Source organism: Gadus chalcogrammus, chromosome 5 (assembly GCF_026213295.1).
Source record: "Gadus chalcogrammus isolate NIFS_2021 chromosome 5, NIFS_Gcha_1.0, whole genome shotgun sequence".
NCBI classification, from domain to species: domain Eukaryota; kingdom Metazoa; phylum Chordata; class Actinopteri; order Gadiformes; family Gadidae; genus Gadus; species Gadus chalcogrammus.
The window spans coordinates 1-125,000 of record NC_079416.1 but is presented as its reverse complement, the minus strand read 5'-3'; the positions used below and the strand labels follow the sequence as shown (position 1 = coordinate 125,000).

General features: G+C 42.9%; 3 protein-coding genes, 24 non-coding genes and 1 pseudogene across 27 annotated transcripts; 2 read left to right on the top strand and 26 right to left on the bottom strand.

Moving 5' to 3' along the window:
* Positions 1-32,755: 32,755 nt before the first annotated feature.
* LOC130383291 (5S ribosomal RNA) lies at positions 32,756-32,875 on the bottom strand (annotated as a pseudogene).
* A 3,853-nt stretch (positions 32,876-36,728) lies between these two features.
* LOC130382661 (coiled-coil domain-containing protein 106-like) lies at positions 36,729-41,117 on the bottom strand. Its single transcript, XM_056590528.1, has 4 exons — positions 41,090-41,117; positions 40,811-41,014; positions 39,974-40,258; positions 36,729-36,739 (listed from the first exon to the last, which is right to left on the bottom strand). Exons 1-4 carry the CDS (start codon positions 41,115-41,117, stop codon positions 36,729-36,731), a joined length of 528 nt encoding a protein of 175 aa, XP_056446503.1.
* A 3,678-nt stretch (positions 41,118-44,795) lies between these two features.
* Positions 44,796-44,868, bottom strand: trnav-cac (transfer RNA valine (anticodon CAC)). The gene has a single exon. It is a non-coding gene; the product is annotated as a tRNA-Val (tRNA).
* A 1,384-nt stretch (positions 44,869-46,252) lies between these two features.
* On the bottom strand, positions 46,253-46,325 carry trnav-cac (transfer RNA valine (anticodon CAC)). Its single transcript has one exon. It is a non-coding gene; the product is annotated as a tRNA-Val (tRNA).
* Positions 46,326-46,799: 474 nt separating this feature from the next.
* trnav-uac (transfer RNA valine (anticodon UAC)) lies at positions 46,800-46,872 on the bottom strand. Its single transcript has one exon. It is a non-coding gene; the product is annotated as a tRNA-Val (tRNA).
* Positions 46,873-49,651: 2,779 nt separating this feature from the next.
* On the bottom strand, positions 49,652-49,724 carry trnav-cac (transfer RNA valine (anticodon CAC)). The gene has a single exon. It is a non-coding gene; the product is annotated as a tRNA-Val (tRNA).
* A 774-nt stretch (positions 49,725-50,498) lies between these two features.
* trnav-cac (transfer RNA valine (anticodon CAC)) lies at positions 50,499-50,571 on the bottom strand. Its single transcript has one exon. It is a non-coding gene; the product is annotated as a tRNA-Val (tRNA).
* A 2,461-nt stretch (positions 50,572-53,032) lies between these two features.
* Positions 53,033-58,423, top strand: LOC130382660 (uncharacterized). The gene is made up of 9 exons (XM_056590527.1): positions 53,033-53,136; positions 53,363-53,424; positions 54,074-54,169; positions 54,293-54,361; positions 54,451-54,513; positions 54,620-55,715; positions 55,967-57,029; positions 57,120-57,240; positions 57,369-58,423. The coding sequence occupies exons 1-9, from the start codon at positions 53,033-53,035 to the stop codon at positions 58,421-58,423; spliced, it is 3,729 nt and encodes a 1,242-aa protein (XP_056446502.1).
* Positions 58,424-61,051: 2,628 nt separating this feature from the next.
* LOC130382318 (uncharacterized) lies at positions 61,052-66,442 on the top strand. Its single transcript, XM_056589984.1, has 9 exons — positions 61,052-61,155; positions 61,382-61,443; positions 62,093-62,188; positions 62,312-62,380; positions 62,470-62,532; positions 62,639-63,734; positions 63,986-65,048; positions 65,139-65,259; positions 65,388-66,442. Exons 1-9 carry the CDS (start codon positions 61,052-61,054, stop codon positions 66,440-66,442), a joined length of 3,729 nt encoding a protein of 1,242 aa, XP_056445959.1.
* A 3,348-nt stretch (positions 66,443-69,790) lies between these two features.
* Positions 69,791-69,863, bottom strand: trnav-cac (transfer RNA valine (anticodon CAC)). The gene has a single exon. It is a non-coding gene; the product is annotated as a tRNA-Val (tRNA).
* Positions 69,864-71,546: 1,683 nt separating this feature from the next.
* On the bottom strand, positions 71,547-71,619 carry trnav-gac (transfer RNA valine (anticodon GAC)). Its single transcript has one exon. It is a non-coding gene; the product is annotated as a tRNA-Val (tRNA).
* Positions 71,620-72,565: 946 nt separating this feature from the next.
* trnav-uac (transfer RNA valine (anticodon UAC)) lies at positions 72,566-72,638 on the bottom strand. Its single transcript has one exon. It is a non-coding gene; the product is annotated as a tRNA-Val (tRNA).
* Positions 72,639-75,323: 2,685 nt separating this feature from the next.
* trnav-aac (transfer RNA valine (anticodon AAC)) lies at positions 75,324-75,396 on the bottom strand. The gene has a single exon. It is a non-coding gene; the product is annotated as a tRNA-Val (tRNA).
* A 2,498-nt stretch (positions 75,397-77,894) lies between these two features.
* On the bottom strand, positions 77,895-77,967 carry trnav-uac (transfer RNA valine (anticodon UAC)). Its single transcript has one exon. It is a non-coding gene; the product is annotated as a tRNA-Val (tRNA).
* A 362-nt stretch (positions 77,968-78,329) lies between these two features.
* Positions 78,330-78,402, bottom strand: trnav-aac (transfer RNA valine (anticodon AAC)). Its single transcript has one exon. It is a non-coding gene; the product is annotated as a tRNA-Val (tRNA).
* A 1,630-nt stretch (positions 78,403-80,032) lies between these two features.
* Positions 80,033-80,105, bottom strand: trnav-aac (transfer RNA valine (anticodon AAC)). Its single transcript has one exon. It is a non-coding gene; the product is annotated as a tRNA-Val (tRNA).
* A 1,579-nt stretch (positions 80,106-81,684) lies between these two features.
* Positions 81,685-81,757, bottom strand: trnav-aac (transfer RNA valine (anticodon AAC)). Its single transcript has one exon. It is a non-coding gene; the product is annotated as a tRNA-Val (tRNA).
* A 1,353-nt stretch (positions 81,758-83,110) lies between these two features.
* trnav-cac (transfer RNA valine (anticodon CAC)) lies at positions 83,111-83,183 on the bottom strand. The gene has a single exon. It is a non-coding gene; the product is annotated as a tRNA-Val (tRNA).
* Positions 83,184-84,592: 1,409 nt separating this feature from the next.
* On the bottom strand, positions 84,593-84,665 carry trnav-aac (transfer RNA valine (anticodon AAC)). The gene has a single exon. It is a non-coding gene; the product is annotated as a tRNA-Val (tRNA).
* Positions 84,666-85,105: 440 nt separating this feature from the next.
* Positions 85,106-85,178, bottom strand: trnav-uac (transfer RNA valine (anticodon UAC)). The gene has a single exon. It is a non-coding gene; the product is annotated as a tRNA-Val (tRNA).
* A 3,227-nt stretch (positions 85,179-88,405) lies between these two features.
* Positions 88,406-88,478, bottom strand: trnav-aac (transfer RNA valine (anticodon AAC)). Its single transcript has one exon. It is a non-coding gene; the product is annotated as a tRNA-Val (tRNA).
* A 1,353-nt stretch (positions 88,479-89,831) lies between these two features.
* trnav-cac (transfer RNA valine (anticodon CAC)) lies at positions 89,832-89,904 on the bottom strand. The gene has a single exon. It is a non-coding gene; the product is annotated as a tRNA-Val (tRNA).
* Positions 89,905-91,313: 1,409 nt separating this feature from the next.
* On the bottom strand, positions 91,314-91,386 carry trnav-aac (transfer RNA valine (anticodon AAC)). The gene has a single exon. It is a non-coding gene; the product is annotated as a tRNA-Val (tRNA).
* A 440-nt stretch (positions 91,387-91,826) lies between these two features.
* trnav-uac (transfer RNA valine (anticodon UAC)) lies at positions 91,827-91,899 on the bottom strand. The gene has a single exon. It is a non-coding gene; the product is annotated as a tRNA-Val (tRNA).
* Positions 91,900-95,126: 3,227 nt separating this feature from the next.
* On the bottom strand, positions 95,127-95,199 carry trnav-aac (transfer RNA valine (anticodon AAC)). The gene has a single exon. It is a non-coding gene; the product is annotated as a tRNA-Val (tRNA).
* A 1,353-nt stretch (positions 95,200-96,552) lies between these two features.
* On the bottom strand, positions 96,553-96,625 carry trnav-cac (transfer RNA valine (anticodon CAC)). The gene has a single exon. It is a non-coding gene; the product is annotated as a tRNA-Val (tRNA).
* Positions 96,626-98,034: 1,409 nt separating this feature from the next.
* trnav-aac (transfer RNA valine (anticodon AAC)) lies at positions 98,035-98,107 on the bottom strand. Its single transcript has one exon. It is a non-coding gene; the product is annotated as a tRNA-Val (tRNA).
* A 440-nt stretch (positions 98,108-98,547) lies between these two features.
* On the bottom strand, positions 98,548-98,620 carry trnav-uac (transfer RNA valine (anticodon UAC)). Its single transcript has one exon. It is a non-coding gene; the product is annotated as a tRNA-Val (tRNA).
* Positions 98,621-125,000: the final 26,380 nt, after the last annotated feature.

The window sequence follows — 125,000 nt, the reverse complement described above, 5'->3', positions numbered from 1 at the left end:
ATTACAATGATTTTGGATTCAATTTAAAAGAAAATGCCCTGTTATTCCAGGCTCATTTCACTTCAGGGTTATAGTTCAAAATCCCATAGGGTAACCCACGAAGTTTCAGAACATTCTGATGTGGAGTTTCAAAATAAAAGCCCACCAAGAATTCCAATATGAGACATATTACATATGATTTTTTATTCAATTTAAAATAAAATGCCCTGTTATTACAGGCTCAGGGCGATTGTTCAAGACACCATAAGGTCACACAAGAAGTTTCAGGACATTCTGATGTGTAGTTTCAAAATAAAAAACCACTAGATATTGAAATATGAGACATTAGATATTATTTAGGTATGATCTTTGGATTAGATTTAAAAGGAAACGCCACTTCAGGGTCATATGTCAGAACCCCATAGTGATACTCAAGAAGTTTCAGGATATTCTGATGTGTAGTTTCAAATTAAAAGCCCACTAGATATTGAAATATGAGACTTATATTTCAATATATAGTGGGCTTTTAATTAGAATTACACAAGAGAATATCCTGAAACTTCTTGGGTGACACTATGGGGTCTTAAACTTTGACCCTGAAGTGGAATGAGTCTGGAATAACAGGGAGTTTCCTTTTAAATTGAAACCAAAAAAATATGTAATAAATCTCATATGTCAATATCTAGTGGGCTTTTAACTTGAAACTACACATCAGAATACCCTGAAACTTCTTGGGTGACACTATGGGGTCTTAAACTGTGACCCTGAAATGGAATGAGTCTGGAATAACAGGGAGTTTCCTTTTAAATTTAAACCAAAGATATATGTAATAAGTCTCATATTTCAATATCTAGTGGGCTTTTAATTTGAAACTACACATCAGAGTATCCTGAAACTTCTTGGGTATCACTATGGGTATTTTCTTTTAAATTGAATCCAAAATCATATGTAATATGTCTCATATTGGAATACTTGGTGGGCTTTTATTTTGAAAGTAAATACCACAACGGCCGTACACTTCCTTTGATAGTATTTGCTTTTATTGACTGTCTTTTTGTATGTACCCGACGAATGCTTTTATTTTAAACTAGTTCTGAGACGCTATTACCGTAATGGCTAGTATATACAGGTACGGCAAAAAACTGGGTCGGCTGGCATGACCGCCGATCTCGATGAGTCGGCTGGCATGACCCGTCGGCTGGCAAACCATTTTCCAAAAAAGTCTATTGATGGACAACTAAAATGCAAATACAGTCAAAACCCAACCAGCATTAGTAATATAACCAGCACCTCACCTTGAGTTGAACGGCGGACGATCTCCCGTGAATGTAACACGACATTTCAGCATTTAAAACACATTGCATTGTATGGACAGAGTCCACCAGAAAGCTTTTCTGTGGTACATCTATCTCCCATGCGCGACTTACAAGATGCATACAAAATGGCGTTTTATCAACACGGGTTTAATATTTTGTCGCAAACCGCCAGTCCCGGGGACGCATCTCATTTTCCCCATGAAAAACGATACATTGTGAACATTGTGTGCGTGTGCGTGTAAAAAGTGAATGTAACACGACATTTCAGCATTTAAAACACATTGCATTGTATGGACAGAGTCCACCAGAAAGCTTTTCTGACTTAGACAAAGAAAGCCTTTCTGTGGTAAAATGGCCGCCTAGACGCCGCCATCACCACATCATGTCAACAAACCGGGCACTCACGAAGAAAGAAGAAAGCTTATGCCATAACTGCATCAACAAACCGCCAAAGCAACCATGCCAACTTAATACAATAAACAGGGTAGCTAGTAGCCTACCCGTGATACACAACTAAGCTGCACGATTACGTTGTTTTTCACTGACTAACGGCCTGATTCCACCGGACGCGTTACGGCAACGTTACGGCAGCGGCACGTCTTGGCCGCGGTCACCGCAGCAGATAGGTTCCACTCTAATCAATGAGACCATTTCCACCGGGCGCGGCTGCGGAACGTCTCAGCAGCGTCCCAGGAGCGGCGTGCCGCGCCGCAGCGCTATCATTCCGTAGCATTCCTATTTTTGCCGCGAGCCGCTGCTGAACCGCATCAATTTCAACAGAGCAGATCGATCAGGGCAGGAAGTGAAAAAGTAAAAGCCATAGAGCATTCTGCTCAATTTTCAAAATAAAACACAATAAATAAAACACCAACATTATTACGTCATGACCGGTGGCACCAGGTCAGCAGTCAATCAATCAAAGGGTCTCAAATCATCCTTTTTATAAGAACAATGTCACAAAGGACAAAGCCTGGCATTTAATTGCAGTAGTTTTGGGAGTGGAAGGTGAGTACATTAGGTTTAGGATTATCGCGGGATCTCGTGATCTCGCGGTAATACGGCTGGCTCGCAAGGCAGCGTTGCGCTTCCGTAACGCGCCCGGTGGAAATGCAAGCAGGGCAAAGTCGCGGCCAAGACGTGCCGCAGCCGTAACGTTGCCGTAACGCGTCCGGTGGAATCCCGGTGTTAGACAAAGAAAGCCTTTCTGTGGTAAAATGGCCGCCTAGACGCCGCCATCACCACATCATGTCAACAAACCGGGCACTCACGAAGAAAGAAGAAAGCTTATGCCATAACTGCATCAACAAACCACCAAAGCAACCATGCCAACTTAATACAATAAACAGGGTAGCTAGTAGCCTACCCGTGATACACAACTAAGCTGCACCATGCTAACTTAATACAATAAACATAATTATCCATTTCATAAGGACTTACCTTGACAACAAACTTCTTTGGTTGAACCGCAAAGTTGAAAGACAGAACGTACTCGGATGAATCCGCTCACAATATTAATCCGTGGAAAGGAGAGCAAAAGGGTCTATCTGAACAAAGATGTCTCAAGCAGAGAAAATCCGATCAGAGTGAGCCGTGCCGTGCGTTGCTGACGAGAGTCATTCCCTGTGTGCAACTCGCGAAGCACCATGGGAGTATGCCACGCCCACACCTGTACAGATGTTGTAGATGTGTTTCTCTGCTCTTCATACCGGAAAATATCTCCTGACTTCTTGCTCGCCTAAGTAAAAAAGATAAGATTGACGGATGTCCAAAACGGGAAGACTGAATAATACAGTTGGTATTCCATATGAATATTCCAATTTAACAAACCATACACGGAATACCTTAATTTCATGATTTGGATTGTGGCTTTGAATAATAGCTAGCCTACTGTGTGTACCTCGTCACGCACTCAAGGGCGTACACCACGCCCACACCAGATACACCTAACAGGAGACTACTATATGAAACATCACTTGCCCTGAGCAATCTTCAGGACAACACCCGCGTCGTCTCGTCTCCACTCGCCTCGTCTCCACTCGCGTCGTCTCGTCTCCACCCGTCTCGACTCGCCTTTTTTTTATCTCAAAGTTAAAAAGGTAAGATTGAAATTTCTGTAAGAATTCAAATAAACGGATAGACAAGGAGGCAGAAAACTCCGTGCCTGCCTCTTTGTCCATCGTTTAATTTGAATTCGCGTCCTTTCTTCCCGGCATACATTGCGGTTTTATCAAACCGCCCCAGAATGCACTGTCTATTCAAAAGAACAATGGAAGCAATGGCGCTAAACGGGGAGCCGCAGCAGCAGTGCTTTTAATAATTGTTTTTAATATATCACCGCAAATCCTTAGGTTGAAGATGTACTGTGACGTTAAATGTGACGTTTATATATTTATTTATAATAGTTATTGACACGTCATTTGATTCACGTCATCTGAGGTGGTTAAGTAAGAACGGTCTTCCGAACGTCGATTACTCAAAATGGATTACTCAATCATTATTTAAGGATTCGAGAAGTAAGGCTAGCCTAGCGATCATCTAGGCTAGCCTTACGTCTACGTTCATCATCTACGTTCAATGTTCATCTATGTTCAGTTCGTTGGGCTCACAAGCCGAGCAGCTGATCGCAACAGCGAATGTTCGGGAATTGTAGTTCTTCAGTAGTAGAGCGGAACTGGCGGGCGTATAATTGAAAATACATTTCCCTACATGCATCGCTCCCGCACACTCGAAAGCCGTACAGAAAGGATTTGTATTTATCTTCGCACGTTATATATTATACATACAGCGTTACGCTGTATGTATACCAGCGTTAACATCTAATTGTAATGTTTCTTTTCTACAGAAAAATGGCCGGAAAATCCCCAGCGGACCTTCCATCATCGGACCACCCCGAGACAATTGCGATGAGGGATGAAGCCAGCAAGAACTATGTAAGTTATCAACATTTGCGTCTTTGCAAACCTAAATGAAGAAAATTCCATTTAATACTAACATATTTTTTTTTTTTGTAATAGCACATCTGTGTAGTCGAAATCTACACCAGGGTCCAGAAGGTGGACCATGCGTACAGGTTTGGTACGCTGGTGTGCAAACAGACCATCCACTACACCGAGCGGGAGAAGGTACATACAAAACAAGTCGAATTCCAGCGGAGGGAGGTGGAAAGACGTGGCAAAATCATCCACTAATTGGAACTGGACCTGGCGGCATCCCAGGCCAGTGGCAAAATCATCCACCAATTGGAACTGGACCTGGCGGCATCCCAGGCCAGTTTGAAATCATCAGCTGCAAATCTGGAAGCCACACAAAACGGTAAAAAAAAAATGTAGATTACCCAACATGTGACAACTCATTTATTACCAACTCAACCAACTACCAACTCATTTATTAACCTAGCTTACAAAATGTGCATCCCAATCCAAAGGACGATTACAAATGGAATATTAACATTTCTTTCATTCATATCTAGAACTGGATGACCTCCAACTCATCAACGCCTCCCAAGGTAATGCAAATTACCCAACAACATGTGTTTTAATTTGGTTAGAGATTAAGTCTTATGATTTTACCTATTAGACTATACTCTACAAATTAACCTAGCTTACACAAGTAAACAAAAATGCATACCAATCCAAATTACTAATTAATATTAACATTTGCTTTCATTTCTAGAACACGACAACCTGAATTGTACGACCGCCTCCCAAGGTATGACTATACATGGTGTTAATATGGATTTGATTTGTCATCAGATACTGATTCCCCCCATCAGAGATTGTCTTCAAATATGGATTTGATTTGTCATGTATAACACCTATTAGCCAAATGTGAAAAATAATGGAAACGATCTTTCCTCCCATCAGATACTGATTCGTCCCATCCGAGATTGTGTTCGACGATGGTCGATGACATGGACGAGAACGGGAACGGAGGTACACCTTCATCTTTCAAATGACTGTCGTGGTTATAAAAATACATGCATGCTTTATGTCCATGTGCTCGGAAAACTGATACTTTTTTCTTTACATTTTGCAGATCCACTACCAGGCCCGTGAAAAAATACTACCAGGCCCCTGTAAAGTAGTGTAGTTTGATATTGTAAATAGTGTGTTTTTTTTAATATAGTGTGACATTGTAAATAGTGTGCTTTTTTTTTTTTTTTATATAGTGTGACATTGTAAATAGTGTGCTTTTTTTTAAACTTCAATACACAAATTACACAAAAAGGAATGTTTCTCAATTCGGGTTCTTTTCTGTGCTTGTGTGCTTGCGTTCTTGTGAAACGTCATCAGTCGTAGCCCAAGTACTGTTCCAATTCAAAGGCCCAAGTGCTGTTCCAATTCAAAGTACGCATCAGGCCAAGTACTGTCGTAAGATGGAGCCCTAATATACTATTTTAAAATGAAAGAGGGGTTTTGCTTTATATAATTTGTTTATATTGTATAAATCGCTGATGGAAACCCATCGCAACGGAAATTCGATCGGATCCATCTGTGTGTTTCTATTCTATTCTCGCTCGTTCGTAATTCTTAGTGATGGGCAAATGAAGCTTTTATAAAGCGTTGAGCCAATGTTTCGAAAATGGGTTCATTACCCGAAGCTTCAGTGACAGTGACCTCTGCTGGCGAAGTTCGAGGCTGCAGTGGATTCAACGTATCCCTGCTTTGAAAACTATTTGACGCACAAACACACAAACCCAAATACTTAATAGCATGATATTTTCACGAATAAAGATTGATCTAAATACAGATGTCTAAATTGTTCTGAAAGGGATATGCCTAGCCTACTGTCCAGATAGGCTAACTGATGTAGGCTAGGATATAATTGAAACGGTATATAAAAACTTTCCCCCCAGGAATGGGATTCGAACCCGGGTCCTCCACTCCACAGTCAGTGTTATCCCCTAGCCTACTCTAATCGATACCTTACGTTGTTCTATTACATACCGTACTATGCACAACTCCCGTAAACGATTGCAACGGAAATCCCAATCGGATCCATCTGCTGTGTGTGTGTGCGTGTTTCTATTCTATTCTCGCTCGTTCGTAATTCTTATATCAATAGCCTACTCTCCAATAATAGGCTATATAGGGAAATATATTCATTCAAACTATTAACATACTATTTTAAAACTAAAGAGGCTGGCGTTTTTTTTTTATATAATTTGTTTGTATTGTACAGTAGTTATATGGCTACATGAGGCCGTAGCACAGTTAACAGACGAGCTGAGCCGGTGACGTCATCGGGTCCGCTGCTGTTCCAATTGCAGGTGCGTACTCCCGTCCTCGGAAGTGTTAAGTTGAAGTCCGTACTTGCCAAGTACGAACTTCCAAGCCTGCGAGTCCGTCGTTCACTTACTTGGAATTGAGAAACGGCGTATGCCAAAAGTTGCAGCTGACTCCAGTGAATCTGTGGATATAAAGGTTTTGACAGTGAGAGGTTCGGTGTGGGAGTTATAGCCCAAAACGCGTTTTCAGAACATTCCATTGGCCAATTAGGATTTATTATTTCGTCGTTTTTTTGTGCCCCCTTGTGGCAAAATTTTCCAAAGACAATTTTCCTTTTCCAAATAACTCCCGCCCACATTAATAATTCTTGGCCATATTTTCTATATAGACTCAAGATTGCCCTTTGATAATTTCCCTTGAGTTTGAAGAACATTCCGCTTCTAAATTAGAAGATATACAATTTCCTCGTTTATTGCGCCCCCTTATGGCGAAATTTTCCGATTTTTTTATCGAACGCCATTAAGGGTAGCGCTAACATGTGTCTAAGATTTGGACTCGATCCGACGTCTAATATCTTTTTTTTTGGATTTTAGATTTTCGACTTAAAACGTAGCTAAGCGACAAATATTCAAAACGCTACCATTTCGTAGTCGAAGGTCGGATCAAAAAAGTGTTCAAGGATGTCTTTTTGTGTGCGTCTGAAGATGTCGTGTGCAAAGTTTGGTGTCAATTGGGCAAGAAATGTGGGAGGAGTAGGGAAAAGGCAGTTTAGCGGTTTTCGCGATTTTGCGAAAAAAAAATTATAGACGCAAATGCCAAAAGATGCCAAAAGATGCAGCTGACTCCAGTGAATCTGTGCGTGTAACGTTTTTGACTGTGGGAGCTTCGGTGTGGGAGTTATAGCCCAAAACGTGTTTTCAGAACATTCCATTGGCCAGTTAGGAGATATATTATTTCGTCGTTTTTTTGCGCCCCCTTGTGGCGAAATTTTCCGAAGAGAATTATCCTTTTCCAAATAACTCCCGCCCACATTAATAATTCTTGGCCATTTTTTTCAATATAGACTCGGGATTACCCCTTGATGGTCTCCCTTGAGTTTGAAGAACATTCCTTGGGCCAATTAGAAGATATACAATTTCCTTGTTTATTGATAGTGTTGATAGTGTAAAAAGTCGATAGTGTTTAAATGTGGTCGATAGGGTTTACATGTTTAAATGTGGTCCATAGTGTTTAAATGTGGTCCATAGTGTTTAAATGTGGGCGATAGTGTTTAAATGTGGGCGATAGTGTTTACATGTGGTCGATAGTGTTTACATGTGGTCGATAGTGTTTACATGTGGTCCATAGTGTTTAAATATGGTCGATAGTGTTTAAATGTGGTCGATAGTGTTTACATGTGGTCGATATTGCTTAAATGTGATCGACAGTGTTTAAATATGGTAGATAGTGTTTAAATGTTATTTTCCCTCACTCTCCACCTCATCCCTAACTCTCCACCTCAAGCTGGTGTGTAGTGAGCGTTCTGGCGCCAATTGGCTGCTGTGCATCACCCAACTGGGTGCTACATATTGGTGGTGGTTAGTGAGGTCCCCCCTTCACTTTAGGCGTCTTTGAGTGTTATTAATTATTATTATTTTTCATGTTTAACCTCTGTTTTCCTTTTATTCCTAGTCTGTTTTACATAGTTTTGAATGATGACTATATGCTCTGTAAGGTGACCTTGGGTGTCTTGAAAGGCGCCTCTAAATTGAATGTATTATTATTATTATTATTATTATTGCGCCCCCTTATGGCGAAATTTTCCGAATTCTTTATCGAACGCCATTAAGGGTAGCACTTAAGGGTAGCACCGACTTGTGTCTAAAATTTGGACTTGATCCGATGTCTACTTTTGGATTCTTTTGGATTTTTGATTTTCCACGTCTAATTTAGCTAATATACCAATATTCCAAACGCTACCGTTTCGTCGTCGAAGGTCGGATCAAAAAAGTGTTTGAATTTATTTTTTTGTGTGCGTCTGACGATGTCGTGTGCAAAGTTTGGTGTCGATTGGTCAAGAAATGTGGGAGGAGTAGGGAAAAAACAATTTAGCGCTTTTTGCAAAAAAAATTATAGACGCAAATGGGCGTGGCCTATGCCAAAAGATGCAGCAGACTCCAGTGAATATGTGGGTACAAGTTTTTGACTGTGGGAGGTTCGGTGTGGGAGCTATAGCCCCAAACGTGTTTCTCCTTGGTATAGCGCCACCTAGTGGCCGGCATGTCTGGATTTGGTTATCTGAGTAGCGGTGCCGGACCTGGTTCTAGTGATGTAATTGGCGCGTGTGCACCATTTACGGTTTGGGCTGTGGACCCACTTTCAAGGCGGGAAGTATAATACTAGAACTGCAAGCAGTTATGCAGGGGTCCAAGAAGTGTGCATTTCGCCGGCACAACGCGACAAGAAATTTGCCTTTCGCCGGCACAACGCGAAGCATGTGTTCAAAACGCTACCCTGAACCTGTGGATACAAAGGATTTGACTGTGGTAGGAGTAGCGAGAAGTCAGTGTAGCGTTTTCGCGGCGAAAATTTGTAGAAGATATACAATTTCCTCGTGTATTGCGCCCCCTAATGGCGAATTTTTCCGATTTTTTTATCGAACGACATTAAGGTTAGCACCGACATCTATGTAAAATTTGGACTCGATCCGATGTCTAATTTTGGATTTCTTTGGATTTTTGATATTCCACGTCTAATTTAGCTAATAAACCAATATTCAAAACGCTACCGTTTCGTCGTGGAAGGTCGGATAAAAAAAGTGTTCCATGCATTCTTTGCGTGTGCGTCTGAAGATGTCGTGTGCAAAGTTTGCTGTCGATTGGTCAAGAAATGTGGGAGGAGTAGCGAAAAAACAGTTTAGCGGTTTTCGCGATTTTGCGAAAAAAAAATTATGGACGCAAATGGGCGTGGCCTATGCCAAAAGATGCAGCAGACTCCAGTGAATATGTGGGTACACGTTTTTGACTGTGGGAGGTTCTGTTTGGAGTTATAGCCCCAAACGCGTATTCCTTGGTATAGCGCCACCTAGCAACCGGCGTGTCTGGATTTTGTCGTCTGCTTAGTCCGAACAGATCTGGATCTAGTCATGCAATTCGCGTGTCGGCACCATTTACGGTTTGGGCTGTGGTATCACTTTTAGGGGGGCAAGTATAGGAATAATAATCCTTCCAAAAACAATAGGGATCCAACCTGTTGGCTTGGACCCCGAATAAAAAGAAAAATCCTTCCAAAAACAATAGGGATCCAACCTGTTGGCTTGGACCCCTAATAAAAAGAAAAATCCTTACAAAAACAATAGGGATCCAACCTGTTGGCTTGGACCCCTAACTAGAACTGCAAGCAGTTATGCAGGGGTCCAAGAAGTGTGCATTTCGCCGGCACAACGCGACAAGAAATGTGCGTTTCGCCGGCACAACGCGAAGCATGTGTTCAAAACGCTACCCTGAACCTGTGGATGCAAAGGATTTGACTGTGGTAGGAGTAGCGAGAAGTCAGTGCGGCGTTTTCGCGGCGAAATTTTGTAGAAGATATACAATTTCCTCGTTTATGGCGCCCCCTAATGGCGAAATGTTCCGAATTTTTTATCGAACGACATTAAGGTTAGCACCAACATGTGTGTACAATTTGGACTCGATCCGATTTTCCACGTCTAATTTAGCTAATAAACCAATATTCAAAACGCTACCGTTTCGTCGTCGAAGGTCGGATCAAAAAAGTGTTTGAGGGTTTATTTGCGGGTGCGTCTGAAGATGCCGTGTGCAAAGTTTGGTGTTGATTGGTCGAGAAATGTGGGAGGAGTAGTGAAAAAACAGTTTTGCGGTTTTGTGAAAAAAAATTATCAACGCAAATGGGCGTGGCCTAGGCCAAAAGATGCAGCAGACTCCAGTGAATATGTGGGTACACGTTTTTGACTGTGGGAGGTTCGGTGTGGGAGTTATAGCCCCAAACGCGTATTCCTTGGTATAGCGCCACCTAGGGACTGGCGTGTCTGGATTTTGTTATCTGAGTAGCGGTGCCGATTCTGGATCTAGTCATGCAATTGGCGCGTGTGCACCATTTACGGTTTGGGCTGTGGTACCACAACCTGTTGGCTTGGAACCCTAATAAAAAAAATCCTTACAAAAACAATAGGGATCCAACCTGTTGGCTTGGACCCCTGATAATAATAGGAAAAATCCTTACAAAAACAATAGGGTTCCAACCTGTTGGCTTGGACCCCTAATAATCCTTACAAAAACATTAGGGTTCCAACCTGTTGGCTTGGACCCCTAAAAAGAAAAATCCTTACAAAAACAATAGGGATCCAACCTGTTGGCTTGGACCCCTAATAAGAAAAATCCTTACAAAAACAATAGGGATCCAACCTGTTGGCTTGGACCCCTAATAAAAAAAATCCTTACAAAAACAATAGGGTTCCAACCTGTTGGCTTGGACCCCTAAAAAGAAAAATCCTTACAAAAACAATAGGGTTCCAACCTGTTGGCTTGGACCCCTAATAATTATGTAAGTTATAAAAAATATATATTTTTTATTATTAAATCAATATTAATTTAAATAAATATAAAGAGAAAATTCGACTCTCTAGCTTTCAAATAAATCCTTTTACATTTGTTAGTTTTAATCCGACTGTACATTATTTTGAAAGGGTGAACCTCAGTTTCGTGATTTAGACCTCACTTGACCTCACTCCCGGAGGTCCACGGTGCAATGTTTTTTTTGACCACTGGGATGCTGACGGCGTTTCCCGCCAATTTTTTTTTTCCTTTGGCGGCCCTCAGTCAAATTTTGGGTTCCTAAATTGGCCCTCAGTTGTCAAAACTTTGAGAACCCCTGCTCTAAGGAAATCATCTCCCCAAACATAACTATACACCATATGTACATCTCTTCTCATTATACTCATAAAAACACTCCACACTTAACTTCTTCTTTTCATAATGGGCTACATTTCTTCTGTGCTTGACAGCAAACCTTGCATGGCTTAAAACATAATTTAACAAATGAACTTTACATCCTTTCACCCTACTTGTCACCCCAAACAACCACAACTCTCTCCATTCCATTCTCTCCACAAACCCTCCTCCCCAACATCTGTTTATTAATTCTTTAATTTTCACAAAGTATCCCTCCAACTCACAGCATTCAACAAACACGTTTCCACCCCCACCCCGCACACATCACATTCCTTCTTCACATTCACATCAAACCTACTTATTATTAAATTGTTAAACACCCTATTGTGCCGTAAAAAGGAAGTCAAAATTTTCGCATTCAATACAATTCCATTTCACTCTTAAATTTCTCCATGTTCCCCCTACATCCATATCATTCATAACTCTTACCCATACTTTCTCTGCAGCCGGTCTCCCCACTTCTTTCCTTCTTAAACATCTATACATTACTCTCGTTTTCACACTCGTCAGACTCACCCTCCTTTCTCCTTCCCCCACACACATTTCTATCTCTCCTTCTCCATTCACCCCAGCCTCTCTCGATCATTCCAACCCATTCTCTCTGCATTTCCACCTTGGTTCTTTTCCAACACCCCCTCCGCCGTACCCAACCATATTTCATCACCTCTTTCCCTCACCTCGTCTACAATTACCTGTGCCTTCATAAACCCAGGTACATACTCGTAAACTAAATCCTTCACCTTTCTAACCCCTGCTCTCCATATCGCCCTGTTATATATTGTGTCCCCTTCAAATGTAATTTTTGGATTTAAAAACACTGGTTGCTCCCATACCTGCTTCACATTCTGACACCCATACTGCACACATTTCACAAACTCTCCCCACGCTCCCAACACCTCCTTATAAAACTCAGACACTCCACTCAACATACCTTTCTTTAGTTCCATATACACTTTACTCTCTCCACACCCTCAACATTTATTAATTGCTTCCCTTAAAAACACCTTCCATATATGATCCCTCTTGTCCTTTAAATATCTCACCATCATTTTCACCCTAAGTGCTTTCCTTTTCCTTTCTAAATTAATCAATTTTAACCCACCATCCTCACTCATTTTCGATCGCCTCCCTGGCTATCCTAACTCCCTTCCCATCCCACACAAACTCACTCACCATTCTCTCCACCTCCTTCAAAACTCTCTAAGGCACATCCAACACATTCATTGCATACACAAGCTTGCTCATTACCAGCGCATTCACAACTGTCACCTTCCCCTTGAGCTTCAACCCTCTCAGTTTCCAAAACCCTAACGTCTTCCTATTACCATTCATTATCCCTTCAATCTGCATATCTCTCCCTTCTCTATCCTCTATCCCTAAGTTCACACCTAACATCTTAAAATAATCATTTTTCTCTTTCAATCCTATCTCCCTCCTACCTGCTCTCTCCACTCCTACATACATGATTTCTGACTTTTCTATGTTTATTTTTGCCCCTGATGCCCTGCCATACAACTCTACACTACTTAAAACCTCAACTACACTTTCCCTGTCCCTTACTGTAACTGTCGTGTCATCTGCATATGTGGGAGAAATTAACCATTACTTTTATATTAATTATGAGTATTATCAGGCCTATATACATCAGGCATAAACATTAATGGTGGAAAAGTAGAGAAACCACCTCTGGACCCAGAGCAATGGCCTAATAAGGCGCCAAAGACTTTGGGGCCCAGGCTACGGACATCCTCCCATTATTTACATTAACTACAGGAGATGAGCACATACGTAAGGGAATGTAAGGCTAACTTTCCATACCGTGTAAGGCCATTTTGAACATATACCAGGACGGTCGTATAACATGCATGACAGCTCGGTTGAGGTGGATAAGAGGGACTGGGATCGGAGCCCCAGTCAGTGTGTCTTTTGCAAAATCACATGCTCAGCTCTGTTGTACCTATTTTGTGGGTAACAATAAAGTCTTTGTCATTACTTTTTCCGGACTCCCCGATTTCTATTGCTCATAGCTAGTTGAAGTAAATTAGATAAGTCGTTAACAAAAATTGCAACTACATATTGGCGTCACGAAGAACAGGACTGGAAAGAGACAGCCCAACTGCCGGGCTGCAAGGCGGGGCGCGGACGGATCACACAACCAAGCGCACAAAATTATTCTCGGTAAGTTTGGCTTACCACTAATTAAACGGTTGGTTGATCTGTTTTTGCCCCGTCTGAACGCTTGGTGTACGGGTAAAGTGTCTCTTCAGTCAAACAAACCTAAGTTAAAGAGGAGAGATAGAGAGACGGGAGCTCCGGGAGAGATTGACGTGCACACGCACATAGGCCATATCGCGTTCTGTGGTTCTAAATGACCAAGACGCTTTGTGGCTCCCTATTTTGATACGAGTTGTTGTTATTTGGTGTTTTGGTTAAATATATACTATAAAGTCCTGTGGCTGTATTCTAGAGGAACGAAATTAGTGAGAAAGTTCCAATAGAAAGGTGGGTCCGCAGGTCGAAAGATTGCGCACCTGTTGGATTTCTGAGATCTCGGCTCAAGTTGGGTCCACAGTTCGAACGATTACGTAACTGTTGGATTTCTGAGATCTCGGCTCAAATTGGGTCCACAGTTCGAACGATTGCGTAACTGTTGGATTTCTGAGATCTCGGCTCAAATTGGGTCCACAGTTCGAACGATTGCGTAACTGTTGGATTTCTGAGATCTCGGCTCAAGTTGGGTCAACAGTTCGAACGATTGCGTAACTGTTGGATTTCTGAGATCTCGGCTCAAGTTGGGTCCACAGTTCGAACGATTGCGTAACTGTTGGATTTCTGAGATCTCGGCTCAAATTGGGTCCACAGTTCGAACGATTGCGTAACTGTTGGATTTCTGAGATCTCGGTTCAAGTTGGGTCCACAGTTCGAACGATTGCGTAACTGTTGGATTTCTGAGATCTCGGCTCAAGTTGGGTCCACAGTTCGAACGATTGCGTAACTGTTGGATTTCTGAGATCTCGGCTCAAATTGGGTCCACAGTTCGAACGATTGCGTAACTGTTGGATTTCTGAGATCTCGGCTCAAATTGGGTCCACAGTTCGAACGATTGCGTTACTGTTGGATTTCTGAGATCTCGGCTGAAGTTGGGTCCACAGTTCGAACTATTGCGTAACTGTTGGATTTCTGAGATCTCGGCTCAAGTTGGGTCCACAGTTCGAACGATTGCGTAACTGTTGGGTTTCTGAGATCTCATTTGGGGTTGGATTGGAATTCATTGCCGTCGATGAATTCATTTTATTTGAGAAGAGTTTCCTTGGGATGCCGAGTGGTTAATTTTCAATTCTAATCTTGGAGCGGTTGAACTGCAAATCCTGCAACAATTGAGGGTGAATTTCTGGTTCCGTTCTTGGCATTTTGAGAAAACAGGCTTCTCGCACTTTTAAATAGATAAGGTTCTTGGTTGGAGTACTGTTTAAGTTGGTATTTTGAGAAGATTCTTGTCTGTTTTTGACCTGGTCGAGTGTTTATGTATTCAGCCATTAGAAGAATAGGCTTGTTGTTTGGAGTGCCATGTGAAGCGATTGACCGACTGGACCGATTGAGATGCAGCTCTTGGATAAACTGAAATAGTTCATTTATAATTCTGATCTTGGCACTGTGAAGCGATAGGTACTTGTTTGAAATTTTGGTTGGTTGATTATCCATCCGGCCAGTTTCTACACTCGGTCAACATTTTTTTTGTAATTAATTACAAACAATTCGGACATTTTTCAATATAATATTAAAATTGTATGAATCGGTTTACTGTCTGTATTTAAGTCGTGTTAGGATTAAGTTACCTCGGAGATTTTTACGACCCGGTTTATTTTTTGTTGATTCTGTCATAAATAAATTAGGCGGACAGAGAATAGTTAATTTGTTTGAAGTAGTTGATAATCATAAATAAATTAGACGGATAGAGAATAGTTAATTTGTTGAAGTACTGAATAAATGTGTAAATCTTCTTTGACTTAAACATTATCGCGCTGACTCTAACTGCACCACACGAGTAAACAGCGGGGACGAGCAGAGAAGCAGGAGCCTGCAGGCCAGGTCTAAAAATAGATAACAGGGGCCACATTCCAATCTTCGGGAGGGAGACGAGAGACTGGGAGGAGTTCACATTTGTAGCTTAGAGATAATAAAGTATTTAAACTAACTATTAGAATAAACTCAAATAAATTGTATTAATAAATAGTTGATTTCAGAACAAATAAATAAAATAAATAGTAGAGATTTTGAGTAGAGACCGTCTATTGCTCAAAGGTGAGATGAAAAAGATCTCTGAGAAATGGGAAGAAAGGACAGAAGGATCAGGCACTATATGGCCCATGGGAGGGACTTTTGATCCAATAATGTATAGCGACATGGAGGTAGTGATAAGGAATTACATAGATAACAGAAGTGGAAAAACGGCCTTAGCAAAGAGGGACAGGGAAAAGTTAGTACTAGCTTTGTTCTTAGAGGAAGGAGAGAGATGGCGAACATTACAGAGAGTGGCGGGAGAAATAATAGCTAATAACAACAAGGCTCAACCATTGCCTCTGAAGGTTGAGCCACCGCTGCACAAACTAGTATCATTGTACCCATTGCTAAAAGGCAAGATCAAGGGAACTACAACCAGGGACAACAGGGTCCCTTCATGGGTCAGGGATACTAGGGGTGCCCAGAGAATCCACAGGGGGAGGGTCAGCTTGTAGCAATCACAAAACAAGCTGATGAGGAACCAATACTGCAGGTTCTGATAAATGATAGAGGCACGCCAATGATGGCTGACACTGGAGCCACTTACACTTGCGTAGGTTCAAAATATGCCTCTCACCTCCCCATGGCAGGAAAATTCGCCAAAACTTTAGAATTCTCGGGACACACGCAGTTAATACCTATGACAGCTCCAAGGATGACAATCAGAGAATTCTTATTTTAAGTTGTATATGTGAGTGAGTGAGTGAGTGAGTGAGTGAGTGAGTGAGTGAGTGAGTGAGTGAGTGAGTGAGTGAGAGAGTAAGAGAGAGACTGTATTCGCATTGTACTGAATAGATTATTTGTGTGCTTGGATGTACTCTGTAATTGGTCCCTGAATGTAACCTATGTCCACTGTTTTAGAAAAAACGTAGAACCACCACTGGGATCGGTGATTCTGTGGTTCTTGGAGACTCTCCAACGCGTCGGAACACCATGTGGTATAGATCATTACATCTTGGTACACAGAGCACTGGTGAGACAACGGGTTGGATCAGAGGGAGAAGGTGTTTGGAGAAGGGAGAGGAATGTAAAGAAAGCAAAAAGGGCGGACGCGGACCGACGCAGAGGTAATAAATCAGCGGAGAGGAGGCTGGGGGTCGGTTTAGCTCAGGAAGTAGAGGGTGTCTTGTAACCGAAAGGTTGCTAGTTCGATCCCCATCTCCTCCTAGCTGAGTGTTGATGTGTCCCTGAGTAAGTTACATGGTGATCACAGGATTTAGGAATAATTATCTAGACTCCAAAACATGAGCAATTAGCATTAAAAATTGTCTGCACACTACACTCCACAGGAGTCAATGGGTTCAATGGCGCCAGGGTAAAGTGACTCATCAAACGAGGAGCGGACCCAACCCATGGACTCTGCGTGGATAGGTGGATGTTATTTTGGTGCTTGGACCTGACGAGGTCTAGGTGCCAAGATAACAACACAAATAAAATATTTCCTTAGAGATTATGATTAAGTAATAGACAATTTATTAAAAGTGATCTTATAATTTAGAAAAAACAATCGGCAATACTTAAAAATTAGACCAAATAAGTATGATAAAACGTTATCCAAATTTCTAATTAAGGTTATCCACAATGACAAAATGTCATTTAAAATAAATAAGCAAAATAAAATAAGAAAGGATGTGTGTGTGAGCCTGTTCTCGTGTGTGTGTCGGGGCTGCCGAGGTAGGGGAGAATCCTCTCCTACTCCGAGTGATGGAGTACACAAGGGGATACACAAGCACACTTCAGATAAAACAATATGGTTAATTAGTAAATAGAAACAATGTATCAATTCAGTGTTGAATAAACTAGATAAGGACAACGTAGAGGGTTTGGGTTTGGTATAGTAGTGAATGAAAATGTGGAAAACACTAAATGCAAGCAATAGGTAGAATAAAAGGTTTAGTTAGGTCGTCCAATTTAAATAGATAGTGAAAGGCAATTGGGTAGGATTATGAAGAGAATTGTGATTTTGAGTAACGGTTAAGACAGAAGTGAGTCGCCCAATATTGAAAATGCAAGTTTTAATATTGTGATTTTTGTTTTCTTTCACATCTCCCTAGTTAAGGACAATAGGTGGATTGACGCCACATCTGCTGGGAAGGAGTCATACATGCTATGTTGTCAAATTGGATTCGGAAGTAGTGGGTTTACCTTCAAATGCCACTAATGGCATTTAGATAACACTTTAATAATTTTAACTCTGATAAATTATCTTTTGTTTTACAGTCGCCCTGATGTGTATTCATTACGCACACACATGGCTGCATAGGGCGGATGCGGCTGAAGACTCTGTCTCCGTCCCTCCACTTTGCGATCTATACCACCACACATAGGTGGGGATTAATCGTATCCCAGGTACGGCATCCTGCAATAAGCCAGTATGGAAGGCTGGTTAGCCAACGACGGGTAAGATCCCACCTTGAAGCCCGGGACAACCTAAAACAGGCACAGTCACGATTACTTGGCAGAGTCACTGTGAGCACTGGCTCACTGGAACATGAAGTGACGAACTGCAACCATCATAGGAAGAGCCGGCTGATGAAAGGTGGAGGGGGAACAGGAGTCAGATATGTCAGCTCTGGCAGCAGAGGTGGTCTTGGAACAGGGCATGTCGCGTTTTATTTTATTTTATTTTACCTTTGTGGTATAGAAGCCCACTAACGCATGTACGTTTTTTCGGTTTAGTGCATGACTTTGGAACAGCGTGGTTTCAGGCGGCTGATGGTAAACCCACCCATATTGGGCTTTGGATTTGGACATACTGGTTTTGATTTCCCTTCCCAAAAGATTGGTTTCAGTTTGTTGATGGTTACTTACGGTTAGACTTTTCGACGTTGGTTGCACCAACGGCGTTCTTAGATTTACTTATCATTTAATGCGCATGGTTCTGACCATTGCGCAAGGGGGGAGGTATTGAGGAGAATTAGAAAAAAAAGTTTTTCTTCACCATACTTGCAAACAATGATTGACATCCAGCTAAATGTGTGCTAAATATTTGAAAAAACAGTGTTCAACAGATGGGTAGAAGCAGTCCCATCAAAAGACCAAAGTGCGGCTACAGTAATCACGTTTCTGACTAGAGAAGTCATGCCAAGGTTTGGAATTCCGTCACTAATTAGCTCAGGTGATAGGGCAGCGTTTATTCAGAAAACACTCAAACAAGTGATTCAACATCTGCATGTCAAATAAAGACTAGTCCGTGTCTACAATCGTCAAACCACAAGGTATGGTGGAGAGAGGAATGGGACGCATAAAACAAAGATTAACTAAATTAAATTAGAGTACTAAATTAAAGGACTAATGCACTACGACTGACACTAATGAGTTATCGCATGAAAACTAACAGAATGACGCATCTAACCCCGAATGAAATGCTTAGGGTCGACCCATGCCTTCACTTAAACATTCAAGGGTCCCAAAAGGGACTTCCATTAGAGTAATAAAATTAAGGAAAATATGCTTTTGAACAACTAACTGCTGTACATAAGTTTGTAATCCCAGCGAAAGAAAGACAGAGTTCCAGAGTTGAAGAAGGAGCCACCAAGGGGGGTGGAGCCAGGTGACCAAGTGTACCTAAGGGTGTTCAGGAGAAAGTGGAACGAGCCCAGGAGAGAAGGGCCATACAAAGTCACAAACGCAACACCAACAGCCATCCAGGTGGAAGGAAGTGCCACATGGTATCATCTCAACCACTGCACAAAAGCCGCTCAACCCAGGGATGAGCGTGAGGAGGAGGAGCCAGACGCAGACACACCTGGGGCTGACCAGCTGCCCCAGGACCAGATCCATTTTGAGCCGAGTCAGGAGCGGCAGCCACACAATGATGCTGAAAGTGATCTATGACAGCATCTAGGCTCTCCAGGGAGATGACCCTTAGGGTAACTGGCATAGATGAGTCAAATTATTGGGAATGGAGGCTCTATGGGAAAGAGCTTCAGAGCGAATCTGAAGAGGAGAGCGGACTGTGATATATCAAAACGCCAGGTGGAGGCTCACACGATGTGCTAGTAACCTCTCGATGTGAGCCGGCCTCGTGATCTACAAGGCTTGATTTCAGCCAACAGGAGCAACATCTATGACAATGTCCAAAACCCCCCACTTGTATCCTGCGCACCAATACATGAAGATCACCTGCGCCATTCAAATCCGTGCAAGCATGCAGACAATCTCACATTTCTAAAAACTATATTATGATGAAACATCAGTTTTTGAGTGTATTATTATGACGCATATTATTATGTCACGTATTTCTTTAAATGTATATTATTGTGTCCACTTTTTAGTATAATATTGGGTCACACATTTTTTAAATGTATAATATGATGTCACATATTTTTGAAATGCCAATTTTCAATGCATGCTGAATGATTATTGATTATTATGCTTTTTATGATTATTATTTGGGTGTTCTAGATACACATTTATATAGTTGCATGATGAATATGGAATATTGTGCTATTATGATTAGAAAGGTTTTATGATTACATATGTACAACTTGTAGGGATTAGAATGTTAATAATACACTGCATTTGGTAAATCTTTTTGGCCTACAATCAGGTTGAAATCCCTGAAAATATTGCAGGTTGAAATCCCTGTCAAATCTCTGAGGTTTTTACTGATGACCAGATGTGGTGTCAATTTGGCAAGGGCTTAGCAATAATTCAAGTAATTTGTTGGAACCTTATTGGCCCCAACAAGGGGGGATATGTGGGAGGAATTAACCATTACTTTTATATTAATTATGAGTATTATCAGGCCTATATACATCAGGCATGAACATTAATGGTGGAAAAGTAGAGAAACCACCTCTGGACCCAGAGCAATGGCCTAATAAGGCGCCAAAGACTTTGGGGCCCAGGCTACGGACATCCTCCCATTATTTACATTAACTACAGGAGATGAGCACATACGTAAGGGAATGTAAGGCTAACTTTCCATACCGTGTAAGGCCATTTTGAACATATACCAGGACGGTCGTATAACATGCATGACAGCTCGGTTGAGGTGGATAAGAGGGACTGGGATCGGAGCCCCAGTCAGTGTGTCTTTTGCAAAATCACATGCTCGGCTCTGTTGTACCTATTTTGTGGGTAACAATAAAGTCTTTGTCATTACTTTTTCCGGACTCCCCGATTTCTATTGCTCATAGCTAGTTGAAGTAAATTAGATAAGCCGTTAACAAAAATTGCAACTACACATACTGATATAATAAACTAACCCGCCCCTCTGGTAACTCTATACCCCTAATCTTATCATTTTGCATTAGTAGCGCCGCTAGCGGCTCTGCCGACAAGGAGTACAGCAGAGCCGATAGCGGACAGCCTTGCCTAACCGACCTTTCTAATCTAAATGTGTCTGACTATCCCATTAATTTTAACACAACTCACTGCCCTGTCATACATTCTCTTTACCCATCCTACCAACCTGTGCCCAAAACCAAGTTTTCCTAATACTCTCTTTAAATAATCATGATCAACCCTATCAAATGCTTTATTCAAATCTAAACTTACAACTATCCCCCCTTTATCTCTCTTCATATATTCTATTATGTCCCTGATACTGCTTATTGTGTCTGCTATGTCCCTACCTGGTATGCTATATGCCTGTGTGCTTCCCACCACCTTCCCTATTACTTGTTTGACCCTATTGGCTAACACCCTTACTAAAACTTTATAATCACTATTCAGCATACTAAGTGGCCTATAATTCTGTAGTCTATCCCTACTCCCTTTCTTATATATCATAGTAACTAACCCTATCGACATGCTAAGCGGCATCTCGCCCATCTCGTCCATCTAAATAATCTATCTAGCACTGGCACTAAATCCTCTCTAAACTCAACGTAAAATTCTCCAATTAACCCATCTATCCCTGGACTCTTATTTCTGCCTAACCCTCCTATAGCTTCATTTATTTCTCCCGTCCCTATTCCTCTGTCACACATCTCCCTATCATCATCGCTCACCCTAGATTTCACACTATCCAACACCTGACTCTTACTCTCCTCATCAACTTCTTCTTTCCTAAATAATTCCTTATAAAAATCTTCTACTCTTTCAGCAATCCCTACAAAATCTGTAATCATCTCTCCTTCCTTTTCTTCCACCTTTTCTAAATAATTCTTCTTCTGCTTCATCTTTTCTAACCCTAAAAAGAACCATGTGCATTTATCTCCCTCAATCACATATCTAGCCCTACTTCTGACTATTGCTCCCATACACCTCCTCTGTTCTATCTCCTTCAGTTCATCTTTAATTCTCATATACTTCCCCAAATCATAACCTACCACCTCATCCGCTCTCTTTGCCTCTCTAGCTAAATCTTCCTTTAACCTCTCTCTCTCTCTGTATCATATTCCTGCCTCTACTATAACCTATATTCAATTCCTTTATCTCTTCTTTCAAACTCTCCCAACACCTCCCATAGGCGTAGCGGCCATATACATTGGGGGGTACAAGTCCCCCCCAATGTTCAGATATGCCCAAAATGTCCCCCCCAATAAATCGCTGGGAATAGGGATATAGCAATTCAATATTTCTATGGGTAGAGCACTTAGGTTTTCCCTGAAGTACACTCCGTTCCCTGAACGCATCTCTGCACAAAGTGCGCGCTGCACACCCTAATAACTCAATCCGATTCCATCTACAGCTCTTACAGCCAATGAGAATATGGCTGTTCGGGCTAGCTAGCCAATGGGATAGATCCATGATTTGATTCGTCCCCGCACGTGCGGCTCGGTGACGGTGACTTGTCACTCGATTGCATTGGTCATCAACCGTCTTTTTTACATGACCACGGAATCAAAAACATCAACAACAGCAAATGAGTGGCGTGTTACGATCGAAAGCACACGTAAGTTATGAAGCTTTTGATAGTGTCTCTCAAATTTCGTGGGTTGTTGTCGCTTCTCTAGCGAGCAGCATCATTAGCTATGTGTTACCTATGTAATAAGCCAGCTAGATGACGTTGGCCCCGGCCTCATTATGCCGACGTCTCAATGTTCCGAAATGTTCCCCATTAGATCTATATGCATGGGCAGTTTGGTTTTAAATGTGCTGGGGACAGAGATGCATTCGGAAGTGCATTTTCAGAATAAGGATGCACTAGTTTTTCTCTCTTTAGTGCAGTTAATGAAAGGTTCTGAAAGACGGCATACCCATGTAGCTAATACTAAGGAATAAAATGTATACAATGGCACCTTTTATGAAGAAAACGTTTCCAAAAAGTATCGGACATATGACCCACTATGTTCTGCTCCATGTATCCAATGTTGACAACGTGACATGACATGGCTAAGCTACCAACATAAACAAGAGGAGCTAGGAAAGGAAATTAACTGCGTGTTCAAGTTCAGAATGGGGCAAACGTGTGGCTACACTACACACAGCACTACAAAAATCGTCAAGATTGTATTTGGTGCTGCTTAGTGTGAGAGAGAGAGCGAGAGAGACAGAGAGAGAGGCCTGATTCATAAATTAACAAATGCCAGTGACAGTAAAGGTGTTGGCAAGCTGTAACAAATATGCATTAGCAACCTTTGCTGGTTTAAGTGAATTCACCATCCTCTTTAGGGTAACTAGGCTTGGAGGTTTGGAGAGCGAAAGAGAAGAGCAAATGATTGGGAGTAGGAGAAGGGAGGTAAGGATGATAGTAGGATCTCATGTTAGCCAGGCCTGCCTCAAAATTGGCTGTGTCGCACACACGCACTTGTGTATGTCACCATGGGTAAATCTTTCACATGCACTGTAGGCCTACGAAGTGCGCAACCATTCTCAGCACTTCATTTTAGGAACTATCAATGTTGTACATTGTAACAACAAGCCTGCGTGAAGTTTTAACTTGTCTCTCATGATGTTAGTGCTGCTTGTGTTATTTCACAGTCGTCATGAGCAAGAGGAAGCAAGAGGGTTGCAGAGACATTCGGCAATGTTTTGCCTCGTCTCAGAAAATAAGCAAAGTAACTAAAGAGGGGTGAGAAAATGAGAAGTGTTAGCCTATCAGTTGTAGCATTACAGTACAGTAGAGTTAATAGACTACAAAAAACTAGCCATAGAATTATTGTCATTCAGATCAAAAGTGGTTTGTTGACTATCTGAGAAAGGAACAGTACTTGTTATCTGATAATATTTCTTCCCTGTGGCATGTCCACCTTGGTGGATGAAAGGATGAAAGCAGTGTGTGTCAATCTGGTAGTGACATAGAGGTGAGTAGCCTAAGAGAGGAGTTCTGGAAACTAATAGAGCCTTGGCTTTTCCTATGTTCAATGAAATTTGTAAGTTACTTTGGATAATACCGTAAATATTAATGGTTTAACCGAATTGTGACATTAGAGCAGAATCCTCTTGGCAGTGGCACTGATGTTTATGGTGTGTTTCAGTAGTCTACTGGTAAATAGTTTGCTGATATCTGTGATATTATTCCTTCCATGTTTCCTCTGTTGTGTTCAGAGTAGAGCTAGTGAGCCAGCGGGAGAGACAGAAAGTTTGGAGGATGAAAGCACAGGGAGAGTTTGTCAATCTAGTCGTGGCATATAGGTGAGTCGCCTAAGAGAGGAGTAAATATGAAAGGTTAAGACCGAATCATGACATTCATGCAGAATCCTGTTAACACACATGTATATAGTGCAGGGTTGTCAAAAAAGATTATTGTCTCGGCTGTTCTTCGTTTAGCCGTGGGTACAGAAGGCGAGGTAGCTCGACGCGCTTCCAAACAATTCCAAGCATTCGCGATTTCAAAAAATGATTGTATTTATTTTACAGCTCCAAAAAAGAACAAAACTTTCTTCTAAATAAAGGAAAACTTACTGGCAAACGAATAAATCATTGAAAGCAACGAGTGAACTTATATAAGCGGTCGAAAGACTTTTTTAACCCACCGCCTCTTTTCCCTTGACACTTAGTTTATTCATCCGAACCAAACACACACCTGGCCTAAGTACCTGAGCAGTGCGTAAAGCCCGCCCACAGACCCCTACAGCAGGTATCAGAAAACAAAGCAGCCGTAAATAGTATTAATAATATGCTAAATAAACTATTCAAAATTTAGCTTTCATTTCACAATTTCTATTTCCGTAAACAACAAACAAGTCAGACATAAGAGTGAATAGAAAATCAATAGACTCGTTAAAACGGCTGTGACAATTATACTGAGATACTAATCAAGTTCAAGTTCAAGTTCAAGTGTACTTTATTGTCAAAAATCTATGTAACAGGGTTAGCACAGAAGTTTGAAATTGCGTTTGGCCAGACTCCAATGTGTAGTTAAAAAAAACATTTAAATAAGACATTGACAATAAACACACACACACACACACACACACACACACACACACACACACACACACACACACACACACACACACACACACACACACACACACACACACACACACACACACACACACATAGCAGCAGAAGTACAATCAGTGGTCACAAGGTGCAACAGTAAAGTAAAGTGCAACAGTAAAGTGCCAGTGACATGGTGAAGTTCATGTGGTTTTCTTCAGTGTGTTGATGAGTCTGATGGCTTGTGGAAAGAAGCTGTTACTCAGTCTGCTTGTGCGGGACCGCAGGCTGCGGTACCGCTTCCCTGATGGTAGAAGGGAGAACAGACTGTGTGCTGGATGAGTTGTGTCTTTGATGATGTTCATTGCCCGCTTGGAACAGTGTGAAGTGTACAGTTTCTGAATGGCTGGTAGGGGTGACCTGATGATCTTTTCTGCTGTCCTCACCACCCTCTGCAGTGCCTTCTTGTCTGCAGCTAGACAGCTGCCATGCCAGACAGAGACGTTGCTGGTCAGGATGCTCTCAATAGCACCTCTGAAGAAGGTGGTGAGGGCAGAAGTGGGGAGGTCAGCTCTTCTCATCCTTCTCAGGAAGTAGAGTCGTGTCTGCGCCTTCTTGACCAGCGCGGTGGTGTTGGTAGTCCATGAGAGGTCATTCGTGATGTGCACTCCCAGGAACTTTGTGCTTTTCACAGACTCTACTGCACTGCCGTTGATGATGAGTGGGATGTGTGTTGGTTGTTCCTTCCTGAAGTCTACAGTAATTTCTTTTGTTTTGTTGACGTTGAGAAGCAGATTGTTCCTCTCACACCAGTTGATGAGTAGCTGTACCTCCTCTCTGTATGCTGAGTCATCATTGTCTTTGATGAGGCCCACCACTGTTGTGTCATCTGCAAATTTGATGATGTGATTCGTTTCAAATTTGGCACAGCAGTCGTGGGTCATCAGCGTGAACAGCAGGGGGGATAGCACACATCCTTGCGGCACCCCCGTGTTTATGATGGTGGTCGCTGAGGAGTTGTTTCCGACTCTGACTGTCTGCGGTCTGTTAGTAAGAAAGTCCAGCAGCCAGTTGCACAGTGAAGTGCTGATGCCTATTTTACTCAGCTTGTCCACAAGATGTTGGGGGATGACGGTGTTGAACGCAGAGCTGAAGTCTATGAACAACATCCGTGCGTGACTGTTTTTGTTCTCCAGATGAGCCAGGCAGAGGTGGAGTGCTGTTGCTATGGCGTCATCAGTGGAGCGCTTGGGGCGGTAGGCAAATTGGTATGGATCCAGAGTAGTGGGGAGGGTGGATGTTAGGTGGGCCTTTACCAGTCTCTCAAAGCACTTCATCATGATGGGGGTGAGTGCTATGGGTCTGTAATCGTTCAGTGATGATACCGGTGACTTCTTGGGTAGTGGTACGATGGTGGTAGCTTTGAAACTTGCTGGTATGATGGCTTGGTTCAGAGAGGTGTTGTAGATGTCTGTGAGGACGTCGGTGAGTGAGTCTGCACAGTCTCTGAGCACACGCCCGGGTATGTTGTCAGGACCTGCAGCTTTCCTGGGGTTCACCTTGAGTAGGGTCGTCCTCACGTCCGCTGGGTCTAGTTGAAGTGTTGTGCTGTCAGGGCTTACGTTTTTTTTTTTGGGTGTTGTGGTGTTATTTTCTTCAAACCGGCTGAAGAAGGTGTTGAGTGAGTTGAGGAAGTCTGTGTTGTCCTCACACGGTGGGGGGGATGGTTTGTAGTCTATGACTGACTGGATGCCTTGCCACAGGCGTCTTGGGTCCTTTGTGTCAGTGAAGTATGAGTTTATTTTTTGTCCATATGCACGCTTGGCTGCTCTCACGCCCCGGTGCAAGTTGGCCCTGGCAGACTTGAGGGCCTCCTTGTCCCCAGACTTGAAAGCAATGTTGCGTGCCCTCAGGAGCTCACGTACCTCCCTGGTGAACCAGGGTTTTTCGTTTGCTCTCACTGTAATGTCCTTGGTGACGGTTACATCTTCCATGCATTTTGTTATGTATCCAGTTACAGAGTCTGTGTATTCGGTGAGGTTGACGTCCTGGTTGGTGGTGGCCGCCTGCCTGAAAACCGACCAGTCTGTGCATTCAAAACAGTCCTGTAGAGCTGCTGTGGAGCCCTCTGGCCAGGCCCTGATCTGTTTCACAGTTGGCTTGCTTCTCGTCAACAGAGGTCTGTAGGCTGGGATTAGCATAACAGAGAGATGGTCTGATGAACCCAGGTGGGGGTGGGGAACAGCTCTGAAGGCCTGTCTGATGTTGATGTAGACCTGGGCCCCGTTTCCCGAAAGCGTCGTTAGCCTAAGTGGATCGTGAAGTGCGTCGAAAGGGCATCGTAGAGTTTTCACCGCGTTTCCCGAAAGCATCGTGGGGAACGAACGTCTTGAAAACGCTCGTAGCTAACGAGTACTCCAGGGGTGCTCGTAGGTACTCGTAGGACGCTAAGAGCATCGTCAGCTATAGCCTCAGTGGCGACACCATCGGACATTCCGTCTATTGGATGCGTTTTATTAAAACGCATTGCGCCTTTATGTTCTTAGTTTGGTAATTAATAAAGATTATGAATTAATTTATTAACAAAGATGTTAAAATGGGCAAAATAAAACGGGAAAATGTTTGCGCAGGCAGGGCACTCAAAATGTGTGAGAGAAAGTGGGGGGATTTGTGCAGACTGACATAGGCTACTCATAAAACGTAGCATAAAATAATGTAAAAAATAAAATAAAATTTAAAAAAATAAAATAAATTAAAAATAAAGAAATAGAATAAATTATAAAAACCAAGCAAAGGAGCAGGCAAAAGGCTGGGATATGGTGGGGATTGGTCACGTTGACGGGAATGTTTAGTGACATGTGGGAGGGTGGAGGGGGTTAAAAAAAAGTCTTAATCACTCTTCGACGCGCATGAAAACCAGCCGCGTAGTTATGAGGGAGGCCGTCCTCACACCGATCTTCCTCGTCGTCATCGTCCTCAGCGTCCTCCGGTTCAAGCAATGCCACCCCAGCCTTAGCTGCAATGTTGTGCAACATAGCCGTCACACATATCACGGCGCATGACTTGGCCGGCGAAAACTGGAGCCCTCCGCCTGACCTGTGAAGGCATCTAAAGCGCAACTTCCACCTCCCGATCGTGCACTCAACGATGCACCGGGCCAGACGGTGGGCTTCGTTGTATTCCTCATCAATACATACCTTACCCTATTTCCGGAGGGGCATTTATAGCCAATCAAATTATCAATCAAGGAAACCCTTATGCGGAATCAGATTAAGTCGGCTCTCTTTGCTGCGCAAAGCATGTTTCAGAAATCAGCCCATTAAGATAAATGTAGTTGTCAGTCACACAAGCTATTTTTAATTGTTTGTCATATGGAATTATTTCAGGGGGGAAAATGCCGTGAAACGCACAGTGCATTCAGGATTAGGACTGATATATGTCGGTTTCAGCCTAATCAATTGTGTTTTAATGTCTTTAGCATTCATATAATTGCAGTCTATTTTTTTCGTAGGCTACTCTGCTGTTGTCCTTGATGGGGATATATTTTAACCCTTTTTAACACAATTTTCCTGCGACATTCCTGCGTCTCCCCCTCCTACGGAGCCCATTTCAGCACCGTGTCAGTAGACAGTTACAATCCTACGACGTCGTGAGTGCAGCGAATGCGCGTTCACGTTAAGAGGAGTTTCGGGAAACGCTCCAAAGAAATTATCGATGGATCGCAAGATCCATCGGGAGAATGATCGTACGAGCGAAGATCCATCGTTATCGGGAAACGGGGCCCTGGTCAAGTGTGTTCTCTCCCCTTGTTGCAAAGTTCACACACTTGTGATAGTGTGGCATTACTGTTTTCAATTTGGCCTGATTAAAATCGCCAGCGATTACGCAGACCGAGTCCGGGTGTGTGTTTTGTAGTGTACTCACAGACTTGTACAGAATGGAGAGTGCCTACTTTGTGTTGGTGCTGGGGGGAAGGTAAACAGCTGTGATGTTGACGGTATTGAATTCACGCGGCAGGTAGAATGGACGGCAGTTGAGGGTTAAAAACTCAATGTTCTCTGAGCAGTGACTTGTAATGACTGCTGCGTTTGTACACCAGTTGTTATTGATATAAATGCACACACCACCTCCTCGAGATTTACCCGTGCTGGCGTGGTTTCTGTCAGCGCGGAATGTTGTAAACCCATCCAGTTTAATTACGCTGTCCGGAACGTTGTTGTGAAGCCACGTCTCGGTTAGGATGATCGCGTTCCATTCTCTTACGTTTCTATGTGTGGTTAAATCCAGCTTGAGATAATCCATTTTGTTTTCTAAAGAGCGGACGTTCGATAGGAGAATAGATGGTAGTGCTGTTTTGTGAGGGTTTCTTTTCAAGCGGTGTGTGATGCCGGCTCGGCAACCTCGCCTTATCCTCCGTCCTGTGCTCGGCCTCCACTGCCGCATCAGCTGCTTCCAGTTTCGGCTGGTGGGGGTGGGGGAGCCCGCTGTCATGGAGGGTCCGTTGTCACGGGACATTATTCCTAGACCGGGAAGAGTTTCGCGATCCGAGGCGAAGTTAACTCCGGACATATCCTTTGTGCTGTTTAATCGATCAAAATTAAAAAAAATAATATCGGATTAGATACTTATGTGCAACATTATCGATACTAAAATCGCTGTCATCATCTTCATCTCTTTTTTTTTCTCGCCTCCTTCAGTTGACACACAACTCTACACAGCAGCGTTGCAGTTGCTAATATAGCAATATAATAATTATTATGTCAAATTTCATTCAAGGTTACAAAACATTGTCTAATGTATGTATTCATAGATTAATCCATAACTACCGTAATCAGAAAACATTTAGGTTATGTCCTTGACATGTCTAATTCTTTAACAGTGCATCATTCAATACGGCTAATGGTTTCACCATGAGATTAGCTCAGTGCGCTCTCTCGTGAAACTCATCTATGTACTTATTAAACAAGTGGATGAAAATATCAGAAAATCTATATTTTCTGAGGGGTAACAAAAGTTTTGGGGTGACTTCTATTTAGGTCCATGAGATAGATGCACCTGGGTGGGTTTTACTCAGCATTGGCAAATGTGATGGTTATGCAATAAAAAATGTAATGGAAGTAAGAACTGGCTGGATTTTGTGTCCTTGTTGTGGTGGTGCAGGTGTTTGTTTGTGTGTGTTTTGTAAAAAAGACAAAACATCAATGAATGTAATGTGGAAAAAAAAGGACTGGATTGGTTGAAATATTGTGGAGCACAAAATGTTATATTTAATTTAAAAAGTAAAGGAAAACAGAGCTCTGAAGTATATGTGTGTCATCCTTTTCCTAATTTCAAGTCTTCCACACTCCCTGACTGCTTGGTCACATCCAGTATTAAGGTGTTTTAAACATCCATCCCTAAAAAGGTCTTCAAAATTAGGTGCAAGGTATTGAGATTTTGCTCTCAGAGTGCACCAGATTAATGCATGTTCAAAATCTTTGCCTCGGGGGGGGGCGGACCCCGCCCCCAGGCATTTGTCCCCCCCAATGTTGAAACCATGGCTACACCTCTGCCACCTCCCAATGTCCTCCTCATACATTCTCTCATTCTTCCTCCTCAATATACATTCTCTCTTTCTTTTTGTACTTTTCTTCTCTCAGCAACTCACCATTCATACACCACACGCCCCTCCCCTCTCCTCTCAAACCCCTGACCTAAGTTAAACCCTAACACCATGTGATCGTTGAGTGCAGTAACCCTATAATCAACTCTCTCTATCCTACCTGCTATGCCCTTTGTGCTCAAGACTAAATCTATCCTACTCTGTTTTAACACCCCTCTCACCGCTTGCCTCCTTGAAAAAACCCTCCCCTCTGGATTCCTTTCTCTCCACACATCTATTAAACCTTTCACTCTCATAACCTCTTTCAACACACCTCTTGACGAGAGATTCTTGAAACACACACTCGCATCCAACCTCCCACACCACACGTTAAAGTCCCCCACCACCATACAGTTCTGACCACACATTCCTCCCAATCCCTCAAAGAAAATCGACATCTTTTACCAAAGTGCTCAAAAGTAATTCCTATCACCCACCCATCACCATCATCCACACACTTTGTCGCATTCTCAACCGCTCCCCTTTTCACTAAAATTGCTACCCCTCTTGATTTAACACCACCATTATTCACATACATCTCCCCCATCCATTCTCTCTGAACCACCCTCATAACCTCCACATCCCAATGTGTCTCTTGTAAACATATTATTTCTGCCTCACACACCATCAAGATTTGCTGCCTCCTGTCCCTTAGCCCATTAGCATTAAAAGAAGATATCTTGATCATTAAAAGTATAAATGAGAAAAGATTCCACATGTTATGTTATCATTTGCACTTTTCTTCCCCTTACCTTGTCTCTGCTTCCTCCCCAGTGGTCTTTTCCTATTTGCAGCCACCTCCTCCAAGTTTTCCCCATCACTGTCTGTTATGTCCGAAGTCGCCCACTTCCACCCTAAGTGCCTCTCCCCCGTAATCTCCCTTGTCCCCTCACTTCCCTCTTCATGTCCCCCCACAGTCATTCCACTCTTTTCCCTGTTCTTCTCCCCTCCTTTAGCTCCCTCCGCCGCGCCTCCTTTCGCTCGTCCGTCCCTCTCGCCGCACTGTCCACGCTGCTGCCGATCTTCTCCCTTTCCTTCTCTCCTCCCGTCTCCCTTGTCTCTTCCGCTGCCGTCTCGTCCTCTCCCATTCCTTCCTGCTCCTCATCCTCATCCATCTGCTCTCCTTCCCCGCCGACTCCCACGCTACTCTCTTCCGCTCCATTCGCCTCATTTCCGCTTCCTCCTTCTCCTCCCTCTCCTCTCGGTCGCTCCTCCTCCTCGCCGACATCCATCTCCTGGCTCCCGCCTTCCCTTCCTTGTTGCCTCTGTTCCTCTTCTGTTCTGCACTCTCTTGCGTAGTGCCCCTGTTTATGGCACCTGTGGCATCTGAAATCTGGGCAATCCCTCAGAATATGCCCCGGTTGGATACACATCCTTCACACCTTCTCCTGTTTATCGTGGATCACTAAATCATTAAATTTAACTTTAAGAAACCTGGTCCCGTCTGCTATTTTGGTACCGGCCCACATTCTCCTTTTAATAGGTGATACAGCTGAGACCCCCCACCCTTGTAGTTTCCCGATAATGTCCCTGTCCGAGGTGTATGCCGGCAGCTCCAAAAACGAAACCACCGTTTCGTCATTAGTGAGCTCTTTCGCAATTACACTAATCCCTCTTATTTTGAAACCGTCTATCAATTTCTTTTTCCCACTGAGATGTCCCATTGTTAATTCATATTTTTTCAGTCCAATTTTCCGGCAAGCCATCAGCTCCTTCGTAGCTTTCATCACTTCCATCATCGTTACTGTGTCTTCACCGATCAGTTCCACACTCACTGTCAGTTCTTTAGCATATGTATTTTCTTTATCTCCAGCCTCTTCTCCCCTCTGGTCTTTCTTTCTGTGATCTACTCCATTCAAGCCTTTTCCGTTGCCATTTTGTCCGTCCACGGGATAATCCTCGCCAAAACAATGGGAGATCTGGGAGATGTATAGAGAAAAAAAAAAAGAAAGTACCTTCTCAAGCACAAACGATCCAAAAACACTACACTGCTCTGTGCAGTCTTACTCTTCGCACACCTGAACGGTATCAGACCAAACGCGATCGGGCGTACTTTTTTCTTTTTTTGGCGTCACCCCTCACTACTTACAGCACCTAGTCTTCCGAGGAGATCTCCCATCCAAGTACTAACCAAGCCCGACCCTGCTTAGCTACCGAGATCTGACGAGATCGGGGGTGTTTCAGGGTGGTATGGCGGTAAGGAATTTTTGTCGGGACCATATTAGCTTTTATACAGGAGGAGCACGTAAGGAGTGAGAGTTCTACCTTGACCAGAGACGGGACTTGTACAGAAACAATGATTAGATCCATAATGAATGATAGAAATGAATGAATGAATATGTTATTCCAGACTCAGAGTTCCATATTTGAACGCATTGCATTACACTGCTTGGGCGTCATCGTTTGCGTGATGTTTTGAAGAAACGTAGCGTTGCAAAACCTGGGATGGTCTACAGTGGACCGCCGTCATTGCAGCTCTCTGCTGCTCCCTGCTAGCAGCGTCACTACACTGTCCACATGTTTCACAAATAGAGTTTGGAGAGACGTTGTCAGTGTCTGTATGTTGCTTAAATTCTCAATCAAAAATTCTTTAAAGGTCCCATGACATGAAAATCTCACTTTGTGAGGTTTTCTAACATAAATATGAGTTCCCCTAGCCTGCCTATGGTCCCCCAGTGGCTAAAACTTGCGTTTGGTGTAAAACTAGCACTAGCTGTTCTGCTCGCCTTTGAAAAAACGGAGGCTCAAGCGCGCTGATTTGGAATGTCTGTGTTCATGACGTCATCAGGAATCTCAGCTCCTCCCCTTACTCTGCCTGGCCCGCCCAGAGACGTTGGCCCGCCAATGAGACTCGACCGTGCGAGCGCCACATGTGTGTGTGTGTGAATACACACACTGTAACGCAAGTGTTTCTTGTCGGTTCTTTGACGTGTCTTGTATTTCCACAACGAGACTGTCGTGGGGGTTATCTGAGCCATGGTTGAGAAGGAATTGGGGGAAAGGAACTTTGGTTTGACTCGCTGAAGTACATGAACTGCGACATCCCGCCAGTTGCCGCGAGGCACCATCGCCCGGCAGCCGGCAGCAGGCAGCAGGCAGCGAGCGGTTCAGTCAACTTCAGGTTGATGTGAATGTGGAAGAACCAGAGACGTCGCAGAACCCGACAAAGTCGTTTGTGATTCATAATATCGTCTGGAGGCGCACACAATATGTTATATGATATAGATATCTATGTATTATATGATATTATTTAGATATAGAGCTCCAGGACTGTAACGCAAGTGTTGTACACTTCCTTGTTATTTGGATAACCATTCTGCTGTTGGTGTGATGGCGCATAACACGTCGGACTCTCGTCTCTGGTATTTCTACAACGAGACTCGTATTGGGGGTTATCTCAGCCAAAGTTGAGAATGAATTGGGGGGAAGGAACTTTGGCTTTGACTCCCTCAAGAACATGAACTAATGGTTCAGCCGTTATACTGTACAATAATGCAGATAACGGACAACCCTGCCTAACTGACCTGTCTAATCTAAAACTATCCGTCAATACCCCGTTACACTTAACCCTACTCTTTTCACTGCTATACAATAATCAAATCCACTTCACTAACCTATCCCCAAAACCAAATCTCTCTAGCGCCCTAAACATAAACTCATGTTCTACCCTATCAAAAGCTTTGTTAAAATCGACACTCAAAACTACACCTCCATCTTCTTTCATATGCCTCACTACATCCCTAACTGACCCTATCGTGTCCGCTATATCTCTCCTTGGAATACTGTAAGCTTGCGTTGATGAAACTATGGTCCCTACTACCGACTTAATCCGATTAGCTAAAGTTTTGGCCAGTACCTTATAGTCAGTGTTCAACAGACTCAACCCTCTGTAATTCCCTAACTGCAATTTACGACTATTCTTGTACAGTACCGCTATTAACCCCGTCGACATCGACTTACTAACCGTCCCTAACCTTTCCATTTCCCAATATACCTTTCATAAAATTGGACATAACAACTCACTAAAGCACTTGTAAAACTCTGCCGGCAATCCATCAGAGCCAGGACTCTTGTTATTGGACAGGCTGCTGATGGCCGCCATCACCTCCGACTCTACTAACTCACACTCATATACTTCCCTATCACTATCCGATAACACATGCTCAACCATCCCTAATATCTTGTCCACACTATCCTTATCTACATAGCCTTTGCTAAATAAATCACTGTAAAACCCCTGCACTCTCTCCAACACACCCACAAAATCATTTACCACTTCCCCTCTCTCATCCTCTATCGGAGCTATTTATGTTCTACCCTGTTTTCTGTTTTTCCAGCCCCAAAAAGAAAGACATACATTTCTCCCCATCCACCGCATGCTGCGCCCGACTCCTAACTATCGCCCCTTTACATCTCTCCCTTTCATAAGATTCTAATTCCCCTTTAATGCCTATGTAGTCAGCTAAGTCCCTATTCACATCGTCATCTAACCTCCTCAATTCCTCAGCCATTCGCTCTCTCAATACACATTCCGTCCTCCTCTTTACTTGACTCCGCTTTTTACAATATTTTATGCTCAACATTTTCACCTTCATCTTTACACATTCCCACCATTCACACACGTCTGCATCATACCCCTCCACTTCATTTGCTCCTTAACACACCCTCTCATCATCTCAGTATACTCGCTCTCCTCCAACACACTTGTATTCAAACACCAAACTCCCCCCCCTGTCCCTCTACTTCTGTCACCCATCTGAAAGATTATTGCTGCATGTTCACTATAACCGGTGAATTTATACTGTACACTGCTCAAAGCATCAGCGATGTCCTGCCGTGCTAAACATAAATCGATCCTACTTTGCTTTAGCATCCCGTTCACTATCTGCCTCCTAGAAAATTCCCTCTTGGCAGCATTTCTAATGTTAAGTATTTTAAGAAGCTGCATTACCCTCACATAACCACTAGGAAGCAGGACCAAACATATAAGCCGTAGATACTATACATAGCCACAAGGGGAGCAAGACCTTATTGAAGGCTGCTCCCTCCACAGAAGGCATCACCTTTAGTTAGGTGAAGAAGCCGAAGCCATTACGTCACCCCGGCCACGCCCACTACATAGGACACGCCCACTTGACGTCCCCTAGCGGGTGATTCGAAGCTAGGAGCCCAGAGATCAATAGGTAGACGGCAGAGAGCCACCGGGCCTAAGCCCGGGGGCTTGAAGTAGATAACGGTATTTTCCTCTCCACGCGTTAGATACAATTCCCTCCCTTAAGCTTCATAGTTACCATACCGAAACATGCCTACTTTATAACAAATAAAGTGAGTTAAAAGCAACCCGGGATTGGACTATTTTCTTCGAAGAATGCAGCAATACTAACCCTCCACACATCCACCAAACCCCCATCCTCAATCATTTTTAACAAACCCTTCCGGGCTGAATCCTGTCTAAAACTATCTCCCCTATACATTAAAATCATCCACGAGAACACAATTCCTATTGCAGAGCAAACCAAGAGAGATAAAATATAACCTTTTTTCCGCTTCTCTGTTCGGTGCATATACATTAATTAGTGTTACGTATTTTAAGAACATAAGCTGCCCCCACATAGCCTCTAGGAAGCAGATTCAAACTGACTTATGACGTATGTTATGCTACGTCTGACGCATGATACTAGCGCGTATGTAGCTGTGTTTCTGGTACTGATCGGGACCAATGAGGCATAGACTATATCGTGCTTCGCCCTTTAACCCAATAGTGATAGCCTTAAAGGCGAAGCCTATACGACATAGAACGATAGTTACGTATTGTAACTCTAGATTCTATGAGTATAGGCGCAGCCTTTTAAGTGTCGGCCTCATTGTCCTTTAAATAGCTGAAGAAAAGCTGTTTATTGGGAGCAGAACGTCCGCCGGCGCCCGCCTATATCTGCGAAATGCGGACGTCGTTGAGGCAAGCCGCACGCGGACGTAATTGAGGCCCACGCTGTTGGTGGGCGGGGATTACAAATGCTGCGCCTATACTCATAGAATCTAGAGTTACAATACGTAACTATCGTTTCACTGGAGAGTGGGAGAAGGGGGGAGAGGAGGAGGAGATTCACGAAGGGGGATAGAAGGAGGGAGGGGAGAGGGGGGTGTTGGATTCACGAGGAGGAGGAGGGTGCGGAGGGAGGGTGGTGGTGTGGGGGTTTCACTGAGACAGTGGGAGAAGGGGGTGGAGGAGATTACGAGGAGGGTGCGGAGAGAGGGGGGGGTAGAGGTGGGGGGAGGGGTCCTCGGGTGTAACGCCCCGTGCCCACTACCTCCGTCAGTTGTCCGTTGCCCATTGACTTTGAATGGGGACGGTCGCGCAATGCATTGTGGATCCGTCCGTTGACTTGGAGCGTTCGCCACCGTCAGAAAGTTGAAAAATGTTCAACTTTTTCGGCAGCGACGGTTCCGTCATCCAATCAGATCGCGTATGCAAATTTAAGCACTGTGACGCGACTCGGGCTCTGACGATACTGGAAAGGGGGAAAGCGGGTCTTCTTGCCTCGCAACAAGCAGGAAGAAGCGGGAAGAACCCGGCGAAGCGATTTGATTGGCTGACGGTTGCCTCTGCAAAGACTACTCCCCCATCCGTCAGCCACGCCTTCCCACGTCCGTTGACTGACGGTGCAGTGGGCACGAGGCGTAAGGGGCCTGGAGTTAGGGAGGTGGGGACTTTACGAGCGAAAGGGGTCAGGGGGGGAACTCGTACCTTAATTATTCATCGTCTTTAATAACAAAATACCAACAGACTTGAATGTAAAATGTAAGCATGCATTCCAGGGTGGTATCAGCGGATGAATTGTGTGTAGTTATTATAAAGTGTTACTCCATCCCTAGAATCTATCCACTCCGAACGTCCGCTACTGCTTATTGAGCTACTGCTTAGGAACACAGACTGTGCCGGCCTTAGGAAAGGTCAGAAGAATGGGAGAAGTGAAAGATAGTAAGGATTGGAACTCTCGTTAATATACTATTTTGGCCCGATCTACACAGAGACCAATAGTGGAGGACTTCACCTCGCACCCAGTACCAAGAACAATCGTTAACGAGTACTCAAAACAACTCAAGAGTGGGGCATGAAAGACAAAGCCACTCTGTGGGGGGGGGGGGGGGGGGGGGGGGGCTTTGAAACGCAGAGGGCAAGTGTATTTATGAGGAAGGGGGGGAGGGAGGGCCTATTTCCAGACAGACAGACACACACATACACCAAGAGTATTTACAGATACGTCCACATGTATACATAAATATTATTCTCCCAAAGATGTCGAATGCTATACGTGTCAAAAGGTAGAATGTCGAGCGGTCTTAGGATCAGCACAAAAAGGCAGTGGTGAAGCAAAATTACTTTTATTTCCATTTTCTTCTCACATAACAGAGCATATACAGAGAGCACATGGCCTAGCTTCCGCCTTCTAGCTCCCCCCATCGGGACTGACACGCCTCCCTTATATCAGCTGACCCGAGATTGGTACATACCAATCCCTCAAATATCGGCGGGGGTGTTTACATATCAACTAAATATGCATCAAAACTGGTCAAAACAAATGTATCGGTAACACTTTATAATAACTACACACAATTCATCATTTATTAAGCATTTTTTACCTATTGGGTAATGGTTTGTTCGCCATTAGTTATTTATTGTTCATACATAACGTATCATTAGTAAAGCATTTCTTCACACAGTTATAAATGGGTTTGTTCATAGTAAATAAGCCTTCTAAAAAACTATTAAATAATGGTTTGTTCACCATTAGTTATTTATTGTTCATACATAACGTATCATTAGTAAAGCATTTTTTCACAGTTATAAATGTTTGTTCATAGTAAATAAGCCTTCTAAAAAAGTAATTTTACCATTATTATCTAGGTGCTTAGGAATGTATAAGGCCGGTTAAAACCTGGAAGTTGATGATTAACAGACTATCTAGACCTACATTTGTTCATGCCTTAAATAAAATGTTATGATTTAGAAATAGGCCTCAACTAATAGCTGGGGTGTTAATACATATGTTACAAATACTTACCAATTAGGTTATCCATGATTAATTCATGAGTTACTACGGATTAGTTGACTACATGGTGTGAGCCCATCTAAAGTGAGCACTTTCTATGCTTTACAAAGCATTTATAAACGAATTGCAAACATAACCTGGACACAAATATGTATTATTCTATTTGGACATGCCTTCAGAACTATGCCTACGGATAGTTAGTGTTACTGAATCTTTAACAAGCACTTAACAACACTTCAATTCATGATTAACTTATGAGTTACTACGGATTAGTTGACTACATGGTGTGAGCCCATCTAGTGAGGACTTGCTATGCTTTACAAAGTATTTATAAATGAGTGGCTAGCAGATACCAAAGAGACACAAGTTAAAACAAAATATTATTTTAAGAAAAGGGAAAGAAGCTATGTGCTGAAGTGCTGAAAACGTACAAATATTTATTTTAAACTACCGTATTTTCCGGACTATAAGTCGCGGTTTTTTTGTAGTTTGGCTTGCCCTGCGACTTATATTTCGAAGCGACTTATATGCCAAAATTGTGTGTACATAATCTTCGGCCGCAAGATGGCACCGTCATTCATTAGGCCTACAACTGAACGCTGCAAGCCTACTGCACCACCGAATAAATTATATTCTCGTCGTCATCGTCCTCAATGTCCTCCGGTTCAACCAAAGCTACCCCAGCCTTAGCTGCAATGTTGTGCAACATAGCTGTCACACATATCACAGCGCATGACTTGGCCGGCGAAAACTGGAGCCCTCCGCTGGACTTGTGAAGGCATCTAGCGCAACTTCCACCTCCCGATCGTGCGCTCAGGTTTAGGACCGCGGCGCATACGCGTCCGGTGGAATCCCGGTGTCACTGAATTCGGTATACTCTCAGAACTACGAGTGGGACCGACACACCTATATTGCTATTGCAATTTTATTCAGTCTCTCCAGACTAAACGTTCTTGTTTAAATGTTTAAAAATAAATGCGACTTATACACCGATGCGACGTATATATGTTTTTTTTCCTCGTCATGGAGCATTTTTTGACTGATGCGACTAATACTCGGGAGCGACGTATAGTCCGGAAAATACGGTACATAAATTCTTCTTTTCAACAAAGAACACACAACAAAAAAATACAGATAAAATATGAACAGTGGTATTGTACAGAAAATGTAAAAATTACTTTACAGGAACACTTGTAAAGCATAATACAAAATGCACATAATTATTTCTTTTTCAGTGGTAGCAGCTTACCACTGGCTTTAAGCGTGTTGACTGCGTCAACTATTTCTACATCGCCTAGAATTGTCAAGGCACAGTGTTCCGCAAATGCTTTCAATTTTTTGGAATGGGTATACGTTTTCAAAGCTTCCTTGTACTGGTCTGGGGCAGCAATGGAAAGCTCGGCGATTGGTGCATTGACCACCACTGTATTACGGTCAACACCGACCTTTCGAAATGCCCCAGACATGGTTCCAAGCCTCTTGTAGCATTTAAGAATCTTTTTGTACCGGGCCAAAGCCTGCTCGGGATTCCGGGCTGCAATTAAGAGAACATACAATTCGTGCTATCTATAGTAGTAGTTTTTTCATTTATATTACTGTACTCATACTGTACTCATCTTTAACACACACACACACGCTATCTCCTTGCACACACACACAACGGCAACTATGCTCAGTATGTGTTGCCGGTGAGAGGCAGGAGAAGCTACAGTGGTGGAATGCCCACACACACACAGGGTGAAGGAGCACACATACACAAAATCTACTTCCCCACACACACACACACACACACACACACACACACACACACACACACACACACACACACACACACACACACACACACACACACACACCACACTATGAATCTAGTGTGGCTTGTCAGCTACACTTAAATCTGATTTCAATCTAGAATATGAGATGACCACAAGCTATTCCTCTAAAATTCACTGTGTGAGTGCTAGAAACAATCACACATGCAATGTCACATCAAATGGGAGGAGCCAGCCTGGAGAACACAACACAGCGAAGCAGGAGTGATCTAGCACCCAGGTGAGTGGAAAGTGGTGAAATTAGTATTTCTAACCTCTTTGCAGTGTTTTTTCCATTTTAACCATCTTGGATGCCTTCTTTCTCCCTTTCCCCTTCTTCTTCCTCTTCTTGTCCTCTGAGGATGAGCTGTTGGATGACTCTGAGTCGGTACTCTTTGAACTCATCTCGGAGGAAGATGAGTCCAGTGTAGAGACACTACTGGAACCGGCAGTTGCTTTGGGCTCATCTTTTTTAAGAGCTGTTTAAAAAGATTAAAATACAAACATAAGAGTCACAACACATAATACATAACAACACATATGTGCACGCATACCATGCACAGCCAGATCCTGCAAGTTCATGGTCCCACTTTTTCCCCCACTACTTTTTAAAGTAATTGTAATACTAATGTGAATGTTAAAACAACAATCACAATACTAATGTAAATTGTATTCGGGAGATATGCGAATAACAGGTACACAAACACACGCAGACTGAGAGTCAGACGTTCCTGTCATTAATTGATAGATGTAGCCTGCTGCCAAGCAATAGTAGTACTATTTCCGATCGAAGCAAAGACTGCCTCTTAAACCAGAACCTTACTAAGCGAAGACTTTAACATCATGAGTTTGCGGTTGTGTGTTAATAACAGCAGTTCAATAACCTGTTACGTATTTTAAGAATCTAAGCTACCCACACATAGACCCAATGAAGACCAAACATATTAGCCGTAAATACCATACATAGCCACAAGGGGAGCCTTACTGAAGGCTGCAATAGATACTTTATCCACAGAGGGCAGCACCACAGACCAAGCGAGGAAAACCGAGGATTACGTCCCACCGGTTTTCTCCAAGTCTTCCGGTCCTCCGAGTCCATAAGAAAGCCTCCACATCGTGGAGACAGGTAGAATTCTTCAGGCAGCGCTAGGACATTCGTGGGTTAAAGTCTTAGACCAGCTAGGAGAACACTCTCGCACGTGCTAAGGCACATCTTCAATCTCTCTTAACTTCAGAGCATCAGTTTACCATACCGAAAATACTTTATACAAATAAAGTCTCTTTAAAGCTATTCCTTTGGATTCGACCCCTCTTTCCTTGAAGAACATAATAATTGGTTGACCCCGACGTTCCTGGAAAGTCCGGACCGAGACTGGCGACCGCGGGGCCGTTCGGAAGCAGTACAAGCTACTTACAGGCGCCACAACAAAGGTAAACAGAACCTGTTGTCAATGACTAAACTCTGTATAGTTAGATTAGTAACATTAGGTGAATAGCTTGTACTGCATCCGTCGGGCTGCGGGGACGTGTAATCTCGGACTGGTTTAAATTCATACAGCCGGTTACAAACGGCCTAGAATAAGCTAACAGATTGAAATTAAATAACGAGCTCACGAAGTATAAGGGCTAGGAGTGTTTTATATGGGTTTGTAGATAGACTATATGCAATCCTTATTAGATCTAAATGTTTGTACCAACGTGGGAGACATATCACCTGTGGTTAAGTGTTATTTATTTGGTGAAGCGCCGAAGTTAAACCGGGCCACCATAAGGTATATTTATTACCGACCATAAACTTCTGAACTCTTACGGCGGAGTGAGGAAAGGTCAGGTTTTTAACGTTAATCTAGCTTAGTTGCATATTAAACCGGAAGCTTGGCCGTCGTTAGCCAAGGAATTCAAATCGAATTGATTCCTCACAGCCCGGTTCATGTAACATCTAATGTGCAATTTTGGTTAGTATAGAACGCAGCCGTAGAGGTGGACTTACGCAGTAATAACCCATCTGCTATCAAGCGCCTCGCTAACCCACCGTGGGGACAAACTTGCAGGAATCTCTTACTTCTTATTAGGGATGGGAATCGAGAACCGGTTCTTGTTCAGAACCGGTTCCGAGTCAACCGATTCCTTGGAATCGTTAGCAAGCCTGCTTAACGATTCCGCTTATCGGTTCCGGTCGCGGCAAATGCGTCGTGACGTCACACACACGCTGCTTTGATTTGGTTCAGAACGCAGCAAACATGTCGCCTCCGAGGAAGAATCGCATTGTGCGTTCACACCAAACGCGACGGGGCGACAAGATCCCATACAAAGTGAACGTAGAGACGCGTATAAGGGCGAGTTTTCCGCGGGAGAAAACCGATGACAAGTTTTTGTCGTGATGACAGCCAATCAGCGTTCAACAGCGTGATAACTGAGTGACATGTGTAACGTAACAGCCAATCCGCGTTCAGCCGTCAAACTCAGTGCAGTGCAGTCCGGGTGAACCGCGGAATGGAGGAGAAAGTGATTGTTGCAGTTTGCGACTCCCGGAGCTCTATATATAATAGTATATAATATACAATTACAATATAGTATATAATATATTATATACTATATTATAATTGTATATATAATATCACGGCCAACAGCTCTGTCGCCTCCGGATGGCCTTAGCGTGGGGAGCTCTCATAGGGATTGGGCTTCTCGGGGTATACCGGCATTGCTATGGTTTCCGGTCTTGTGTGTTCCAACGGTTTATTAGGTAGGCCCATCTAATAAATCTCTGTCTAATCAATGCGTCATTTTGTTTATGTCAGTTTAATTTTGTTACAAGTTGAATGCAAATGAGCACTGTTAGAATTCCAAAAGGCACAAGCTCTTACTTGGCTGTTTTCAGTCTGTGTTTTTAGTTGTATGGCACATAATGATGGCATTTGGGCTTAAAAAAGCGAAACATATATCTTTTCGTCTAGACCAATTGATTTGAAAATATACAATTTTCTAATACTAGAAGCACTTCTGATCAGATATTAAAGAGATGTAATGCAAACAAACACATTCATACTTATTTTCTCACCCAATGAGAATCGATAAGAGAATCGATAAGGAATCGGATCGATAAGCAGAATCGGAATCGGAATCGTGAAATTCTTATCAATTCCCATCCCTAGACAGCGGCCAAAGCCCGCCACGACATGCCAATGGCCTACGAACCGTCCATTGCATGCTAGACGATCCAGGATGAGACGGTTACCCCAGAAGTCCATGCTGGAGAGGTGCACGCACGTAGAAGACTCAGTAACGCTAGGAAAATCAGGAAAGGAGGTTGACACCCAGACACATCTCACAACTAGAGTTCGAGTTTAACTTTCATACAGTCTATGCTCTCAACTGCGAGCGCTAAATACAAATACTTTCACCATGTTTCCGCCCGGTCTCGAACCGGGGACCTATCGCGTGTTAGGCGAACGTGATAATCACTACACAACGGAAACACATACCCCAAGTATCTGGCAACCCATCAGAATCCCGTCATCAACCGTCCAGTCTAGTTCACAACATTTAATGGAACCAGGGTCAGAGTGGTCAGGTGTGAATGTAAGTGGTTATATCATACATATTTGAAACATATTATCCTAAACATCCATTCGCCCATCTGCTACCGCGGGGAACAATGCTAGCACGCTAGGCCTCAATTGTAAAGTCGTAACGACAGCGGCCAAAGCCCGCCACGACATGCTAATGGACTACGAACCGTCCATTGCACGCTAGAAGATCCAGGATGAGACGGTTACCCCAGAAGTCCTTGCTGGAGAGGTGCACGTAGAAGACTCAGTAACGCTAGGCAAAACAGGAAAGGAGGTTGACACCAAGACACTCCCAAGAACTTCTCACAACTAGAGTTAGAGTTTAACTTTCATACAGTCTATGCTCTCAACTGCGAGCACTAAATACAAATACTTTCACCATGTTTCCGCCCGGTCTCGAACCGGGGACCTTTCGCGTGTAAGGGGAACGTGATAACCACTACACTACGAAAACCTTTGAGAATGAAAAAAACCCTAGAAAATATTGTGATCAGAAGCACCCGCATGAACAGGTTTTCCGCGTTGGTTTAAATACTTAATAATATGACGAGGCTATCGGTTCAAGAGGTGGCGTGGTGCCAAGTAGACGCTGCTGATGGTTCTGTTCAAGATAAACTCTTCACGAATAGCTACTTGATAGTAAAGCAGGAGAATTTAAACATTAACTTTGTATACCTCAAAACAATAATGCTGTTTCCGCCCGGCTTCGAACCGGGGACCTTTCGCGTGTGAGGCAAACGTGATAACCACTACACTACGGAAACACATACACGTAGAATCTGGCAACCCATCAGAATCCTGTCATCAACCGTCCAGTCGAGTTCACACCATTTAATGGAACCAGGGTCAGAGTGGTCAGGTGTGAATGTAAATGGTTATATCATACATATTTGAAACATATTATCCTAAACATCCATTCGCCCATCTGCTACAGCGGGGAACAATGCTAACACGCTAGACCTCAATTGTAAAGTCGTAACGACAGCGGCCAAAGCCCGCCACGACATGCCAATGGCCTACGAACCGTCCATTGCATGCTAGACGATCCAGGATGAGACAGTTACCCCAGAAGTCGATGCTGGAGAGGTGCACGTAGAAGACTCAGTAACTCTAGGAAAATCAGGAAAGGAGGTTGACACCCAGACACTTCTCACAACTAGAGTTCGAGTTTAACTTTCATACAGTCTATGCTCTCAACTGCGAGCGCTAAATACAATTACTTTCACCATGTTTCCGCCCGGTCTCGAACCAGGGACCTATCGCGTGTTAGGGGAACGTGATAACCACCACACTACGGAAACCATGTAGATTGATCAAAACCCTAGAAAACTTTGTCAGTAGAAGCTCCCGCATGAACAGGTTTAAAGCGCAGGTTTAAACACTTAATAATATGACGCGGCTATCGGTTGAAGAGTTGGCGTGGTGCCAAGTAGACGCTGCTGAAGTTTCTGTTCCAGATAGCCTTTTCCCGAATAGCTGCTTGATAGTAAAGCAGGAGAATTTAAACATTAACTTTGTATATCTCAAAACGATGAAACTGTTTCTGCCCGGTTTCGAACCGGGGACCTATCGTGTGTTAGGGCGAACGTGATAATCACTACACAACGGAAACCTGTTAGCTTGAGCATAACCCTAGAAAATTTTGTCAGCAGAAGCTCCCGCATGAACAGGTTTTCAGCGCAGGTTTAAACACTTAATAATATGACGAGGCTATTGGTTGAAGAGGTGGCGTGGTGCCAAGTAGTCACTGCTGAAGGTCCTGTTCCAGACAGAGTTTTCCCGAATAGCTGCTTGATAGCAAAGCAGGAGAATTTAAACATTAAATTTGTAATTAATGCTGTTTCCGACCGGTCTTGAACCGGGGACCTTTCGCGTGTAAGGCGAACGTGATAAACACTACACGACGGAAACCTGAGCGAAAGAAAAAAAAACTAGAAAATATTGTCATCAGAAGCACCCGCATGAACAGGTTTTCCGCGTTGGTTTAAATACTTAATAATATGACGAGGCTATCGGTTGAAGAGGTGGCGTGGTGCCAAGTAGACGCTGCTGAAGTTTCTGTTCCAGATAGACTTTTACCGAATAGCTGCTTGATAGTAAAGCAGGAGAATTTAAACATTAACTTTGTTGATCTCAAAATAGTGTTGATGTTTCCGCCCGGTTTCGAACCGGGGACCTTTCGCGTGTGAGGCGAACGTGATAACCACTACACTACAAAAACACATACACCAAGTATCTGGCAACCCATCAGAATCCCGTCATCAACCGTCCAGTCTAGTTCACAACATTTAATGGAACCAGGGTCAGAGTGGTCAGGTGTGAATGTAAGTGGTTATATCATACATATTTGAAACATATTATCCTAAACATCCATTCGCCCATCTGCTACCGCGGGGAACAATGCTAGCACGCTAGGCCTCAATTGTAAAGTCGTAACGACAGCGGCCAAAGCCCGCCACGACATGCTAATGGGCTACGAACCGTCCATTGCACCCTAGAAGATCCAGGATGAGACGGTTACCCCAGAAGTCCATGCTGGAGAGGTGCACGTAGAAGACTCAGTAACGCTAGGCAAAACAGGAAAGGAGGTTGACACCAAGACACTCCTAAGAACTTCTCACAACTAGAGTTAGAGTTTAACTTTCATACAGTCTATGCTCTCAACTGCGAGCACTAAATACAAATACTTTCACCATGTTTCCGCCCGGTCTCGAACCGGGGACCTTTCGCGTGTAAGGCGAACGTGATAACCACTACACTACGGAAACCTTAGAGAATGAAAAAAACCCTAGAAAATATTGTGATCAGAAGCACCCGCATGAACAGGTTTTCCGCGTTGGTTTAAATACTTAATAATATGACGAGGCTATCGGTTCAAGAGGTGGCGTGGTGCCAAGTAGAGGCTGCTGATGGTTCTGTTCAAGATAAACTCTTCACGAATAGCTACTTGATAGTAAAGCAGGAGAATTTAAACATTGACTTTGTATACCTCAAAACAATAATGCTGTTTCAGCCCGGTTTCGAACCAGGGACCTTTCGCGTGTGAGGCAAACGTGATAACCACAACACTACGGGAACACATGTACGGAGAATCTGGCAACCCATCAGAATCCTTTCATCAACCGTCCAGTCGAGTTCACACCATTTAATGGAACCAGGGTCAGAGTGGTCAGGTGTGAATGTAAGTGGTTATATCATGCATATTTGAAACATATTATCCTAAACATCCATTCGCCCATCTGCTACAGCGGGGAACAATGCTAACACGCTAGGCCTCAATTGTAAAGTCGCAACGACAGCGGCCAAAGCCCGCCACGACATGCCAATGGCCTACGAATCGTCCATTGCATGCTAGACGATCCAGGATGAGACGGTTACCCCAGAAGTCCATGCTGGAGAGGTGCACGTAGAAGACTCAGTAACGCTAGGAAAATCAGGAAAGGAGGTTGACACCCAGACACTTCTCACAACTAGAGTTCGAGTTTAACTTTCATACAGTCGATGCTCTCAACTGCGAGCGCTAAATACAATTACTTTCACCATGTTTCCACCCGGTCTCGAACCAGGGACCTTTCGCGTGTTAGAGGAACGTGATAACCACTACACTACGGAAACCATGTAGATTGATCAAAACCCTAGAAAAATTTGTCAGCAGAAGCTCCCGCATGAACAGGTTTTCAGCGCAGGTTTAAACACTTAATAATATGACGCGGCTATCGGTTGAAGAGTTGGCGTGGTGCCAAGTAGACGCTGCTGAAGTTTTTGTTCCAGATAGCCTTTTCCCGAATAGCTGCTTGATAGTAAAGCAGGAGAATTTAAACATTAACTTTGTATATCTCAAAACGATGAAACTGTTTCTGCCCGGTTTCGAACCGGGGACCTATCCCGTGTTAGGGCGAACGTGATAATCACTACACAACGGAAACCTGTTAGCTTGAGCATAACCCTAGAAAATTTTGTCAGCAGAAGCTCCCGCATGAACAGGTTTTCAGCGCAGGTTTAAACACTTAATAATATGACGAGGCTATTGGTTGAAGAGGTGGCGTGGTGCCAAGTAGTCACTGCTGAAGGTCCTGTTCCAGACAGAGTTTTCCCGAATAGCTGCTTGATAGCAAAGCAGGAGAATTTAAACATTAAATTTGTAATTAATGCTGTTTCCGACCGGTCTTGAACCGGGGACCTTTCGCGCGTAAGGCGAACGTGATAAACACTACACGACGGAAACCTGAGCGAAAGAAAAAAAACCTAGAAAATTTTGTCATCAGAAGCACCCGCATGAACAGGTTTTCCGCGTTGGTTTAAATACTTAATAATATGACGAGGCTATCGGTTGAAGAGGTGGCGTGGTGCCAAGTAGACGCTGCTGAAGTTTCTGTTCCAGATAGACTTTTCCCGAATAGCTGCTTGATAGTAAAGCAGGAGAATTTAAACATTAACTTTGTTGATCTCAAAACAATGAAACTGTTTCTGCCCGGTTTCAAACCGGAGACCTTTCGCGTGTTAGGCGAACGTGATAATCACAACACAACGGAAACCTGTTAGCTTGAGCATAACCCTAGAAAAGAGGTGGCGTGGTGCCAAGTAGACGCTGCTGAAGGCTCTGTTCCAGATAGACTCATCACGAATAGCTGCTTGATAGTAAAGCAGGAGAATTTAAACATTAACTTTGTTGATCTCAAAACAGTATTGCTGTTTCTGCCCGGTTTCGAACCGGGGACCTTTCGCGTGTGTGGCAAACGTGATAACCACTACACTACGAAAACACATACACCGAGTATCTGGCAACCCATCAGAATCCCGTCATCAACCGTCCAGTCTAGTTCACAACATTTAATGGAACCAGGGTCAGAGTGGTCAGGTGTGAATGTAAGTGGTTATATCATACATATTTGAAACATATTATCCTAAACATCCATTCGCCCATCTGCTACCGCGGGGAACAATGCTAGCACGCTAGGCCTCAATTGTAAAGTCGTAACGACAGCGGCCAAAGCCCGCCACGACATGCTAATGGACTACAAACCGTCCATTGCACGCTAGAAGATCCAGGATGAGACGGTTACCCCAGAAGTCCATGCTGGAGAGGTGCACGTAGAAGACTCAGTAACGGTAGGCAAAACAGGAAAGGAGGTTGACACCAAGACACTCCTAAGAACTTCTCACAACTAGAGTTAGAGTTTAACTTTCATACAGTCTATGCTCTCAACTACGAGCGCTAAATACAAATACTTTCACCATGTTTCCGCCCGGTCTCGAACCGGGGACCTTTCGCGTGTAAGGGGAACTTGATAACCACTACACTACGAAAACCTATGAGAATGAAAAAAACCCTAGAAAATATTGTGATCAGAAGCACCCGCATGAACAGGTTTTCCGCGTTGGTTTAAATACTTAATAATATGACGAGGCTATCGGTTCAAGAGGTGGCGTGGTGCCAAGTAGACGCTGCTGATGGTTCTGTTCAAGATAAACTCTTCACGAATAGCTACTTGATAGTAAAGCAGGAGAATTTAAACATTAACTTTGTATACCTCAAAACAATAATGCTGTTTCCGCCCGGTTTCGAACCGGGGACCTTTCGCATGTGAGGCGAACGTGTTAACCACTACACTACGGAAACACATACAAGGAGAATCTGGCAACCCATCAGAATCCTGTCATCAACCGTCCAGTCGAGTTCACACCATTTAATGGAACCAGGGTCAGAGTGGTCAGGTGTGAATGTAAGTGGTTATATCATACATATTTGAAACATATTATCCTAAACATCCATTCGCCCATCTGCTACAGCGGGGAACAATGCTAACACGCTAGACCTCAATTGTAAAGTCGTAACGACAGCGGCCAAAGCCCGCCACGACATGCCAATGGCCTACGAACCGTCCATTGCATGCTAGACGATCCAGGATGAGACGGTTACCCCAGAAGTCGATGCTGGAGAGGTGCACGTAGAAGACTCAGTAACGCTAGGAAAATCAGGAAAGGAGGTTGACACCCAGACACTTCTCCCAACTAGAGTTCGAGTTTAACTTTCATACAGTCTATGCTCTCAACTGCGAGCGCTAAATACAATTACTTTCACCATGTTTCCGCCCGGTCTCGAACCAGGGACCTTTCGCGTGTTAGGGGAACGTGATAACCACTACACTACGGAAACCATGTAGATTGATCAAAACCCTAGAAAATTTTGTCAGCAGAAGCTCCCGTATGAACAGGTTTTCAGCGCAGGTTTAAACACTTAATAATATGACACGGCTATCGGTTCAAGAGGTGGCGTGGTGCCAAGTAGACGCTGCTGAAGTTTCTGTTCCAGATAGCCTTTTCCCGAATAGCTACTTGATAGTAAAGCAGGAGAATTGAAACATTAACTTTGTATACCTCAAAACAATAATGCTGTTTCCGCCCGGTTTCGAACCGGGGACCTTTCGCGTGTGAGGCGAACGTGATAACCACTACACTACGGAAACACATACACGCAGAATCTGGCAACCCATCAGAATCCTGTCATCAACCGTCCAGTCGAGTTCACACCATTTAAAGGAACCAGGGTCAGAGTGGTCAGGTGTGAATGTAAGTGGTTATATCATACATATTTGAAACATATTATCCTAAACATCCATTCGCCCATCTGCTACAGCGGGGAACAATGCTAACACGCTAGACCTCAATTGTAAAGTCGTAACGACAGCGGCCAAAGCCCGCCACGACATGCCAATGGCCTACGAACCGTCCATTGCATGCTAGACGATCCAGGATGAGACGGTTACCCCAGAAGTCGATGCTGGAGAGGTGCACGTAGAAGACTCAGTAACGCTAGGAAAATCAGGAAAGGAGGTTGACACCCAGACACTTCTCACAACTAGAGTTCGAGTTTAACTTTCATACAGTCTATGCTCTCAACTGCGAGCGCTAAATACAATTACTTTCACCATGTTTCCGCCCGGTCTCGAACCAGGGACCTTCCGCGTGTTAGGGGAACGTGATAACCACTACACTACGGAAACCATATAGATTGATCAAAACCCTAGAAAATTTTGTCAGCAGAAGCTCCCGCATGAACAGGTTTTCAGCGCAGGTTTAAACACTTAATAATATGACGAGGCTATCAGTTGAAGAGGTGGCGTGGTGCCAAGTTGACGCTGCTGAAGGCTCTGTTCCAGATAGACTCATCACGAATAGCTGCTTGATAGTAAAGCAGGAGAATTTAAACATTAAATTTGTTGATCTCAAAATAGTATTGCTGTTTCCGCCCGGTTTCGAACCGGGGACCTCCCGCGCGGGAGCCGAGAATAGTCGTCCTTAACTTCCTTAACTTTTCCCATTCATTCTCTATGGTAGTTCTTATCACTACGGATGTAATATTTTTCTTGCCACAAGCGGGATTTTGGTGGCGCTGATTCCCCCCTCGGCAGAAGTAAGGGGATGATTTCTTTTCTGAGTGACAGACAGCATCGAACGTTCTCGGGCGTTGAACGTTCTGGAAGAGTTGACAATTATTTTCATCCGTGGACAAGTTAACTTTTCGCCAGGAGACACCAAGTTAACAACAACAAGTTAGCTTTTCAATTGTAAGTTGGACCTATTGTTTTTAACTCGTAAATTCACTTTTATACGTAACGTTATATGTTACAACAGCTTCTAAATAATATTACTGTGTACACACTGTAAGAGCCATCTGTCAGGTCAGCGTCACACTGAAATATCTCTATCTATATATATATAAATACAAATACCCCTCATTAATCGATACTCTCTGACTACTATCTGAAGGGGGATTAGTATTGTCTCAGTTAAGTTAAGTTCATTTACGTGGGTTAAACCCACTAGACTCATTACAAATGCTCATTAATGTTGATATGAATAATGCTGTTAATATAACAGTATTATTATATAGCTTTAATTATTACTACATTACAATATAACTTATACTAGCTACTCTTACTGTATAATCATATACAACTATGTAATATGCATTATTTTTTGCAGTGAAAAGAAATCATGAATCCCGTCAGCTTCTTCCCCGGAAAGATGACGGTGACATTTAGGAGGGGACCATCGGGTCATCTGCGGCAGGACCCATCCTCTGAGGCCATGAGGATAAAACATAATCCTGGGCTTCAGGTCAATAGTCCCGCTGAGAAACCTGAGCAAGTGAAGACCAGCGCTCGCACTGTGGTCATCCAGCGAGGAGGGGATGTGTCGGACCGACAGGAGGTGATGGGAGAGTACCTGCTGCAGTTTGGCAAGTACCAGGGAAAATCGTTCAAGTGGCTCCTCGAGAACGATGTTGGCTACACCATCTACCTGATGAAAAAGGTAGACGATGAGGAGAGAGCCGGGACCTTCAACCCACAGGGACACAGTAAGGACAGCCTGCTGTCTTTTCTGGACTATGCCAGGAGCTTCCAGGAAATACAGGACCTGAGGAACTACCTGATCTCCAGGAACCCTGCTGAACCTGTGGCGTCAGAGGGGGACAATATTGTCGGCTTTGGTCGCAGGGCCAAAACCACCTGGAGGCAGATCTGGGAGAGCAGGGCGGATGGTTATGCTGCCTACATCTCACGCCAAAAGTGCATCAAAAACAGCAAGATGTACAACCTGCAGCAGTACATCCTCAAGCAGGAAAGGGCTGAATCCTGTCCAACACCTGCAGAAGGCTCCACTACATCTACTGCCTCCATCCCAACATCAGGCACTCTAGGTCAGTTCACAACAATATTCAAATACTGACTTCATGATCTTTGAATGTACCTAAAACACAATGAATGTTTTGTTTAATCTCCTGTCCAACACCTGCAGAAGGCTCCACCACATCTACTGCCTCCACCACATCTACTGCCTCCACCCCAACAGCAGGCACTCTAGGTCAGTTCACAACAATATTCAAATACTGACTTCATGATCTTTGAATGTACCTAAAACACAATGAATGTTTTGTTTAATCTCCTGTCAAACACCTGCAGAAGGCTCCACCACATCTACTGCCTCCACCACATCTACTGCCTCCACCCCAACAGCAGGCACTCTAGGTCAGTTCACAACAATATTCAAATACTGACTTCATGATCTTTGAATTTACCTAAAACACAATGAATGTTTTGTTTAATCTCCTAGTGATGGAGGAGGACGAGGAACTGGAGAGACAGATGTTGAACCTGTCTCCATCTTTATTTGACACCGGAGTAAGCAGGTGGATCATCAAGGGTGAAACCGTAACTCTTCCGGTACTTGATCAAATGACCCCGGTGCTTTCAGGCCCACCAGCAGCAGTCCAGGGAAGAGCAGCTGTGGATCCAACGAAAGGTTTTTCTTCATCAGTGCGGACGGAGGATTCTGTTTACAACAGAATTCACCTGCCGTTACTATTTTTTGTCAACTAGTTTGTTATTTTGGCCGTGTTCTGGTCTGTTCTGATGTTTGTGTTCTCTTGCTCTCCAACTAACCAAAGGAATTAACATGCCGTCGAAGATGGTAAGTGTTTTTTGTTATATGCATGCTTCATTTAAGCTGTCGTTCAAGGATTTGGCGTGTGAAATACCACAGAGGCTTAGATACAGGTTCACATGCCACATCTTTGATTGACCAGTGATATTCTTACTATATACTTATATTGCTTCTGTGCTTTACCTGTTCTCAGATGCTTAAACGATTTGTGTTATTACATTTCAAATACACAACAATTCAAAATTGAATGAAAAATGTTTAGTCTGTGCTACCAGTTAGCTGCAAAGACAACAGGTAAAGTCAGATCGCAAAGCATAAGAAACTTAAATGTGTGAGGAAAATGACACTGATTGTTTTTACAGCTCACAGGACGAAGCCACCAGCTACTGCTGCTAGACCTGCAGAACCGGATGACCCCACTGTGACTGCTGCGAAAGGTTATTATATTTGTTTCCTTCCCACTTCATCCTGGATCTCATTCAGATTGCATGACATTTATATGTTTTCCTTTTAATCCCATAGCCACAGCGAAGGCCCTGTTGCCGGTCCCTGCCCAGCTGCTCGCCATTGCCCCAGAGCTCGGGATAAGAGAGCAGGAGCCCGATGTGTTGAAACAAAGTATGACAGTAGTGCTCTTATACCTCCAGTGTATCTCACATAAATATCAGTTTCATTCTGATTAATCACATTTTCATTCATTTATATATAGTGCTCATGTTTTGTTACAACTTTTTTCCAAAGCACACAGAAAGGCAGTCTCCCGCAGTCCTTTGGAGTCTGGAATAATAGCAGGTCCATCTCTTCCTAAAAGTAAATGTTTTATTTTCTTAAATGCTCTGAGAAATTATATCTTAAGCACATGTTGCCAACACTTTCCTGTTTGTATCTCACCATCCTAGATACATCATCCCTACAGAGTATTGCCCCTGTGGAAGCACAGGGAGACACTGTCCATGATGAAGGTAAGAATTCTTAACACTAGTTTAACCATGTCATTGATATAGAGCTCGATTTTATTTCCTTGTACTCTGAATATACTGTAGTGTTTTATATGTTTGTGTTTTACAGCTCCAACATGTCCTGCGCCTCCTGTCAGGCAGCCAGCAGCCCCAGGCTACAATCAGGATGTTGCACAGTGGAACTGCTCCCATCAGCAGCAGATCTGGATGAAGACTGAGTTTGAGACATTGGGTCTGTGGCCAGGGTCACGTCCAGTACGTCACCCAATGAACATGATTACCCTGTGGCGCTATCCACCTCAGCCTGAGCTCATAGACAATATTGCTGCACTGCCTTCGCCCAAATATTTTCAGCTCCACCCATTCTTCATTTGGAAGCCGGAGCATGCAATCATGGAGAGGGTGAGGAACAATTTTGTCCTGCCCTGCCTTCATGGTTGTCCCAACCCTCAGGTAGCTTCTTCTGGTGTTGGACGGCCCAGAGTGATCATCGGCACCAGTGGTCAGTACTATCTCTTTGCTTCACGGCTCACCTGTAAAGCCTGTAAGAGGTACTGGCATGCTGACAAACCCCAATGGCTGGAGATGTTGCCAAAGCGCTTCAATAACATTGTGCCAACATTCCTGACGCACAAAAAAGCCATCTGCAAATCGGTGATGGATGAGCTGAGACGCAGTGGCAGATCACCGGAGGACATGACCAAGCAGCTGACAGAGGCGGTCCATCTTAAGTATGAGCGAGCTCATCTGGCCTACCTGCTGAGTGTGCAGAACATCAGGGATGCTGAGGAAGGAGCCTACGGCCAGAAGACCATCACTGGGCACCTCAGACAGGCAGACACTCCAGCTTCATTCGGGGGATATTCAGATGCTGATGGCTGGCGGGGAGTGTCTCTTTCTTCGCACTACCTGGTCAACTGCCAGGTCCAGGAGTATCAGAGGCAGGAGCAGCTCCTCACACTACTGCTGCAGGGGACCTTTGGACGGGCACTGAGGTCGGATCACACTCGGAAAGTGGCGAGGAAGGTCGTGCTGTCGTCTGGCACCATGTCTTCCTACGCCATCATGAATGAGAACTGGATGATCCTGAGCTGGGTGATGCTGCAGTCAGAGTGTGATCGGTCCCTTCATCTGGTGTATCAGGGACTGGCTCAACGCTACACTGCAGCTGGAGTGGAGAAGGCATGCTGCCACTGGGTGGACAGGTATAAAGTGTTTATGTTTAAAAATGTACTAGACTTACACACGTTTGTTTGATTTCACCCATTTATTCCATTTTGCACAGTTTATTGTGTCATCTGACTAATCTGAGATACAAATATAAAGAAATGGAATTCTAAAATAGAATAGAAAGATATAGTTTTTTTAATATTGTAAATAGATGAATAGTCTAATAGTATTTCACCCAAAAATATATTTTTTTCGACTGCAATAAAATGTGTTTTTAATGTTTTAGGGACTGCTGTGCTGCCTTCAAGGTCCTGGACACCAGAGCTCAGGAGCACCTGTCATGGGACTGCTGGAAGACCACAGAGGCTATAGTCACAGAGGCCACCTCTGGAAACCTCGCCAACACAAGTGCCGCAAGGAACAAGTTTAATGTAGACATTAGCATCAAGTTAGACTTGTTTCATTGTATGCGCCGGCTTACCAGAGAGTGTGTGTCAGAGCATCATCCTCTGTACAGCTCCTTCTGCCAGTTCCTCTCTGCAGCCTTTCTCGTTGTGGACCAGGGGGATCTCGAGAGGCTGAAGGACGCTTACACCTTCTGTGGAATCTCTCCTGCCAATCCAACCAAGCAGCACATGAGAGATCACTGCAGGACACAGGTGCCACAGCCCAGAGAACTGCTGCAGAGAGTGGAAGACGTCCTCCATCACTTCCACCTGGCAAAGGACGTGAATGATGTGCTCCTCTATAAGGCCTCCATGTTCAAGGTGTGGAGGATTCAGCGGATACACATCTTAAGAGGCTGCTTGAGCGACCCTGAGGTGGAGGAGGGGATCCTCTACAGATACGGTGGCACCTTGCAGCTTAATTACACCAAGGGCGAAGGAGCGGCTGTACCTGTTTGGATCCCTGTTAGAGGCACGTCTCAGCAGGAGGGCTTCCACTGTCACCAGGCCCAGTGGGTGACTGGCAACCGGGTGTCCACTGAGCTCTTCCAGGCCCAGGCCATGACTGGAGTGGTGTGCTGGAACTTTCAGAGGCTTGTGGACCTGAAGCAGCCTGGTGTGGAGCTGCCAGCTGTGTTTGACCCCCTGCTCATTTGGGAACTGAACGCAGCCTGTCAAAGGGTGACAGGGGTGCGAAAATACCCAGCTCTGCACATCTCAAACAGGGACACAGGGGAGAGATTCGGGCTGCAGTACGTGGAGCCAGGCTGTCGTCCTGTGGTTTTAAACTGGGACAAACACAGGACACAGCACAACACCTCTGCTGCTGTAACCGTGGCAACACAGCTGCACTCCTCTGCCCTGGATGAAGTGCAGGACATTGTTGCGGGCACAGACTCTCAGGTAATCCAGATGAATCACACACTGTCAATTTCCAACCCACTGACAGAATGACTGACTGACTCAATCATTACATTTGATGCTGTATTTCAGGAGACCAGTGATGGCACTGTCCAGGACAACCCAGTGGGAGCAGTGCCGATCCTCAGTTTCCAGCCACCTATGCCAGCATCTGCCACAGCCAAAGAAGAGCCTCACCCTTTGATGGATACAGGTTACCCACCTACCATTCCTCATGCACAACAGTTAACTGTTAAAAACAACTTCACACATGGCTACTGTATACAATTAGCTTGTAATAATAATATAAACAATATAATAAACATATGCTTTATTCCTTAGACCTGCGAGGGGTAGCGCCACTGCCCATATCCTCCTCTCCTCGAGCCGCCCGCACTGGACCCATTAAGACGGGAGGCCTGGTTCAAGTCCTGGACCACGGCCGGTGGACGGCCCCCATGAGAGCAGCCATCGATGGGCTTCTGGCTAAACATCATGGAGCCAAAGCTCTTCTGAAGAGGGTGGATGAGGAATATGCTGCCATGGTGCAGAGGGCGTGCACGGATCCCAACAGCCTCCTTCATCCGACCACAGGCCAGCATATCTCCAGATATGTCAAGCATCTGGCCAAGCTGAAAAACACCAGCTCCTCTCTCAACACCAGCCCAGAGAAGGTTTTAGAGACTCAGCAGCTGTGGCAGAGTTTGACCACAGGCAGCAAAACAGTGTGTGTACCCGTCACAGCCCTGCCTCCTGCGACCGTCAACCCTCCAGCTGTGGCTCCCCCCCCGGAGGAGTCACTGAGCCGGGCCACAGTGGAGAAGATCGTGTCAGAGATCCTCCAGAAACAGCAGCAACAACCAAGGCAGGAGAGAAAGGTGCCCAGAAACTGTTTGTCCTGTGGTCAGCCAAAGTCCAGGTACCTTGGCGATGGATCCACTGTTCACTTTTTTTTTCAGTCCCCTGAGGTGAAGTACTTTTACTGCTCCGAACGGGTCTTTAAAATGTATAGAGAGGAAGGCCTCAAAGACCCCAGGATGTATTTTGTGGACTTTGCTGCCTCCCCCTTTTTTGCCAGGGAGCTTGAGGCTGTAAAAGAGAGGAGTGCAGCGTGGAAGAAGGTGGCAGAGGAGAGGACAAAGCGAAAGTCTGCAGTGCAGCTTCCAACAGGTCGCCTGTGCAGATTCTGTCACCAACCACGAAAGCAGGGTCCTGTCAGCCCTCATGTCCATGCCTGTTTCCCTGACATCCCAGGGAAATACATATACTGCCCCTCCAGAGTGTTGTCCCTTTACAAGGACAAGGGCATGGTCAAGGAGATGACCTGGATGGAGTTCCAGCAGTCAGACTTTTTTGAGGCAGAAAGGGTCCGATGGGTTTCAGAGAAGAGGAGTTGAGGAGGACTAATAGTCCTCTTTTCTGAAATGAAATGATTAGACCTTGACTAATCATTTCATAATATCATATATGTTTACACTTTCTATTAAATATATTCTGTACATTTGTATTGTTCCTTTGCTTATATATTATCTCAGTTTGGACTTTGGGTGTTTAATAACTAATAGTCCACTTTTCTATAATATTGTATATGTTTACACTTTTTTGTAAATATATTCTGTACATTTGAATTGTTCCTTTGCTTACATATTATCTTGATTTATCTTCAATATCAGTTTGGACTTTGGGTGTTTAATAACTAATAGTCCTCTTTTCTATAATATTGTATATGTTTACACTTTTTAGTAAATATGTTCTGTACATTTGCATTGTTCCTTTGCTTGCATATTAACTTTATTTATCTTCAATGTCAGTTTGGATTTTGGGTGTTTAATTATTCAGCTCGTGTTCATGTAGAATTAAATATGACACTTTCATCGAAGGGCAGCAACTTGTTTCTGGATTATTTGCTTCGTGGAGCATATTGTGCCTTTCATGCATCATTTATATAATATAAATATTTTTAATGATGAATTGTTTTTATTATCATTAAGTTCAATTCAAACGTTTCAAGAAACAGTAAGTAAAAGTAGGATTATTATTTATCCTTTAATAACAAGGTCTTATTATCATATTATCGTCAAAGATTAATTATTTCCACATGTCCAAAAAGTGATTAAAATTCACAAAGGCCTACAAAGTTGAAAATAGTTGAAAAGGAATTGTTTCGGATCATCTACACATGCTGTAGAAAGAATATAAGAGTGTTCTAAATCAAATAAGAGTTTGGTGTGTTTGGCTAACGTGGGATTCGAACCACCTCCTCTGGGAGACGCTCCTGCTCGACAAAGAGTACTTCTACCGATCCGCGGCATTTTCTTCCTCGCTTCTGATTGGCTAGTAAGCGTTCTACGGCTATACGCGGCTGGCCCCCGCGCGGGAGCCGAGAATAGTCGTCCTTAACTTCCTTAACTTTTCCCATTCATTCTCTATGGTAGTTCTTATCACTACGGATGTAATATTTTTCTTGCCACAAGCGGGATTTTGGTGGCGCTGATTCCCCCCTCGGCAGAAGTAAGGGGATGATTTCTTTTCTGAGTGACAGACAGCATCGAACGTTCTCGGGCGTTGAACGTTCTGGAAGAGTTGACAATTATTTTCATCCGTGGACAAGTTAACTTTTCGCCAGGAGACACCAAGTTAACAACAACAAGTTAGCTTTTCAATTGTAAGTTGGACCTATTGTTTTTAACTCGTAAATTCACTTTTATACGTAACGTTATATGTTACAACAGCTTCTAAATAATATTACTGTGTACACACTGTAAGAGCCATCTGTCAGGTCAGCGTCACACTGAAATATCTCTATCTATATATATATAAATACAAATACCCCTCATTAATCGATACTCTCTGACTACTATCTGAAGGGGGATTAGTATTGTCTCAGTTAAGTTAAGTTCATTTACGTGGGTTAAACCCACTAGACTCATTACAAATGCTCATTAATGTTGATATGAATAATGCTGTTAATATAACAGTATTATTATATAGCTTTAATTATTACTACATTACAATATAACTTATACTAGCTACTCTTACTGTATAATCATATACAACTATGTAATATGCATTATTTTTTGCAGTGAAAAGAAATCATGAATCCCGTCAGCTTCTTCCCCGGAAAGATGACGGTGACATTTAGGAGGGGACCATCGGGTCATCTGCGGCAGGACCCATCCTCTGAGGCCATGAGGATAAAACATAATCCTGGGCTTCAGGTCAATAGTCCCGCTGAGAAACCTGAGCAAGTGAAGACCAGCGCTCGCACTGTGGTCATCCAGCGAGGAGGGGATGTGTCGGACCGACAGGAGGTGATGGGAGAGTACCTGCTGCAGTTTGGCAAGTACCAGGGAAAATCGTTCAAGTGGCTCCTCGAGAACGATGTTGGCTACACCATCTACCTGATGAAAAAGGTAGACGATGAGGAGAGAGCCGGGACCTTCAACCCACAGGGACACAGTAAGGACAGCCTGCTGTCTTTTCTGGACTATGCCAGGAGCTTCCAGGAAATACAGGACCTGAGGAACTACCTGATCTCCAGGAACCCTGCTGAACCTGTGGCGTCAGAGGGGGACAATATTGTCGGCTTTGGTCGCAGGGCCAAAACCACCTGGAGGCAGATCTGGGAGAGCAGGGCGGATGGTTATGCTGCCTACATCTCACGCCAAAAGTGCATCAAAAACAGCAAGATGTACAACCTGCAGCAGTACATCCTCAAGCAGGAAAGGGCTGAATCCTGTCCAACACCTGCAGAAGGCTCCACTACATCTACTGCCTCCATCCCAACATCAGGCACTCTAGGTCAGTTCACAACAATATTCAAATACTGACTTCATGATCTTTGAATGTACCTAAAACACAATGAATGTTTTGTTTAATCTCCTGTCCAACACCTGCAGAAGGCTCCACCACATCTACTGCCTCCACCACATCTACTGCCTCCACCCCAACAGCAGGCACTCTAGGTCAGTTCACAACAATATTCAAATACTGACTTCATGATCTTTGAATGTACCTAAAACACAATGAATGTTTTGTTTAATCTCCTGTCAAACACCTGCAGAAGGCTCCACCACATCTACTGCCTCCACCACATCTACTGCCTCCACCCCAACAGCAGGCACTCTAGGTCAGTTCACAACAATATTCAAATACTGACTTCATGATCTTTGAATTTACCTAAAACACAATGAATGTTTTGTTTAATCTCCTAGTGATGGAGGAGGACGAGGAACTGGAGAGACAGATGTTGAACCTGTCTCCATCTTTATTTGACACCGGAGTAAGCAGGTGGATCATCAAGGGTGAAACCGTAACTCTTCCGGTACTTGATCAAATGACCCCGGTGCTTTCAGGCCCACCAGCAGCAGTCCAGGGAAGAGCAGCTGTGGATCCAACGAAAGGTTTTTCTTCATCAGTGCGGACGGAGGATTCTGTTTACAACAGAATTCACCTGCCGTTACTATTTTTTGTCAACTAGTTTGTTATTTTGGCCGTGTTCTGGTCTGTTCTGATGTTTGTGTTCTCTTGCTCTCCAACTAACCAAAGGAATTAACATGCCGTCGAAGATGGTAAGTGTTTTTTGTTATATGCATGCTTCATTTAAGCTGTCGTTCAAGGATTTGGCGTGTGAAATACCACAGAGGCTTAGATACAGGTTCACATGCCACATCTTTGATTGACCAGTGATATTCTTACTATATACTTATATTGCTTCTGTGCTTTACCTGTTCTCAGATGCTTAAACGATTTGTGTTATTACATTTCAAATACACAACAATTCAAAATTGAATGAAAAATGTTTAGTCTGTGCTACCAGTTAGCTGCAAAGACAACAGGTAAAGTCAGATCGCAAAGCATAAGAAACTTAAATGTGTGAGGAAAATGACACTGATTGTTTTTACAGCTCACAGGACGAAGCCACCAGCTACTGCTGCTAGACCTGCAGAACCGGATGACCCCACTGTGACTGCTGCGAAAGGTTATTATATTTGTTTCCTTCCCACTTCATCCTGGATCTCATTCAGATTGCATGACATTTATATGTTTTCCTTTTAATCCCATAGCCACAGCGAAGGCCCTGTTGCCGGTCCCTGCCCAGCTGCTCGCCATTGCCCCAGAGCTCGGGATAAGAGAGCAGGAGCCCGATGTGTTGAAACAAAGTATGACAGTAGTGCTCTTATACCTCCAGTGTATCTCACATAAATATCAGTTTCATTCTGATTAATCACATTTTCATTCATTTATATATAGTGCTCATGTTTTGTTACAACTTTTTTCCAAAGCACACAGAAAGGCAGTCTCCCGCAGTCCTTTGGAGTCTGGAATAATAGCAGGTCCATCTCTTCCTAAAAGTAAATGTTTTATTTTCTTAAATGCTCTGAGAAATTATATCTTAAGCACATGTTGCCAACACTTTCCTGTTTGTATCTCACCATCCTAGATACATCATCCCTACAGAGTATTGCCCCTGTGGAAGCACAGGGAGACACTGTCCATGATGAAGGTAAGAATTCTTAACACTAGTTTAACCATGTCATTGATATAGAGCTCGATTTTATTTCCTTGTACTCTGAATATACTGTAGTGTTTTATATGTTTGTGTTTTACAGCTCCAACATGTCCTGCGCCTCCTGTCAGGCAGCCAGCAGCCCCAGGCTACAATCAGGATGTTGCACAGTGGAACTGCTCCCATCAGCAGCAGATCTGGATGAAGACTGAGTTTGAGACATTGGGTCTGTGGCCAGGGTCACGTCCAGTACGTCACCCAATGAACATGATTACCCTGTGGCGCTATCCACCTCAGCCTGAGCTCATAGACAATATTGCTGCACTGCCTTCGCCCAAATATTTTCAGCTCCACCCATTCTTCATTTGGAAGCCGGAGCATGCAATCATGGAGAGGGTGAGGAACAATTTTGTCCTGCCCTGCCTTCATGGTTGTCCCAACCCTCAGGTAGCTTCTTCTGGTGTTGGACGGCCCAGAGTGATCATCGGCACCAGTGGTCAGTACTATCTCTTTGCTTCACGGCTCACCTGTAAAGCCTGTAAGAGGTACTGGCATGCTGACAAACCCCAATGGCTGGAGATGTTGCCAAAGCGCTTCAATAACATTGTGCCAACATTCCTGACGCACAAAAAAGCCATCTGCAAATCGGTGATGGATGAGCTGAGACGCAGTGGCAGATCACCGGAGGACATGACCAAGCAGCTGACAGAGGCGGTCCATCTTAAGTATGAGCGAGCTCATCTGGCCTACCTGCTGAGTGTGCAGAACATCAGGGATGCTGAGGAAGGAGCCTACGGCCAGAAGACCATCACTGGGCACCTCAGACAGGCAGACACTCCAGCTTCATTCGGGGGATATTCAGATGCTGATGGCTGGCGGGGAGTGTCTCTTTCTTCGCACTACCTGGTCAACTGCCAGGTCCAGGAGTATCAGAGGCAGGAGCAGCTCCTCACACTACTGCTGCAGGGGACCTTTGGACGGGCACTGAGGTCGGATCACACTCGGAAAGTGGCGAGGAAGGTCGTGCTGTCGTCTGGCACCATGTCTTCCTACGCCATCATGAATGAGAACTGGATGATCCTGAGCTGGGTGATGCTGCAGTCAGAGTGTGATCGGTCCCTTCATCTGGTGTATCAGGGACTGGCTCAACGCTACACTGCAGCTGGAGTGGAGAAGGCATGCTGCCACTGGGTGGACAGGTATAAAGTGTTTATGTTTAAAAATGTACTAGACTTACACACGTTTGTTTGATTTCACCCATTTATTCCATTTTGCACAGTTTATTGTGTCATCTGACTAATCTGAGATACAAATATAAAGAAATGGAATTCTAAAATAGAATAGAAAGATATAGTTTTTTTAATATTGTAAATAGATGAATAGTCTAATAGTATTTCACCCAAAAATATATTTTTTTCGACTGCAATAAAATGTGTTTTTAATGTTTTAGGGACTGCTGTGCTGCCTTCAAGGTCCTGGACACCAGAGCTCAGGAGCACCTGTCATGGGACTGCTGGAAGACCACAGAGGCTATAGTCACAGAGGCCACCTCTGGAAACCTCGCCAACACAAGTGCCGCAAGGAACAAGTTTAATGTAGACATTAGCATCAAGTTAGACTTGTTTCATTGTATGCGCCGGCTTACCAGAGAGTGTGTGTCAGAGCATCATCCTCTGTACAGCTCCTTCTGCCAGTTCCTCTCTGCAGCCTTTCTCGTTGTGGACCAGGGGGATCTCGAGAGGCTGAAGGACGCTTACACCTTCTGTGGAATCTCTCCTGCCAATCCAACCAAGCAGCACATGAGAGATCACTGCAGGACACAGGTGCCACAGCCCAGAGAACTGCTGCAGAGAGTGGAAGACGTCCTCCATCACTTCCACCTGGCAAAGGACGTGAATGATGTGCTCCTCTATAAGGCCTCCATGTTCAAGGTGTGGAGGATTCAGCGGATACACATCTTAAGAGGCTGCTTGAGCGACCCTGAGGTGGAGGAGGGGATCCTCTACAGATACGGTGGCACCTTGCAGCTTAATTACACCAAGGGCGAAGGAGCGGCTGTACCTGTTTGGATCCCTGTTAGAGGCACGTCTCAGCAGGAGGGCTTCCACTGTCACCAGGCCCAGTGGGTGACTGGCAACCGGGTGTCCACTGAGCTCTTCCAGGCCCAGGCCATGACTGGAGTGGTGTGCTGGAACTTTCAGAGGCTTGTGGACCTGAAGCAGCCTGGTGTGGAGCTGCCAGCTGTGTTTGACCCCCTGCTCATTTGGGAACTGAACGCAGCCTGTCAAAGGGTGACAGGGGTGCGAAAATACCCAGCTCTGCACATCTCAAACAGGGACACAGGGGAGAGATTCGGGCTGCAGTACGTGGAGCCAGGCTGTCGTCCTGTGGTTTTAAACTGGGACAAACACAGGACACAGCACAACACCTCTGCTGCTGTAACCGTGGCAACACAGCTGCACTCCTCTGCCCTGGATGAAGTGCAGGACATTGTTGCGGGCACAGACTCTCAGGTAATCCAGATGAATCACACACTGTCAATTTCCAACCCACTGACAGAATGACTGACTGACTCAATCATTACATTTGATGCTGTATTTCAGGAGACCAGTGATGGCACTGTCCAGGACAACCCAGTGGGAGCAGTGCCGATCCTCAGTTTCCAGCCACCTATGCCAGCATCTGCCACAGCCAAAGAAGAGCCTCACCCTTTGATGGATACAGGTTACCCACCTACCATTCCTCATGCACAACAGTTAACTGTTAAAAACAACTTCACACATGGCTACTGTATACAATTAGCTTGTAATAATAATATAAACAATATAATAAACATATGCTTTATTCCTTAGACCTGCGAGGGGTAGCGCCACTGCCCATATCCTCCTCTCCTCGAGCCGCCCGCACTGGACCCATTAAGACGGGAGGCCTGGTTCAAGTCCTGGACCACGGCCGGTGGACGGCCCCCATGAGAGCAGCCATCGATGGGCTTCTGGCTAAACATCATGGAGCCAAAGCTCTTCTGAAGAGGGTGGATGAGGAATATGCTGCCATGGTGCAGAGGGCGTGCACGGATCCCAACAGCCTCCTTCATCCGACCACAGGCCAGCATATCTCCAGATATGTCAAGCATCTGGCCAAGCTGAAAAACACCAGCTCCTCTCTCAACACCAGCCCAGAGAAGGTTTTAGAGACTCAGCAGCTGTGGCAGAGTTTGACCACAGGCAGCAAAACAGTGTGTGTACCCGTCACAGCCCTGCCTCCTGCGACCGTCAACCCTCCAGCTGTGGCTCCCCCCCCGGAGGAGTCACTGAGCCGGGCCACAGTGGAGAAGATCGTGTCAGAGATCCTCCAGAAACAGCAGCAACAACCAAGGCAGGAGAGAAAGGTGCCCAGAAACTGTTTGTCCTGTGGTCAGCCAAAGTCCAGGTACCTTGGCGATGGATCCACTGTTCACTTTTTTTTTCAGTCCCCTGAGGTGAAGTACTTTTACTGCTCCGAACGGGTCTTTAAAATGTATAGAGAGGAAGGCCTCAAAGACCCCAGGATGTATTTTGTGGACTTTGCTGCCTCCCCCTTTTTTGCCAGGGAGCTTGAGGCTGTAAAAGAGAGGAGTGCAGCGTGGAAGAAGGTGGCAGAGGAGAGGACAAAGCGAAAGTCTGCAGTGCAGCTTCCAACAGGTCGCCTGTGCAGATTCTGTCACCAACCACGAAAGCAGGGTCCTGTCAGCCCTCATGTCCATGCCTGTTTCCCTGACATCCCAGGGAAATACATATACTGCCCCTCCAGAGTGTTGTCCCTTTACAAGGACAAGGGCATGGTCAAGGAGATGACCTGGATGGAGTTCCAGCAGTCAGACTTTTTTGAGGCAGAAAGGGTCCGATGGGTTTCAGAGAAGAGGAGTTGAGGAGGACTAATAGTCCTCTTTTCTGAAATGAAATGATTAGACCTTGACTAATCATTTCATAATATCATATATGTTTACACTTTCTATTAAATATATTCTGTACATTTGTATTGTTCCTTTGCTTATATATTATCTCAGTTTGGACTTTGGGTGTTTAATAACTAATAGTCCACTTTTCTATAATATTGTATATGTTTACACTTTTTTGTAAATATATTCTGTACATTTGAATTGTTCCTTTGCTTACATATTATCTTGATTTATCTTCAATATCAGTTTGGACTTTGGGTGTTTAATAACTAATAGTCCTCTTTTCTATAATATTGTATATGTTTACACTTTTTAGTAAATATGTTCTGTACATTTGCATTGTTCCTTTGCTTGCATATTAACTTTATTTATCTTCAATGTCAGTTTGGATTTTGGGTGTTTAATTATTCAGCTCGTGTTCATGTAGAATTAAATATGACACTTTCATCGAAGGGCAGCAACTTGTTTCTGGATTATTTGCTTCGTGGAGCATATTGTGCCTTTCATGCATCATTTATATAATATAAATATTTTTAATGATGAATTGTTTTTATTATCATTAAGTTCAATTCAAACGTTTCAAGAAACAGTAAGTAAAAGTAGGATTATTATTTATCCTTTAATAACAAGGTCTTATTATCATATTATCGTCAAAGATTAATTATTTCCACATGTCCAAAAAGTGATTAAAATTCACAAAGGCCTACAAAGTTGAAAATAGTTGAAAAGGAATTGTTTCGGATCATCTACACATGCTGTAGAAAGAATATAAGAGTGTTCTAAATCAAATAAGAGTTTGGTGTGTTTGGCTAACGTGGGATTCGAACCACCTCCTCTGGGAGACGCTCCTGCTCGACAAAGAGTACTTCTACCGATCCGCGGCATTTTCTTCCTCGCTTCTGATTGGCTAGTAAGCGTTCTACGGCTATACGCGGCTGGCCTTCGCGTGTTAGGCGAACGTGATAACCACTACACTACGGAAACCATGTTGATTGAGCATAACCCTAGAAAATTTTGTCAACAGAAGCTCCAGCATTAGCAGGTTTTCAGCGCAGGTTTAAACACTTAATAATATGACGAGGCTATCAGTTGAAGAGGTGGCGTGGTGCCAAGTAGACGCTGCTGAAGGCTCTGTTCCAGATAGACTCATCACGAATAGCAGCCTGATAGTAAAGCAGGAGAATTTAAACATTAACTTTGTATATCTCAAAACAATGAAACTGTTTCTGCCCGGTTTCAAACCGGAGACCTTTCGCGTGTTAGGCGAACGTGATAATAACTACACAACGGAAACCTGTTAGCTTGAGCATAACCCTAGAAAATTTTGTCAGTAGAAGCTCCCACATGAACAGGTTTTCAGCGCAGGTTTAAACACTTAATAATATGACGAGGCTATCGGTTGAAGAGGTGGCGTGGTGCCAAGTAGACGCTGCTGAAGGCTCTGTTCCAGATAGACTCATCACGAATAGCTGCTTGATAGTAAAGCAGGAGAATTTAAACATTAACTTTGTTGATCTCAAAACAGTTTTGATGTTTCCGCCCGGTTTCGAACCGGGGACCTTTCACGTGTGAGGCGAACGTGATAACCACTAAACTACGAAAACCTGAGCGAAAGAAAAAAAACCTAGAAAATTTTGTCAACAGAAGCTCCAGCATTAGCAGGTTTTCAGCGCAGGTTTAAACACTTAATAATATGACGAGGCTATCAGTTGAAGAGGTGGCGTGGTGCCAAGTAGACGCTGCTGAAGGCTCTGTTCCAGATAGACTCATCACGAATAGCAGCCTGATAGTAAAGCAGGAGAATTTAAACATTAACTTTGTATATCTCAAAACAATGAAACTGTTTCTGCCCGGTTTCAAACCGGAGACCTTTCGCGTGTTAGGCGAACGTGATAATAACTACACAACGGAAACCTGTTAGCTTGAGCATAACCCTAGAAAATTTTGTCAGTAGAAGCTCCCACATGAACAGGTTTTCAGCGCAGGTTTAAACACTTAATAATATGACGAGGCTATCGGTTGAAGAGGTGGCGTGGTGCCAAGTAGACGCTGCTGAAGGCTCTGTTCCAGATAGACTCATCACGAATAGCTGCTTGATAGTAAAGCAGGAGAATTTAAACATTAACTTTGTTGATCTCAAAACAGTTTTGATGTTTCCGCCCGGTTTCGAACCGGGGACCTTTCACGTGTGAGGCGAACGTGATAACCACTAAACTACGAAAACCTGAGCGAAAGAAAAAAAACCTAGAAAATATTGTCATCAGAAGCACCCGCATGAACAGGTTTTCCGCGTTGGTTTAAATACTTAATAATATGACGAGGCTATCGGTTGAAGAGGTGGCGTGGTGCCAAGTAGACGCTGCTGAAGTTTCTGTTCCAGATAGACTTTTCCCGAATAGCTGCTTGATAGTAAAGCAGGAGAATTTAAACATTAACTTTGTATATCTCAAAACAATGAAACTGTTTCTGCCCGGTTTCAAACCGGAGACCTTTCGCGTGTTAGGCGAACATGATAATCACTACACAACGGAAACCTGTTAGCTTGAGCATAACCCTAGAAAATTTTGTCAGCAGAAGCTCCCACATGAACAGGTTTTCAGCGCAGGTTTAAACACTTAATAATATGACGAGGGTATCAGTTGAAGAGGTGGCGTGGTGCCAAGTAGACGCTGCTGAAGGCTCTGTTCCAGATAGACTCATCACGAATAGCTGCTTGATAGTAAAGCAGGAGAATTTAAACATTAACTTTGTTGATCTCAAAACAGTATTGCTGTTTCTGCCCGGTTTCGAACCGGGGACCTTTCGCGTGTGTGGCGAACGTGATAACCACTACACTACGAAAACACATACACCGAGTATCTGGCAACCCATCAGAATCCCGTCATCAACCGTCCAGTCTAGTTCACAACATTTAATGGAACCAGGGTCAGAGTGGTCAGGTGTGAATGTAAGTGGTTATATCATACATATTTGAAACATATTATCCTAAACATCCATTCGCCCATCTGCTACCGCGGGGAACAATGCTAGCACGCTAGGCCTCAATTGTAAAGTCGTAACGACAGCGGCCAAAGCCCGCCACGACATGCTAATGGACTACGAACCGTCCATTGCACGCTAGAAGATCCAGGATGAGACGGTTACCCCAGAAGTCCATGCTGGAGAGGTGCACGTAGAAGACTCAGTAACGCTAGGCAAAACAGGAAAGGAGGTTGACACCAAGACACTCCTAAGAACTTCTCACAAGTAGAGTTAGAGTTTAACTTTCATACAGTCTATGCTCTCAACTGCGAGCACTAAATACAAATACTTTCACCATGTTTCCGCCCGGTCTCGAACCGGGGACCTTTCGCGTGTGAGGCGAACGTGATAACCACTACACTACGGAAACACATACACGAAAAATCTGGCAACCCATCAGAATCCTGTCATCAACCGTCCAGTCGAGTTCACAACATTTAATGGAACCAGGGTCAGAGTGGTCAGGTGTGAATGTAAGTGGTTATATCATACATATTTGAAACATATTATCCTAAACATCCATTCGCCCATCTGCTACAGCGGGGAACAATGCTAACACGCTAGACCTCAATTGTAAAGTCGTAACGACAGCGGCCAAAGCCCGCCACGACATGCCAATGGCCTACGAACAGTCCATTGCATGCTAGACGATCCAGGATGAGACGGTTACCCCAGAAGTCGATGCTGGAGAGGTGCACGTAGAAGACTCAGTAACGCTAGGAAAATCAGGAAAGGTGGTTGACACCCAGACACTTCTCACAACTAGAGTTCGAGTTTAACTTTCATACAGTCTATGCTCTCAACTGCGAGCGCTAAATACAATTACTTTCACCATGTTTCCGCCCGGTCTCGAACCAGGGACCTTTCGCGTGTTAGGGGAACGTGATAACCACTACACTACGGAAACCAGGTATAATGATCGAAACCCTAGAAAATTTTGTCAGCAGAAGCTCCCGCATGAACAGGTTTTCAGCGCAGGTTTAAACACTTAATAATATGACGCGGCTATCGGTTGAAGAGTTGGCGTGGTGCCAAGTAGACGCTGCTGAAGTTTCTGTTCCAGATAGCCTTTTCCCGAATAGCTGCTTGATAGTAAAGCAGGAGAATTTAAACATTAACTTTGTATATCTCAAAATGATGAAACTGTTTCTGCCCGGTTTCGAACCGGGGACCTATCGCGTGTTAGGGCGAACATGATAATCACTACACAACGGAAACCTGTTAGCTTGAGCATAACCCTAGAAAATGTTGTCAGCAGTAGCTCCCGCATGAACAGGTTTTCAGCGCAGGTTTAAACACTTAATAATATGACGAGGCTATCGGTTGAAGAGGTGGCGTGGTGCCAAGTAGTCACTGCTGAAGGTCCTGTTCCAGACAGACTTTTCCCGAATAGCTGCTTGATAGCAAAGCAGGAGAATTGAAACACTAAATTTGTAATTAATGCTGTTTCCGACCGGTCTTGAACCGGGGACCTTTCGCGTGTAAGGCGAACGTGATAAACACTACACGACGGAAACCTGAGCGAAAGAAAAAAAAACTAGAAAATATTGTCAACAGAAGCACCCGCATGAACAGGTTTTCCGCGTTGGTTTAAATACTTAATAATATGAAGAGGCTATCGGTTGAAGAGGTGGCGTGGTGCCAAGTAGACGCTTCTGAAGTTTCTGTTCCAGATAGACTTTTCCCGAATAGCTGCTTGATAGTAAAGCAGAAGAATTTAAACATTAACTTTGTTGATCTCAAAACAATGAAACTGTTTCTGCCCGGTTTCAAACTGGAGACCTTTCGCGTGTTAGGCGAACGTGATAATAACTACACAACGGAAACCTGTTAGCTTGAGCATAACCCTAGAATATTTTGTCAGCAGAAGCTCCCACATGAACAGGTTTTCAGCGCAGGTTTAAACACTTAATAATATGACGAGGCTATCGGTTGAAGAGGTGGCGTGGTGCCAAGTAGTCACTGCTGAAGGTCCTGTTCCAGACAGACTTTTCCCGAATAGCTGCTTGATAGCAAAGCAGGAGAATTTAAACATTAAATTTGTAATTAATGCTGTTTCCGCCCGGTCTTGAACCGGGGACCTTTCGCGTGTCAGGCGAACGTGATAACCACTACACTACGGAAACCTATGCGAAAGAAAAAAAACCTAGAAAATATTGTCATCAGAAGCACCCGCATGAACAGGTTTTCCGCGTTGGTTTAAATACTTAATAATATGACGAGGCTATCGGTTGAAGAGGTGGCGTGGTGCCAAGTAGACGCTGCTGAAGTTTCTGTTCCAGATAGACTTTTCCCGAATAGCTGCTTGATAGTAAAGCAGGAGAATTTAAACATTAACTTTGTATATCTCAAAACAATGAAACTGTTTCTGCCCGGTTTCAAACCGGAGACCTTTCGCGTGTTAGGCGAACGTGATAATCACTACACAACGGAAACCTGTTAGCTTGAGCATAACCCTAGAAAATTTTGTCAGCAGAAGCTCCCACATGAACTTTCGCGTGTAAGGCGAACGTGATAAACACTACACGATGGAAACCTGAGCGAAAGAAAAAAAACCTAGAAAATATTGTCAACAGAAGCACCCGCATGAACAGGTTTTCCGCGTTGGTTTAAATACTTAATAATATGAAGAGGCTATCGGTTGAAGAGGTGGCGTGGTGCCAAGTAGACGCTTCTGAAGTTTCTGTTCCAGATAGCCTTTTCCCGAATAGCTGCTTGATAGTAAAGCAGGAGAATTTAAACATTAACTTTGTATATCTCAAAACGATGAAACTGTTTCTGCCCGGTTTCGAACCGGGGACCTATCGCGTGTTAGGCGAACGTGATAATCACTACACGACGGAAACCTATTAGCTTGAGCATAACCCTAGAAAATTTTGTCAGCAGAAGCTCCCGCATGAACAGGTTTTCAGCGCAGGTTTAAACACTTTATAATATGACGAGGCTATCGGTTGAAGAGGTGGCGTGGTGCCAAGTAGTCACTGCTGAAGGTCCTGTTCCAGACAGACTTTTCCCGAATAGCTGCTTGATAGCAAAGCAGGAGAATTTAAACATTACATTTGTAATTAATGCTGTTTCCGCCCGGTCTTGAACCGGGGACCTTTCGCGTGTAAGGCGAACGTGATAACCACTACACTACGGAAACCTGTGCAAAAGAAAAAAAAACTAGAAAATATTTTCATCAGAAGCACCCGCATGAACAGGTTTTCCGCGTTGGTTTAAATACTTAATAATATGACGAGGCTTGTAAAGTCGTAACGACAGCGGCCAAAGCCCACCACGACATACCAATGGCCTACGAACCGTCCATTGCATGCTAGACGATCCAGGATGAGACGGTTACCCCAGAAGTCCATGCTGGAGAGGTGCACGTAGAAGACTCAGTAACGCTAGGAAAATCAGGAAAGGAGGTTGACACCCAGACACTTCTCACAACTAGAGTTCGAGTTTAACTTTCATACAGTCTATGCTCTCAACTGCGAGCGCTAAATACAAATACTTTCACCATGTTTCCGCCCGGACTCGAACCGGGGACCTTGCGTGTGTTAGGCAAACGTGATAACCACTACACTACGGAAACCATGTCGATTGAGCAAAACCCTAGAAAATTTTGCCAGCAGAAGCTCCCGCATGAACAGGTTTTCAGCGCAGGTTTAAACACTTAATAATATGACGCGGCTATCGGTTGAAGAGGTGGCGTGGTGCCAAGTAGACGCTGCTGAAGTTTCTGTTCCAGATAGCCTTTTCCCGAATAGCTGCTTGATAGTAAAGCAGGAGAATTTAAACATTAACTTTGAATGTCTCAAACCGATGAAACTGTTTCTGCACGGTTTCGAACCGGGGACCTATCGCGTTTTAGGCAAACGTGATAACCACTACACTACGGAAACCATGTAGATTGAACAAAACCCTAGAAAATTTTGTCAGCAGAAGCTCCCGCATGAACAGGTTTTCAGCGCAGGTTTAAACCCTTAATAATATGACGCGGCTATCGGTTGAAGAGTTGGCGTGGTGCCAAATAGACGCTGCTGAAGTTTCTGTTCCAGATAGCCTTTTCCCGAATAGCTGCTTGATAGTAAAGCAGGAGAATTTAAACATTAACTTTGTATATCTCAAAACGATGAAACTGTTTCTGCCCGGTTTCGAACCGGGGACCTTTCGCGTGTTAGGCAAACGTGATAACCACTACACTACGGAAACCATTTCGATTGAGCAAAACCCTAGAAAATTTTGCCAGCAGAAGCTCCCGCATGAACAGGTTTTCAGCGCAGGTTTAAACACTTAATAATATGACGCGGCTATCGGTTGAAGAGGTGGCGTTGTGCCAAGTAGACGCTGCTGAAGTTTCTGTTCCAGATAGCCTTTTCCCGAATAGCTGCTTGATAGTAAAGCAGGAGAATTTAAACATTAACTTTGTTGATCTCAAAACAGTTTTGATGTTTCCGCCCGGTTTCGAACCGGGGACCTTTCGCGTGTGAGGCGAACGCGATAACCAGTACACTACGAAAACACATACACGGAGTATCTGGCAACCCATCAGAATCCCATCATCAACCGTCCAGTCTAGTTCACAACATTTAATGGAACCAGGGTCAGAGTGGTCAGCTGTGAATGTAAGTGGTTATATCATACATATTTGAAACATATTATCCTAAACATCCATTCGCCCATCTGCTACCGCGGGGAACAATGCTAGCACGCTAGGCCTCAATTGTAAAGTCGTAACGACAGCGGCCAAAGCCCGCCACGACATGCTAATGGACTACGAACCGTCCATTGCACGCTAGAAGATCCAGGATGAGACGGTTACCCCAGAAGTCCATGCTGGAGAGGTGCACGTAGAAGACTCAGTAACGCTAGGCAAAACAGGAAAGGAGGTTGACACCAAGACACTCCTAAGAACTTCTCACAACTAGAGTTAGAGTTTAACTTTCATACAGTCTATGCTCTCAACTGCGAGCACTAAATACAAATACTTTCACCATGTCTCCGCCCGGTCTCGAACCGGGGACCTATCGCGTGTAAGGCGAACGTGATAACCACTACACTACGGAAACCTTTGAGAATGAAAACAAACCTAGAAAATATTGTGATCAGAAGCACCCGCATGAACAGGTTTTCTGCGTTGGTTTAAATACTTAATAATATGACGAGGCTATCGGTTCAAGAGGTGGCGTGGTGCCAAGTAGACGCTGCTGATGGTTCTGTTCAAGATAAACTCTTCACGAATAGCTACTTGATAGTAAAGCAGGAGAATTTAAACATTAACTTTGTATACCTCAAAACACTAATGCTGTTTCCGCCCGGTTTCGAATCGGGGACCATTCGCGTGTGAGGCTAACGTGATAACCACTACACTACGGAAACACATACACAAGAATCTGGCAACCCATCAGAATCCTGTCATCAACCGTCCAGTCGAGTTCACACCATTTAATGGAACCAGGGTCAGAGTGGTCAGGTGTGAATGTAAGTGGTTATATCATACATATTTGAAACATATTATCCTAAACATCCATTCGCCCATCTGCTACAGCGGGGAACAATGCTAACACGCTAGGCCTCAATTGTAATGTCGTAACGACAGCGGCCAAAGCCCGCCACGACATGCCAATGGCCTACGAACCGTCCATTGCATGCGAGACGATCCAGGATGAGACGGTTACCCCAGAAGTCCATGCTGGAGAGGTGCACGTAGAAGACTCAGTAACGCTAGGAAAATCAGGAAAGGAGGTTGACACCAAGACACTTCTCACAACGAGAGTTCGAGTTTAACTTTCATACAGTCTATGCTCTCAACTGCGAGCGCTAAATACAAATACTTTCACCATGTTTCCGCCCGGTCTCGAACCGGGGACCTTTCGCGTGTTAGGCGAACGTGATAACCACTACACTACGGAAACCATGTCGATTGAACAAAACCCTAGAAAATTTTGTCAGCAGAAGCTCCCGCATGAACAGGTTTTCAGCGCAGGTTTAAACACTTAATAATATGACGAGGCTATCAGTTGAAGAGGTGGCGTGGTGATGCTTGATAGTAAAGCAGGAGAATTTAAACATTAACTTTGTTGATCTCAAAACAGTTTTGATGTTTCCGCCCGGTTTCGAACCGGGGACCTTTCGCGTGTGAGGCGAACGCGATAACCAGTACACTACGAAAACACATACACGGAGTATCTGGCAACCCATCAGAATCCCGTCATCAACCGTCCAGTCTAGTTCACAACATTTAATGGAACCAGGGTCAGAGTGGTCAGCTGTGAATGTAAGTGGTTATATCATACATATTTGAAACATATTATCCTAAACATCCATTCGCCCATCTGCTACCGCGGGGAACAATGCTAGCACGCTAGGCCTCAATTGTAAAGTCGTAACGACAGCGGCCAAAGCCCGCCACGACATGCTAATGGACTACGAACCGTCCATTGCACGCTAGAAGATCCAGGATGAGACGGTTACCCCAGAAGTCCATGCTGGAGAGGTGCACGTAGAAGACTCAGTAACGCTAGGCAAAACAGGAAAGGAGGTTGACACCAAGACACTCCTAAGAACTTCTCACAACTAGAGTTAGAGTTTAACTTTCATACAGTCTATGCTCTCAACTGCGAGCACTAAATACAAATACTTTCACCATGTCTCCGCCCGGTCTCGAACCGGGGACCTATCGCGTGTAAGGCAAACGTGATAACCACTACACTACGGAAACCTTTGAGAATGAAAACAAACCTAGAAAATATTGTGATCAGAAGCACCCGCATGAACAGGTTTTCTGCGTTGGTTTAAATACTTAATAATATGACGAGGCTATCGGTTCAAGAGGTGGCGTGGTGCCAATTAGACGCTGCTGATGGTTCTGTTCAAGATAAACTCTTCACGAATAGCTACTTGATAGTAACGCAGGAGAATTTAAACATTAACTTTGTATACCTCAAAACACTAATGCTGTTTCCGCCCGGTTTCGAATCGGGGACCATTCGCGTGTGAGGCTAACGTGATAACCACTACACTACGGAAACACATACACAAGAATCTGGCAACCCATCAGAATCCTGTCATCAACCGTCCAGTCGAGTTCACACCATTTAATGGAACCAGGGTCAGAGTGGTCAGGTGTGAATGTAAGTGGTTATATCATACATATTTGAAACATATTATCCTAAACATCCATTCGCCCATCTGCTACAGCGGGGAACAATGCTAACACGCTAGGCCTCAATTGTAATGTCGTAACGACAGCGGCCAAAGCCCGCCACGACATGCCAATGGCCTACGAACCGTCCATTGCATGCGAGACGATCCAGGATGAGACGGTTACCCCAGAAGTCCATGCTGGAGAGGTGCACGTAGAAGACTCAGTAACGCTAGGAAAATCAGGAAAGGAGGTTGACACCCAGACACTTCTCACAACGAGAGTTCGAGTTTAACTTTCATACAGTCTATGCTCTCAACTGCGAGCGCTAAATAGAAATACTTTCACCATGTTTCCGCCCGGACTCGAACCGGGGACCTTGCGTGTGTTAGGCAAACGTGATAACCACTACACTACGGAAACCATGTCGATTGAGCAAAACCCTAGAAAATTTTGCCAGCAGAAGCTCCCGCATGAACAGGTTTTCAGCGCAGGTTTAAACACTTAATAATATGACGCGGCTATCGGTTGAAGAGGTGGCGTGGTGCCAAGTAGACGCTGCTGAAGTTTCTGTTCCAGATAGCCTTTTCCCGAATAGCTGCTTGATAGTAAAGCAGGAGAATTTAAACATTAACTTTGAATGTCTCAAACCGATGAAACTGTTTCTGCACGGTTTCGAACCGGGGACCTATCGCGTTTTAGGCAAACGTGATAACCACTACACTACGGAAACCATGTAGATTGAACAAAACCCTAGAAAATTTTGTCAGCAGAAGCTCCCGCATGAACAGGTTTTCAGCGCAGGTTTAAACCCTTAATAATATGACGCGGCTATCGGTTGAAGAGTTGGCGTGGTGCCAAATAGACGCTGCTGAAGTTTCTGTTCCAGATAGCCTTTTCCCGAATAGCTGCTTGATAGTAAAGCAGGAGAATTTAAACATTAACTTTGTATATCTCAAAACGATGAAACTGTTTCTGCCCGGTTTCGAACCGGGGACCTATCGCGTGTTAGGCGAACGTGATAATCACTACACAACGGAAACCTATTAGCTTGCGCATAACCCTAGAAAATTTTGTCAGCAGAAGCTCCCGCATGAACAGGTTTTCAGCGCAGGTTTAAACACTTAATAATATGACGAGGTTATCGGTTAAAGAGGTGGCGTGGTGCCAAGTAGTCAGTGCTGAAGGTCCTGTTCCAGACAGACTTTTCCCGAATTGCTGCTTGATAGCAAAGCAGGAGAATTTAAACATTAAATTTGTAATTAATGCTGTTTCCGCCCGGTCTTGAACCGGGGACCTTTCGCGTGTAAGGCGAACGTGATAACCACTACACTACGGAAACCAGTGCAAAAGAAAAAAAAACTAGAAAATATTTTCATCAGAAGCACCCGCATGAACAGGTTTTCCGCGTTGGTTTAAATACTTAATAATATGACGAGGCTTGTAAAGTCGTAACGACAGCGGCCAAAGCCCACCACGACATACCAATGGCCTACGAACCGTCCATTGCATGCTAGACGATCCAGGATGAGACGGTTACCCCAGAAGTCCATGCTGGAGAGGTGCACGTAGAAGACTCAGTAACGCTAGGAAAATCAGGAAAGGAGGTTGACACCCAGACACTTCTCACAACTAGAGTTCGAGTTTAACTTTCATACAGTCTATGCTCTCAACTGCGAGCGATAAATACAAATACTTTCACCATGTTTCCGCCCGGACTCGAACCGGGGACCTTTCGCGTGTTAGGCAAACGTGATAACCACTACACTACGGAAACCATGTCGATTGAGCAAAACCCTAGAAAATTTTGCCAGCAGAAGCTCCCGCATGAACAGGTTTTCAGCGCAGGTTTAAACACTTAATAATATGACGCGGCTATCGGTTGAAGAGGTGGCGTTGTGCCAAGTAGACGCTGCTGAAGTTTCTGTTCCAGATAGCCTTTTCCCGAATAGCTGCTTGATAGTAAAGCAGGAGAATTTAAACATTAACTTTGTTGATCTCAAAACAGTTTTGATGTTTCCGCCCGGTTTCGAACCGGGGACCTTTCGCGTGTGAGGCGAACGCGATAACCAGTACACTACGAAAACACATACACGGAGTATCTGGCAACCCATCAGAATCCCGTCATCAACCGTCCAGTCTAGTTCACAACATTTAATGGAACCAGGGTCAGAGTGGTCAGCTGTGAATGTAAGTGGTTATATCATACATATTTGAAACATATTATCCTAAACATCCATTCGCCCATCTGCTACCGCGGGGAACAATGCTAGCACGCTAGGCCTCAATTGTAAAGTCGTAACGACAGCGGCCAAAGCCCGCCACGACATGCTAATGGACTACGAACCGTCCATTGCACGCTAGAAGATCCAGGATGAGACGGTTACCCCAGAAGTCCATGCTGGAGAGGTGCACGTAGAAGACTCAGTAACGCTAGGCAAAACAGGAAAGGAGGTTGACACCAAGACACTCCTAAGAACTTCTCACAACTAGAGTTAGAGTTTAACTTTCATACAGTCTATGCTCTCAACTGCGAGCACTAAATACAAATACTTTCACCATGTCTCCGCCCGGTCTCGAACCGGGGACCTATCGCGTGTAAGGCGAACGTGATAACCACTACACTACGGAAACCTTTGAGAATGAAAACAAACCTAGAAAATATTGTGATCAGAAGCACCCGCATGAACAGGTTTTCTGCGTTGGTTTAAATACTTAATAATATGACGAGGCTATCGGTTCAAGAGGTGGCGTGGTGCCAAGTAGACGCTGCTGATGGTTCTGTTCAAGATAAACTCTTCACGAATAGCTACTTGATAGTAAAGCAGGAGAATTTAAACATTAACTTTGTATACCTCAAAACACTAATGCTGTTTCCGCCCGGTTTCGAATCGGGGACCATTCGCGTGTGAGGCTAACGTGATAACCACTACACTACGGAAACACATACACAAGAATCTGGCAACCCATCAGAATCCTGTCATCAACCGTCCAGTCGAGTTCACACCATTTAATGGAACCAGGGTCAGAGTGGTCAGGTGTGAATGTAAGTGGTTATATCATACATATTTGAAACATATTATCCTAAACATCCATTCGCCCATCTGCTACAGCGGGGAACAATGCTAACACGCTAGGCCTCAATTGTAATGTCGTAACGACAGCGGCCAAAGCCCGCCACGACATGCCAATGGCCTACGAACCGTCCATTGCATGCGAGACGATCCAGGATGAGACGGTTACCCCAGAAGTCCATGCTGGAGAGGTGCACGTAGAAGACTCAGTAACGCTAGGAAAATCAGGAAAGGAGGTTGACACCAAGACACTTCTCACAACGAGAGTTCGAGTTTAACTTTCATACAGTCTATGCTCTCAACTGCGAGCGCTAAATACAAATACTTTCACCATGTTTCCGCCCGGTCTCGAACCGGGGACCTTTCGCGTGTTAGGCGAACGTGATAACCACTACACTACGGAAACCATGTCGATTGAACAAAACCCTAGAAAATTTTGTCAGCAGAAGCTCCCGCATGAACAGGTTTTCAGCGCAGGTTTAAACACTTAATAATATGACGAGGCTATCAGTTGAAGAGGTGGCGTGGTGATGCTTGATAGTAAAGCAGGAGAATTTAAACATTAACTTTGTTGATCTCAAAACAGTTTTGATGTTTCCGCCCGGTTTCGAACCGGGGACCTTTCGCGTGTGAGGCGAACGCGATAACCAGTACACTACGAAAACACATACACGGAGTATCTGGCAACCCATCAGAATCCCGTCATCAACCGTCCAGTCTAGTTCACAACATTTAATGGAACCAGGGTCAGAGTGGTCAGCTGTGAATGTAAGTGGTTATATCATACATATTTGAAACATATTATCCTAAACATCCATTCGCCCATCTGCTACCGCGGGGAACAATGCTAGCACGCTAGGCCTCAATTGTAAAGTCGTAACGACAGCGGCCAAAGCCCGCCACGACATGCTAATGGACTACGAACCGTCCATTGCACGCTAGAAGATCCAGGATGAGACGGTTACCCCAGAAGTCCATGCTGGAGAGGTGCACGTAGAAGACTCAGTAACGCTAGGCAAAACAGGAAAGGAGGTTGACACCAAGACACTCCTAAGAACTTCTCACAACTAGAGTTAGAGTTTAACTTTCATACAGTCTATGCTCTCAACTGCGAGCACTAAATACAAATACTTTCACCATGTCTCCGCCCGGTCTCGAACCGGGGACCTATCGCGTGTAAGGCAAACGTGATAACCACTACACTACGGAAACCTTTGAGAATGAAAACAAACCTAGAAAATATTGTGATCAGTAGCACCCGCATGAACAGGTTTTCTGCGTTGGTTTAAATACTTAATAATATGACGAGGCTATCGGTTCAAGAGGTGGCGTGGTGCCAATTAGACGCTGCTGATGGTTCTGTTCAAGATAAACTCTTCACGAATAGCTACTTGATAGTAACGCAGGAGAATTTAAACATTAACTTTGTATACCTCAAAACACTAATGCTGTTTCCGCCCGGTTTCGAATCGGGGACCATTCGCGTGTGAGGCTAACGTGATAACCACTACACTACGGAAACACATACACAAGAATCTGGCAACCCATCAGAATCCTGTCATCAACCGTCCAGTCGAGTTCACACCATTTAATGGAACCAGGGTCAGAGTGGTCAGGTGTGAATGTAAGTGGTTATATCATACATATTTGAAACATATTATCCTAAACATCCATTCGCCCATCTGCTACAGCGGGGAACAATGCTAACACGCTAGGCCTCAATTGTAATGTCGTAACGACAGCGGCCAAAGCCCGCCACGACATGCCAATGGCCTACGAACCGTCCATTGCATGCGAGACGATCCAGGATGAGACGGTTACCCCAGAAGTCCATGCTGGAGAGGTGCACGTAGAAGACTCAGTAACGCTAGGAAAATCAGGAAAGGAGGTTGACACCAAGACACTTCTCACAACGAGAGTTCGAGTTTAACTTTCATACAGTCTATGCTCTCAACTGCGAGCGCTAAATAGAAATACTTTCACCATGTTTCCGCCCGGTCTCGAACCGGGGACCTTTCGCGTGTTAGGCGAACGTGATAACCACTACACTACGGAAACCATGTCGATTGAGCAAAACCCTAGAAAATTTTGTCAGCAGAAGCTCCCGCATGAACAGGTTTTCAGCGCAGGTTTAAACACTTAATAATATGACGAGGCTATCAGTTGAAGAGGTGGCGTGGTGATGCTTGATAGTAAAGCAGGAGAATTTAAATATTAACTTTGTTGATCTCAAAACTGTTTTTATGTTTCCGCCCGGTTTCGAACCGGGGACCTTTCGCGTGTGAGTTGGAAGTGATAACCACTACACTACGAAAACACATACACGGTTAATCTGGCAACCCATCAGAATCCCGTCATCAACCGTCCAGTCTAGTTCACAACATTTAATGGAACCAGGGTCAGAGTGGTCAGGTGTGAATGTAAGTGGTTATATCATACATTTTTTAAACATATTATCCTAAACATCCATTCGCCCATCTGCTACCGCGGGGAACAATGCTAGCACGCTAGGCCTCAATTGTAAAGTCGTAACGACAGCGGCCAAAGCCCGCCACGACATGCTAATGGACTACGAACCGTCCATTGCACGCTAGACGATCCAGGATGAGACGGTTACCCCAGAAGTCCATGCTGGAGAGGTGAACTTAGAAGACTCAGTAACGCTAGGCAAAACAGGAAAGGAGGTTGACACCAAGACACTCCTAAGAACTTCTCACAACTAGAGTTAGAGTTTAACTTTCATACAGTCTATGCTCTCAACTGCGAGCACTAAATACAAATACTTTCACCATGTCTGCTCCCGGTCTCGAACCGGGGACCTATCGCGCGTAAGGCGAACGTGATAACCACTACACTACGGAAACCTTTGACAATAAAAACAAACCTAGAAAATATTGTGATCAGAAGCACCCGCATGAACAGGTTTTCCGCGTTGGTTTAAATACTTAATAATATGACGAGGCTATCGGTTGAAAAGGTGGCGTGGTGCCAAGTAGACGCTGCTGAAGTTTCTGTTCCAGATAGACTTTTCCCGAATAGCTGCTTGATAGTAAAGCAGGAGAATTTAAACATTAACTTTGTATATCTCAAAACAATGAAACTGTTACTGCCAGGTTTCAAACCGGAGACCTTTCGCGTGTTAGGCGAACGTGATAATCACTACACAACGGAAACCTGTTAGCTTGAGCATAACCCTAGAAAATTTTGTCAGCAGAAGCTCCCACATGAACAGGTTTTCAGCGCAGGTTTAAACACTTAATAATATGACGAGGCTATCGGTTGAAGAGGTGGCGTGGTGCCAAGTAGACGCTGCTGAAGGCTCTGTTCCAGATAGACTCATCACGAATAGCTGCTTGATAGTAAAGCAGGAGAATTTAAACATTAACTTTGTTGATCTCAAAACAGTTTTTATGTTTCCGCCCGGTTTCGAACCGGGGACCTTTCGCGTGTGAGGCGAACGTGATAACCACTACACTACGGAAACACATACACGGTTTATCTGGCAACCCATCAGAATCCCGTCATCAACCGTCCAGTCTAGTTCACAACATTTAATGGAACCAGGGTCAGAGTGGTCAGGTGTGAATGTAAGTGGTTATATCATACATATTTGAAACATATTATCCTAAACATCCATTCGCCCATCTGCTACCGCGGGGAACAATGCTAGCACGCTAGGCCTCAATTGTAAAGTCGTAACGACAGCGGCCAAAGCCCGCCACGACATGCTAATGGACTACGAACCGTCCATTGCACGCTAGACGATCCAGGATGAGACGGTTACCCCAGAAGTCCATGCTGGAGCGGTGAACTTAGAAGACTCAGTAACGCTAGGCAAAACAGGAAAGGAGGTTGACACCAAGACACTCCTAAGAACTTCTCACAACTAGAGTTAGAGTTTAACTTTCATACAGTCTATGCTCTCAACTGCGAGCACTAAATACAAATACTTTCACCATGTCTCCGCCCGGTCTCGAACCGGGGACCTATCGCGTGTAAGGCGAACGTGATAACCACTACACTACAGAAACCTTTGAGAACGAAAACAAACCTAGAAAATATTGTGATCAGAAGCACCCGCATGAACAGGTTTTCCGTGTTGGTTTAAATACTTAATAATATGACGAGGCTATCGGTTGAAGAGGTGGCGTGGTGCCAAGTAGACGCTGCTGAACTGTCCATTGCACGCTAGACGATCCAGGATGAGACGGTTCCCCCAGAAGTCCATGCTGGAGAGGTGAACTTAGAAGACTCTAACGCTAGGCAAAACAGGAAAGGAGGTTGACACCAAGACACTCCTAAGAACTTCTCACAACTAGAGTTAGAGTTTAACTTTCATACAGTCTATGCTCTCAACTGCGAGCACTAAATACAAATACTTTCACCATGTCTCCGCCCGGTCTCGAACCGGGGACCTATCGCGTGTAAACACATACACAAGAATCTGGCAACCCATCAGAATCCTGTCATCAACCATCCAGTCGAGTTCACACCATTTAATGGAACCAGGGTCAGAGTGGTCAGGTGTGAATGTAAGTGGTTATATCATACATATTTGAAACATATTATCCTAAACATCCATTCGCCCATCTGCTACAGCGGGGAACAATGCTAACACGCTAGGCCTCAATTGTAAAGTCGTAACGACAGCGGCCAAAGCCCGCCACGACATGCCAATGGCCTACGAACCGTCCATTGCATGCTAGACGATCCAGGATGAGACGGTTACCCCAGAAGTCCATGCTGGAGAGGTGCACGTAGAAGACTCAGTAACGCTAGGAAAATCAGGAAAGGAGGTTGACACCAAGACACTTCTCACAACGAGAGTTCGAGTTTAACTTTCATACAGCCTATGCTCTCAACTGCGAGCGCTAAATACAAATACTTTCACCATGTTTCCGCCCGGTCTCGAACCGGGGACCTTTCGCGTGTTAGGCGAACGTGATAACCACTACACTACGGAAACCATGTCGATTGAGCAAAACCCTAGAAAATTTTGTCAGCAGAAGCTCCCGCATGAACAGGTTTTCAGCGCAGGTTTAAACACTTAATAATATGACGAGGCTATCAGTTGAAGAGGTGGCGTGGTGCCAAGTAGACGCTGCTGAAGGCTCTGTTCCAGATAGACTCATCACGAATAGCTGCTTGATAGTAAAGCAGGAGAATTTAAACATTAACTTTGTTGATCTCAATACAGTATTGCTGTTTCAGCCCGGTTTCGAACCGGGGACCTTTCAAGTGTTAGGCGAACGTGATAACCACTACACTACGGAAACCATGTAGAATGAGGAAAACCCTAGAAAATTTTGTCAGCAGAAGCTCCCGCATGAACAGGTTTTCAGCGCAGGTTTAAACACTTGATAATATGACGCGGCTATCGGTTCAATTTAAATTTGTAATTAATGCTGTTTCCGCCCGGTCTTGAACCGGGGACCTTTCGCGTGTAAGGCGAACATGATAACCACTACACTACGGAAACCTGTGCGAAAGAAAAAAAAACTAGAAAATATTGTCATCAGAAGCACCCGCATGAACAGGTTTTCCGCGTTGGTTTAAATACTTAATAATATGACGAGGCTATTGGTTGAAGAGGTGGCGTGGTGCCAAGTAGACGCTGCTGAAGTTTCTGTTCCAGATAGACTTTTCCCGAATAGCTGCTTGATAGTAAAGCAGGAGAATTTAAACATTAACTTTGTATATCTCAAAACAATAGAACTGTTTCTGCCCGGTTTCAAACCGGAGACCTTTCGCGTGTTAGGCGAACGTGATAATCACTACACAACGGAAACCTGTTAGCTTGAGCATAACCCTAGAAAATTTTGTCAGCAGAAGCTCCCACACAAGCTCCCACACAACCCTAGAAAATATTGTGATCAGAAGCACCCGCATGAACAGGTTTTCCGCGTTGGTTTAAATACTTAATAATATGACGAGGCTTTCGGTTGAAGAGGTGGCGTGGTGCCAAGTAGACGCTGCTGAAGGCTCTGTTCCAGATAGACTCATCACGAATAGCTGCTTGATAGTAAAGCAGGAGAATTTAAACATTAACTTTGTTGATCTCAAAACAGTTTTGATGTTTCCGCCCGGTTTCGAACCGGGGATCTTTCGCGTGTGAGACGAACGTGAGAACCACTACACTACGAAAACACATACACCGAGTATCTGGCAACCCATCAGAATCCCGTCATCAACCGTCCAGTCTAGTTCACAACATTTAATGGAACCAGGGTCAGACTGGTCAGGTGTGAATGTAAGTGGTTATATCATACATATTTGAAACATATTATCCTAAACATCCATTCGCCCATCTGCTACCGCGGGGAACAATGCTAGCACGCTAGGCCTCAATTGTAAAGTCGTAACGACAGCGGCCAAAGCCCGCCACGACATGCTAATGGACTACGAACCGTCCATTGCACGCTAGACGATCCAGGATGAGACGGTTACCCCAGAAGTCCATGCTGGAGAGGTGCACGTAGAAGACTCAGTAACGCTAGACAAAACAGGAAAGGAGGTTGACACCAAGACACTCCTAAGAACTTCTCACAACTAGAGTTAGAGTTTAACTTTCATACAGTCTATGCTCTCAACTGCGAGCACTAAATACAAATACTTTCACCATGTTTCCGCCCGGTCTCGAACCGGGGACCTATCGCGTGTAAGGCGAACGTGATAACCACTACACTACGGAAACCTTTGAGAATGAAAAAAACCCTAGAAAATATTGTGATCAGAAGCACCCGCATGAACAGGTTTCCAGCGGCCAAAGCCCACCACGACATACCAATGGCCTACGAACCGTCCATTGCATGCTAGACGATCCAGGATGAGACGGTTACCCCAGAAGTCCATGCTGGAGAGGTGCACGTAGAAGACTCAGTAACGCTAGGAAAATCAGGAAAGGAGGTTGACACCCAGACACTTCTCACAACTAGAGTTCGAGTTTAACTTTCATACAGTCTATGCTCTCAACTGCGAGCGCTAAATACAAATACTTTCACCATGTTTCCGCCCGGTCTCCAACCGGGGACCTATCGCGTGTTAGGCGAACGTGATAACCACTAAACTACGGAAACCATGTGGATTGAGCAAAACCCTAGAAAAATTTGCCAGCAGAAGCTCCCGCATGAACAGGTTTTCAGCGCAGGTTTAAACACTTAATAATATGACGCGGCTATCGGTTGAAGAGGTGGCGTGGTGCCAAGTAGACGCTGCTGAAGTTTCTGTTCCAGATAGCCTTTTCCCGAATAGCTGCTTGATAGTAAAGCAGGAGAATTTAAACATTAACTTTGTTGATCTCAAAACAGTTTTGATGTTTCCGCCCGGTTTCGAACCTGGGACCTTTCGCGTGTGAGGCGACCGTGATAACCACTACACTACGAAAACACATACACGGTGTATCTGGCAACCCATCAGAATCCCGTCATCAACCGTCCAGTCTAGTTCACAACATTTAATGGAACCAGGGTCAGAGTGGTCAGCTGTGAATGTAAGTGGTTATATCATACATATTTGAAACATATTATCCTAAACATCCATTCGCCCATCTGCTACCGCGGGGAACAATGCTAGCACGCTAGGCCTCAATTGTAAAGTCGTAACGACAGCGGCCAAAGCCCGCCACGACATGCTAATGGACTACGAACCGTCCATTGCACGCTAGAAGATCCAGGATGAGACGGTTACCCCAGAAGTCCATGCTGGAGAGGTGCACGTAGAAGACTCAGTAACGCTAGGCAAAACAGGAAAGGAGGTTGACACCAAGACACTCCTAAGAACTTCTCACAACTAGAGTTAGAGTTTAACTTTCATACAGTCTATGCTCTCAACTGCGAGCACTAAATACAAATACTTTCACCATGTCTCCGCCCGGTCTCGAACCGGGGACCTATCGCGTGTAAGGCAAACGTGATAACCACTACACTACGGAAACCTTTGAGAATGAAAACAAACCTAGAAAATATTGTGATCAGAAGCACCCGCATGAACAGGTTTTCTGCGTTGGTTTAAATACTTAATAATATGACGAGGCTATCGGTTCAAGAGGTGGCGTGGTGCCAATTAGACGCTGCTGATGGTTCTGTTCAAGATAAACTCTTCACGAATAGCTACTTGATAGTAACGCAGGAGAATTTAAACATTAACTTTGTATACCTCAAAACACTAATGCTGTTTCCGCCCGGTTTCGAATCGGGGACCATTCGCGTGTGAGGCTAACGTGATAACCACTACACTACGGAAACACATACACAAGAATCTGGCAACCCATCAGAATCCTGTCATCAACCGTCCAGTCGAGTTCACACCATTTAATGGAACCAGGGTCAGAGTGGTCAGGTGTGAATGTAAGTGGTTATATCATACATATTTGAAACATATTATCCTAAACATCCATTCGCCCATCTGCTACAGCGGGGAACAATGCTAACACGCTAGGCCTCAATTGTAATGTCGTAACGACAGCGGCCAAAGCCCGCCACGACATGCCAATGGCCTACGAACCGTCCATTGCATGCGAGACGATCCAGGATGAGACGGTTACCCCAGAAGTCCATGCTGGAGAGGTGCACGTAGAAGACTCAGTAACGCTAGGAAAATCAGGAAAGGAGGTTGACACCAAGACACTTCTCACAACGAGAGTTCGAGTTTAACTTTCATACAGTCTATGCTCTCAACTGCGAGCGCTAAATAGAAATACTTTCACCATGTTTCCGCCCGGTCTCGAACCGGGGACCTTTCGCGTGTTAGGCGAACGTGATAACCACTACACTACGGAAACCATGTCGATTGAGCAAAACCCTAGAAAATTTTGTCAGCAGAAGCTCCCGCATGAACAGGTTTTCAGCGCAGGTTTAAACACTTAATAATATGACGAGGCTATCAGTTGAAGAGGTGGCGTGGTGATGCTTGATAGTAAAGCAGGAGAATTTAAATATTAACTTTGTTGATCTCAAAACTGTTTTTATGTTTCCGCCCGGTTTCGAACCGGGGACCTTTCGCGTGTGAGTTGGAAGTGATAACCACTACACTACGAAAACACATACACGGTTAATCTGGCAACCCATCAGAATCCCGTCATCAACCGTCCAGTCTAGTTCACAACATTTAATGGAACCAGGGTCAGAGTGGTCAGGTGTGAATGTAAGTGGTTATATCATACATTTTTGAAACATATTATCCTAAACATCCATTCGCCCATCTGCTACCGCGGGGAACAATGCTAGCACGCTAGGCCTCAATTGTAAAGTCGTAACGACAGCGGCCAAAGCCCGCCACGACATGCTAATGGACTACGAACCGTCCATTGCACGCTAGACGATCCAGGATGAGACGGTTACCCCAGAAGTCCATGCTGGAGAGGTGAACTTAGAAGACTCAGTAACGCTAGGCAAAACAGGAAAGGAGGTTGACACCAAGACACTCCTAAGAACTTCTCACAACTAGAGTTAGAGTTTAACTTTCATACAGTCTATGCTCTCAACTGCGAGCACTAAATACAAATACTTTCACCATGTCTGCTCCCGGTCTCGAACCGGGGACCTATCGCGCGTAAGGCGAACGTGATAACCACTACACTACGGAAACCTTTGACAATAAAAACAAACCTAGAAAATATTGTGATCAGAAGCACCCGCATGAACAGGTTTTCCGCGTTGGTTTAAATACTTAATAATATGACGAGGCTATCGGTTGAAAAGGTGGCGTGGTGCCAAGTAGACGCTGCTGAAGTTTCTGTTCCAGATAGACTTTTCCCGAATAGCTGCTTGATAGTAAAGCAGGAGAATTTAAACATTAACTTTGTATATCTCAAAACAATGAAACTGTTACTGCCAGGTTTCAAACCGGAGACCTTTCGCGTGTTAGGCGAACGTGATAATCACTACACAACGGAAACCTGTTAGCTTGAGCATAACCCTAGAAAATTTTGTCAGCAGAAGCTCCCACATGAACAGGTTTTCAGCGCAGGTTTAAACACTTAATAATATGACGAGGCTATCGGTTGAAGAGGTGGCGTGGTGCCAAGTAGACGCTGCTGAAGGCTCTGTTCCAGATAGACTCATCACGAATAGCTGCTTGATAGTAAAGCAGGAGAATTTAAACATTAACTTTGTTGATCTCAAAACAGTTTTTATGTTTCCGCCCGGTTTCGAACCGGGGACCTTTCGCGTGTGAGGCGAACGTGATAACCACTACACTACGGAAACACATACACGGTTTATCTGGCAACCCATCAGAATCCCGTCATCAACCGTCCAGTCTAGTTCACAACATTTAATGGAACCAGGGTCAGAGTGGTCAGGTGTGAATGTAAGTGGTTATATCATACATATTTGAAACATATTATCCTAAACATCCATTCGCCCATCTGCTACCGCGGGGAACAATGCTAGCACGCTAGGCCTCAATTGTAAAGTCGTAACGACAGCGGCCAAAGCCCGCCACGACATGCTAATGGACTACGAACCGTCCATTGCACGCTAGACGATCCAGGATGAGACGGTTACCCCAGAAGTCCATGCTGGAGCGGTGAACTTAGAAGACTCAGTAACGCTAGGCAAAACAGGAAAGGAGGTTGACACCAAGACACTCCTAAGAACTTCTCACAACTAGAGTTAGAGTTTAACTTTCATACAGTCTATGCTCTCAACTGCGAGCACTAAATACAAATACTTTCACCATGTCTCCGCCCGGTCTCGAACCGGGGACCTATCGCGTGTAAGGCGAACGTGATAACCACTACACTACAGAAACCTTTGAGAACGAAAACAAACCTAGAAAATATTGTGATCAGAAGCACCCGCATGAACAGGTTTTCCGTGTTGGTTTAAATACTTAATAATATGACGAGGCTATCGGTTGAAGAGGTGGCGTGGTGCCAAGTAGACGCTGCTGAACTGTCCATTGCACGCTAGACGATCCAGGATGAGACGGTTCCCCCAGAAGTCCATGCTGGAGAGGTGAACTTAGAAGACTCTAACGCTAGGCAAAACAGGAAAGGAGGTTGACACCAAGACACTCCTAAGAACTTCTCACAACTAGAGTTAGAGTTTAACTTTCATACAGTCTATGCTCTCAACTGCGAGCACTAAATACAAATACTTTCACCATGTCTCCGCCCGGTCTCGAACCGGGGACCTATCGCGTGTAAACACATACACAAGAATCTGGCAACCCATCAGAATCCTGTCATCAACCATCCAGTCGAGTTCACACCATTTAATGGAACCAGGGTCAGAGTGGTCAGGTGTGAATGTAAGTGGTTATATCATACATATTTGAAACATATTATCCTAAACATCCATTCGCCCATCTGCTACAGCGGGGAACAATGCTAACACGCTAGGCCTCAATTGTAAAGTCGTAACGACAGCGGCCAAAGCCCGCCACGACATGCCAATGGCCTACGAACCGTCCATTGCATGCTAGACGATCCAGGATGAGACGGTTACCCCAGAAGTCCATGCTGGAGAGGTGCACGTAGAAGACTCAGTAACGCTAGGAAAATCAGGAAAGGAGGTTGACACCAAGACACTTCTCACAACGAGAGTTCGAGTTTAACTTTCATACAGCCTATGCTCTCAACTGCGAGCGCTAAATACAAATACTTTCACCATGTTTCCGCCCGGTCTCGAACCGGGGACCTTTCGCGTGTTAGGCGAACGTGATAACCACTACACTACGGAAACCATGTCGATTGAGCAAAACCCTAGAAAATTTTGTCAGCAGAAGCTCCCGCATGAACAGGTTTTCAGCGCAGGTTTAAACACTTAATAATATGACGAGGCTATCAGTTGAAGAGGTGGCGTGGTGCCAAGTAGACGCTGCTGAAGGCTCTGTTCCAGATAGACTCATCACGAATAGCTGCTTGATAGTAAAGCAGGAGAATTTAAACATTAACTTTGTTGATCTCAATACAGTATTGCTGTTTCAGCCCGGTTTCGAACCGGGGACCTTTCAAGTGTTAGGCGAACGTGATAACCACTACACTACGGAAACCATGTAGAATGAGGAAAACCCTAGAAAATTTTGTCAGCAGAAGCTCCCGCATGAACAGGTTTTCAGCGCAGGTTTAAACACTTGATAATATGACGCGGCTATCGGTTCAATTTAAATTTGTAATTAATGCTGTTTCCGCCCGGTCTTGAACCGGGGACCTTTCGCGTGTAAGGCGAACATGATAACCACTACACTACGGAAACCTGTGCGAAAGAAAAAAAAACTAGAAAATATTGTCATCAGAAGCACCCGCATGAACAGGTTTTCCGCGTTGGTTTAAATACTTAATAATATGACGAGGCTATTGGTTGAAGAGGTGGCGTGGTGCCAAGTAGACGCTGCTGAAGTTTCTGTTCCAGATAGACTTTTCCCGAATAGCTGCTTGATAGTAAAGCAGGAGAATTTAAACATTAACTTTGTATATCTCAAAACAATAGAACTGTTTCTGCCCGGTTTCAAACCGGAGACCTTTCGCGTGTTAGGCGAACGTGATAATCACTACACAACGGAAACCTGTTAGCTTGAGCATAACCCTAGAAAATTTTGTCAGCAGAAGCTCCCACACAAGCTCCCACACAACCCTAGAAAATATTGTGATCAGAAGCACCCGCATGAACAGGTTTTCCGCGTTGGTTTAAATACTTAATAATATGACGAGGCTTTCGGTTGAAGAGGTGGCGTGGTGCCAAGTAGACGCTGCTGAAGGCTCTGTTCCAGATAGACTCATCACGAATAGCTGCTTGATAGTAAAGCAGGAGAATTTAAACATTAACTTTGTTGATCTCAAAACAGTTTTGATGTTTCCGCCCGGTTTCGAACCGGGGATCTTTCGCGTGTGAGACGAACGTGAGAACCACTACACTACGAAAACACATACACCGAGTATCTGGCAACCCATCAGAATCCCGTCATCAACCGTCCAGTCTAGTTCACAACATTTAATGGAACCAGGGTCAGACTGGTCAGGTGTGAATGTAAGTGGTTATATCATACATATTTGAAACATATTATCCTAAACATCCATTCGCCCATCTGCTACCGCGGGGAACAATGCTAGCACGCTAGGCCTCAATTGTAAAGTCGTAACGACAGCGGCCAAAGCCCGCCACGACATGCTAATGGACTACGAACCGTCCATTGCACGCTAGACGATCCAGGATGAGACGGTTACCCCAGAAGTCCATGCTGGAGAGGTGCACGTAGAAGACTCAGTAACGCTAGACAAAACAGGAAAGGAGGTTGACACCAAGACACTCCTAAGAACTTCTCACAACTAGAGTTAGAGTTTAACTTTCATACAGTCTATGCTCTCAACTGCGAGCACTAAATACAAATACTTTCACCATGTTTCCGCCCGGTCTCGAACCGGGGACCTATCGCGTGTAAGGCGAACGTGATAACCACTACACTACGGAAACCTTTGAGAATGAAAAAAACCCTAGAAAATATTGTGATCAGAAGCACCCGCATGAACAGGTTTCCAGCGGCCAAAGCCCACCACGACATACCAATGGCCTACGAACCGTCCATTGCATGCTAGACGATCCAGGATGAGACGGTTACCCCAGAAGTCCATGCTGGAGAGGTGCACGTAGAAGACTCAGTAACGCTAGGAAAATCAGGAAAGGAGGTTGACACCCAGACACTTCTCACAACTAGAGTTCGAGTTTAACTTTCATACAGTCTATGCTCTCAACTGCGAGCGCTAAATACAAATACTTTCACCATGTTTCCGCCCGGTCTCCAACCGGGGACCTATCGCGTGTTAGGCGAACGTGATAACCACTAAACTACGGAAACCATGTGGATTGAGCAAAACCCTAGAAAAATTTGCCAGCAGAAGCTCCCGCATGAACAGGTTTTCAGCGCAGGTTTAAACACTTAATAATATGACGCGGCTATCGGTTGAAGAGGTGGCGTGGTGCCAAGTAGACGCTGCTGAAGTTTCTGTTCCAGATAGCCTTTTCCCGAATAGCTGCTTGATAGTAAAGCAGGAGAATTTAAACATTAACTTTGTTGATCTCAAAACAGTTTTGATGTTTCCGCCCGGTTTCGAACCTGGGACCTTTCGCGTGTGAGGCGACCGTGATAACCACTACACTACGAAAACACATACACGGTGTATCTGGCAACCCATCAGAATCCCGTCATCAACCGTCCAGTCTAGTTCACAACATTTAATGGAACCAGGGTCAGAGTGGTCAGCTGTGAATGTAAGTGGTTATATCATACATATTTGAAACATATTATCCTAAACATCCATTCGCCCATCTGCTACCGCGGGGAACAATGCTAGCACGCTAGGCCTCAATTGTAAAGTCGTAACGACAGCGGCCAAAGCCCGCCACGACATGCTAATGGACTACGAACCGTCCATTGCACGCTAGAAGATCCAGGATGAGACGGTTACCCCAGAAGTCCATGCTGGAGAGGTGCACGTAGAAGACTCAGTAACGCTAGGCAAAACAGGAAAGGAGGTTGACACCAAGACACTCCTAAGAACTTCTCACAACTAGAGTTAGAGTTTAACTTTCATACAGTCTATGCTCTCAACTGCGAGCACTAAATACAAATACTTTCACCATGTCTCCGCCCGGTCTCGAACCGGGGACCTATCGCGTGTAAGGCAAACGTGATAACCACTACACTACGGAAACCTTTGAGAATGAAAACAAACCTAGAAAATATTGTGATCAGAAGCACCCGCATGAACAGGTTTTCTGCGTTGGTTTAAATACTTAATAATATGACGAGGCTATCGGTTCAAGAGGTGGCGTGGTGCCAATTAGACGCTGCTGATGGTTCTGTTCAAGATAAACTCTTCACGAATAGCTACTTGATAGTAACGCAGGAGAATTTAAACATTAACTTTGTATACCTCAAAACACTAATGCTGTTTCCGCCCGGTTTCGAATCGGGGACCATTCGCGTGTGAGGCTAACGTGATAACCACTACACTACGGAAACACATACACAAGAATCTGGCAACCCATCAGAATCCTGTCATCAACCGTCCAGTCGAGTTCACACCATTTAATGGAACCAGGGTCAGAGTGGTCAGGTGTGAATGTAAGTGGTTATATCATACATATTTGAAACATATTATCCTAAACATCCATTCGCCCATCTGCTACAGCGGGGAACAATGCTAACACGCTAGGCCTCAATTGTAATGTCGTAACGACAGCGGCCAAAGCCCGCCACGACATGCCAATGGCCTACGAACCGTCCATTGCATGCGAGACGATCCAGGATGAGACGGTTACCCCAGAAGTCCATGCTGGAGAGGTGCACGTAGAAGACTCAGTAACGCTAGGAAAATCAGGAAAGGAGGTTGACACCAAGACACTTCTCACAACGAGAGTTCGAGTTTAACTTTCATACAGTCTATGCTCTCAACTGCGAGCGCTAAATAGAAATACTTTCACCATGTTTCCGCCCGGTCTCGAACCGGGGACCTTTCGCGTGTTAGGCGAACGTGATAACCACTACACTACGGAAACCATGTCGATTGAGCAAAACCCTAGAAAATTTTGTCAGCAGAAGCTCCCGCATGAACAGGTTTTCAGCGCAGGTTTAAACACTTAATAATATGACGAGGCTATCAGTTGAAGAGGTGGCGTGGTGATGCTTGATAGTAAAGCAGGAGAATTTAAATATTAACTTTGTTGATCTCAAAACTGTTTTTATGTTTCCGCCCGGTTTCGAACCGGGGACCTTTCGCGTGTGAGTTGGAAGTGATAACCACTACACTACGAAAACACATACACGGTTAATCTGGCAACCCATCAGAATCCCGTCATCAACCGTCCAGTCTAGTTCACAACATTTAATGGAACCAGGGTCAGAGTGGTCAGGTGTGAATGTAAGTGGTTATATCATACATTTTTGAAACATATTATCCTAAACATCCATTCGCCCATCTGCTACCGCGGGGAACAATGCTAGCACGCTAGGCCTCAATTGTAAAGTCGTAACGACAGCGGCCAAAGCCCGCCACGACATGCTAATGGACTACGAACCGTCCATTGCACGCTAGACGATCCAGGATGAGACGGTTACCCCAGAAGTCCATGCTGGAGAGGTGAACTTAGAAGACTCAGTAACGCTAGGCAAAACAGGAAAGGAGGTTGACACCAAGACACTCCTAAGAACTTCTCACAACTAGAGTTAGAGTTTAACTTTCATACAGTCTATGCTCTCAACTGCGAGCACTAAATACAAATACTTTCACCATGTCTGCTCCCGGTCTCGAACCGGGGACCTATCGCGCGTAAGGCGAACGTGATAACCACTACACTACGGAAACCTTTGACAATAAAAACAAACCTAGAAAATATTGTGATCAGAAGCACCCGCATGAACAGGTTTTCCGCGTTGGTTTAAATACTTAATAATATGACGAGGCTATCGGTTGAAAAGGTGGCGTGGTGCCAAGTAGACGCTGCTGAAGTTTCTGTTCCAGATAGACTTTTCCCGAATAGCTGCTTGATAGTAAAGCAGGAGAATTTAAACATTAACTTTGTATATCTCAAAACAATGAAACTGTTACTGCCAGGTTTCAAACCGGAGACCTTTCGCGTGTTAGGCGAACGTGATAATCACTACACAACGGAAACCTGTTAGCTTGAGCATAACCCTAGAAAATTTTGTCAGCAGAAGCTCCCACATGAACAGGTTTTCAGCGCAGGTTTAAACACTTAATAATATGACGAGGCTATCGGTTGAAGAGGTGGCGTGGTGCCAAGTAGACGCTGCTGAAGGCTCTGTTCCAGATAGACTCATCACGAATAGCTGCTTGATAGTAAAGCAGGAGAATTTAAACATTAACTTTGTTGATCTCAAAACAGTTTTTATGTTTCCGCCCGGTTTCGAACCGGGGACCTTTCGCGTGTGAGGCGAACGTGATAACCACTACACTACGGAAACACATACACGGTTTATCTGGCAACCCATCAGAATCCCGTCATCAACCGTCCAGTCTAGTTCACAACATTTAATGGAACCAGGGTCAGAGTGGTCAGGTGTGAATGTAAGTGGTTATATCATACATATTTGAAACATATTATCCTAAACATCCATTCGCCCATCTGCTACCGCGGGGAACAATGCTAGCACGCTAGGCCTCAATTGTAAAGTCGTAACGACAGCGGCCAAAGCCCGCCACGACATGCTAATGGACTACGAACCGTCCATTGCACGCTAGACGATCCAGGATGAGACGGTTACCCCAGAAGTCCATGCTGGAGCGGTGAACTTAGAAGACTCAGTAACGCTAGGCAAAACAGGAAAGGAGGTTGACACCAAGACACTCCTAAGAACTTCTCACAACTAGAGTTAGAGTTTAACTTTCATACAGTCTATGCTCTCAACTGCGAGCACTAAATACAAATACTTTCACCATGTCTCCGCCCGGTCTCGAACCGGGGACCTATCGCGTGTAAGGCGAACGTGATAACCACTACACTACAGAAACCTTTGAGAACGAAAACAAACCTAGAAAATATTGTGATCAGAAGCACCCGCATGAACAGGTTTTCCGTGTTGGTTTAAATACTTAATAATATGACGAGGCTATCGGTTGAAGAGGTGGCGTGGTGCCAAGTAGACGCTGCTGAACTGTCCATTGCACGCTAGACGATCCAGGATGAGACGGTTCCCCCAGAAGTCCATGCTGGAGAGGTGAACTTAGAAGACTCTAACGCTAGGCAAAACAGGAAAGGAGGTTGACACCAAGACACTCCTAAGAACTTCTCACAACTAGAGTTAGAGTTTAACTTTCATACAGTCTATGCTCTCAACTGCGAGCACTAAATACAAATACTTTCACCATGTCTCCGCCCGGTCTCGAACCGGGGACCTATCGCGTGTAAACACATACACAAGAATCTGGCAACCCATCAGAATCCTGTCATCAACCATCCAGTCGAGTTCACACCATTTAATGGAACCAGGGTCAGAGTGGTCAGGTGTGAATGTAAGTGGTTATATCATACATATTTGAAACATATTATCCTAAACATCCATTCGCCCATCTGCTACAGCGGGGAACAATGCTAACACGCTAGGCCTCAATTGTAAAGTCGTAACGACAGCGGCCAAAGCCCGCCACGACATGCCAATGGCCTACGAACCGTCCATTGCATGCTAGACGATCCAGGATGAGACGGTTACCCCAGAAGTCCATGCTGGAGAGGTGCACGTAGAAGACTCAGTAACGCTAGGAAAATCAGGAAAGGAGGTTGACACCAAGACACTTCTCACAACGAGAGTTCGAGTTTAACTTTCATACAGCCTATGCTCTCAACTGCGAGCGCTAAATACAAATACTTTCACCATGTTTCCGCCCGGTCTCGAACCGGGGACCTTTCGCGTGTTAGGCGAACGTGATAACCACTACACTACGGAAACCATGTCGATTGAGCAAAACCCTAGAAAATTTTGTCAGCAGAAGCTCCCGCATGAACAGGTTTTCAGCGCAGGTTTAAACACTTAATAATATGACGAGGCTATCAGTTGAAGAGGTGGCGTGGTGCCAAGTAGACGCTGCTGAAGGCTCTGTTCCAGATAGACTCATCACGAATAGCTGCTTGATAGTAAAGCAGGAGAATTTAAACATTAACTTTGTTGATCTCAATACAGTATTGCTGTTTCAGCCCGGTTTCGAACCGGGGACCTTTCAAGTGTTAGGCGAACGTGATAACCACTACACTACGGAAACCATGTAGAATGAGGAAAACCCTAGAAAATTTTGTCAGCAGAAGCTCCCGCATGAACAGGTTTTCAGCGCAGGTTTAAACACTTGATAATATGACGCGGCTATCGGTTCAATTTAAATTTGTAATTAATGCTGTTTCCGCCCGGTCTTGAACCGGGGACCTTTCGCGTGTAAGGCGAACATGATAACCACTACACTACGGAAACCTGTGCGAAAGAAAAAAAAACTAGAAAATATTGTCATCAGAAGCACCCGCATGAACAGGTTTTCCGCGTTGGTTTAAATACTTAATAATATGACGAGGCTATTGGTTGAAGAGGTGGCGTGGTGCCAAGTAGACGCTGCTGAAGTTTCTGTTCCAGATAGACTTTTCCCGAATAGCTGCTTGATAGTAAAGCAGGAGAATTTAAACATTAACTTTGTATATCTCAAAACAATAGAACTGTTTCTGCCCGGTTTCAAACCGGAGACCTTTCGCGTGTTAGGCGAACGTGATAATCACTACACAACGGAAACCTGTTAGCTTGAGCATAACCCTAGAAAATTTTGTCAGCAGAAGCTCCCACACAAGCTCCCACACAACCCTAGAAAATATTGTGATCAGAAGCACCCGCATGAACAGGTTTTCCGCGTTGGTTTAAATACTTAATAATATGACGAGGCTTTCGGTTGAAGAGGTGGCGTGGTGCCAAGTAGACGCTGCTGAAGGCTCTGTTCCAGATAGACTCATCACGAATAGCTGCTTGATAGTAAAGCAGGAGAATTTAAACATTAACTTTGTTGATCTCAAAACAGTTTTGATGTTTCCGCCCGGTTTCGAACCGGGGATCTTTCGCGTGTGAGACGAACGTGAGAACCACTACACTACGAAAACACATACACCGAGTATCTGGCAACCCATCAGAATCCCGTCATCAACCGTCCAGTCTAGTTCACAACATTTAATGGAACCAGGGTCAGACTGGTCAGGTGTGAATGTAAGTGGTTATATCATACATATTTGAAACATATTATCCTAAACATCCATTCGCCCATCTGCTACCGCGGGGAACAATGCTAGCACGCTAGGCCTCAATTGTAAAGTCGTAACGACAGCGGCCAAAGCCCGCCACGACATGCTAATGGACTACGAACCGTCCATTGCACGCTAGACGATCCAGGATGAGACGGTTACCCCAGAAGTCCATGCTGGAGAGGTGCACGTAGAAGACTCAGTAACGCTAGACAAAACAGGAAAGGAGGTTGACACCAAGACACTCCTAAGAACTTCTCACAACTAGAGTTAGAGTTTAACTTTCATACAGTCTATGCTCTCAACTGCGAGCACTAAATACAAATACTTTCACCATGTTTCCGCCCGGTCTCGAACCGGGGACCTATCGCGTGTAAGGCGAACGTGATAACCACTACACTACGGAAACCTTTGAGAATGAAAAAAACCCTAGAAAATATTGTGATCAGAAGCACCCGCATGAACAGGTTTCCAGCGGCCAAAGCCCACCACGACATACCAATGGCCTACGAACCGTCCATTGCATGCTAGACGATCCAGGATGAGACGGTTACCCCAGAAGTCCATGCTGGAGAGGTGCACGTAGAAGACTCAGTAACGCTAGGAAAATCAGGAAAGGAGGTTGACACCCAGACACTTCTCACAACTAGAGTTCGAGTTTAACTTTCATACAGTCTATGCTCTCAACTGCGAGCGCTAAATACAAATACTTTCACCATGTTTCCGCCCGGTCTCCAACCGGGGACCTATCGCGTGTTAGGCGAACGTGATAACCACTAAACTACGGAAACCATGTGGATTGAGCAAAACCCTAGAAAAATTTGCCAGCAGAAGCTCCCGCATGAACAGGTTTTCAGCGCAGGTTTAAACACTTAATAATATGACGCGGCTATCGGTTGAAGAGGTGGCGTGGTGCCAAGTAGACGCTGCTGAAGTTTCTGTTCCAGATAGCCTTTTCCCGAATAGCTGCTTGATAGTAAAGCAGGAGAATTTAAACATTAACTTTGTTGATCTCAAAACAGTTTTGATGTTTCCGCCCGGTTTCGAACCTGGGACCTTTCGCGTGTGAGGCGACCGTGATAACCACTACACTACGAAAACACATACACGGTGTATCTGGCAACCCATCAGAATCCCGTCATCAACCGTCCAGTCTAGTTCACAACATTTAATGGAACCAGGGTCAGAGTGGTCAGGTGTGAATGTAAGTGGTTATATCATACATATTTGAAACATATTATCCTAAACATCCATTCGCCCATCTGCTACCGCGGGGAACAATGCAAGCACGCTAGGCCTCAATTGTAAAGTCGTAACGACAGCGGCCAAAGCCCGCCACGACATGCTAATGGACTACGAACCGTCCATTGCACGCTAGACGATCCAGGATGAGACGGTTACTCCAGAAGTCCATGCTGGAGAGGTGCACGTAGAAGACTCAGTAACGCTAGGCAAAACAGGAAAGGAGGTTGACACCAAGACACTCCTAAGAACTTCTCACAACTAGAGTTAGAGTTTAACTTTCACACAGTCTATGCTATCAACTGCGAGCACTAAATACAAATACTTTCACCACTTTTCCGCCCAGTCTCGAACCGGGGACCTTTCGCGTGTTAGGCGAACGTGATAACCACTACACTACGGAAACCTTTGAGAATGAAAACAAACCTAGAAAATATTGTGATCAGAAGCACCCGCATGAACAGGTTTTCCGCGTTGGTTTAAATACTTAATAATATGACGAGGCTATCGGTTCAAGATGTGGCGTGGTGCCAAGTAGACACTGCTGATGGTTCTGTTCAAGATAAACTCTTCACGAATAGCTACTTGATAGTAAAGCAGGAGAATTTAAACATTAACTTTGTATACCTCAAAACAATAACGCTGTTTCCGCCCGGTTTCGAATCGGGGACCTTTCGCGTGTGAGGCTAACGTGATAACCACTACACTACGGAAACACATACACAAGAATCTGGCAACCCATCAGAATCCTGTCATCAACCGTCCAGTCGAGTTCACACCATTTAATGGAACCAGGGTCAGAGTGGTCAGGTGTGAATGTAAGTGGTTATATCATACATATTTGAAACATATTATCCTAAACATCCATTCGCCCATCTGCTACAGCGGGGAACAATGCTAACACGCTAGGCCTCAATTGTAAAGTCGTAACGACAGCGGCCAAAGCCCGCCACGACATGCCAATGGCCTACGAACCGTCCATTGCATGCTAGACGATCCAGGATGAGACGGTTACCCCAGAAGTCCATGTTCTTGTTTTTATGCGTTCCAAATGCTTTTCAGAGCGCTAGAATCACTTTTCGACCAACAACGTGTTTTTGACCTTACATTGTTGATTTTGCTCAAAACTAATATATTCCACTTTGATGAAGAGAAAGTTCTCTCACGGACACGTCGGACAGCGAAATATTTGATTTAATCTTAAAGCATGATCATGGGAAAAGTAGTGGCAGCAAAAGTTACCAAGAACACATTCGATGAAACAATAGGTGAACAACATTCTTATAGGGAACGTTTCCATTGTGGGTAGGGAGTGGGAGTGACCTAAGGCCAAGTTAATTTGCAATACAACGGGTGGTTATTGGACATGTCTGCAGGTTTGCAAGACATGGTGGCTGTAAATAGTTTACACAACAAAGAAGTCAGTCGATTGGCCTGGTCACAAAACCAGACTTACTGGTTCCAGTGGGAACTTGAATACGAATTAACTTAACCTCTCTCAGTTTTAAGAGAGGAAGGGATTTGTTTTAAGTTACAGGGAGAATGTATACAGTTTCTTCTAATGTAATAATTATATAAACAAGGTTAATATAATTTGTATGTGATTGTATATTTATAGTTATGATTGATATTTCCACGACAGTTCCTCCCATTTTGATCATAAGATCAACACTTATTACAGGTAGTATATTATGGCACAGGATTACAAATGATGGTGAAACAAGTTAAAACACAGAATAATAGGAACAAAATTCAAAGAAATTAGTAAAAAAAATCAATCATTAATAAAGTAATCAATATGTACATTTGTAAAATTTGCAAATTCAAAGAAATTAGTAAAAGTAAATGATCAATATGTACATTAGTAAAATTTATGTCGAGCATGTTAGGTCACTCATTTTTCATTTGGTAACTCTTCATTGGAGTAAGTGGCCCATTCTTGGTGGTGTTGAAGTGGGTTTGAGCTGCAGCAAGTGGGCTTGCAAACTGGTTGTGTGATGATGTGGTTAGCTGGGGTTCCGCTATGGTTGGGAGTCGGTCGTTGTTGCTGGTGGTTGCGTTGCATTGGTCTGCTGGGCTCATCAGGAGTATTATGCAGATCGCGGTAGAGGTGGTCCATTCGAGGTGTTGGTGTTTTCCTCTTCTGGAGGTGCTGGGCGGCATCGGCTTGCATGGATCCATTCTGGTTTTCCTTGGAGTTTGACTGCAGCCCTCGTGGTCAGTTACACCTGGATTGGTCCTTGCCATCTGGGGAGGAGAACATTTGGGTTAAGTGACTTTAACATGATCATATCACTAGGATAAAAACCATGGGTAGGGCTGTCAGATGGTATTGGAATGGAGAAAAACGCTTAGCACAGATCAATTACTGTGTAATGTGTGGAATCTGAAGGGATTGATGACAGTATTGTATGTGTGTCTGGTGCTATGGGTGTGATAGGAACAACGCAATTGTGGACTGTTCTCAAATCTTGTACAAATCTCTATTCATCTGGTCTCCCTGGCTTCGGGAGGGGCAATATGGGTGTGTTACAAGGACTAGTAGTTGTTTCCTTTAGAATACCTTGAGATAAAAAAGAAGTTATTACCGGCTGAATTCTATCTAATGCTTCGGGGGACAAACGATATTGTCGAGTACAAGTCAAAGTAGCATCTGACTTTAATGTAACTTTAAGAGATGGTGAAGAGGTTACAAATCCTGCATGATTTTTATGCATGGCCCATAGTTTAGATGGTACCTGCGATAAACTCTGGGGTGAACTGTAACAGGAGAGGTGGGAGAGATTAAAAACTTCTGTTCCAATGGGACATGTGATATAATAGTGGGAACCGGCTTTGATATTGTTTCACTCATCGAAATGCCAGCAATACCAACCGTTTTCAATGTTTGGTTACTTTCTTGTAAAATACCAGTTTTGTTAATAGTTGATACTGTAGCACCAGAATCGACAAGAAATTCAAAATGGTTTTGTCCTACCTGCACGGAGCATTTTGGATTTTCGGTGGGGGTGGAAGACAGTTGAAGAAGCGTTGCCTGGATCCTTGTTTCCTTTTCCAAGGGGTCCTAGTAATGATTATACTCACCTGGGCGTTGTAGTGGGTTCTTCATGGTGTGGGGGGGGCGCGGACTGGTTCCGTGGGCGGGGCAGACGGTTTGGCCTCGTCTCTGTTTCTTTCTGCAATATTTCTCCCGATGACCTATCTTTTTGCAGTAAAAACATCTGGAGGGTTCTTTAACGAGTTGACGTTGGCTCCATACACAAAGTGTAGCGAGGGCGGTTTTGTCTTTTATGTTGTTTTGGGCTGTTTTAATAGCGTCTACTTCTGCGGCTGTTAACTCTATTTCAGTCATTAATTTATCAACATGTTCTGCATTACTAGTTGCTGTTTTGTTCAACAGAGTTGTTCTATACACTTCTGTCCAATCTGGGTTGATTTGCATCGTTATTTTGAAAATGTTAGACGCGATTTCTGGAGTTACTTCTTGTTTAACTGGTTTCGGTATTGGGTGTCGTTTTGCCGTGCGAATCCATGCATCTAAACAATTCTGTGTGTAATTAAAATCCCAATTCGGATCTGGTCCAGACGTTATTGTTTCTTTTAATTCTTGTAGTTTGCAAGAATCAAAAGAACCACCTATTGGCCAACAGCCAGCCGATGAATTGGCGCCCATTTTACTCTTTATGACTGTGGGAGTCAGACGTTCTTTTGGAAAGAAAACACAAACAAATTAATACGAATAAAGGAATACACACACAGCTGATACAACAGATAGGGATATACGAAACAAAATACAATCACTTTTGTTATAGTTTTACGTCATGAATTCTTTAATGCTAAAAGTAGGCTATGTTAATGTTATTTAATAATTTTAAAACATGTGGAACTCAACGTAAATGGAGACCACAGATCTGTTTGATAAAGAAACAAAGAAATGTTATCTAACTGAATGATATTAATATATTTTGTACAAATTTGTAAATCAGAGTAAAGTCAATGTCTCAAAGGAGCCCGATTTATTTATTTCTATGTTAGTTTCAGGGTACTCACTCGTGGTTTATCAATCAAACCTGTTTGAAGAATAAACTTTTGTGGAGTTGAATTGTCCTCTGGCTCTCGATCAGTGTCTTGAACTGCTACGTTTTTCGGGCATTCGTTCCTTGGGCATTGCTATTTATCTGAAAAAAATCTATACGATCTCTCAGATCATATTAATACAACTCAGCAGTAAATCTATTACAATCGCATTCAAATACATTTCGAATTTCGGGACGGCGTAAAACTGCTTCTCCAGCGCTGTGGAAAGAAGAAGGGTCTACAAGAGGTTGTAGACAACATGAAAGCAAAGCATGGAAAGAAAGGATAGAAATACGGCGCGAAAAATACATAACATAACAATTGGGATGAGACACAACGATGTTCTTTATATATTTTTCCTTTTCACAACCGAGGGGGGCCTATTCCCTCAGTTGTTTCAGTGCCATACTTACCTGCTGGCACTGTTTGCGTCCGTAAAGGCCGGACGTTATTTTTCTATTATATTTAGTTTTACCACTCGTCCACTTTTATGAAAAAAGATAAGTTTAGTAACATGACAAGAAAAGTTGAACAGTGGTTAAATCAAATTTTTCGCCGTCGTTGGTGTCTTTAGGTTGGGAGGCTCCTCTATTTTATGTACATTTCATTCAGGTTCAAACAACATGACGCCACTCAATTCATCCTACTTGGTTTTCCCGTGGGTGCAATCATCAGCCCTATTTGAAATAGATCTCTAGTGTCCATTCATCATACCTTTGAACCGTTTCTGTCAGTGCAGAAACGGTGCAAAGGTCCGGGTCAAAATTAAATAACTTCTTCCCGTGGGTGCAATTATCAGCCCTATTTGAAATAGATCTTTATCTATTCATCATACCAGTGAAAGGTCTGTCAGTACAGAAACGTTCAAAGGTCCTGGGTCAGAATTGCATAACTTCCGAGGGACGTACATTACCCATTCATCTGAGGTCCAAGCAAATACATTCACTGGTTGGCCGTATGTGGGGTCCCAAACTGTTTTATTACCGGGCTACTTACTGAATGGGTTCTACTTGGGATACACAGTTCATTAACACACCAACGTAACTCTTGTAATGTACGTAGTTCTTTGGAGGGTTGTTACCCTTACTGAGAGTAATCAAAACGTTCTCCGCCAACATTCCTGCATTCGTCACATAACAAGAGTTAATCTGCAGAGCGAAATCTTGCTAATGATTCGCACGGCACAAGCTTTCCATTCGTAGTAACAAACAGTCTACTACTGGCCAATCATTGATGCCTACGTAGTACGGATTATCAATTCGTAGGGATTCCTAATTCTTGGATATTTTAGCAAAAAATATCAGACAGAGCCTCCGCCTAAATAAGAATTTAAATGAAACCTCATGCTTTTAGATCGATTTTCCCGTGGGTGCAATCATCAGCCCTATTTGAAATAGATCTCTAGTGTCCATTCATCATACCTTTGAACCGTTTCTGTCAGTGCAGAAACGGTGCAAAGGTCCGGGTCAAAATTAAATAACTTCTTCCCGTGGGTGCAATTATCAGCCCTATTTGAAATAGATCTTTACTTTCATCATACCAAAGGCAGGCAACTATGTCCACTTATCCCCTCTTTAGCTGAATAGTTGTTTTAGTGCTAATCGCCTCCAAAGGTCCAGGTCAGATCCTAATCACATGTGTTTATCTATTTTCCAAATTCCGGATCCCGTCAGAGGGTCAGAATGGCAAGATAGTCATTTAAAAGAAACATAACTTACCAGTCTGATGATCTCATATTGGGATCCTGCCGACAACGCCTTTTGATGAAGAGAAAGTTCTCTCACGGACACGTCGGACAGCGAAATATTTGATTTAATCTTAAAGCATGATCATGGAATGTGTTCTTGGTAAACTTTGCTACCAGTACTTTTCCCATGATCATGCTTGATTAATCTTAAAGATTAAATCAAATATTTCGCTGTCCGACGTGTCCGTGAGAGAACTTTCTCTTCATCACACTTCCAAATAGTGGAGTATGGCCCAATAACCCTTTGGTAAGCTTAGTAACACGTTTGCATTGAAATTGACAGAGATACCAACATTTCTTGTTTTTATACCTGCACAATTCTTTTCAGAGCGCTAAATCACTTTTTGACCAACAATGTGTTTTCGACATGTTTTCTGAAATGAACAGAAAAATCAACATTTCTTGTTTTTATGCGTGCCAAATGCTTTTCAGAGCGCGAGAATCACTTTTTGACCAACAATGTGTCTTTAACCTTATATTGTTGATTTTGCTCAAAACTAATGTATTACACTTCCAAATAGTGGAGTATGGCCCTATAACCCTTTGATAAGCTTAGTAACACGTTTGCATTGAAATTGACAGATATCAACATTTCTTGTTTTTATGCGTGCCAAATGCTTTTCAGAGCGCGAGAATCACTTTTTGACCAACAATGTGTCTTTAACCTTATATTGTTGATTTTGCTCAAAACTAATGTATTACACTTCCAAATAGTGGAGTATGGCCCTATAACCCTTTGATAAGCTTAGTAACACGTTTGCATTGAAATTGACAGATATCCACATTTCTTGTTTTTATGCGTGCCAAATGCTTTTCAGAGCGCGAGAATCACTTTTTGACCAACAATGTGTCTTTGACCTTATATTGTTGATTTTGCTCAAAACTAATGTATTCCCCTTCCAAATGGTGGAGTATGGCCCTATTACCCTTTGGTAAGCTTAGTAACACGTTTGCATTGAAATTGACAGAGATACCAACATTTATTATTTTTATGACGGCAAAATTCTTTTCAGAGCGCTTAGAATCACTTTTTGACCAACAATGTGTTTTTGACTTGTTTTTCTGAAACGAACAGAAATATCAACATTTCTTGTTTTTATGCGTGCCAAATGTTTTTCAGAGCGCTAGAATCACTTTTTGACCAACAATGTGTCTTTGACCTTATATTGTTGATTTTGCTCAAAACTAATGTATTCCACTTCCAAATAGTGGAGTATGGCCCTATAACCCTTTGGTAAACTTAATAACACGTTTGCATTGAAATTGACAGATATCAACATTTTTGGTTTTTACGCTTGCAAAATGCTTTTCAGAGCGCTAGAATCACTTTTTGACCAACAATGTGTTTTCGACTTGTTTTCTGAAATGAACAGAAAAATCAACATTTCTTGTTTTTATGCGTTCCAAATGCTTTTCAGAGCGCTAGAATCACTTTTCGACCAACAACGTGTTTTTGACCTTACATTGTTGATTTTGCTCAAAACTAATATATTCCACTTCCAAATAGTGGAGTATGGCCCAATAACCCTTTGGTAAGCGTTGTAACACGTTTGCATTGAAATTGACAGAGATACCAACATTTCTTGTTTTTATACCTGCACAATTCTTTTCAGAGCGCTGGAATCACTTTTTGACCAACAATGTGTTTTCGACATGTTTTCTGAAATGAACAGAAAAATCAACATTTCTTGTTTTTATGCGTGCCAAATGCTTTTCAGAGCGCGAATATCACTTTTTGACCAACAATGTGTCTTTAACCTTATATTGTTGATTTTGCTCAAAACTAATGTATTACACTTCCAAATAGTGGAGTATGGCCCTATAACCATTTGATAAGCTTAGTAACACGTTTGCATTGAAATTGACAGATATCAACATTTTTGTTTTTTACGCTTGCAAAATGCTTTTCAGAGCGCTAGAATCACTTTTTGACCAACAATGTGTCTTTAATCTTATATTGTTGATTCTACTCAAAACTAATGTATTCCACTTCCAAATAGTGGAGTATGGCCCTATAACCCTTTGGTAAGCTTAGTAACACGTTTGCATTGAAATTGACAGAGATACCAACATTTATTATTTTTATGCCGGCAAAATTCTTTTCAGAGCGCTTAGAATCACTTTTTGACCAACAATGTGTTTTTGACTTGTTTCTCTGAAACGAACAGAAATATCAACATTTCTTGTTTTTATGCGTGCCAAATGTTTTTCAGAGCGCTAGATTCACTTTTTGACCAACGATGTGTCTTTGACCTTATATTGTTGATTTTGCTCAAAACTAATGTATTCCCCTTCCAAATGGTGGAGTATGGCCCTATTACCCTTTGGTAAGCTTAGTAACATGTTTGCATTGAAATTGACAGAGATACCAACATTTATTGTTTTTATGCCGGCAAAATGCTTTTCAGAGCGCTAGAATCACTTTTTGACCAACAATGTGTTTTTAACCTTATATTGTTGATTTTGCTCAAAACTAATGTATTCCACTACCAAATAGTGGAGAATGGCCCTATAACCCTTTGGTAAGCTTAGTCACACGTTTGCATTGAAAATGACAGATATCAACATTTTTGGTTTTTACGCATTCAAAATGCTTTTCAGAGCGCTAGAATCACTTTTTGACCAACAATGTGTTTTCGACTTGTTTTCTGAAATGAACAGAAAAATCAACATTCCTTGTTTTTATGCGTGCCAAATGCTTTTCAGAGCGCTAGAATCACTTTTTGACCAACAATGTGTCTTTGACCTTATATTGTTGATTTTACTCAAAACTAATGTATTCCCCTTCCAAATGGTGGAGTATGGCCCTATTACCCTTTGGTAAGCTTAGTAACACGTTTGCATTGAAATTGACAGAGATACCAACATTTCTTGTTTTTATACCTGCACAATTCTTTTCAGAGCGCTAGAATCACTTTTTGACCAACAATGTGTTTTCGACATGTTTTCTGAAATGAACAGAAAAATCAACATTTCTTGTTTTTATGCGTGCCAAATGCTTTTCAGAGCGCTAGAATCACTTTTTGACCAACAATGTGTTTTCGACTTGTTTTCTGAAATGAACAGAAAAATCAACATTTCTTGTTTTTATGCGTTCCAAATGCTTTTCAGAGCGCTAGAATCACTTTTCGACCAACAACGTGTTTTTGACCTTACATTGTTGATTTTGCTCAAAACTAATATATTCCACTTCCAAATAGTGGAGTATGGCCCAATAACCCTTTGGTAAGCGTTGTAACACGTTTGCATTGAAATTGACAGAGATACCAACATTTCTTGTTTTTATACCTGCACAATTCATTTCAGAGCGCTAGAATCACTTTTTGACCAACAATGTGTTTTCGACATGTTTTCTGAAATGAACAGAAAAATCAACATTTCTTGTTTTTATGCGTGCCAAATGCTTTTCAGAGCGCGAGAATCACTTTTTGACCAACAATGTGTCTTTAACCTTATATTGTTGATTTTGCTCAAAACTAATGTATTACACTTCCAAATAGTGGAGTATGGCCCTATAACCCTATGCTAAGCTTAGTAACACGTTTGCATTGAAATTGACAGATATCAACATTTTTGTTTTTTACGCTTGCAAAATGCTTTTCAGAGCGCTAGAATCACTTTTTGACCAACAATGTGTCTTTAATCTTATATTGTTGATTCTACTCAAAACTAATGTATTCCACTTCCAAATAGTGGAGTATGGCCCTATAACCCTTTGGTAAGCTTAGTAACACGTTTGCATTGAAATTGACAGAGATACCAACATTTATTATTTTTATGCCGGCAAAATTCTTTTCAGAGCGCTTAGAATCACTTTTTGACCAACAATGTGTTTTTGACCTTATATTGTTGATTTTGCTCAAAACTAATGTATTCCACTTCCAAATAGTGGAGTATGGCCCTATAACCCTTTGGTAAGCTTAATAACACGTTTGCATTGAAATTGAAAGATATCAACATTTTTGGTTTTTACGCTTGCAAAATGCTTTTGAGAGCGCTAGAATCACTTTTTGACCAACAATGTGTTTTCAACTTGTTTTCTGAAATGAACAGAAAAATCAACATTCCTTGTTTTTATGAGTGCGAAATGCTTTTCAGAGCGCTAGAATCACTTTTTGACCAACAATGTGTTTTTAACCTTATATTGTTGATTTTGCTCAAAACTAATGTATTCCACTACCAAATAGTGGAGTATGGCCCTATAACCCTTTGGTAAGCTTAGTCACACGTTTGCATTGAAAATGACAGATATCAACATTTTTGGTTTTTACGCATGCAAAATGCTTTTCAGAGCGCTAGAATCACTTTTTGATTAACAATGTGTTTTCGACTTGTTTTCTGAAATGAACAGAAAAATCAACATTTCTTGTTTTTATGCGTGCCAAATGCTTTTCAGAGCGCTAGAATCACTTTTTGACCAACAACGTGTTTTTGACCTTACATTGTTGATTTTGCTCAAAACTAATATATTCCACTTCCAAATAGTGGAGTATGGCCCAATAACCCTTTGGTAAGCTTTGTAACACGTTTGCATTGAAATTGACAGAGATACCAACATTTCTTGTTTTTATACCTGCACAATTCTTTTCAGAGCGCTAGAATCACTTTTTGACCAACAATGTGTTTTCGACATGTTTTCTGAAATGAACAGAAAAATCAACATTTCTTGTTTTTATGCGTGCCAAATGCTTTTCAGAGCGCTAGAATCACTTTTTGACCAACAATGTGTCTTTAACCTTATATTGTTGATTTTGCTCAAAACTAATGTATTACACTTCCAAATAGTGGAGTATGGCCCTATAACCCTTTGATAAGCTTAGTAACACGTTTGCATTGAAATTGACAGATATCAACATTTTTGTTTTTTACGCTTGCAAAATGCTTTTCAGAGCGCTAGAATCACTTTTTGACCAACAATGTGTCTTTAATCTTATATTGTTGATTCTACTCAAAACTAATGTATTCCACTTCCAAATAGTGGAGTATGGCCCTATAACCCTTTGGTAAGCTAAGTAACACGTTTGCATTGAAATTGACAGAGATACCAACATTTCTTGTTTTTATGCGTTCCAAATGCTTTTCAGAGCGCTAGAATCACTTTTCGACCAACAACGTGTTTTTGACCTTACATTGTTGATTTTGCTCAAAACTAATATATTCCACTTCCAAATAGTGGAGTATGGCCCAATAACCCTTTGGTAAGCTTTGTAACACGTTTGCATTGAATTTGACAGAGATACCAACATTTCTTGTTTTTATACCTGCACAATTCTTTTCAGAGCGCTAGAATCACTTTTGACCAACAATGTGTTTTCGACATGTTGTCTGAAATGAACAGAAAAATCAACATTTCTTGTTTTTATGCGTGCCAAATGCTTTTCAGAGCGCTAGAATCACTTTTTGACCAACAATGTGTCTTTGACCTTATATTGTTGATTTTGCTCAAAACTAATGTATTCCACTACCAAATAGTGGAGTATGGCCCTATAACCCTTTGGTAAGCTTAGTCACACGTTTGCATTGAAAATGACAGATATCAACATTTTTGGTTTTTACGCATGCAAAATGCTTTTCAGAGCGCTAGAATCACTATTTGACCAACAATGTGTTTTCGACTTGTTTTCTGATATGAACAGAAAAATCAACATTTCTTGTTTTTATGCGTTCCAAATGCTTTTCAGAGCGCTAGAATCACTTTTCGACCAACAACGTGTTTTTGACCTTACATTGTTGATTTTGCTCAAAACTAATATATTCCACTTCCAAATAGTGGAGTATGGCCCAATAACCCTTTGGTAAGCTTTGTAACACGTTTGCATTGAAATTGACAGAGATACCAACATTTCTTGTTTTTATACCTGCACAATTCTTTTCAGAGCGCTAGAATCACTTTTTGACCAACAATGTGTTTTCGACATGTTTTCTGAAATGAACAGAAAAATCAACATTTCTTGTTTTAATGCGTGCCAAATGCTTTTCAGAGCGCTAAAATCACTTTTTGACCAACAATGTGTTTTGGACTTGTTTTTCTGAAACAAACAGAGATATCAACATTTCTTGTTTTTATGCGTTCCAAATGCTTTTCAGAGCGCTAGAATCACTTTTCGACCAACAACGTGTTTTTGACCTTACATTGTTGATTTTGCTCAAAACTAATATATTCCACTTCCAAATAGTGGAGTATGGCCCAATAACCCTTTGGTAAGCTTTGTAACACGTTTGCATTGGAATTGACAGAGATACCAACATTTATTATTTTTATGCCGGCAAAATTATTTTCAGAGCGCTTAGAATCACTTTTTGACCAACAATGTGTTTTCGACTTGCTTTCTGAAATGAACAGAAAAATCAACATTTCTTGTTTTTATGCGTGCCAAATGCTTTTCAGAGCGCTAGAATCACTTTTTGACCAACAATGTGTCTTTGACCTTATATTGTTGATTTTGCTCAAAACTAATGTATTCCCCTTCCAAATGGTGGAGTATGGCCCTATTACCCTTTGGTAAGCTTAGTAACACGTTTGCATTGAAATTGACAGAGATACCAACATTTATTATTTTTATGCCGGCAAAATTCTTTTCAGAGCGCTTAGAATCACTTTTTGACCAACAATGTGTTTTTGACTTGTTTTTCTGAAACGAACAGAAATATCAACATTTCTTGTTTTTATGCGTGCCAAATGTTTTTCAGAGCGCTAGAATCACTTTTTGACCAACAATGTGTCTTTGACCTTATATTGTTGATTTTGCTCAAAACTAATGTATTCCACTTCCAATTAGTGGAGTATGGGCCTATAACCCTTTGGTAAGCTTAATAACACGTTTGCATTGAAATTGACAGAGATACCAACATTTCTTGTTTTTATACCTGCACAATTCTTTTCAGAGCGCTAGAATCACTTTTTGACCAACAATGTGTTTTCGACATGTTTTCTGAAATGAACAGAAAAATCAACATTTCTTGTTTTTATGCGTGCCAAATGCTTTTCAGAGCGCTAGAATCACTTTTTGACCAACAATGTGTCTTTGACCTTATATTGTTGATTTTGCTCAAAACTAATGTATTCCCCTTCCAAATGGTGGAGTATGGCCCTATTACCCTTTGGTAAGCTTAGTAACATGTTTGCATTGAAATTGACAGAGATACCAACATTTCTTGTTTTTATGCGTGCCAAATGCTTTTCAGAGCGCTAGAATCACTTTTTGACCAACAATGTGTTTTTAACCTTATATTGTTGATTTTGCTCAAAACTAATGTATTCCACTACCAAATAGTGGAGTATGGCCCTATAACCCTTTGGTAAGCTTAGTCACACGTTTGCATTGAAAATGACAGATATCAACATTTTTGGTTTTTACACATGCAAAATGCTTTTCAGAGCGCTAGAATCACTTTTTGACCAACAATGTGTTTTCGACTTGTTTTCTGAAATGAACAGAAAAATCAACATTTCTTGTTTTTATGCGTGCCAAATGCTTTTCAGAGCGCTAGAATCACTTTTTGACCAACAACGTGTTTTTGACCTTACATTGTTGATTTTGCTCAAAACTAATATATTCCACTTCCAAATAGTGGAGTATGGCCCTAATAACCCTTTGGTAAGCTTAGTAACACGTTTGCATTGAAATTGACAGAGATACCAACATTTCTTGTTTTTATACCTGCACAATTCTTTTCAGAGCGCTAGAATCACTTTTTGACCAACAATGTGTTTTCGACATGTTTTCTGAAATGAACAGAAAAATCAACATTTCTTGTTTTTATGCGTGCCAAATGCTTTTCAGAGCGCTAGAATCACTTTTTGACCAACAATGTGTCTTTAACCTTATATTGTTGATTTTGCTCAAAACTAATGTATTACACTTCCAAATAGTGGAGTATGGCCCTATAACCCTTTGATAAGCTTAGTAACACGTTTGCATTGAAATTGACAGATATCAACATTTTTGTTTTTACGCTTGCAAAATGCTTTTCAGAGCGCTAGAATCACTTTTTGACCAACAATGTGTCTTTAATCTTATATTGTTGATTCTACTCAAAACTAATGTATTCCACTTCCAAATAGTGGAGTATGGCCCTATAACCCTTTGGTAAGCTAAGTAACACGTTTGCATTGAAATTGACAGAGATACCAACATTTCTTGTTTTTATGCGTTCCAAATGCTTTTCAGAGCGCTAGAATCACTTTTCGACCAACAACGTGTTTTTGACCTTACATTGTTGATTTTGCTCAAAACTAATATATTCCACTTCCAAATAGTGGAGTATGGCCCAATAACCCTTTGGTAAGCTTTGTAACACGTTTGCATTGAAATTGACAGAGATACCAACATTTCTTGTTTTTATACCTGCACAATTCTTTTCAGAGCGCTAGAATCACTTTTTGACCAACAATGTGTTTTCGACATGTTTTCTGAAATGAACAGAAAAATCAACATTTCTTGTTTTTATGCGTGCCAAATGCTTTTCAGAGCGCTAGAATCACTTTTTGACCAACAATGTGTCTTTGACCTTATATTGTTGATTTTGCTCAAAACTAATGTATTCCCCTTCCAAATGGTGGAGTATGGCCCTATTACCCTTTGGTAAGCTTAGTAACATGTTTGCATTGAAATTGACAGAGATACCAACATTTATTGTTTTTATGCGTGCCAAATGCTTTTCAGAGCGCTAGAATCACTTTTTGACCAACAATGTGTTTTTAACCTTATATTGTTGATTTTGCTCAAAACTAATGTATTCCACTACCAAATAGTGGAGTATGGCCCTATAACCCTTTGGTAAGCTTAGTCACACGTTTGCATTGAAAATGACAGATATCAACATTTTTGGTTTTTACGCATGCAAAATGCTTTTCAGAGCGCTAGAATCACTTTTTGACCAACAATGTGTTTTCGACTTGTTTTCTGAAATGAACAGAAAAATCAACATTTCCTTGTTTTTATGCGTGCCAAATGCTTTTCAGAGCGCTAGAATCACTTTTTGACCAACAATGTGTCTTTGACCTTATATTGTTGATTTTGCTCAAAACTAATGTATTCCCCTTCCAAATGGTGGAGTATGGCCCTATTACCCTTTGGTAAGCTTAGTAACACGTTTGCATTGAAATTGACAGAGATACCAACATTTATTATTTTTATGCCGGCAAAATTCTTTTCAGAGCGCTTAGAATCACTTTTTGACCAACAATGTGTTTTCGACTTGTTTTCTGAAATGAACAGAAAAATCAACATTTCTTGTTTTTATGCGTGCCAAATGCTTTTCAGAGCGCTAGAATCACTTTTCGACCAACAACGTGTTTTTGACCTTACATTGTTGATTTTGCTCAAAACTAATATATTCCACTTCCAAATAGTGGAGTATGGCCCTATAACCCTTTGGTAAGCTTTGTAACACGTTTGCATTGAAATTGACAGAGATACCAACATTTCTTGTTTTTATACCTGCACAATTCTTTTCAGAGCGCTAGAATCACTTTTTGACCAACAATGTGTTTTCGACATGTTTTCTGAAATGAACAGAAAAATCAACATTTCTTGTTTTTATGCGTGCCAAATGCTTTTCAGAGCGCTAGAATCACTTTTTGACCAACAATGTGTCTTTAACCTTATATTGTTGATTTTGCTCAAAACTAATGTATTACACTTCCAAATAGTGGAGTATGGCCCTATAACCCTTTGATAAGCTTAGTAACACGTTTGCATTGAAATTGACAGATATCTACATTTTTGTTTTTTACGCTTGCAAAATGCTTTTCAGAGCGCTAGAATCACTTTTCGACCAACAACGTGTTTTTGACCTTACATTGTTGATTTTGCTCAAAACTAATGTATTCCACTTCCAAATAGTGGAGTATGGCCCAATAACCCTTTGGTAAGCTTTGTAACACGTTTGCATTGAAATTGACAGAGATACCAACATTTCTTGTTTTTATACCTGCACAATTCTTTTCAGAGCGCTAGAATCACTTTTTGACCAACAATGTGTTTTCGACATGTTTTCTGAAATGAACAGAAAAATCAACATTTCTTGTTTTTATGCGTGCCAAATGCTTTTCAGAGCGCTAGAATCACTTTTTGACCAACAATGTGTCTTTGACCTTATATTGTTGATTTTGCTCAAAACTAATGTATTCCCCTTCCAAATGGTGGAGTATGGCCCTATTACCCTTTGGTAAGCTTAGTAACATGTTTGCATTGAAATTGACAGAGATACCAACATTTATTGTTTTTATGCCGTGCAAAATGCTTTTCAGAGCGCTAGAATCACTTTTTGACCAACAATGTGTTTTTAACCTTATATTGTTGATTTTGCTCAAAACTAATGTATTCCACTACCAAATAGTGGAGTATGGCCCTATAACCCTTTGGTAAGCTTAGTCACACGTTTGCATTGAAAATGACAGATATCAACATTTTTGGTTTTTACGCATGCAAAATGCTTTTCAGAGCGCTAGAATCACTTTTTGACCAACAATGTGTTTTCGACTTGTTTTCTGAAATGAACAGAAAAATCAACATTTCTTGTTTTTATGCGTGCCAAATGCTTTTCAGAGCGCTAGAATCACTTTTCGACCAACAACGTGTTTTTGACCTTACATTGTTGATTTTGCTCAAAACTAATATATTCCACTTCCAAATAGTGGAGTATGGCCCAATAACCCTTTGGTAAGCTTTGTAACACGTTTGCATTGAAATTGACAGAGATACCAACATTTCTTGTTTTTATACCTGCACAATTCTTTTCAGAGCGCTAGAATCACTTTTTGACCAACAATGTGTTTTCGACATGTTTTCTGAAATGAACAGAAAAATCAACATTTCTTGTTTTAATGCGTGCCAAATGCTTTTCAGAGCGCTAAAATCACTTTTTGACCAACAATGTGTTTTCGACTTGTTTTCTGAAACGAACAGAGATATCAACATTTCTTGTTTTTATGCGTTCCAAATGCTTTTCAGAGCGCTAGAATCACTTTTCGACCAACAACGTGTTTTTGACCTTACATTGTTGATTTTGCTCAAAACTAATATATTCCACTTCCAAATAGTGGAGTATGGCCCAATAACCCTTTGGTAAGCTTAGTAACACGTTTGCATTGAAATTGACAGAGATACCAACATTTATTATTTTTATGCCGGCAAAATTCTTTTCAGAGCGCTAGAATCACTTTTTGACCAACAATGTGTTTTCGACTTGTTTTCTGAAATGAACAGAAAAATCAACATTTCTTGTTTTTATGCGTGCCAAATGCTTTTCAGAGCGCTAGAATCACTTTTTGACCAACAATGTGTCTTTGACCTTATATTGTTGATTTTGCTCAAAACTAATGTATTCCACTTCCAAATAGTGGAGTATGGCCCTATAACCCTTTGGTAAGCTTAGTCACACGTTTGCATTGAAATTGACAGATATCAACATTTTTGGTTTTTACGCTTGCAAAATGCTTTTCAGAGCGCTAGAATCACTTTTTGACCAACAATGTGTTTTCGACTTGTTTTCTGAAATGAACAGAAAAATCAACATTTCTTGTTTTTATGCGTTCCAAATGCTTTTCAGAGCGCTAGAATCACTTTTCGACCAACAACGTGTTTTTGACCTTACATTGTTGATTTTGCTCAAAACTAATATATTCCACTTCCAAATAGTGGAGTATGGCCCAATAACCCTTTGGTAAGCTTTGTAACACGTTTGCATTGAAATTGACAGAGATACCAACATTTCTTGTTTTTATACCTGCACAATTCTTTTCAGAGCGCTAGAATCACTTTTTGACCAACAATGTGTTTTCGACATGTTTTCTGAAATGAACAGAAAAATCAACATTTCTTGTTTTTATGCGTGCCAAATGCTTTTCAGAGCGCTAGAATCACTTTTTGACCAACAATGTGTCTTTAACCTTATATTGTTGATTTTGCTCAAAACTAATGTATTCCACTTCCAAATAGTGGAGTATGGCCCTATAACCCTTTGGTAAGCTTAGTAACACGTTTGCATTGAAATTGACAGATATCAACATTTTTGTTTTTACGCTTGCAAAATGCTTTTCAGAGCGCTAGAATCACTTTTTGACCAACAATGTGTCTTTAATCTTATATTGTTGATTCTACTCAAAACTAATGTATTCCACTTCCAAATAGTGGAGTATGGCCCTATAACCCTTTGGTAAGCTAAGTAACATGTTTGCATTGAAATTGACAGGGATACCAACATTTCTTGTTTTTATGCGTTCCAAATGCTTTTCAGAGCGCTAGAATCACTTTTCGACCAACAACGTGTTTTTGACCTTACATTGTTGATTTTGCTCAAAACTAATATATTCCACTTCCAAATAGTGGAGTATGGCCCAATAACCCTTTGGTAAGCTTTGTAACACGTTTGCATTGAAATTGACAGAGATACCAACATTTCTTGTTTTTATACCTGCACAATTCTTTTCAGAGCGCTAGAATCACTTTTTGACCAACAATGTGTTTTCGACATGTTTTCTGAAATGAACAGAAAAATCAACATTTCTTGTTCTTATGCGTGCCAAATGCTTTTCAGAGCGCTAGAATCACTTTTTGACCAACAATGTGTTTTAACCTTATATTGTTGATTTTGCTCAAAACTAATGTATTCCACTTACCAAATAGTGGAGTATGGCCCTATAACCCTTTGGTAAGCTTAGTCACACGTTTGCATTGAAAATGACAGAGATATCAACATTTTTGGTTTTTACGCATGCAAAATGCTTTTCAGAGCGCTAGAATCACTTTTTGACCAACAATGTGTTTTCGACTTGTTTTCTGAAATGAACAGAAAAATCAACATTTCTTGTTTTTATGCGTGCCAAATGCTTTTCAGAGCGCTAGAATCACTTTTTGACCAACAATGTGTCTTTGACCTTATATTGTTGATTTTGCTCAAAACTAATGTATTCCCCTTCCAAATGGTGGAGTATGGCCCTATTACCCTTTGGTAAGCTTAGTAACACGTTTGCATTGAAATTGACAGAGATACCAACATTTATTGTTTTTATGCCGGCAAAATTCTTTTCAGAGCGCTTAGAATCACTTTTTGACCAACAATGTGTTTTTGACTTGTTTTTCTGAAACGAACAGAAAAATCAACATTTCTTGTTTTTATGCGTGCCAAATGCTTTTCAGAGCGCTAGAATCACTTTTCGACCAACAACGTGTTTTTGACCTTACATTGTTGATTTTGCTCAAAACTAATATATTCCACTTCCAAATAGTGGAGTATGGCCCAATAACCCTTTGGTAAGCTTTGTAACACGTTTGCATTGAAATTGACAGAGATACCAACATTTCTTGTTTTTATACCTGCACAATTCTTTTCAGAGCGCTAGAATCACTTTTTGACCAACAATGTGTTTTCGACATGTTTTCTGAAATGAACAGAAAAATCAACATTTCTTGTTTTTATGCGTGCCAAATGCTTTTCAGAGCGCTAGAATCACTTTTTGACCAACAATGTGTCTTTGAACCTTATATTGTTGATTTTGCTCAAAACTAATGTATTCCACTTCCAAATAGTGGAGTATGGCCCTATAACCCTTTGGTAAGCTTAGTAACACGTTTGCATTGAAATTGACAGATATCAACATTTTTGTTTTTTACGCTTGCAAAATGCTTTTCAGAGCGCTAGAATCACTTTTTGACCAACAATGTGTCTTTAATCTTATATTGTTGATTCTACTCAAAACTAATGTATTCCACTTCCAAATAGTGGAGTATGGCCCTATAACCCTTTGGTAAGCTAAGTAACACGTTTGCATTGAAATTGACAGAGATACCAACATTTCTTGTTTTTATGCGTTCCAAATGCTTTTCAGAGCGCTAGAATCACTTTTCGACCAACAACGTGTTTTTGACCTTACATTGTTGATTTTGCTCAAAACTAATATATTCCACTTCCAATAGTGGAGTATGGCCCAATAACCCTTTGGTAAGCTTTGTAACACGTTTGCATTGAAATTGACAGAGATACCAACATTTCTTGTTTTATACCTGCACAATTCTTTTCAGAGCGCTAGAATCACTTTTTGACCAACAATGTGTTTTCGACATGTTTTCTGAAATGAACAGAAAAATCAACATTTCTTGTTCTTATGCGTGCCAAATGCTTTTCAGAGCGCTAGAATCACTTTTTGACCAACAATGTGTTTTTAACCTTATATTGTTGATTTTGCTCAAAACTAATGTATTCCACTACCAAATAGTGGAGTATGGCCCTATAACCCTTTGGTAAGCTTAGTCACACGTTTGCATTGAAAATGACAGATATCAACATTTTTGGTTTTTACGCATGCAAAATGCTTTTCAGAGCGCTAGAATCACTTTTTGACCAACAATGTGTTTTCGACTTGTTTTCTGAAATGAACAGAAAAATCAACATTTCTTGTTTTTATGCGTGCCAAATGCTTTTCAGAGCGCTAGAATCACTTTTTGACCAACAATGTGTCTTTGACCTTATATTGTTGATTTTGCTCAAAACTAATGTATTCCCCTTCCAAATGGTGGAGTATGGCCCTATTACCCTTTGGTAAGCTTAGTAACACGTTTGCATTGAAATTGACAGAGATACCAACATTTATTATTTTTATGCCGGCAAAATTCTTTTCAGAGCGCTTAGAATCACTTTTTGACCAACAATGTGTTTTTGACTTGTTTTTCTGAAACGAACAGAAAAATCAACATTTCTTGTTTTTATGCGTTCCAAATGCTTTTCAGAGCGCTAGAATCACTTTTCGACCAACAACGTGTTTTTGACCTTACATTGTTGATTTTGCTCAAAACTAATATATTCCACTTCCAAATAGTGGAGTATGGCCCAATAACCCTTTGGTAAGCTTTGTAACACGTTTGCATTGAAATTGACAGAGATACCAACATTTCTTGTTTTTATACCTGCACAATTCTTTTCAGAGCGCTAGAATCACTTTTTGACCAACAATGTGTTTTCGACATGTTTTCTGAAATGAACAGAAAAATCAACATTTCTTGTTTTTATGCGTGCCAAATGCTTTTCAGAGCGCTAGAATCACTTTTTGACCAACAATGTGTCTTTGAACCTTATATTGTTGATTTTGCTCAAAACTAATGTATTCCACTTCCAAATAGTGGAGTATGGCCCTATAACCCTTTGATAAGCTTAGTAACACGTTTGCATTGAAATTGACAGATATCAACATTTTTGTTTTTTACGCTTGCAAAATGCTTTTCAGAGCGCTAGAATCACTTTTTGACCAACAATGTGTCTTTAATCTTATATTGTTGATTCTACTCAAAACTAATGTATTCCACTTCCAAATAGTGGAGTATGGCCCTATAACCCTTTGGTAAGCTAAGTAACACGTTTGCATTGAAATTGACAGAGATACCAACATTTCTTTTTTTTTATGCGTTCCAAATGCTTTTCAGAGCGCTAGAATCACTTTTCGACCAACAACGTGTTTTGACCTTACATTGTTGATTTTGCTCAAAACTAATATATTCCACTTCCAAATAGTGGAGTATGGCCCAATAACCCTTTGGTAAGCTTTGTAACACGTTTGCATTGAAATTGACAGAGATACCAACATTTCTTGTTTTTATACCTGCACAATTCTTTTCAGAGCGCTAGAATCACTTTTTGACCAACAATGTGTTTTAGACATTGTTTTCTGAAATGAACAGAAAAATCAACATTTCTTGTTCTTATGCGTGCCAAATGCTTTTCAGAGCGCTAGAATCACTTTTTGACCAACAATGTGTTTTTAACCTTATATTGTTGATTTTGCTCAAAACTAATGTATTCCACTACCAAATAGTGGAGTATGGCCCTATAACCCTTTGGTAAGCTTAGTCACACGTTTGCATTGAAAATGACAGATATCAACATTTTTGGTTTTTACGCATGCAAAATGCTTTTCAGAGCGCTAGAATCACTTTTGACCAACAATGTGTTTTCGACTTGTTTTCTGAAATGAACAGAAAAATCAACATTTCTTGTTTTTATGCGTGCCAAATGCTTTTCAGAGCGCTAGAATCACTTTTTGACCAACAATGTGTCTTTGACCTTATATTGTTGATTTTGCTCAAAACTAATGTATTCCCCTTCCAAATGGTGGAGTATGGCCCTATTACCCTTTGGTAAGCTTAGTAACACGTTTGCATTGAAATTGACAGAGATACCAACATTTATTATTTTTATGCCGGCAAAATTCTTTTCAGAGCGCTTAGAATCACTTTTTGACCAACAATGTGTTTTTGACTTGTTTTCTGAAACGAACAGAAAAATCAACATTTCTTGTTTTTATGCGTTCCAAATGCTTTTCAGAGCGCTAGAATCACTTTTCGACCAACAACGTGTTTTTGACCTTATATTGTTGATTTTGCTCAAAACTAATATATTCCACTTCCAAATAGTGGAGTATGGCCCAATAACCCTTTGGTAAGCTTTGTAACACGTTTGCATTGAAATTGACAGAGATACCAACATTTCTTGTTTTTATACCTGCACAATTCTTTTCAGAGCGCTAGAATCACTTTTTGACCAACAATGTGTTTTCGACATGTTTTCTGAAATGAACAGAAAAATCAACATTTCTTGTTTTTATGCGTGCCAAATGCTTTTCAGAGCGCTAGAATCACTTTTTGACCAACAATGTGTCTTTGACCTTATATTGTTGATTTTGCTCAAAACTAATGTATTCCCCTTCCAAATGGTGGAGTATGGCCCTATTACCCTTTGGTAAGCTTAGTAACACGTTTGCATTGAAATTGACAGAGATACCAACATTTTTGTTTTTTACGCTTGCAAAATGCTTTTCAGAGCGCTAGAATCACTTTTTGACCAACAATGTGTCTTTGACCTTATATTGTTGATTTTGCTCAAAACTAATGTATTCCACTTCCAAATAGTGGAGTATGGCCCTATAACCCTTTGGTAAGCTTAATAACACGTTTGCATTGAAATTGACAGATATCAACATTTTTGGTTTTTACGCTTGCAAAATGCTTTTCAGAGCGCTAGAATCACTTTTTGACCAACAATGTGTTTTGACTTGTTTTCTGAAATGAACAGAAAAATCAACATTTCTTGTTTTTATGCGTGCCAAATGCTTTTCAGAGCGCTAGAATCACTTTTCGACCAACAACTGTGTTTTGACCTTACATTGTTGATTTTGCTCAAAACTAATATATTCCACTTCCAAATAGTGGAGTATGGCCCAATAACCCTTTGGTAAGCTTTGTAACACGTTTGCATTGAAATTGACAGAGATACCAACATTTATTATTTTTATGCCGGCAAAATTCTTTTCAGAGCGCTTAGAATCACTTTTTGACCAACAATGTGTTTTCGACTTGTTTTCTGAAATGAACAGAAAAATCAACATTTCTTGTTTTTATGCGTGCCAAATGCTTTTCAGAGCGCTAGAATCACTTTTTGACCAACAATGTGTCTTTGACCTTATATTGTTGATTTTGCTCAAAACTAATGTATTCCCCTTCCAAATGGTGGAGTATGGCCCTATTACCCTTTGGTAAGCTTAGTAACACGTTTGCATTGAAATTGACAGAGATACCAACATTTATTATTTTTATGCCGGCAAAATTCTTTTCAGAGCGCTTAGAATCACTTTTTGACCAACAATGTGTTTTGACTTGTTTTTCTGAAACGAACAGAAATATCAACATTTCTTGTTTTTATGCGTGCCAAATGTTTTTCAGAGCGCTAGAATCACTTTTTGACCAACAATGTGTCTTTAACCTTATATTGTTGATTTTGCTCAAAACTAATGTATTACACTTCCAAATAGTGGAGTATGGCCCTATAACCCTTTGATAAGCTTAGTAACACGTTTGCATTGAAATTGACAGATATCAACATTTTTGTTTTTTACGCTTGCAAAATGCTTTTCAGAGCGCTAGAATCACTTTTTGACCAACAATGTGTCTTTAATCTTATATTGTTGATTCTACTCAAAACTAATGTATTCCACTTCCAAATAGTGGAGTATGGCCCTATAACCCTTTGGTAAGCTAAGTAACACGTTTGCATTGAAATTGACAGAGATACCAACATTTCTTGTTTTTATGCGTTCCAAATGCTTTTCAGAGCGCTAGAATCACTTTTCGACCAACAACGTGTTTTTGACCTTACATTGTTGATTTTGCTCAAAACTAATATATTCCACTTCCAAATAGTGGAGTATGGCCCAATAACCCTTTGGTAAGCTTTGTAACACGTTTGCATTGAAATTGACAGAGATACCAACATTTCTTGTTTTTATACCTGCACAATTCTTTTCAGAGCGCTAGAATCACTTTTGGACCAACAATGTGTTTTCGACATGTTTTCTGAAATGAACAGAAAAATCAACATTTCTTGTTTTATGCGTGCCAAATGCTTTTCAGAGCGCTAGAATCACTTTTGACCAACAATGTGTTTTTAACCTTATATTGTTGATTTTGCTCAAAACTAATGTATTCCACTACCAAATAGTGGAGTATGGCCCTATAAC

Coding starts and splice junctions, on each gene's coding strand:
- LOC130382661 (XM_056590528.1), bottom strand. CDS start 41,117: ATGAACTTGCAGGATCTGGCTGTGCATG. Junction 41,015..41,089: donor GCAGGATCTGGCTGTGCATG/GTATGCGTGCAC, acceptor CTTTTTAAACAG/CTCTTAAAAAAGATGAGCCC. Junction 40,259..40,810: donor GGAAAAAACACTGCAAAGAG/GTTAGAAATACT, acceptor TCTTAATTGCAG/CCCGGAATCCCGAGCAGGCT.
- LOC130382660 (XM_056590527.1), top strand. CDS start 53,033: ATGAATGTTTTGTTTAATCTCCTGTCAAACACCTGCAGAAGGCTCCAC. Junction 55,716..55,966: donor TGCTGCCACTGGGTGGACAG/GTATAAAGTGTT, acceptor TTAATGTTTTAG/GGACTGCTGTGCTGCCTTCA. Junction 57,241..57,368: donor TCACCCTTTGATGGATACAG/GTTACCCACCTA, acceptor TTTATTCCTTAG/ACCTGCGAGGGGTAGCGCCA.
- LOC130382318 (XM_056589984.1), top strand. CDS start 61,052: ATGAATGTTTTGTTTAATCTCCTGTCAAACACCTGCAGAAGGCTCCAC. Junction 62,189..62,311: donor GCCCGATGTGTTGAAACAAA/GTATGACAGTAG, acceptor TTTTTTCCAAAG/CACACAGAAAGGCAGTCTCC. Junction 62,533..62,638: donor AGACACTGTCCATGATGAAG/GTAAGAATTCTT, acceptor TGTGTTTTACAG/CTCCAACATGTCCTGCGCCT.